This window comes from Rhinopithecus roxellana, chromosome 2 (assembly GCF_007565055.1).
Source record: "Rhinopithecus roxellana isolate Shanxi Qingling chromosome 2, ASM756505v1, whole genome shotgun sequence".
NCBI lineage: Eukaryota > Metazoa > Chordata > Mammalia > Primates > Cercopithecidae > Rhinopithecus > Rhinopithecus roxellana.
The window spans coordinates 118,969,785-119,113,963 of NC_044550.1; the positions used below are offsets into that span (position 1 = coordinate 118,969,785).

At 36.5% G+C, this 144,179-nt stretch overlaps 1 protein-coding gene across 2 annotated transcripts; it reads right to left on the bottom strand.

The window, feature by feature from the left end:
• Positions 1 to 46,016: 46,016 nt before the first annotated feature.
• ADAM29 (ADAM metallopeptidase domain 29) lies at positions 46,017 to 117,258 on the bottom strand. 2 transcript variants are annotated; one of them, XM_010384080.2, is made up of 3 exons: positions 105,306 to 105,494; positions 99,429 to 99,508; positions 46,017 to 48,734 (listed from the first exon to the last, which is right to left on the bottom strand). In XM_010384080.2, the coding sequence occupies exon 3, from the start codon at positions 48,552 to 48,554 to the stop codon at positions 46,017 to 46,019; it is 2,538 nt and encodes an 845-aa protein (XP_010382382.1). In that variant the 5' UTR covers positions 48,555 to 48,734; positions 99,429 to 99,508; positions 105,306 to 105,494. The 2 variants fall into 2 exon arrangements, with proteins under 2 accessions (XP_010382382.1, XP_010382383.1); XM_010384081.1 differs by lacking the exons at positions 99,429 to 99,508; positions 105,306 to 105,494 and adding an exon at positions 117,153 to 117,258.
• Between the last annotated feature and the right edge of the window lie 26,921 nt (positions 117,259 to 144,179).

Genomic DNA, 144,179 nt, shown 5'->3' on the forward strand with positions numbered 1-144,179 from the left:
AAGTCTACACTCATGGATAGCATTTCTGGACCTGCTCTATGCCAGATATGATCCCACTGCCTTGAAGGGTGAGTCCCAGGACAGGAAGCATTTACCACAAGCTGACTAAAGAGCCTTTGGACTTTAAGTGAACATCAGAAGTGGCCTGGCAGAAAACCCCATGGGCCAATGATAGTGGTGGCTACAGGGAGAGGCTCATCTGCCTATGGAAAGCAGAGGGAAGAGCAGGAATGACGTTGTATTGTTGTTAGAGTGACAGCTTAGACACCATAGAATAGAACCTCAGGCAAATTACTAAGGTTTTTGACTCTAATCCCTGGATCCCAGACAGTATCTCTGGAACTTCCCAGGGCCTGGGGGAACTTGCTGCCCTGAAGGGAAGGACACAAACTTGTCTGGCTTTGCCTCCTGCTGATCATAAAGCCCTAGAGCCTTGAGTGGACATAGGTGGTAGCCAGATAGTGGTTACAGTGGGCCTTGGGTAAGAAACAGTGCTGTGCTAGCTTCAGGTTTGAGCCAGGGCAGTACAAGTGGTGATGGCCACGGGGATCCTTGGATCAACACACTTGCAGTTCCAGGCAGCTCAGCACAGAGAGACTGTTTGGGAGAAAGTAGGGGGGAAAAGAGTATCTCCCTGGTAATCGAGAGAATTCTTCTGGATCTTGTCCAAGACCACCGACAAGTGGTCTGCAAAAAAACACAGTGTTATTGGACTTGAGGTTTGAATACCTGGAAAGCCGTCTCAGGAAGGACAGGCATGAACATGCATAGATTGTGAAGACTACAGTATATACTTACCGTTTCAATGCTCAGACACTAATGAATATCTATAGGCATTAAGATCATCCAGGAATACAGGACCTCTCCAAATGAACTAAATGAGATACCAGAAACCAGTCATAGAGAAAGAGACATCGGTGATCATTCAGAGGATTCAAAATAGCTGTTTTGAGGAAACTCAAATTCAAGAAAGCAAAGAGAAGAAATTCAGGATTCTATCAGATACATTTAACAGAGATTGCAATAATTGAAAAGAATCAAGCAGAAATTCTAGAGTTGAAAATGCAACTGACATACTGAAGAAAGGATCAGAGTCTCTTGATAGAATTAATCTAGCAGTAGAAACAATTTGTGATCTTGAGGATAGGCTATTTGAAAATACACAGAAGAGGCATAAAGCAAAAAAGAATAAAAGAGAATGACCCATGTCTACAAGATCTAGAAAATAGCCTCAAAAGAGCAAATCTAAGTGTTATTGGCCTTAAATAAGGGCAGAAAAAGAGACAGGGGTAGAAAGTTTTTTCAAATGGGTAATACCAGAGAAACTCACCAAACCTACAGGAATACATCAATATTCATGTACAACATGGTTCAACATACATAAATCAATAAATGTAATTCATTGCATAAACAGAACCAAAGACAAACACCACATGATTATCTCAATAGATGTAGAAAATGATTTTAATGCAATACAACATCTTGTCATTTAAAAACTCTCAATAATCTAGGTATTGAAGGAATATACCTCAAAATAGTAAGAGCCATATATGACAAACCCACTGCCAATATCATATGGAAAACGTAAAATCTGGAAGCATTCCCCTTGTAAACTAGCACAAGACGAGGATGTCATCTCTCTCCTTTCCTATTCAATGTAGTTTTGGAATTTCTGATCAGGGCATTCAGGCAAGAGAAATAAATACAGGGTATTCAAATAGGGAGAGAGGAAGTCAAATTATCTTTGTTTGCAGATGAGATGTTGCTATATCTAGAAAAACCCTCATTGTCAGCCCAAAATCTTCTTAAACTGATAAATAACTTCAGCAAAATCTCAGGATTAAAAAAAATCAATATGCAAAAATCAGTAGCATTCCTATATACCAACAACAGACAAACAGAGAGCCAAAACATGAATGAACTCCCATTCACAATTGCTACAAAAACAATAAAGTACCTAGAAATATAACTAACATGGAAAGTGAAGGACCTCTCCAAAAAAACTATGAACCACTGCTCAACAAAATCAGAGAGGACACAAACAAATGGAAAAATATTCCATGGTCATGGATAGGCAGAATCAATATCGTGAAAATGGCCATACTGTCCAAAGTAATTTATAGATTCAATGCTATTCCCATTAAACTAATATTACATTCTTCACAGAATTAGAAGAAACTATTTTAAAATTCATACAGAACCAAATGTAGCCTGAATAGCCAAGACAGTCTTTAAGCAAAAAGTACAAAGCTGGAGGGATCATGCTACCTGACATCAAACTATGCTACGAGGCTACAGTAACCAAAATAACATGGTACTGGAAAAAAAAATCAGGCACATAGACCAATGGAACAAAATAGAGAACACAGAAATTAGACCACACACCTACAACCATCTGATTTTAGACATACCTGACAAAAACGAACAATGGGGAAAGGATTCCCTATGCAATAAATGGTGCTGGCAGAACCATATACAAAAAATTGAAACTGATCCCTTCTTCACACTTTATACAAAAATTAATTCAAGATGCATTAAGAACATAAATGGAAAACCCAAAAGCATGAAAGAAGCCCTGAACAAAAATCTAAGCAATATCATTCAGAACATAGACAAATGATTTCATGATGAAAACACCAAAAGCAATTGCAGCAAAAGCAAAAAATGTCAAATTGGATCTAGTTAAACTAAAGAGCTTCTACACAGCAAAATAAACTATCATCAGAGTGAAGAGACAACCTACAGAATGGTAGATTTTTGCAATTTATCGATCTGATAGAGGTCTAATATTCAGAGTCTACAATGAACTTAAATTTATGAGAAAGAAGAACCCCATTAAAAATGGGCAAAGGATATGAACAGACACTTCTCAAAAGAAGACATTCATGCAGCCAATAATAATGAAACAAAGCTCAACATCACTAAACCTTAGAGAAATGCATATCAAAACCACAATGGCATACCATCTCACATCAGTAAAAATGGGTATTATTTTTAAAAAGGCAAAAAACAACATATGCTGGTGAGGTTGCAGAGAAAAGGGCACTGTTGCTGGGTTCGACCATTGTGGAAGACAGTGTGGTGATTCCTCAAAGATCTAGAGGCAAAAATACCATTTGACTCAGCAATCCCATTACTGAGTATATACCCAAAGATATATAAATCACTATATTATAAACATATTAATACATGCATGCATGTGTTCACTGCAGCACTATTCACAATAGCAAAGACATGGAATCAACCTAATTGCCCATCAATGATAGGCCAGATGAAGAAAATGTTATACATATACATCACACAATGCTATGCAGCCATAAAAATGAGTTCATGTAATTTGCAGGGACGTGTATGAAATCACTATCCTCAGCAAATTAAAGAGAAAACTAAACTGCACATGTTCTCACTTATAAGTGGGAATTGAACCATAAGAACACACGGGCACATTGGGGTTGGGTGGGGGAACAAGACACTCCAGGGTCTGTTGTGGGTCGGGGAGGGAGAGCATCGACAAGAATAGCTAATGAATGCTGAGCTTAATTCCCAAGTGATAGGATGATCTGTGCAGCAAAACACCGTGGAATATGTGTACCTATGTAACAAACCTATACATCCTGAATGCATTCCCCTGCACATGGAACTTAAAATAAAAGTTGAAAAAAGATCAGTAAAGTTACGTGATACAAGATCAACATACTAAAATTAGTAGCATTTCTATATGCCAACACTGAGCAATTGGAAAAAGAAATAAAAATAGTAATCCCATTTACAATAGCCACAAATAAAATGAAATATCTAGGAATCAACTGAAGAAAGCATCCTATCATGAAAACTATAAAACTCTGATAAAAGAAATTTAAGAAGACCCCCCCCAATGGAAAGATATTCCATGTTCATGAATTTGAAGAATCAATATTGTTAAAATGTCTATACTACCCAAAGCAATCTGCATATTCAAAGCAATTGGTATCAAAATACCAATTACATTCCTCAGAGAAATAGAAAACCAATCCTAAAAATTAAATGGAAAGACCCAGAATAGCCCAAACTATTCTGAGAAAAAAAGAACAAAACTGGGGGAATCACATTACTTGACTTCAGATTATACTACAGAGATATAGTCAGCAAAACAGTGTGGTACTGACATAAAAACAGACACATAGACTAATGGAACTGAATTAGGAATCCAGAAAGAAATCCACACACCTACAGTTAACTTATTTTTGACAAAGACGCCAAGAATATACACTGGGGAAAAGACAGTTTCTTCAATAAATTGTGCAGAGAAAACTGGATATCCACATGCAGAAGAATGAAACCAGATCCTTGTCTCTCACCATGTATGAAAATTAAATCAAAGTGGATTAATGACTTAAATTTAAGACTTCAAACGATTAAAGTACTACAGGAAAACATTGGGGAAACACTCCAGGACATTGGTCTGTGCAAAAATTTCTTGAGTAAACTCCCTAAACACCAACAACTAAAGCAAAAATGGACAAATGGGATCACATCCAGGTAAAAAATCTTCTGCACAGTCTGAGTGCAGTGGCTCATGCCTATATTTCCAGCACTTTGGGAAGCCAAGGCAAGTGGATCACTTGAGGTCAGTAGTTTGAGAGCAGCCTGGCCAACATGGTGAAATCCCATCTCTACTAAAAATACAATAATTAGCTGAGTGTGGTGGCATGCACCTGTAATCCCAGCTACTCAGTAGGCTAAGACAGGAGACTTGCTTGAACCTGGGAGGCGGAAGTTGCACTGAGCTGAGAGCACAGCACTGCACTCCAGCCTGGGCAACAGAGTGAGACTCCGTCTCAAAAAAAAAAAAAAAAAAAAAAAAAGTCTTCTGCACAGCAAAGGTAACAATCAACAAAGTGAAGGGTGAAGGAACAATCCACAGGACGGGAAATATTAAATATTTGCAAATCACCCATATGACAAGGGATTAATAACCAAACGATGTAATGAGTTCAGACAATGCTGGAGGAAAAAATATCTAATAACCCAATTTAAAAATGGCCAAATATCTGAATAGACATTTCTCAAAACAAGACATTCAAATGGCAAACAGGCATATGAAAAGATGCTTTGATCTGATCATCAAAGAAATGCAAATCAAAACTGCAATGACATGTCATCTCACTCTAGTTAATTTGGCTTTTATCCAAAAGACAGGCAAATGCTGGAGAGGTTAAAGGGAATCCCTATACACTGTTGGTGGGAATGTAAATTAGTACAACCACGATGGAGAACAGTTTGAAAGTTTCTCAAAAACTGAAAGTAGAGCTTCCATATGATCCAGAAATCTCACTGCTGGATATACACCCCAAAGAAAGGCAATCAGTATATGGAAGAGAGATCTGCACTCCCAAGTTTGTTGTAGCACTATTCACAATAGCGAAGATTTGGGAGCAACCTAAGTGTCCATCAACAGATGGCTGGATAAAGGAAATGTGGTACTAATTCACAATGGAGCACTATTCAGTCATAATAAAGAATGAGATCATATTATTTGCAACAACATGGATGGAACTGAAGGCCATCATGTTAAATGAAATATACCAGGCACAGAAAGACAAATGTTACATGTTGCCGTTATAGGATCTAAAAATCAAAGCAATTGAACTCATGAAGATAGAGAACACAAGGATGATTGCCAGAGACTGGGAAGAGCTGTAGGGGGATGATGGGGAGATGGGAATGTTTAATGGGTACAAAACAATAGAAAGAATAAATAATACTCAGAATTTGCTAGCACAATAGGATGACTATAGTCAAAATAATTTCATTGTACATTTTAAAATAACTAAAAGAGTGTAATTTGACTGTAAAAAACAAAGGATAAATGTTTGAGGGAATGGGTACCCCATTTTCTATGAGGTGACTATTAGAAATTACATTTGATATGCATTAGAATTGCATATCAAAATATCTCATGTACCCCATAAATCTATCTACTTATTAAGTACCCACAAAAATTAAAAATTAAAAAAATATTCAAATTTTCCCTTTGTAAAAGATTCAGTTAAGAGGCTAAAAAGACAAATTACATACTGGGAGAAAATATCTTCATATCACAAATCTCATAAATAATTTCTGTCTATAATAAATAAATAACTCTCAAAAGTCACCAACAATAAAGCAAGAAATCCAATTAGAATATGGTCAAAGTACATCAATGCACATGTCACCAAAGAGGATACACAGATGGCTAATAAAAGCATGAAAAATTCATCAACATTATTACCCAGTAGGGAAATGTGAATTCAAGCCAACATGAGATGTCAATATTGACCTGTTACAATCACTAAAATAATATATTTTTTTTCCTGGAACATTTTTCTGTAATTTCTAGAATCTTCCTTTCCTGAAAAACAACAATAGTCAAGTTTCTACTCATGCTTTTTCATGGTGACATTCCTAACCTTCAAATTTTATTAAAACCTGACTCAAGCCCTGTGTCCTGGAAGCATTCCATTCTCATCATGCCTATATGCAATAAGGTCTGGAGTCACACTGCTTCATTTCTCAAAGAAAATCACAAACCACTAACCCAGGAACTTCTGAGTTTCTTTCTTATTCTTCCATCAGTCTTCCCAAATTAATCCAGTGTAAACCTCAACTTGTTTTCTTCATATAAACTTATTTCTCAAATTCATAGAAATCTCAAGAAGTTTTATTTTTTATTTTTTTCTGTTTTTCTGAATTTTGTCTCCATCCCTAGGTAACCTAAATCTTCTATCAATTCATTTACTCTTTTCCAATCTGTTACCCCAAATTGGATTCGTGTTGTCACCTGCTTTCTCCTCTTCTGCAACAAAATGACCACCACTGCTATAAAAACAATAACAACAAAACTCAAGACTGTATAGTTAAGGGATGCTTAAAAGGATAAGATATACTTGGAATTGAAGTTAGATATTTGGACCTGAAATAATGAATTCATTAACAGATAATTACTTCAATCTCTGCTATCCTTTTAATGCAATTATTTTGCTTTTTGCACAATACGCTTATAACTATGATTTTATTTCCTCATCATGCTAATGGATAAAGATCTTCATTCCTGGTAACATCTTTGACTTTTAATCAAGTTAGTGTATATTGTCAGTAAACCACGGATTCATTATTTTTTACCTCTTTAATAAATAATTTTATATTTATCCTAATAATTACTATTTTATTACATATTGATATGGAGAAATACATTCAGGCTAAATGTTATCCTGTTTATTAAAATGACAAGAAAACTTGAATTATTTTGGAACCTTCCCAGTGCTAGTAGGAAGATAACTTATTTTCCAAAATGCCAGAAACTCACATGAAAAATAAACATCACTGTATGATATTTCTGAGGTAAACTCTTTCAACTTATGAGTAATATCTTGATTTTCCAATATCTTGATTTCCTTCCTGTGGTTCTCTCTGATATGCATTTTCTTGCTAATTATTATGGAATGTGGTTTTCCGTGAAGGGATAATGAAACATATTGTACTATTAAGAATGACTTAAATCATTTGTATCTTTGTCAGAATTTATTCCTTAACTCAGCTTGTGAGAAGGTAATAAGAAGAGAACAGACCAAAAATATGAGAGCCAGACTGACTTGCACACATTATATTATTTTAGGGACTCAGATATCACATTATTGAAGCAGCAGTACATTGTCATGGAAAATGTGGTTGAGTGTCAGTAAAAATCCATGTTTTTTAAATAATGCAGGCTTAAAATATCCTGAGAGACCACTTCCTTTTCTTTCCTCAATTCTTTTTTCTATTTCCCAAACCTCCTTCAAATACATAAACGTCTGTGTCCAAATTTCCAATACCTCTTTTCCTTCAATTCTTAGCCCAATTGTTTTTGTAATTTGTGAGGCACAACCTATTAACAATTTAGGATGTATTAACAAATCAAAATCTAAAATATAAAAAAAGTTAAGGGGCTTATATTTTAAACAGAATCTGAACACTTGGCAACAGAAATTTCTGGTGTATGTGTCTGTGTGTGTCTCTGTATTTATGCATGCATAACTATTTAGTGCTTCTCTCCTTTACAGTCAAACACTTGGATGATTTACCAGCTGACGAATTAGTGATTTCCATTATCTTTTCTACATATGACGTTAGAAATAGATGGTTTTTACTGCCCATTTTTATTAGCCAAGGTTTTTACGTGAGCCCTCACATGGGAAAGGGAAATATAAATCTCTTCCGCTTTGTCTCTCAATTTCTTAAGTTCTAGGTTTAGTTACATAGCAACAAGAATCACTGAATTCTACAAATGACGATGACACATCAGCTTCCACATTTCATTCTAGTCTGACGCCATTTCATAAAATTTTGTTTCTGAGTTATCTTCAACATGAATAAATCAAAGAAGCTTTCTTGTTTTCATCCTAGAGGCTCCCTGTAAACTCTAATTTCACTTCAATTTTAGTACTTCTGCTCATGCTGTTCCCCTGCTTTCAGGTTATTTCCTCATCATTCAGACTTATTGTAGAACTCTTCTAGTATTTTAAGATCTAGAAAAAAGTTTGTTCCTATTATTAAATTGTTCCTATAGGATCCAACCAACTATGACTATCTGCAATTCTTTGCCAAAGAATAACTAAAATCATTTATTATCTGCCCACAAATTTGTTTCCTAATAGAGGGAAAAGAGTCTTGGAACCATTGTTAGCAAATAAAGATAAAAATAGCATTAAGAAGAGAAAAGATGGTAATAGAAAATAAAAACCAATGTGGGAAAATGTAACAGCTATATTAGCTATCTGCCAGTTAACCAAGTGTCCTGGACTGCTTGAGGAAATGCATAGAAATAAGATTAGTTACTTACAACTCATCTCACTTTGAAAGGTTAACTGTGAAACAAAGAGGAGCTTTTCTATGGGAATGTTTAATATCTATTTATATTTTCTCACTAAACATTCCATATGAATATGTCTACATCTGCAGTATTTTCCTCATTGAAATTTTTTATTTTCTTCCTGAATTCCATAATACTAGCTCCTAGGAGAGTACATCTGACTATGAGTGTTTTGTTTTCTTTGGGCTAATTGAATGCTTCTGTAACCATATTTCATTATCTGGATATCAGATCAGAGAAAAATGTAGGAAATCATTCCTAAATATTATAAGCATAAACTTGGATCTATTCAATTTTCTTTATGTGGTAGGTCTAGTTTGGAGAATGACTCTAAAGGATCAGTTTAGTCAATATGAATGAAGTAAATAGCATTGTTTTCCCTAATTGATTATTTTTAATGTCATATTTTTCCCAAGACTTTATCGAGGTATAAAAGGATGTATTTGTTATTGTATAGATTTTGTCCTTGTTAACCAGAAAAAAGTTGATAATATTTCTATTACTAATATCTTAGTTATTGAGTTCACAGTTACCCACTTGACCTCCAAATTTTAAGTTGTTTCAGTTATCTGAACATAATTATTTTCTCACATATTATAGTCAAGAAATCTGGGACAGAGTAAAAATTATTTGTACACATCAGTGAAATCTTATATTCTGGAACATTCCTAAGGTGGCACATTCGTGTATTAATAAAATCTTAATAAATGAGGTTCTATTTTAAGTATTTAGAAGACAACTGGTACATATATAAAACATTTTTTGATGTATGTAGAATTTAATAAAAAATCAATGAACCAAAATAATCATGTCCCTTTTTTTCTGATGTTTTGGGTTTTATTGAGGCTCTTGTAAATACTACAAATAAGCCAATTTTTAAGGAAATACTGTCTACTTAAAGCATTCAGATGTTTCAATGTTAATATGGCAGAGGTTTTATGGACATATAACAAGTCAAACATTTACAAAAAATGGGAAATTTAGGAATTCCTAATTGTTTAGCACACAAATTAGGAACTCACAGAAGTTTCCGAAAAAGAAAGCAGTCAACAAAAGGAAGGCCGGGCGCGGTGGCTCAAGCCTGTAATCCCAGCACTTTGGGAGGCCGAGACGGGCGGATCACAAGGTCAGGAGATCGAGACCATCCTGGCTAATACGGTGAAACCCCGTCTCTACTAAAGAATACAAAAAACTAGCCGGGCGACGAGGCGAGCGGCGGAGGCAGGAGAATGGCGTGAACCTGGGAGGCGGAGCTTGCAATGAGCTGAGATCCGGCCACTGTACTCCAGCCTGGGCGACAGAGCCAGACTCCGTCTCAAAAAAAAAAAAAAAAAAAAAAAAAGGAAAATAAACATAAACTATAATCTCAAATGTAAATCTGTTGCTCAGATCATAGACCTTGATCCCAAAATCTTGGGAGCAAAGTATTATCCCTTTGAACCAGAGTTCTGAAAATTAGCTGTCTAGTTCACTAAGTCATTTTGCATACATTTTAATGTGCCTCAGAATCAGTTCACAGTGGAACTGGATGTTCCTGTTATCAGATTGAGAGCACAAGTACAAGAAGAAGCATGGCACATGGGTGTATGTCCTAGAGTTAATTAAAGTATTTATGATTAAGAATATCTGAAGCAATATTTCCAGCCTAGTTCTTTTTTTTTTTTTTTTTTTTTTTTTTTTTTTTTTTTTTGAGACGGAGTCTTGCTCTGTCACCCAGGCTGGAGTGCAGTGGCCGGATCTCAGCTCACTGCAAGCTCCGCCTCCCGGATTCCGGCCATTCTCCTGCCTCAGCCTCCCGAGTAGCTGGGACTACAGGCGCCACCACCTCGCCCGGCTAGTTTTTTTTTTTTTTTTTGTATTTTTTAGTAGAGACGGGGTTTCACCGTGTTAGCCAGGATGGTCTCGATCTCCTGACCTCATGATCCGCCCGTCTCGGCCTCCCAAAGTGCTGGGATTACAGGCTTGAGCCACCGCGCCCGGCCTAGCCTAGTTCTAAATCTGACTCTTGTCAGCATCACTGTCACTACATTTATTCCTTCTTCTATTCTATATATAATATAGAGCTGAATTTAGAGACATCCACATTTGGAATTGAAGCCTTGAGTAGGTTACTTTGGACAAAGCCTTGGTTTTCTAATAGTGTCTGACCACATGAGATGCACTGCTGTGGTTTGAATGTTTTGTTCCCTCCAAAATTCATGTTGAAACTTAATCACCAATGCAACAGTATTAAGAGGTACGACCTTTAGGAGGTGATCAATACTGGACGTATGTATGGCTCCAATACTGTACATATGAAAATATGTACCATTAAAAGGGGCTTGAAAGAGGGAATTCATCCTTTTTTTGTGCCTTCCTTCCCTTCTGCCATCTGAGGACACAGCATTCCTTCTTCCCAGAGGATGCTGCAAGGCACCATCTTGGAAGTGGAGACTGGGTGTTCACCAGGGAGTCAGCCTACTTACTCCTTAATCTTGGACTTCCCACCTCCAGAACTGTGAGAAATGATTTTCTATTTTTTTTTTAACGAATTACCCAATCTTAGGTGTTTTGTTATAACAGAACTAATGGACTAAAACACACACTAAGATGCTGTATGTAAAAAAGGTATCAAACCAAGTTTTTGTGTGTTTTGTAGTAATTTAATAGGGTGATGGTTTATGTTGATTTCGAAATGTTATCCATTTCATCAGAGGGCTAAGAGTGTAACTGTAAGAATGACTGAGCGCTTTTGAAAACTTAGTTTTGATATTAAACACCATTTACTCATTTTATTCTACCCCAGCTAGGAGAGACCATATAGACTTGAAGCATCATTTAAAACAAATTTTGTACATTTATCTGAGGCATTTTACCTATAAAATTGGAAGCTCTAGGATTATTAAAATTTTTATTCAGGAGAAAAATCACAATGTATATGGTTTTATTTTATTTGATTAATTTTGTTTGCTACACTTTAACATTATTATTACACAAGGGTAAGTTTTAAATGCAAGGGGGTTATGCATTACTATGTGAGGATAAGTCTTATTCCAATTAAAAATGTAAAAACAAAAAAGTATAACATTATAAAGCATGAAAGCAACAACATAAACTTCATTTGTAAATATTTAAATAGTCCTTGAAGTGTGAGCATAGAGACTTGCCCTACTTGGCTCCACTTGGATTATGACAATTAGAACTAAAACATGATAATGGAACCCAAGATACTGAGGAACATTTTTTCCAACCATATATTTATAATGTTTGAACCAATTAATACGGTTACTTGGGTTATTCTTTTCATAAATATTACAGAAAGTTATATGGGGCAGCATCAAACACTGTGAGGCAGTTTGAGATAGTTAAAATGCTTTTGTTTTGTGAAGACAGTTTGCTGTCTTTAGTAGATCCTTCCCATTCAGAAATCAGAGTGAACAGCATACGATTAATTGTGTTACAGCCACTGATGACCTTTTTGTATAGTAGATCAAGCACTTCCTTGATTATAAACTTAACTCTAAATACCTTATTTTTAAACTATTATTTTATCTCTTATAAGTAGATATTTGATCATTTTAAAATTTATAGTGGGTGTTTAATGAGATTAGAAAAGAAAAGCACTTATTATATTATATTGAAAATATGAACAGCCTGAAGGCTATCTGGACTTTATGGAAATGTTAACACATAAATCTCTTGCAGGTGGCAAACTTATATATGAGAGATGAGGATAATTATCTTTAGTTAACACAATACTTTATAACAACAAAATTTACTGTTAACCAATTTAAAAACAGGAAATTGTAAACCATAAATTGTCTTTAGTTTCACTGAGTAAACTGGAACAAACCACATTGTTTTACCCCTCTGGGTATTCCTATGTTCTTTACTCATGCATTTTTAACTTTTATTTTAAAATATATTGACATATGAATTGTTGTTTTTTGTGGTAGTTGCAAGAGAATCACTTGAGACTCAATAAAAGATATATTGGGAATAAACATTGGTCTTTAAAAGTTGTCAGTGAACAGGAAGCTTCTCCAGTAGTGAAATGCCAGTTCAATGGGAAAAAAATACAAAGTGTGTGAATGGAGTGAATAGTGACATGAATTTTAGTAAGTCAAATACAGAACATTGCATTTAGAGAAAATCATTTTAAAATGTTCTATGATAATGGAATGAGTCTGAACTATATAATTTGACCCAACAGAGGATTTAAATATAATTGTATATTACATCCTGAAGAAGCAGGTCTGAGTGGGTTCATTAAGCAAAAGTGTCATCAAACCTGCTCAGCGTCAGAGAATTTAAGCTCTTCTTGTATTAAAAAACTAAGCCTCAACCTGGAGTCGTAAGTTTAACTCCAATAGCAGATCATAAGCAGATATAGTGACAGTGGGAAAATAAATCCAAAGAAAGAAACATGGGAAGTATTTTATAAAAATAGATCAACATCCATTTTATTTATTTCTGTTTTATCGAATGAGTGGCTTCTGAGAGGAGTATAAATGAATGTAGGAAAACTCATGAAATATATGCAAAGAGAAGAAAAGATGTTTCACTTCAAATTGTTAGCCTCTCAATCTCTTCTCTTCTGTTTGTAATTGGCTTTCATTCTTGTCAGTCTCATACATAGAAACAGCAATGTCTTTTTATTCCTTAACCCCTTCAACAGGATTTGTGACACTCCACAGCTCTGTCATCTTGAACTCTAGTAATAGAACACTCAACTGATTTCCCTTCTGCCTTACTTGTGGCTCTTTCTTGATCTTTTGCTGGATGCTCCTCCTCTGTTTGACTTATTCATGCTGGAGTTCCCCAGGGCTCTACTCACCACATTCTATCTCTGTGTGATTCATCATGTGTCTGCCCAAGACTTTGAAATTTATGTTTTTGTGCCTTACCTCTCAACCTTTGGGATCATATTAGGCTGACTACTTCGCATCTCCTCTTAGGCATTTATATATATTTTTAAAATCTAATAAGGTGGAGACAACACAAATGTCCATCAAAATGTGAGCAGATAAACAAAATGAACAAAATGCATACAATGGAAAACTATTCAGACTGTAAAAGGAATGGAAATCTGACATATGCTACAACATAAGTGAAGTTGAAAACATTATGGTAAGTTAAATAAGCCAAACACAACAGGACAAATATTGTATGACTATTGACATGAGTTTCTTAGAATACTCAAATTCATAGAAACAAAAAGGAAAACGGTTATTTCCATTGTCTGCAGAAAAGGAAATGAGAACCTGTTCTTTAATGGGAACAGAGTTTCAGTTTGGGATGATTAAAAATTCTCCAGATGGATAGTGACAATGATTGTACAAAATGTAAATATACTAAATGCCACTGAATTGTATATCTAATAATGGCTAAAATGATAAATCGCATGTTATGTATATTTTTTAAAGAACAAGAAACAATTCGCGATATCTAACCTCATCTCTCACAAACTGCTGCTTCTCCAGAACTTCTCTTTAGAGATAAAGGCACTATTATTCACTCAGCACCCAGTTGCTGAGGTCTAACACTTAGGAGTCATTCCTGAATGTCTTTCCTTGACGCCAACATGAAGCCCCTAGCCCAATTCAAGTGTTTTGCTCTTAATGTATATTCCAAATCTGATCACTGCTCAAATTTTTTACCTAAACCACCTTGGCCTACCATAATTTTTTACCGATAATATTGCAATAGCCTTTTAAATGATCTTCCCACTTCCACATAACAGGGCTATTGGTCTTTCCAGAGTGATCACAGAGAACTTAAAAAATACTTCATGATTGTACTTACATGAGATATTTAAGGTAGTCAAACTCACAGAAGCAAATAATAAAATGATAGTTTCTAGGGTTTGGGAAGGGAATCAGTGGGGGCAAAATACAAGAAAATGACTTTTAGAGATCTTTTGTACAGTGTAGTACCTATAGTTAATAATACAGTGCCTGTATTATGTTAAAATATGTCAAAAGGAAAGATATCATGGTAAGCGTATGTGCTGCATACACAAAAGAAATATGTATGGGCATTTTTGGAGGTGACTATATGTTAACTACTTTGATAGTGGGGATGGTATATCCATGGATGTATGTATATATCCAAACTCATGAAAATGTGCAATATTTTCTAAATCATTACAACACAATAAAACTTAAAAAATATTCAAAGTAAAACATTATGTACTCACAATAAAAATGTAAATCAAATAAGTTCACATTCCTTCCTAGGAACAATGGCATATAATCTTTCAATATTTCTTATAAAATTAATTTGTCTTATCATGGTCTACAACTCCTTACTTAATCTACTCTTTGCCTGTTTTCAAACCTTACATTTTTTCTCTCTTCTTGATCTTAAGCCATAGTAAAAATGATCTTCATGCTTAATAACCATTTAATTTAGGGTGTATATTGCCCAGCTACTTGTACTTCTGAGGCAGTATATATTAAGAGATTTTCTAGTCAGGCCCAGGGAACTTAAATTATTCCGACTTCTTTTATCATCCTAAGTATCCAAAGGAGAGTATGGAAAAGTACCCAGGTATTGGCTGTTTTACAAAAACAAGACGTTAATACTCATTTGTTGCATAGTCCTGATCCACCTTTCTCTGTCCACGCTCTCATGTCTCTCATCAATGTCTTTGTATCACTCATTGTCATTTACTGTAGAGCTTTCTCAGTCATCTGTTGCTTATAAAAGTTTGGTTCTGCTTTCTTAATATTCACTGCTGGCACAACGCTGAGTAATCACAATTAAGAAACCAGAAATAAAATGTGACTCATAATGAAACTGTCAAGAGATCAGCAACATGGCAGAAAAAATTCTTTTGCAATTTACTAGAGGCAAGCTTATGACTGAAATTTAATTTTTAAACCACACAGTACCTTTCTTTCAATACTACATTTGGGAAAATACTACATTTTCAATATCTAAATGAAACTATGACTTGGTTCCTGGTCTCTAGGAAATATATAGCCAACTTATACAATTTAAATATGAAGAGTATTGTACCAATATTATATGGCAGGTACAAACTATGTGTTATTAAACTTATTATTGAAACATCAAAGAAAGATGCTGTGGGATTAGGGTAATTTTGAGGATTGCCTACAGTTTTTGAGGGTGAGTTTTGAGGATGAGAGAGGTTTCAAGACAAAACGAAAGGCATTCTAAGTGAACCAAATATTGTGAGGAAAAAAGTTTAAAAATTTGGAAAACAGAATATATGTAAAAACAAATTGAGGCACTATTCAAATATATTGAATTATTTCTGAATAGAGGAGTGCAATGCTACAAATGAAAGCAGAGAGAGGATTATTGAGAATTATTAAATGGTATATTAATAATGTATATATTATTTTGTAAGCCATGGGCCAGGTAGTCTTAAGCCAGGTAATGTTTTCAGAGTAGAAGAATTCTGAGGATGTCTACCCTTCAAGATGAGATGTATAAGTCACAGATTTTTTTTTTTTCTGAAAAGAAAATAGTTCAGGTGGTAAGGAAATTTGCATTTTCCTCCGACTCATAAATTTGAGCATTCTTTCATTGGTTTAATGGCCATTAAATAGTCTATTTTGAGATATCACTAAAGCTTTTTTCACAATCCGTTATGGGCTGTTTTTTCTTATTGATTTGAAAATATGTCTGTTCTGGATATGAGTCCTTTTTCATACATGCATTGTAAAAGGTATCTCTACATCTGTGGCCTGCATTTGTATTCCTTTAAGTATTTTAAATTTTTAAATTGACAAATAATATTTGTACATATTTATGGGGTACATAGTGGTGTTTTGGTACATATGTGTAGTGATCCGATCAGAGTAATTAGCATAACCATCATCTCAGCATTTATTATTTCCCTGTGTTGGGTACATTCAATATCCTCCTTCTAGCTATCTGAAACTATATATTATTATTAACCATAGTCATCCTACAGTAGTGCTACAGAACACAAGATCTTACTCCAATTTTGTATATTTTAACAAAATCATTGCCTATTCTGCCCCTCCAGCAACACCATTCCCAGGCTCTTCTATCTTTTGTTTCTCTTTTTTCTTCTGTGAGATCAACTTTTAAACTTTCACTTATGAGTGAGTGTGATGTTTAACTTTCTTTCCTGGTTTAATTCACTTAGCCTAATGTCCTCTCTCTAGTTCCACCCCTGTTGCCACAAATGACGGGATCTTATTCTTTTTTATATTTGAATATTTGTCTTTTCTAGGTATAATATGATGCCACTTATGAATTAACAACAGCTTTATGTTTCCCTGACAATTTTTTATTTATTTTATTATTATTCTGCCTACCACATCTAGTATCATATTCAGAAAAAGTGGTGAGAGGGTACCATCCCTGTCTCTTCATATTTCCTGAAAAGCATCACATGATTAACAATTAGATATGATATTTGCTGTAGGTGCATTTTTGTGATTTTTAAAGATAGACTTTATTATATAAATAGAATTATCCTCTATTAATTATAACTAAGAGATTTTATGATTGGGTGTTCACTTTGATGAAATAATTTTTGTATCTATTGAAATATGATTTTTATGTACTCTGTTAATGTGTATAATGGGAATTCTTCTTCTAAGATTTTGACATACCTAAAGAATAAACCATTTGACCATGATGATGCATTATTATTTATTTAAAATATTGAACTGAATTTACTTTATCAATATTTTAAGAAAATATCTACTCATGAAAGAAACAATTGGGTCGGCAATTTTTTTGATGTGTAAATGAACCTCAGGTTTGGAATTAAGATAGCTTGACTCATTAAAAATTTTTGAACTATGCTGCAGGAAGTCAGGGGCCCTGAATGGAGGGACCAGCTGAAGCTGTGGCAGAAGAACAAATTGTGAAGATTTCATGGACATTTATCCCTTCCCTAATCAATACTCTTGTGATTTCCTGTGCCTGTCTTTACTTTAATCTCTTAATCCCATCATCTTTGTAAGCTGAGAATGAATGTCACCTCAGGACCCTGTGATGATTGCATTAACTGCACAAATTGTTTGTAGAGCATGTGTATTTGAACAATATGAAATCTGGGCACCTTAAGAACAGGATAACAGCGATTTTCAGGGAGCAAGGGAGATAACCTTAAAGTCTGACTGTCTGTGAGTTGGGCAGGACAGAACCATATTTCTCTTATTACCAAAAACGGGTAAGATAAATATTGCTGAATTCTTTCCCCAGTAAGGAATATTAATAATTAACAGCCCTGGGAAAATAATGCATTCCCAGAGGAGGCCTCTGAATGGCCACTCTGGGAGTGTCTGCCTTTATGCAGATGTGGATAGGGATGAAACACACCCTAGTCTCCTGCAGCGCCCCCAGACTTGCTAGGATCAGGAAATTCCAGACTAGCAAATTATAGTCAGACCGGTTCTCTGCTCTTAAACCTTGTTTATCAATGACAATGCATGCACAGCTGGACATGGAAGTTCATTAGTGATTCTAGTTTCACCCTGACCTTGTGATTTTGCCCTGACCTCCTGCCTTGTGATCTTTTGTTGCCCTTAAAGCATGTAATCTCTGTGACACACACCCTATTCATGCACTCTCTCCCTTTTGAAAACTGCTAATAAAAACTTGCTGGTTTTATGGCTCAGGGAGCATCACGGAACCTGTCAACATGTGATGTCTCCCCTGGCCACCCAGCTTTAAAATTTCTCTCTTTTGTACTCTTTCCCTTTATTTATCATACCAGCCGACACTTAGGGAAATAGAAAAGAACCCAAGTTGAGTATCAGAGGTGGGGTTCTCCTGATAGAACTATCCCTTCTTTTCTTTTCTCAGTTAAAGTTCATACCACATTAATGATGTACATTTTGGGGGAACAGCCAAGAAAGTTGACTAGAAACAGCTAGGGTGTATGACTCTCATGCAGAGGAACAGAAAGGGGCAAGTAAATGCAGCATCTTCAACTCAAATATCCAGATACTCACATTGGGACTAATAAAGGAAACAACTCAACCCATGGAGAACAGAGAAAAGCAAGGTACGATGACAGCCCACCAGGGGGTGACACAGAGCCAAAGGAACCTCCCATGTCCAGGGAAGTGTTGAGTGAATGTGCAGCCCAAAAATCCATGTTTCTCCCATGGATCTTTGAAACCCTTGGGTCAGGAGATGCCCCAGTGAACCTGCTCCACCAGGGCCTTCAGTCTGATACACAGAGCTATGTGGAGTCTTGGCAGAGCAGCTGCTGAGGCACATGAGGAAACCCAAGAGCTTTAGATAATCCAGCTCCAGGCTTCCTGGAAAAAGTAACTGTAACTCAGCCGGGTGCGGTGGCTCACGCCTGTAATCCCAGCACTTTGGGAGGCAGAGGTGGGCAGATCACCTGAGGTCAGGAGTTCGAGACCAGCTCGGCCAACATGGCAAAACCCAAAAACTCCACTAAAAACACAAAAAAATTAGCCAGGCATGGTGGCACGCACCTGTAATCCCAGCTACTCAGGAGGCTAAGACAGGAGAATCCCCTGAACCAGGAGTGGAGGTGCAGTGAAGGTCAGATTCACTACCACTGTACTCCGCCGGGGAGACAGAGAAAGACTCTGTCAAAAAAAGAAAGAGAGAAAAGAAAAGAAGGAAGAAAGGCGAAAAAAAAGAAAGGAAGAAAGAAGAAAGAAAGAAAGAAAGAAGAGAAAGAAAGAAAGAAAGAAAGAAAGAAAGAAGAAAAAAGAAAGAAAAAAAGAAAGAAGAAAAAAAAAAGAAAGAAAGAAAGAAAGAAAAAGAAGAAGAAAGAAGAAAGAAAGAAAGACAGATAAATAAACACAGAGACGAAGAAAAGAATAAGAACTAAGAAAAATGAAAAAAGGCACCAAAGAAAGAAGAAAATAAATAAAGAGCAAAAAGAAAAGAAAGAACAAAGAGTATGTGTAACTCCAGCAAAGTGGGAGGTTAAACATCCATACGTACCCCTAGGAAAGAGGCTGAATTCAGGGGACTGAGCGGCAATGGTGTGTAGGGCCCATATCCATGGCACCTCACAGGATAAGAACCACTGGCTTTGAATTCTTGCCAACCACAAGTAGTGATGTCTACCTGCCTGTGACAGAGCTCCCAGGGAGAGGGATGGGCTGTTATCTTTGCTGTTTAGGCAAGATAGTCATTCCAGCATGCAGGCTTTGGAAAGTGCAAACCGAACAGGGGTGGAAGAGATCTCCTTGTACAGCACAGCTGCTCCACCAAAATATGGCCAAAGTGCTCCTTTAAACAGTTCCCCTATCTATTCCTCCTCAATGGGCAGGACCTCCCAACCAGGACCTCCAGCCACCCCCACTGGTATTCTCTGGCACATAGAGATTTGAAAACTCCCTCGGACAGAGCTCCCAGAAGAAGGAGCAGGCCACCATCTTTGCTGTTTGGGTGACTTAGCAGTTCCAGTCTGCAGGCTTTTGAAAGCCCAAGTCAGCCAGGGCAGAAGTGGTACCTAGCACAACACAGTTGTTCTATGAAAGTGTGGCCACACTGCTTCTTTAAGTGGGTCCCCAATTCTTTTCCTCCTCACTAGGTGGGAACTCCTAACTGGGGTCTCTACCCACCCTCAACAGTGTTCTTTGGCCTACAGACATTTGAAAATTCCCTAGGTCAGAACTCCCAGAGGGATGGGTAGGCTTCTATCTTTGGTGTTTGTGCAGCTTAACAGTTGCAGCCCTCAGGCTTTGGAAAGCCCAAGCCAACTGGGGTGAAAGCAGTACCCCAGCTCAGCACAGCACAGTGACCCCACACAAACATGGCCAGACTGCTTTTTAAAGCAGGTCCCTAAACCCATTCCTCATCATCAGGTGATCAGGTGGAGTCTCCCAACCAGAATCTCTGGCTACCCCCACCAGTGTCCTCCAGCTGATAGGGGTTTCAGGCCTCCCTGGAATGGAGCTCCCAAGAGGAAGTTCAGGCTGTCATGTTGGCTGTTTGAGCGACTTAGCCATTCCAGCTTTCACACTTCAGAGTGTCTGAGATGACGAGGAGCTGAGGTGAACCCATGGCACAGCACAACTGCTCATGAAGATATGGTCAGATTACTTTTATAACTGAGTACTTGATCCCATTTCTCCTGATGGAGCAAGACCTCTCATCCAGGGTCTCCAGCCACCTACAGCAGATGTATTTTGGCCAGCAACAGGTCCATACCTTCCTTGGATGGAGCTCCCATAAGAAGGAGCAGGCTGCCATCTTTGCTGTTTTGTGGGTGATACCTTCACTGGTGATACCACCAGGTACTGGAAAATCCAAGATTATTAGATATGGGTAAGATGCCCAGCATACCGCAGCAGCCCTGTGGAAAAGTGGCCAGACTGCTAAAATAAATAAACAAATACCATCCAAAGGTAGGTAAGTCCACTAAGTTAAGAAAGAATCAGCACGAGAACACTGAAAACTCAGAATGTCTGAGTGCCTTTTTTCCTACAAATGACTGCACCACCACTTCAGCAAGGGTTTAGAACTGGGTTGAGGCTGAGAGGACTGAAATAACAGAAGTAGAATTCAAAATATGGATAGGAATGAAGTTCACTGAGCTAAAGGAATATGTTGTGACCAAATGCAAGGAAGCTAAAAATTGTAATAAAATATTGCAGGAGCTGACAAATAGCCAGTACAGAGAAAAATGTAACCAACCTGATAGAGTTGAAAAACACAGTACAAGAATTTTATAATGCAATCACAACTATAGTAGCAGAATAGACTAAACACAGGAAAGAATCTCAGAACTTGAAGATGACCTTTCTGAAATAAGATAGATAAGAATATAGAGAAAAGATTAAAAAAGAATGAACAGAACATCCAAGAAATATGGGATTATGTAAAGAGTCCAAATCTATGGGTGTTTGGTGTACCTAAAAGATGTGGGGAGAATGGAACCAACATTGAAAACAAATTTCAGGATATCATTCATGAGAACTCCCTCAACCTAGCTAGAGAGGCCAACATTCAAATTCAGGAAGTGCAGGGAACCCCAGTGATATGGTTTGGCTGTGTCCCCACCCAAATCTCATCTTGAATTCCCAAGTGTTGTGGGAGGGACCCTGTGGGAGATAATTGAATCATTGGGGCACATCTTTCCCATACTGTTCTCATGATAGTGAATACCGCTCATGAGATCTGATCATATTATAAAGGGGAGTTTCCCTGTACAAGTTCTTTCTCCTTGCTTGCTGCCATCCATGTAGGATGTAATTTGCTCCTCCTTGCTTTCTGCCATGATTGTGAGGCCTCCCTGGCCACCTGGAACTGTAAGCCCAATAAACCTTTCTTTTGTAAATTGCCCAGACTCAGGTGTGTCTTTATCAGGAGTGTAAAAATGAACTAATACACCCAGTAAGATACTCCATGAGAAAATCCTCACCAAGACACATAACCATCAGATTCTCAAAAGTTGAAATGGAGCAAAAACATGTTAAAGGCAGCCAGCGAGAAAGGACAGGTCACCTGTACAACTGGAAGACCATCAGACTAACAGTGGATCTCTCAGCTGAAACCTTACAAGGCAGAAGAAATCAGAAGCCAATATTCAACATTTTTAAGAATAAATAAATCCAACCCAGAATTTAATATTTGCCCAAAGTAAACTCCTAAGCAAGGAGAAATAAGATCTTTTTCACACAAGCAAATGGTGAGGGAGTTCGTTACCACCAGACCTACCTTATGATAAAGGAAATGTTTCCTGAAGGGAGCACTAAACATTGAAAGAAAAGACCATTACCAGTCACTACAAAAGCACACTGAAGCACACAGACCAGTGACACTATAAAGCAACCACATAAATAAGTCTGCAAGATAACTGCCTAACATTATGATGACAGGATCAAATGTTCACGTATCAATACTAACCTTAAATGTAAATGGGCTAAATGTCCCAATTAAAAGACACAGACTAGTAAGCTGGATAAAGAACCAAGACCCATCTCACATGCAGTGACACATATAGGCTCAATATAAAGGGATGGAGTAAAATCTACCAAGGAAATGGTAAACAGGAAAAAAATGGGGATTTCAATCCTAATTTCTGACAAAACAGAATTTAAACAAACAGATTTAAAAAAGACAAAGAAAAGAATTACCTAATGGTAAAGGGTCCAACTCAACAAGAAGATCTAACCTTCATAAATATACATCCACTGAAAGTAGGAGCACCCACATGCATAAAGTAAGTTCTTAGAGAACTTAAAAATTAACTTAGATCTCATACAATAATAGTGGGAGACTTTAACACCCCACTGAAAATATTAGACACATCATTGAGACAGAAAGTTAACAAAGATATTCAGGTCCTGAACTAGACATTGGATCAAATGCACCTCATAGATATTTACATAACTTCCCACACCAAAATAACAGAATATACATTCTTCTCATTGCCACATGGCACTTACTCTAAAATTGGTCACATATTCAGAAGTAAAACTTCTCGCATATGCAAAAGAAGTGAAATAATAGCAAACAGTCTCTCAGACTACAGCATAATCAAATTCAAAATCAAGACTAAGAAATTCACTCAAAATTATACAACTATATGGAAATTGAATAGCATGCTCCTGACTGACTTTTGGATAAATAATGAAATTAAGGCAGAAATCAAGTTCTTTGAAACTAATGAGAAAAAAGATATACCAGAATCTCTGGGACACAGCTAAGACAGTGTTAAGAGGAAAATTTAGAGCACTAAATGCCCGCACAAAATCTTAGAAAGATCTCAAGTTTAAAGCCTACCATCACAACCAAAAGACTAGAGAACCAAGAGCAAAGAAATCCCAAAGCCAGCAAAAGATAATAAATAAATAAAATCAGAGTAGACTTGAAGAATATACAGACAAAAAAAAAAAAAAAATCAAAAAATCAACAAATCCAGGAGCTATTTTTGAAAAAAAAAATAGTAAAAATAGATAGCTAGACTAATAAAGGAAAAAAGAGAGGAGATTCAAATAAACACAATTAGAAATTAAAAAGGGGATATTACCTCTGACCCCACAGAAATATAAACAACTATCAGAGAATATTATGAACACCTCTATGCATGTAAACTAGAAAATCTAGAAGAAATGGATAAATTACTGGACATATACTCCCTTCCGAAGCTGAATCAGGAAAAAATTGAACAGACCAATGATGAGTTTTGAAATGGAGGCAGTAATGAATAGCCTACCAATGAAAAAAAATCCCTGGACCAAACCAATTTACAGCTGAATTCTACCAGATGTAGAAAGAAGAGCTGGTACCATTCTTACTGAAGCTATTCCAAAAAACTGAGGAGGAATTCCTCTCTAATGCATTGTATGAGGCCAGCATCATCCTGATACCACAACCTGACAAACAACAAAGAAGAAAACTTCAGGCCAATATCTTTGATGAACATTGATCAAAAATCCTCGCCAAATACTGGCAAACCAAATTCAGTAGCACATCAAAATGTTAATCACCATCAACAAGTAGGCTTCATTCCTGGGATGCAAGGTTGGTTAACATACTCAAATCAATAAATGTGATTTATCACATAAACAGAACTGAAGGCAAAAACCACATAACTGTCTCAATAGAAACAGAAAAGGCTTTTGATAAAATTCACCATTCATTCATGCTAAAAACACTCAATAAACTAGATATTGAAGGGAACACACCTCAAACTAATGAGAGCTAAATATAACAACCACATGGCCAACATCATACTGAATGGGAAAAGCTGAAAGCATTCCCCTGAAAACTGGCACAAGACAAGGGTGCCCTCTCTCACCACTCCTATTTAACATAGCATTGAAAGTTCTGGCCAGACCAATCAGGCAAGAGAATAAATAAATGACATTCAAATCGGAAGAGAGGAGGTCAAACTATCCCTATTTGAAAATGACAGGATCCTACATATAGAAAACCCCACAGTCTTAGCACAAAAGCTTCTTAAGCTGATAAACAACTTCAGCAAAGTCTCGACCGGAAGGCTATACTACAGTAACCAAAACAGCATAGAACTGGTACAAAAACAGACACATAGACCGATGGAACTGAATAGAGAACTCAGTAATAAGACCACACACCTACAACTATTTGATCTTTGACAGGATTCCCTATTCAATAAATGGTGCTGGGAGAACTGGCTAGCCATATGCAGAAGATTGAAACTGGATCCCTTCTTTACACCATATACAAAAATTAACTCAAGATGGATTAAGTACTTGAATGTAAGACCCAAAACTATAAAAACCTCAGAAGACAACTTAATCAATACCATTCAGCACATAGGCACAGGCAAAGATTTCATGACGAAGATGCCAATAGCAATTGCAACAAAAGTAAAAATTGACAAATGGGATCTAATTAAACTAAAGAGCTTCTGCACAGCAAAATAAACTATCAACAGAACGAACAGACACCCGACAGAATGGGAGAAATGTTTTGCAAACTATGCACCCAATGAAGGTCTGCTATACAGCACCTATAAGGAACTTAATTAATTTACAAGAAAAAAAAAAAACAATAAAAAAGTGGGCAAAGGACATGAACAGATACTTCAAAAGATGACATACATGTGGCCGATAAGCATATGAAAAAAAGCTCAATGTCACCGATCATTACAGAAATGTAATCCCAGCACTTTGGGAGGCCGAGTCGGGCAGATCACGAGGTCAGGAGATCGAAATCATCCTGGCTAACACGGTGAAACTCCATCTCTACTAAAAAATACAAAAAAACTAGCCCGGCGAGGTGGCGGGCGCCTGTAGTCCCAGCTACTCAGGAGGCTGAGGCAGGAGAATGGCGTAAACCCGGGAGACGGAGCTTGCAGTGAGCTGAGATCCGGCCACTGCACACCAGCCTGGGCGACAGAGAGAGACTCAAAAAAAAAAAAAAAAAAACAAACACACACACACACACACACACACACACACACACACACACAATAAATTACCATCTCATGCCAGTCAGAGTGGTTACTATTTGAAAGGTCAGAAAATAACAGATACTGACAAGGTTACGGAGAAAAAGGAATGCTTATACACTGTTGGTGGGAGTGTAAGTTAGTTCAGCTATTGTGGAAGGCAGTGTGGCGATTCTTGAAAGACCTAAAGACAGAAATACCATTTGACCCAGCAGTCCCATTACTGGGTATGTACCCAAAGGAATATAATCATCCAGTTACAAAGATAAATGCACATGTATCCTCATTGCAGCAATGTTCAAATAGCAAGACATGGAATCAACCCAAATGCCCATCAATGATAGATTGGCTAAGGAAATGTGGTGCATATTCATTATGGAATACTATGAAGCTGTTAAAAAGAATGAGATCATGTCCTTTGCAGGGACGTGGATGGAGCTGGAGGCCATTATCCTTTGCAATTAACACAGGAATGGAAAACCAAATACAGCCTGTTCTCATTTCTAAGTGGGAGAAAAATGATGAAAACACATGGACACAACGAGGGGAACAACAGACATTTGGGACTACTTGAGAGTGAAGGGAAGGAAGAGAGAGAGGATCAGGAAAAATAACTAATGGGTACCAGGCTTAATACCTGGCTGATGAAATAATCTGTACAACAAACCCCCATGACACAAGTTTACCTGTGTAACAAACCTGCATTCTGGCCCCTGACATTAAAATAAAAGTTTTAAAAAATGATGTACATTTCTTTATTTTTGGAAAAATTCACTAGTAAACTTACCTGAGACTGGCTAATTCTTTGTAATGCTGATTCTTTAGTGTCTTTCATGTTTATTGCAAATGTCAGCTAGTATCTTGTTCAACAAACTTATCAAAATTGTCAAATTTCTTTGCAAAAAGTTGCTCCTTCCAAAAATTGCATAGGCTCTGTTATGGTGTTCTCTTTTCATGTCTGCTATTGTTTTATCTCATGTTTTCATAAGTTTTTAAACTTTTATCTTTCAAAGTGTATTCAATTCATTAAATTTTGCTTTCATTTACTTTCAATATTTTTCTTTTGTTCATATTTTATTGTTTCTTCTCCTAGTTTTATTATGGCTATATTTCTAATTTTCTCAGACTTAATATGTTATTTTCCTGATTTCTTGACAAGAAAAGTTAAATCATTTTTTTTTCAGTATTTTTTTAAAGTATATACATGGCTATATATTTTCCTTAAACCACTGCTTTAGTTTAATCCTATGGTATTTACATATGTTGTGCATACTTAAGCCTTAGTTAAAAAAATTCTGGTTTCCATTTTGATTTCTTCTTCACCTATATATTAATTAGAAATGGAATCTGTCATTTCCAAGGAATTGGAAGCATTATCTTTAAAGCTGTTGACTTACCACTTAATCTTATTGTAGACAGAAAAAACATTATTCATCATTTCAAGATTACAAAATTTATTGAGACATATTTTGGCTCAATACATTGTTTATTGCATTAAACAGACCATATGAAGTTGAATTAAAGTGAGTTTTGTCTGTTTATGGCATACTGATATGATCAAGTTCACAACTGTAAATACACACACGTGAAGGGTCTTCAAAAAGTTCATAAAAATTTGTGTTTTGAAAAAACTATGCATGGATTTCAAGATTGTTTGCACTAAAATACACTCTCATTAACTTGTTAGAACATGCCTTAACAGGATCTAGTTTGTAGCAATAAGACATCAGTATGAAAAGAGCCTCTATCAGGCCAACATGAATTCTGATAAAATTGAAGCAAGAACAAACTTCCAATTTATTGTGAAGCTTGAGTGTAAAAATGGTAAAATAATTGATGCTTTGTGAAAAGTTTATAGGGATGATGTCTTAAATAAATCAACAGTTTACAAGTGGGCAAATGTATTTTAAGAAGGGAAAAGATGATGTAGAAGATGAAGCCCACAGCAGCAGACCATCCACATCAGTTTGCACGGAAAAAACCTCATCTCGTCTGTGCCCTAGTTGAAAAGTATCAATGATTAACAGCAGAAAAAATGGCAAGCACTGTAGACATCTCACTTAGTGCAGCTTATGCAAATCTGACTCAAACATTAAAACTGAGGAAATTTTACACTCCACTCAATGGCTGCCAAAACCATTGAACCCAGTTGAACTGCAGACAAGAGCAGAACTTTCAATGGAAATTTTAAACAAAAAGAATGAAGAACCTGAAGCATTTTTTTTGAATAATTGTAACAGAAGATGAAACAGCTTTACCAATGTGATCCTGAAGACAAAGCACAAATCACTGGCTACCAAGAAGTGGAAGTGGTCCTGTCAAAGCAAAAGCAGATTGGTCAAGAGCAAAGGCCATGGCAATCATTTTTAATTTTTTTAATTTTTTTTTTAATTTTTGGAGCTGCTCAAGTCATTTTGCTTGTTGACCTTTTGTAGGGCCAAAGAACAATGGCATCTGCTTATTATGAGAGTGTTTTAATAAAGTTAGCCAAGACTTTAGCAGCAAACAACATCCAGAATAACTTCACCAGAGAGTCCTTCTCCACCATGACAATACTTTTACTCATTCTCATCGAACAAGGGCAAATTTCTGACAGTTTCAATAAGAAAGGTAGGCATCTACCTTATAGTCCTGATATGACTTCTTCTGACTTGTTTTTGTTTCCTAATATTAACAAAATATTTAAATGACACCCATTTTTCCTTCAGTTAATAATGTAAAACAGATTGCATTGACATGGTTAAAATCTCAGGACCTTCTATTCTTTATGGATAGACCACATGTCTGTTATCATCACTTACAAAACTGTCTTGACCTTGATAGAGCTTATGTTGAGAAATGAAGTTTATAATTTTTATCTTTTTATTCCATTTTCTGTGAACATTTTGGAGTCTTTTTGGACTATATATGTAAGATGATCAAGTTTACAATTATATATTGAAGATCTTCTCTTCTTGAGAGATTTTTGTCTGCTTCTTCAATCACTGTTGAGGAAGTGGGTTAAAAGTCTTCCTCTCTATGATTGTGGATTTGTCTATTTCCAAGTTATCACACTAACAGGTTGACAATAACAACTAATAATAAAATAGAACATTTTAACAATATACTGTAATAAAAATTACGTGACTGTGGTCTCCTCTCTCTCTCAGAATATCTTCTTACAATGTACTCATCTTTCTTCACCTGGTTAATGGTGGGTGAATGAATCACAGAAAGCAAAACCACAGAAAGTGACATATTGCAACATATTTTCTTACTTCTATTCTTGCTTCTTTCCAGAAATTCTTTATTATCTAATATTAGTAGAACTCCATCTTCTTATGGTTAAAATTTGCAGGGCATAAAAATTTCCATACTCTACATGCTCTGTGTCATTATTTTAAACTTACATCTCTTACAAGCAGCAAAATGCTAGCATACTTATTTCATTGTGAAATATCTCAAAATTGTTTGCTTTATTTAGTCTATTTTACATAGGTCTTATATCTACCAGTTATGTTTGCTTATTTTTACAAATGTATTGTTTGGTTCCCTTCTTTCTTGCCTGTATTTATAGTCATCAAATATTTATTATAATTTTTCTGTTTCTTATATTTATATTTTTTATTATTTTAATGGTCACATTAGAAATTGAATCATGCATCCTCACATTAATATCATGTAATATATATCATGAATTCACCATTTCTTATTACTACTGGAAACTTAGAACCTTTTGTCTACTTACATGCCTCCCAACTTTTGTGGTATTTTGCATTTTTATTTTGTATATGTTTTAGAATCTACAAGATATTATTAATATTGATTTTTGAAGGTAATTTTTATTATATATACCCACACATTTACTCTACTTTGTGTACTTCATTGCCACCTTCACGTTCACATTTCTTGATGATGTCTTGCTCTTAAATATAACTGCTGACCTAGTTACTTATTCTACCTGAAGAACAAGTAACTAGGTCAACAGTCCATATTTATGGCAAAAAATTGTTATTTTGTTGTCTTCTGTACTTCATTTTTTGAGGCCACCCATCAATCTTATTGTGCTTTCTTTTAAAATATTGGCCTTCTTTCTATGCCTGCTCTTAAGGTTTCTCGGTGTCTCTGGTTTTCAACAGTCTTACTATGACCAGGTGTGTTTTCTTTGTGTTTATCCTGTTGGAATTCAGTGAGCTGCTTGAATGGGACGATATCATTCCATACTTTTAGAAAACTCTCAGCCATTGTAGGTTTTTATATAACTTTTATTCCATTCTCTTTCTTTTCCACAGATAGGTCCCTATTTTATGGGTTTTAGGTTTTTTAATATGGTGTAATTATTGCTTATACTATTTTTTAAATGTTTTGTTCTCTACGTCAGTTGAGATGTTTATCATTATCTCTTCTAGTTAACTAATCCAGGATTTTTAGCTATGAGGTCTATAATTCAAACAATTTACTGATTTCTTTACATATTTTGTTATCAAATATATACACAGCAAGTGAAATCTATAGAATCAAATTTTCTTGTGAAATGAATCTATCTCCCCTCATGCAGTTTGTGCATTTTTCTTTCATTTTCTCTAATAGTGGGACTTTTGTGTGTGCTATCAACTTTTTGACTCTGTAGATCATCTCTTAGCTTGTGGCTTCTTTTTCCTATCTTCGTTGTTTTTAATTTGTGTTATTGTCCATAACTTTTTGCTTTTGCTGTGTATAGTTTTTATTGTATACTTAATGTTATATTCAATAAAGCAGTAGAAGCTTTGGGTGGTATTGCTTTCGACTTAGGAAGTTTCCATCTTATGTTTTGAAAATGGGCTGAGTAACTGAGAACTTCTGTACATTTTAAATTAAATTAGGCAAAAAAAAGTGTAGTTTTAGTAAGACTCAGATACTCTACAGTATTTCTCTCAGGAACCAGAATACCTCTATCTCTCAGCTTTGAAAGACAATAAGTGATTGATTTCTGATACTCAGAGCTTCAAATCTCAGTCCTCTAGCCGATGTCCCAAGCTCATTCAAAACCAAGTAAATGTTTTAAAGGGGAGGCAGTACATGTGCTTGAGACAAGCCTTCTTTCCATTCGATTTTTGTTTCCCAAGTACAACATGATTATAGAAATTTCTGCCTTAAGAGCTTCACCCTGCCTCCTCAGCCTCCCTCAAAGGATGTAAACTCAACAAATGTGGCATAAGAAAAACTGATATTGTTTCATATCCCTAAATTTAAAATTTATCAATCTAATCTTGTCTAGGCACTAAGGGGTCTTCAGATTTCTCTTTTCTGAATAGTAGAACTCTAACTGAGTTGGCCAGGACTGATATTGAACTTGTATTCAGAAACATCAGGTGTTCCAAGGAAAGAAAGTGCTGATAGTTCAGAATTGTTTTCCCTTCTCTGCAATTATGACGCCTTCTAAGTTCAGAATTGCTTTCCCTTCTCTGCAATTAAGATGCCTTCTACTTTTCAATTAAATGCTCCCTTATCCATTTAAAATAATTTTTAATTGATTTGGCATGGTATAGTTTTCCCCTTAGGAGAATCACTTGCCGAAATTTCTAGACTCACTACAGTCTACTTAAAATATAAGTACTTTATTTATTTATTTATTTATATCTTTCATTTTAGATTCAAGGGGTACATGTGCAGGTTTATGACATGGGTACACTGCATGATGCTGAGATTTGGGATATGATTGAACCTGTCATGCAGGTAGTGTGTATAATACCCAATAGGTAATTTTTCAACTCTTGCCTTTCTTCCTCACTCCTTCCCCTTCTAGTCCCATGTCTTGTTCTCTACTTTGTGTGTACCCAATGTTTAGCTCCCACTTATAAGTGATAACATGCAGTATTTGGTTTTCTTTTTTTTTTTTTGTATAAATTCACATAGAATAATGGCCTCCAATTGCGTTCATGTGGCTGCAAAGGACATGACCTTGGTATTTTATATGGCTGTATATTATTCCATGGGGCATATTCAAAACATTTTCTTTATCCATTTGTAATGGTTAATACTGAGTGTCAACTTGATCACATTGAAGGATACAAAGTATTCATCCTGGGGGTGTCTCTAAGAGTGTTGCCAAAGGAGATTAACACTTGAATCAGTGGGAAAGGCAGAACCACCCGTAATCTGGGTGGGCACAATCTAATCAGTTGGCAGCATGGCTGGAATACAAGCAAGCAGAAAAATGTGAAGAGACTGGTCTAGCCTCCTAGCCTACATCTTTCTCCCATGCTGAATGCTTTCTGCTCTTGAACACCGGACTGCACGTTCTTCAGTTTTGGAATTCAGACTGGCTCTCCTTGCTCCTCAATCTGCAGACTGCCCAATGTGGGACCTTGTGAATGTATGCCTTAATACTTAATAAACTCCCATATATGTGGGATATATATGTGTGTGTGTATCTATCTATCTATCTATCTATCTATCTATCTATCTATCTATGATATATAGGAATATACATACATATAAAATGGAATATATATTCCATTAGTTCTGTTCTTCTAGAGAACACTGTACTAATATAGATTTTGGTACCAGAAGGGGTTCTAGAAGAACATAATATTATGGATGGAGTTCTTTCATTGGTTTAGGGGTTTCTGGACTTCACTGCTTAATATGATTAGATCCAAAAATGCTAAGGACTCTACTTGTAATAGTAGGGAGAACACTGATAGTCCTTGGCATGAACTGTTTAGAGAATTATGGAAAATAAATGATGTGGCACTCTTGATTCATCACTTGTGAGAGGCGAGGAATTAGTGACACAATAACTTTGACCATATGTGGAGCACCAAGGAACATAATGATGTTGGCTGGTTGCTCCTAAGTTCAGTGGACAAACTGATGAAAGAAAATGATGAACTCAGAGATTCTATCTCCCAGCTTCAGTAGGGAAAGAGCTGCAATTATGGAACAACAGACACAAGTTCTTATCATGTATGTGACTGACCTGCAATGAAAGGTGCAAGCACAGCCTCACCAGGTGTCTACTGTTAAAGTGAGAGAATTGATTAGAAAAGAATGGGACCCTGCAACTTGGAATAAGAATGTGTAGGAGGACCACGTGGAAGCTGGGAACACTGAGTGTAAACTCTGATGAACACTTTTTGCCATAAGAAACAGCTTCCCCATCCTCAGTAGTGGCAACATCCCCTCTCCAACGCTGACATCAGCTTTTTCACCTTTGTCTGAGGAGATAAACTCTGTGCTGCCTGAGGCAACAGTGGTGGCCTCCTCTGAGGCAGTTGCCAGGCAAGATAATGTTGATTCTCCTCAGGAGCCACTCCCAACACTCCTGTTTGCTTCTAGACCTATAACTAGACTAAATTCCTGAAAGACCCCTAGAGGTGAGGTTAGAGTGTGACCCATGAGGAGGTGTGCTATACTTGAAAAGACCCACTTGAGTTCTCTAATTTATATAAACAGAAACCTGGAGAATGGGCATGGGAATGGATATCAAGGGTGTGAAATAATGGTGGAAGGAACATAGAGTTGGATTAGGCTGAATTTATTTGTTAATTTGGGCCCACTAAGCTGGGACTCTGCATTCAATGCTGCAGCTTGGGGAGTTAAAAAAATTCTAATAGCTTATTTGCTTGGTGAACTGAAATAGGGATTAAAAGATGGCCCACTGTGAGCAAGCTGGAAATGCCTGATCTCCCTTGGTTTAATGTGGAGGAAAGGATCCAAAGACTTATGGAGATTGAAATGGTGGAGCGGATTAGTCACTTTAGATCTACTCATCCCAGCTGGGAGGATCCAGGAGACATACCCTTAACTGATGCCTTGTGATATAGATTTGTAAGGACAGCACCTGCATCTTTGAAGTGCTCTGTAACTGCTCTTTTCTGTATGTCAGATCTAACAGTGGGAACTGCAGTCACTCAACTACAGAATTTAAATACAATGGGAATAAATGGATCCCGAGGTGCCAGGGGCCAAAATGTGGCACTCAACCATCATAGGCAAGGTGAGCATAGCTACCATAATGGACAGCAGAGACAAAACATCAATCAGAATAGTCTGACTTGTGTAGAGCTCTAGCTTTGGCTAATTAATCATGGTGTTCCTAGAAGTGAAATTGATAGGAAACTTACTGCATTCCTACTTAATTTATATAAGCAGAAAATTTCTAGGTAGAAGGATGAAAGAGCAATTTGATTTATAAAAACAGAGAATCACGGCCCCAATCAATTTCCAGACTCGGGGTTCCTGTTTACAGACCCAGAACCCCTTGAATGAAGGGGAGGCTGGGTCCCCTTGAGGAAAGATCCCACTACATTACTGACAATTATTGCAGTGAATCTTTCTCCAATCATTTCCCAAGGAGACCTTCAACCATTTACCAGGGTAACTGTGCACTGGAGAATGGGAAGTGTTCAGACATTTTGAGGACTACTGGACACTGGTTCTGAGTTGGTGTTGATTCTGAGGGGTCCGCAAACATCATTGTGGTCCTCTAGTTAAAGTAAGGGCTCATGGAAGTCAGGTAATTAATGGAGTTTTAGCTCAGGTCCAACTTACAGTGGGTCCAGTGGGTCCCCAGACTCATCCTGTGGTCATTTCCCGAGTGCCAGAATGCATAACTGGCATAGATATACTTAGCAGCTGGCAGAACCCCCACATTGACTCCCTGACTGGTAAAGTAAATTCTATTATAGTTGGAAAGGCCATTAGAGTTTCTACCTAGAAAAATAGTAAATCAAAAACAATAACGCATCCCTGTAGGGATTGCGGAGATTAGTGCCACCATCAAGGACTTGAAAGTTGCAGGGGTGGTGATTCTCAACACATCCCCATTCAACTCTCCTATTTGGCCTGTGCAGAAGACAGATGGATGTTGGAGAATGAGAGTGGATTATGGTAAGCTTAACCAAGTCGTGATTCCAACTGCAGCTGCTGTGCCAGATGTGGTTTCATTGCTTGAGAAAATTAAAAACATCTCTTTGCTGGGAACAAGGCCTAAGTCTGTCATAAACAGGCCTTAAAGAAACTGGCCAAAAACAGGATTTCTGCAGCAATGTGACATGCTCATGGTGGCTATCATGCACACTACTAGAAGTGGTTGGTTTACTGGAGCAGGGCAAGGAACACCCGGCCCGCCCAGAACAGAAAACTGCTCAAATTACAAACAATAGCAGGAGCAGCCTGTGCCTTAAAAATGTATTTTTGCTGCAGATAATCAGCCAGAGCCCGTTTCTCTACTCCTCGCTAAGAATGCTTTGTTTCCCGTAAAGAATACTTTTAGTTAATCTATAATCTATACAAGCAATGCTTATCACTGCCTTGCTGTCAATAAATCTGTGGGTCAAACTCTGTTCACGGCTCTCAGCTCTGAAGGCTGTCAGCCCCCTGATTCCACTTTGCACTCTATTTCTGCATCTTTGTCTTTAATTCCTTTAGCACCGCTGGTTTGGGGTCTCCACAACTGAACTGGTCTCGGTAAGTGGCATCCAACGTGGGGGCTTGAACCTGGGTTGAAGCATCGCTAGAGCAATGGTTGGAGAACGTGGAACTATTCTGGAGGACACCCAAGTACTCTTAAGCAATCCCCATGGTGAGTAAGAAGGGGAGCTTGGAAGCATCAGGGTAACAATGGGACAAGCGTTGAGCAGACACAAGGCTTACTTGAGTCTGCTTCAGCAGCTCCTCAGAAAAGGGGAAGTGAAGGTTAGCACTAGCTGACTTATGCAGCTTTTTAGGGCAGTAGAGAAATATTGCCCCTGGTTTCCCAAACTGAGGAACTATGAATGTAGAGGTCTGGGAAAATGTAGGCAGCACACTGAAAAAGGCATGTAAGGATGGTGCTGAGGATATTCCTATAACTGTCTGGTCAGTGTGGGCTCTGGTTCATTCCACCTTGGAGCCTTTCCACACAGATGACAAGGAAGGAATCAGAGGAAGAAGGAGAGTATAACGAAGTACGAGAGCAGGTTTGCTTGCCAGCCAAAGCGGCGAAGGAGGGAGAGGTTTGTCCCTACCCCTCTGCACACCCTCATTATTTTGAAGAAAAGGAGTGGTCTGACCCTCCAGATCTTTCTGTTCCAGAGGACACTGGACAACAAGTAATTGCCCTAGTGACTGTTCGAGCAGTGCCTCGAGTGACCGCTCTCAATTCTATTCAGGTAGGAATCCAGCAAGTTAGACAAGAGGGTTATATGGATGTTTGACAGTTCCCTGTTAGAATACACAGACCTGATCAATAGGGGAATATTATAGCTACGTTTAAGCCTTTTCCTTTTAAGATACTTAAATAATTTAAACAAGCTATTAATCTATATGGACCAGGTTCTCCTTTTGTAATGAGACTGTTGAAGAATGCTGCTGTCTCCAGTCAGATGATTCCTACACACTGGGGTGCTCTTACTCGAGCTTGTCTAAGTCCTGCTCAGTTCTTACAATTTAAAACTTGGTTGGCAGATGAAGATTCCACTCAGGCTGCTCACAATGCCCAGGCCCAACCTCAGATTAATGTAACTGCAGACCAACTTTTGGGGGTCGGTAGTTGGGCTGGTTTAGATGCACAAGTGGTCATGCAGGATGATGCCACAGAGCAGCTTAGAATAGTGTGCATTAGAGCTTGGAAAAAAAATCACTTCAGGAGGAGAACAATACCCTTCCTTTAGTGCTGTCAAACAGAGACCAAAAGAACCATATGCAGATTTTATAGCCAGGTTACAGGAGTCTCTTAAAAAGGTGATTGCAGATTCAGCTGCTCAGGATATAGTGTTGCGGTTATTAGCTTTCGACAATGCCAATCCTGAGTGCCAAGCCACTCTGCAACCTATTAGAGGAAAAGCTACATTTAGTTCACTCCATTAAAGTTTGTGATGATATTGGAGGTAATCTGCATTAAGGCTACTCTGCTAGCCTAGGCAATGGAAGGACTGACAATGGGTAAAGGAAATACTCTGTTTCCTGGAGCTTGTTTTAACTGTGGGAAGCATGGTCATACTAAAAATGAAAGTAGAAAAAAATCAGCAAGTCAGGCCGCCAACTGGGGGAAAAAAGAAAACTGCTGAGTCTGAAATATGTCCAAAATATAGAAAAGGAAAACACTAGACTAATCAGTGTCACTCTAAGTTTGATAAAGAAGGGAACCCAATTTCAGGAAACTCCATGAGGTGCCCATCCGGGCCCCGTTTCAAACCCAGGGATTCCCAACTCAGGCCATTCCCTCACCCGGTACGATGCCTGTCCCCCGTCACTACCAGTAGTGCTGCAGTAGAGTTATGCTGTGCAAAAACTGTGAGCCTTCTGCCTGGGGAATCTCATCAAAATGTGCCAACAGGAGTCTGCGGACCCTTGCCAGCAGGGACAGAAGGATTACTTCTAGGCAGGTCTAGTTTAAATTTAAAGGGGTACAAGTACAAACAGGAGTCACTGATTCAGATTACAATGGGGAAATTTAGAGTGTTATATCTACTTCTGTTCCCTGGAAAGCAGAGCCAGGAGAGCATATAACACAGCTTCAGATTGTGCCATATGTTGAAATGGGGAAAAGGGAAACTAAATGAACAGGAGGATTTGGAAGCACTAATAAACAAGGCAAAGCAGCTTATTGGGTAAATCAAATTACTGATAAACATCCTACCTGTGAAATAACTATTCAGGGAAAAAAATTAAAGGATTGGTAGATACAGGAGCGGACATTTCAATCATTTCTCTACAGCACTTGGCCATCCGTGTGGCCAATTCAATCCACTTTATTTAACATAGTTGGAGTTGGTAAAGCCCCTGGAGTATATCAAAGCAGTTATACTTTGCATTGTAAAGGACCCAATGGACAATCTGGGACTATACAACCAATTGTAATTTCTGTACCTATAAATTTATGGGGAAGAGATTTATTACAGCAATGGGGAGCACAAGTGTTAATTCCAGAACAACTATATAGCCCTCAAAGTCAACATATGATGCATGAAATGGGGTATGTCCCTGGTATGCGATTAGGAAAAAATTTACAAGGGTTAAAGAAACCACTTCAAGCAGAAGGGCAGAATTCTCATCAAGGTTTAGGATATCATTTTTGATGGCAGCCATTGTTAGGCCTCCAGAACCTATACCTTTAAAATGGTTAACAGATAAGCCAATTTGAATGAAACAATGGCCACTGAGTAAAGAGAAACTGGAGTCTTTAGAGGACTGAGTTACTGAACAATTTAAAAAAGGACACATAGCTCCAACATTTTGCCCCTGGAATTCTCCAGTCTTTGTTATTAAAAAAGAAAAAAATCAGGTAAATGGAGAATGTTGACAAATCTTAGCGCCATTAATTTAATGATACAACCTACAGGCGCATTGCAGCCAGGATTGCCTTCTCCTGCTATTATTCCAAAAAATTGGCCTTTAATGGTTATAGATTTAAAAGACTGTTTCCTTACTATCCCTTAGCTGAGCAAAACTGTGAATGGTTTGCATTTACAATTCCTGCAGTAAACGACTTGCAGTCTGATAAGCATTTTCATTGGAAAGTGTTGCCACAAGGCTTGTTAAACAGCCCAACAATTTGTCAGACTTATGTAGGACAAGCAATTGAACCTACTCATAAAAAATTTTCAGTGTTACATTATTCATTATATAGACAATATTCTTTGTGCTGCCTCCACTCAGGAAGTATTACTCCAATGTTATAACCACTTGCAAAACTCTATTTCCCATGATGGTTTAATTATAGCTGTTGACAAAATTCAGACTACTACCCCTTACTCCTACTTGGGGACCTTAGTAAATGGCACTACCACTGTGCCACAGAAAGTAACCATACATAGGGATCAATTGAAAACATTAAATGACTTTCAAAAATTACTAGGGGACATTAATTGGATACAATCTGCTCTAGGCATTCCTACCTATGCCATAAGTAATCTATTTTCTGTCCTTAGAGGAGATCTTCATCTCACTAGCCCTTGGCAATTAAAGGAGGCTCAGGCAGAGTTACAGCTGATTGAGATGTGAGTGCATAAAGCTCAAATAAACAGAATAGATCCAGAAAAGACTTCAGACTTATTGATTTTTCCAACTCAGCATTCACCTACTGGTGTTATTGTCCAAGAGCAGGACTTGGTAGAATGGCTTTTTCTTCCACATACTAATTCACAGACTCTAACTCCTTATTTGGATCAATTTGCTACTCTGGTAGGAAATGGGAGTACCTGAATTGTTAAATTACATGAATATGACCATGGAAAAATTATGTCCCTCTTATGAAGGCACACATATACAACAGGCCTTTATAAATAGTCTTACTTGGCAAACCCATCTAGCTGATTTCTTAGGTGTTCTTGATAATCACTTTCCGAAAACAAAATTATTTCAATTTTTGAAATTAACTAATTGGATTCTCCCTAGAATAATTAAATTTAAACCAATTGAAGGTGCTGGAAATGTTTTTACAGATGGGTCTAGTAGTGGTAAAGCTTGTTATTCTGGGTCAAAAAGTAAAGTTTTCCAGACACTCTAAACTTCAGCTCAAAAAGCAGAGCTTGTAGTTGTAATTGAGGTGCTGACTGCTTTTGAGATGTCTGTCAATGTAATTTCTGATTCTTCATATGTGGTTCATTCTACACAGTTATTTGAAAATGCTCAGCCACAATTCGACACAGACGAGCAACTGATGACTTTATTTACCCAATTTCAAACAGCAGTTAGGAGAAGAATGCACCCTTTTTACATCACTCACATTAGGGCTCATACACCTCTTCCAGGAACTTTGACTGCAGGGAATCAAGTAGCTGACCACTTAGTTACTATTGCATTATCTAATACTAAATACTTTCACAATTTCACCATGTTAACATCTCTGGTCTCAAATGCAGATACAGTATAACCTGGAAATAAGCTAAAGCTATTATCTAATGATGCCCAACTTGCCAAATGGTGCATTCCTCATCTTTTACAGGAGGAATTAATCCTCGAGGATTGGAACCTAATTCTCTTTGGCAAATGGATGTCACTCATGTTCCTTCTTTTGGTAAATTGGCTTATGTACATATATGTATACATACATTTTCTCACTTTGTTTGGGCTCCTGTCAAATGGGAATCTTCTGCCTATGTTACATGGCATCTTCTGCAATGCTTCACAGTCATGGCCATTCCAGATTCAGTTAGAATGGACAATGCCCCAGGCTATAGTAGCCAAGCTCTAGCTACATTTTTCTCTGTATGGAATATTAGACACATTACTGGCATCCCATATAATTCACAAGGATAAGCCATTGTGGAAAGAATGAATCTCTCTCTAAAACAGCAGTTACAAAAACAAAAAGGGGGAAACAGTGACTATGGGATTCCACATATGCAATTGAATCTAGCATTATTGACTTTAAATTTTTTTAGCCTGCCTATAGGCAAGATGCTGAACAGCATCTACAGAAACCAGTGCAAAGACAGAAGCAGAACAAGTGGTTTGGTGGAGATCCAATAACTAAAACTTGGGAAATAGGTAAAATAATAACATGAGGTAGAGGCTATGCTTGTGTTTCTCCAGGCCAAAACCAGCGGCCAATTTGGATACCATCAAGACACCTGAAACCTTATCATGAGCCAGATGCTGAGGAAGAGATTTTGGGAGGCACCCGAAGACTCCCCGGTTGCAGCCATGTCGAGACTGACAATAAGTCCCCTTTCCTGCTTGTAGTGGGTAATGCAAAACTTGATCTCCCTAATCATCGTGTTACTTGTCAATAATGTATATTATCTTCTTGTGTGAATTCTTCCTTGTATAATACTGATCATTCTATTTTAGTGGTAAGAGCCCTAGAAGGAGTATGGATACCTGTAAAGCTTTCCCATGCTTGGGAAGCCTCTCCTTCTGAGCATATTATTACTGAAATTCTTCAAAAGATTTTGAGGCACTCTCAGTGTTTCACTGCTACTTTAATTTTAATCATTATGTGATTGATTGCTGTCACAGCTACTGCCACGGTAGCTGGAGTTTCTTTGCAGTCTACAGTACAAACAGCAGACTATGTAAATAATTGGCAGAAAAATTCTACTCTGCTGTGGAATTCCCAAACTAATATAGACCAGAAATTAGCTAATCAAATCAATGATCTCCGACAAATTGTAATGTGGCTAGGAGATCAAGTAACTAGTTTAGAATTTAGAATGCTGTTACAATGTGACTGGAATACTTCTGATTTTTGCATTACTCCTCATTTGTATAATGAAACAGAGCATGAGTCAGACAGAGTTGAGCATTTAAAGGATCATACTGGAAGTTTATCTTTGGATATTGCAAAACTGAAGGAACAAGTATTTCAAGCCTCTCAGGCACATCTGACACTAATGCCAGGAACTGAAGTGCTTGAAGAAGCTTCAGATGGATCACCTCCTTTTAAAATGGATCAAGACACTTGGAGGCTCTGTGATTTCAATGATGATTGTGCTTTTAATTGGTGTTGTCTTTGTGTAGTCTGCAGATGCGGATCCCAAATTCTGCGAGAAGTAGCCCACTGTAAAAAAGCTGCCTTTGCCTTTATTGCTTTGCAAAAACAGAAAGGGAGACATGCAGGGAACAATCCCTAAGCCTGCCATAAACAGGTCTTAAAGAAACCGGCCATAAACAGGATTTCTGCAGCAATGTGACATGCTCATGGTGGCTATCATGCACACTACTAGAAGTTGTTGGTTTACTGGAGCAGGACAAGGAACATCTGGCCTGCCAGGAGTTGAAAACTGCTCAAACCACAAACAATAGCAGGAGTGGCCTGCACCTTAACAATATATTTTTGCTGCACATAATCTGCCAGAGCTTGTTTCTCTGCTCCTCACTGAGAATGCTTTGTTTCCCATAAGGAATGCTTTCAGTTAATCTATAATCTACAGAAGCAATGCTTATCACTGCCTTGCTGTCAATAAATATGTGGGTCAAACTCTGTTCATGGCTCTCAGCTCTGAAGGCCGTTAGCTCCGATTCCCACTTTGGACTCTATTTCTGTGTTTTTGTCTTCAATTCCTCTAGCACTGCTGGGTTGGGGTCTCCATGGCTGAGCTGGTCTTGGTGTCTCCTGGTACCTGATATGCAGCCATTGAATTGGCAAAATTGTTTTCTCCATTCCTGTCCAAAGCCCCACGAGAAGCAATTTGACTTCAGTTGGTAAGGCTCACAATATACCCTTACTATTATACCTAAGGGGTATATCAACTCTACAGCTTTATGTCATAATCTTATTCGGAGAAACCTTGATCACTTTTCACTTCCATAAGATATTGCACTGGAAAATTACATTGGTGACATTATGCTGATTGGAGCCAGTGAGCAGGAAGCAGCAAACACACTGGACTTATTACTGAGACATTTGCATGCCAGAGAATGGGAAATTAATCTAACTAAAATTCAGGGACCTTCTACCTCAGTAAAATTTCTAGGGGCCCTGTGGTGTTGGAACTGTCGAGATAATCCTTCCAAGGTGAAGGATAGGTTGCTGTATTTGGCCCCTCCTGCTGTCAACAAAGGGGCATCACACCTAGTGGGCCTATTTGAATTTTGGAGGCATCGCATTCCTCATTTGGGTGTGTTACTCCAGCGCATTTATCAAGTGACCCGAAAAGCTGCATGTTTTAAGTGGGTTCCAGAACAGGAGAAGGTTCTGCAAGAGATCCTTGAAAAATGATGAAAGCTGCTCTGCCACTTGGGCCATATGACCCCACAGAGCCAATGGTGCTTGAGGTGTCAGTGGCTGATCGGGATGCTGTTCGCAGCCTTTGGCAGGTGCCCATGGGTGAATCAGAGCAGAGGCCCCTAGGATTTTGGAACAAGGCCCTGCCATCTTCTACAGATAACTACTCTTCTTTTGAGAGACAGCTCTTGGCCTGTTACTGGGCTTTGGTGGAAATTGAATGTTTGACTATGGGTCATCAAGTCACCATGTGACCTGAACTGCCTTTCATGAACTGGGTGTTTCCTGACCCATTTAGCCATAAATTAGATCATGCACAGCAGCATTCCATGGTCAAATGAAAGTGGTATTTATGTGATCAGGCTCGAGCAGGTCCTGAAGGTGCAAGTAAGTTGCAAGAGGAAGTGGCTCAAATGCCCATGGTCTCCACTCCTGCAACTCTGCCTTCTCTTAACCAGCCTGAACCAATGGCCTCATGGGGAGTTATCTATGATCAGTTGACAGAGGAAGAGAAGACTAGGGCCTGATTCACAGATGGCTCTTTACGATATGCAGGCATCACCGGAAAGTGGACAGCTGCAGCACTACAAACCCTTTCTAGGACATCACTGAAGGACAGGCGTGAAGGGAAATTTTCATTCCCAGTGCACAGAACTTTGAGCAATGCACCTGGTTGTGCACTTTGCATAGAAGGAGAAATGGCCAGATGTGCAATTATATACTAATTCACAGCTGTAGCCAATGGTTTGGCTAGATGGTCTGGGACTTGGTAGAAGTATGATTGAAAAATCAGTGACAAAGAATTTTGGGGAAGAGGTATGTGGATGGAACTCACTGAGTGGTCAAAAACTGTGAAGATATTTGTATTCCATGTGAGTGCTCACCAATAGGTGACCTCAGCAGAGGAAGATTTTAATAATCAAGTGGATAAGATGATCTTTTCTGTGGATACCACTCAGCCTCTTTCCCCAGCCACCCCATCATCACCCAATGGGCCTATGAATAAATGGCCATGGTGGCAGGGACAGAGGTTATGCATGGGCTCAGCAACATGGACTTCCATTCACCAAGGCTGATTTGGCTAAGGCCACTGCTGGGTGCCCAGTTTGCCAGCAGCAGAGACCAAAACTGAGCCCTTGATTTGGCACCGTTCTTCAGGGTAATCAGTCAGTGACCTGGTGGCATGTTGATTATACTGGACCAATTCATATATGGGAATAGTAGAGGTTTGCCCTCACTGGAATAGACACTTAATCTGGATATGGGTTTGCCTATCCTGCATGCAATGCTTCTGCCAGACTACCATCTGTGGACTCACATGACATTATGTTCTGCTGGCCTAGAGGTCTTAGTTCCAGAGGGAGGAATGCTGGCACCAGGGTACACAACAATGATTCCATGAAACTGGAAGTTAAGATTGCCACCTGGGCACTTTGTGCTCCTCATACCTTTAAGTCAACAGGCTAAGAAGGGAGTTACAGCGTTCGCTGGGGTGATTTACCCAGACTATTAAGATGAAATCAGTCTATTACTCCACAATCGAGGTAAGGAACAGTATGCATGGAATACAGGGCATCTCTTAGTATTGCTATGCCCTGTGATTAAGGTAAATGGGAAACTACAATAGCCCAATCCAGGCAAGACTACAAATGATCCAGACCCTTCAGGAATGAAGCTTTGGGTCACTCCACCAGGAGAAAAAAAAAAAAAAAAAAAAAAGGACCTGCCGAGGTGCTTGCTGAAGGCAAAGGGAATACAGAATGGGTAGTAGAAGGTAGTCATCAATACCAGCCATGACCACGTGACCAGCTGCAGAAACGAGGACTGAAATTGTCATCAGTATTTCCTCCTTCTTTTGATAAAAACATTTTTGTGCATGTATACACTTGCACTAAGAAAATATCTTCATTTTATCTCCTTTCTCATTTATCATGTAACTAGATTTATTGACTTCATATCAGCATTTAAGTATTGTTAATTTTATGTAATAGTATTTGGGTTGGAGATTGGTGAGTTTCCAGTTGTACGAAGGATAGTTGTATTATTTTAAGCATAATCACGACCGTATTGTCTTTATTTTAGATAATGCATGATCTCAAGAGAGGCATATGGGTTCAAGTTGACAGGGGGTGGACTTGCGATGGTTAATATTGAGTGTCAGCTTGATTGGATTGAAGGATACAAAGTATTGATTCTGGGTGTGTCTGTGTGGGTGTGGCCAAAGGAGATTAACATTTGAGTCAGTGGGCTGGGAAAGGCACACCCACCCTTAAGCTGGGTTGCCACAATCTAATCAGCTGCCAGCACAGCTAGAATATATGCAGGCAGAAAAATGTGAAAAAAGAGACGGGGCTAGCCTCCCAGTCTACATCTTTCTCCTGTGCTGGATGCTTCCTGCCTTCAAACATCAGACTCCAAGTTCTTCAGTTTTGGAACTCGGACTGGCTTTCTTTGCTCCACAACCTGTAGATGGCCTATTGTGAAACCTTGTGATTGTGTGAGTTAATACTTAATAAACTCCCCTTTCGCTCTCTCTCTCTGTGGTGTGTGTGTGTGTGTGTGTATGCGTGTGTGTGTGTGTGTATTCCATTAGTTCTGTCCCTCTAGGGAATCCTAATACACCATTTCACCATTGATGGGCACCTAGGTTGATTCCATGTCTTTGCTGCTGTGAATAGTGCTGTGCTTCATCTCATTTTATGACCAGAGGAACCCAGATGTTGAAAGAGAACTATTATTATTATCCCACCTTATTCTGAAGTAAACTGTCTATAAATTTAAGTAATTTTCCAGAGACAGTGAAGGGCAATGGTAAAAAACAAACAAACAAACAAAACCCCTGAAAATTAAAAGTAAATTAAAAAAATAAAGCATATGATGCCTCCTCACTTCTGCTTCATCCATTACATCAAGATTAGTACTATAACAGAGCTCAGTCAGAAAAAGGGAAACCATATGAATGATTTTGGAGGGATATAATTAAATATAAGTAATTGGGTAAACAGCAGTTGAAGAACAGAGCAAGTTAAGGTAGACACCATGCTACTAATTGGCTATTAAATACGAACTACTAATTGCAAAAAAATGGTTACATTCATGAAGCTAAGTAGCAAATGGAAAAGACTGGGGTTAGTTGAACCTAGAAGATGGTAGGACTGGCCCAGTGGATCTCACACTCAGAATTCTAACAATAGGTATTTCTCAGCTGGTGCTAGAAGTTTGGGACATTTGTATAGAGCTCAAAGAACTGGAATCCAGAACCCTGAGTGTAACACACCAGACAGCAGACAATGAAGTTTTTCTGGAGTGTGTTTTAAAAAGTAGGGGAATATTAAAACAAGGTGTTGTTACCAGTGTAAAATCTATTATTCAGGAAACACTGATAAACAGGAAGAAAATAGATCTCCCAGATTTCTAATTTCCTATTCTTTCTCCCTGTTGCAAATCCCTATAGGATGAGGGCTGGTTTAGCAGAAATATGGTTCCTGCAAAGTAGAACGAAAAAGAAGAAAGGATTTGGAAGCTGAAAAACAACAAGTTAAAAATTGGTATGCCACACATATGCCATGGCTTTTTTAGGAAATATAAAGTGGCAAGGTTTTCAGAAAAATAAACTTTCAAATTATTTAAAACAATGAAGATAAGTAGAAACATACTAGGAATTATTTTTTTAATGTACCTTTTCCAGATACAGATTTTGGAAATGGTACTGATTGCTTTGGTTTCCCACTTTGACTCCGGGAAGGTGTCACATGAGGTTGACTCTGGGAGGGTGTCACCCAAGGTTGGCTCTGGGAGGGTGTCACAGGACGCTGACTCTGGGAAGGTGTCAACTGAGGTTGCCTCTGGGAGGGTATCACAGGAGGTTGACTCTGAGAAGGCATCACCCGAGGTTGACTCTGGGAGGGTGTCACAGGAGGTTGACTCTGGGAAGGCGTCACCCGAGGTTGACTCTGGGAAGGTGTCACAGGAGGTTGACTCTGGGAAGGCATCACCCGAGGTTGACTCTGGGAAGGTAACTCATGAGGCTGATGCTGAATTTTTTCCTCTTCTTTTGCAGATGGAGTTTGAACATCTTGCTGCCTTTTTATTGGCTTATTTTTTTTACAAAGTTGATAAAGACAACATAATAAAATAAACAAAACAATAAGCAACAATAAACACAGATAACAAAACTTCTTTTTCTTCTTCCTCTTAGGAGGTGGGCCACTGTCAACACTACCTCCATAGCCTTGTATCAGGCAGTTGGGAGGGTCCCACAAATAATTGCAATGGCAATGATGTTTATTGTTGCAGATGCCCCTCTTGTTACAAAATGCAGGTGAGCAATTACTATTCAAGATGGTTATATGGACACAGTGCCTGTGGATGCATATATGATCTATCCCACACTCTGTTCCATCTTTCACTTCACCAATATCAGGTCCCTTCATCCCCAAATGGTAATCAGTACTCCAGCACATTATGTCATTGAAGCGAGCCCAATGAACAGTAGTATGATCACTCAAACTGGGAATCTCTGTCACATTCTCACACTGAATTCTTCCACACTGGACATCTGAGATATTACATTTGATATATGAAGCATTTTTGATACCACAGTGACCAACACGTTCACCTAAGGTGTTCAATTGTTTGTAGCAAGTGTGACTCGCGGTATTTGCCCCTGCACCAAAAATCCTCCTACACTGTTCATTGCGGTCATGACAGTTCTTTTCATAGCAGTAGGACCTCTCCTTACAGGGAATTCCATCTTCCACATAAACGTCATCTGGGCACTTATGGGAAGTACCATTGCACCACTCTGGAAGATCACATTCGTTGGCCTCCTTTCTACACACTTCCCCTGATGGTAGGAACTTGCAGTCTTTGCAACAAAGCCCAAAAGCACAAGTAGAACCATCGGTCAGAGTGCAGTTTGACAGACAGCAGGGATCTTTTGCACAACGCTTTAAAGGCCCACAGTCACACTCCTCTCCTTCCTCAACAACACCATTCCCACAGCGCTTCCTATTAAAGATGTCCTTTGTGTGTAGATTTTCAAGCAAACACTTTGTCTTCTCTACAGTGTATGCCCAAAAATCACCATAACTACAATTGCTAAATTTAGTTATTGGTGGGTTACCTTCATGCATTATGCATAGATATTGTGAACAACGACATGTACCATAATCATGGTTCATGCCCAAATTATGACCTAGGTGATGAGCCACTGCAATTGAAAAAGTGCCCAAAGTTTTGTTCATGAAAGTAACAATTGCACAACTGCGGTCTAGTGTACACATTCCGTTAACAGCTCCTATGCCACTTAACCCTCTTAATCCTAGACTTGTGAAAATATGTGAGGTGTCATGTCGTAACCGGGGAGTAATGTTGTCCAACTTCCACTGGCAATATAGGTGCAAAGACTTCCTTACATCATCTATTACAATGAAGTTTTTATTAGTCCAGATCTCCAAACCAAATAATAACACCTTAACACCAATTACATCAAAAATGGAATCCACTATATTAAAAATAACATATAGATCCTCCAGCAACTTTGAGTCATTCCTTTTATAACGAATGTATAGATAATTATCAATGACAACTACCATTTCAATAATTCTAAAATGAATCCACCAGCCCACATAAGAACTTTGCTTCAGAGTGGAATTATCAATTTCTTCAAATTCCATTCGGCATGTTATTTCATTTTGCATAAATCCGGATCTCATGGTTGAAAATTGTTTCTCCTTACTGTCCATCTTATATACCAGATGTTCAAATGTGGTAGAAAATTCTAGGGGCTTGATTTCATAAGCAATGTCATTTATCTGTAATATTCCTTGAAAGCCCCCAAAACAGGTACTGAGGGAAACCAGGGATTCTGGGTCCCCTTCCACATAACCATGATAGTAGCAGTTATTCTGGACAAAAGGCTGGTCCTCAAGGATAGCACCCTGGTCTGTGTAAGTGAACACAGGGAGGTGTTTGGAGAACAAAAACTTCTTGACCTTTATGTGGATAATGTGTTTCTGACCTCCAAAGGGAAGGATATAGGAGAGCCAGCCTGGAGGTTTCATGCCTCTGGCAGTGCCAGTTACCCTCACAGGAATCACCACATCCGGAGGGCTGTGATATTGGGGGTGCTCAATCTGGATGTGTCCAGAACAGGACAGAAACACCCCAAGCCAATGTAGCAGGAGTAACACCTTCATGTTCAACAAGGTTTCAAATCACAGTGATTTTGAAGTCACTGTTATGGAAACACTGGTCCGGAGCAGAAGTCAGGGCTGGAGTCACAGGTGGTGTGGCTCCTTCTTCCGAGTTGGTCAGTGTGTAGTGCTAATCATTAAAGATCCATCTTCTGGGAGAACTGAACCATCAGAGCTGCAGCACTATAAATAAAATTAAAAGCAGCATGTGGATGAGTGCACAGAAATTTTTCTTATAAGAGAATCCAGTGGGGAAGAGGAGAAACAGAAAAGAACATGAGATAAAAGTGATTAGTGCTTTCATCAAGGAATGACTCAAGAAATTGCCTAGAATTTCCTCTTAAATACTGACAGGGAAAAGGGAATAGGGAGTGTACAGAAAATAAAACTTGGCCATACACAGATAGTTATTGAATATCAGTGATGGGAAATTGATCCACTACACATTTCTTTAAATATGTAATTATTTGCAAATATTTCCACAATAATTAAAACAAAAAGTTTTAAGGGTAAGTTGAACTTATATGTTAAATTTCTGAGACAGTTTCAATTTACATATGTTAAATTGTCATAAACATTAATAGCTTTTCTATTAGATTTCAGATGATAAATTAGTTGAAAACATTAAGAGACATTTTAAAAAAACTATTCTTATGTTATTTTAAATTTTTTTGTACTTACTGGATACCTTTCTGTGGCACGATATTTATTTAATTTTCTGTTCCTTCCCTAACTTCCTCTTCTCACTAGACTAGTCAGCAGAAAGATCCTCAACAGCATCATTTGAGTCTTTCACAAATATTAGTATCTCATATAATGCCTGGCTTAATTCTTTAGGTAATAAATAATGGTTGACTTGAAGCTGATTTTTCTTGGGGTGAAATAAATATTACCCAAAATATGTTTACACTTTATTATGTTTTTTAAAGAAGAACATTATTCAACATCTATGGTAAATGCATGCTCTGGAACAAAGTTGTATAGTTTCAGTTTTTCCTGATCTTTCCTTCTAAATACAATTTAATACTCTGAAACAAGTCAATGGAAAACAACAAAAAGATTCTGAAAACTCATGGATATAGAGAATAGAAGGATGGTTAATAAAAAGAAAAACTCTGACTAGTGACCTTTGGACTTGAGGAAGGTCAGTTATCTGAGTTTCTTCTTATCTTTCATGTATATCCCAAACTGGATTCTGGACAGATCTTTAACCCCAAACCTCCAACAGGCATAGACAATCAATCAATCAATCAATCAATCAATAAGAGGTTTCCCTTTCTGGCCAAATGACTAAGAATGGAAAAGCTCAGTAAAGACATGGTGAGGTGCTCCAGCCCCTTCATTAGAGTCAGGGAATCGGGACACATGTGTGTGTTGATTCACCCACGGTGGCTGTTTCAGACTTGGCAGACCCATCAAAAACATACTCCACATTCAGTGCACTGGATGTGGGGTGTCCATTCCACCCATATTGGCAACATCACAGCACTGGATGACTAACTTAACCCTCATTCAGTAACCAGGTAACTAGCTAACTGATCTGCCTTCAGAAGCATCAGTGAAGCCCTACCTAGCTGATATAACACTGCTGTAGAATTAGGCCAGTGAAATGGAGCCTGAATGAGCCACAGAAGTATTATCCATAAAGCCTGATATTTCCTAGCCCTCTATCAAATGACATAGGAAGACCAAAGCCTGGTTGTTTCTGCTCCTTCCATCTTCAGGAGTGAAAGTGGCCCAGTGACATGAATGGCCTAGAAAGGGCCTTTTGTCCCAGATGGCACCAGCAATGATTGAGCTGAAACTCCTTCAGAATCAAAAAAGCAAAATAAAGTGTAATAATATTGAGAGAGCTATCAAAATCAAACATTTCTGGAACTCAGCCCACAAAAGCACACCAGAATATACACTCTAAACATAGAAAGGCAACTATCTTCTAAAATAGAAAATTTAAATAGATCAAGCATCTCCTACAGAGTGACATCAGCAAAATGGCAGAGTGGGAAGTTCTGCACCATCCTACTCCCCAGAATATATTTCAACAACAATTTTTGAACACATTATCTTTGTAAGAAATTCTGAAGCTAATTGAATGACTACCACACCCTGGGAAAATGAAAAATCAGAGTTACCAAAGTTGGCAGGCAGATTCAGAATACCCCCTCAGTGGAGTCCCTGTCCTCAATGTACTGCCATACAATCAGAAAGAGAACCTCTAGTTCCCAGCTTCACCCAGTCATTGGAAGAGATTGATTTGTGTCCAGTACTCCAAACTTTTTGAAGAGCCTTTATACACAAATTACTTATGTCAGTTGGAGCTCTGACTGGTCTACTACAATCTAGCTTTCTGCAGAGGATGGAGATGATGGTTTCATCTGGTGGATGCCACAGACCCCTGCCCCCAACCCAATTTCTTGGCATTGAGTAAGCAAATAAGAAATCCCAGCTTTCAGCTTCCTGCTATGGAGGAAGAGCACTGATCTTTGTATCTGACACTACAACTTTTTAATGGCTGCCTAAAGATCTAGCAGCTATCTAACTAGTTTTAGAGCTCAAATGGGTCTGGCACAGTCTAGACACCTGTGGGAGAATGGAGATGCAGCCTGAGCCAGTAGACAGCATAGATCCTCCCTACTCCTCAGTACATAGAGAGCAGGCAAAAAATTCCAGCTTTCAACTTTCTCCTGGGACTGGGGAGGGTGTGGAAGACTTGATTAGTGCATCCAATGCCCAAATTTCTCCAGGGCTCTCCAAAGAACTGGCATCTTACTAACTAGTCTTAGGGCTCTGAAAGGTCTATCACAGTCTAGCCCCCAGGGAGGAAAATAGATGGAGGCTAGTGCTGGTGGACACCATAGATCCTCCCTCCTACTCAGCACAGAGCAAGCAGAAAGAACATCCCAAGTGTCAGCTTTCTTCTAGAGAAGAAAAGAATTGATCATGTGCCCAGCATCCAACCTCTCCAGGACTACAGAAAGAACTGGTATGAGACTTGCCACTCTTGGATTTCTGATGAGTCTGGTACAGTCTAGACACCTGGGATAAAATATTAATAGAAATGGTAGTTTGAACTGGTTGATACAATAGTTTCCCACCCCAGGTCAGCACAGAGGAGTAGACAAAAATCACACCTGTTTCTTTTCATGGAGAGAGAGAGGGTTATTAGAATGTCTAGAATCTCTGGCTTTGCTGGTTGGTGGAGGTCTCCTCCTATACAAGGCTAGTAGGTAAAGACTGAGAGAGGGCTTTCTGCGTCTAATGTGCAAATATCAACACAGATAACTAAGGAAAATGTAGAATCAGGCAAAGATGTTCCAAACAAAGAAGAGATAAATCTTCAGAAACCAACCCTAATGAAGCATCATTATATGATTTACCTGATTTAGAATGCAAAATATGATACACAGATGTTTACGGAGGTCAAGAGAACAACACGGAAACAAAGTTAGAATTTCAACGAAGCAACAGAAAATATTTTTAAAGTACCAAAACAGAAATCTTGAAGCTGAGGAATGCAATAACTGAATTAAATTATTCAATAGAGAGCTTCCACAATGGACTAGGAGAAGCAGAAGAAACAATCAGTGAACTTGAAAACATATCATTGGAAATGATTCAGTCAGTAGAGTAGAAAGAACAAAAAAGAGAGGAGAAAACTTAAGAAACTGATAGGACCTCTTCAAGGACACCAATATAAGCATTAAGGAAGTGTCAGAGGAGAAAAAAGAAGGGGCCAGAAAGCCGATTTAAAGAAATAATGGCTGAACACTTCCCAAATCTGAGGAAGGCAATAGACTTTCAGATCCATGAAGCCCAAAAGTTCCCAAATAAGATGAACTCAAATAAATCAACATTGAGACACACTGTAATCAAATTGTAAAAAGTCAAAAACAAAGTGTATTGTGAGATAAAGAGAAAAGTGACTTGTCACATAAAAGAAAGTGTCCATGAAACTATTTGTGAATTTTTCAGCATAAACTTTGCAGGCCACAAGGAGTGGGATGATACATTCAAAGTTCTAAAAGAAAAGAAACTGCCAACCAAGAACACTATACCTAGCCTTTAATAGTGGAGAAGTGATAAAGACTATTTAAAATAAATAAAAGCTGAGAGAGATCATCATCAATAGTATATTACCTGCCGTAGAAAAAATGTTAAAAGGAGTTCTTCAAGTTGAAATGATAGGATACTAAATAGCAACATCATAGCATAAGAAAGTATGAAACTTGATAACAAAAGTAAGCATAGGGACAGATACAGGTATTGTATTACTGCAAAAGTGATGTATAAATGACTATTATTTTTTATTCATTACAAATATGTTATTGTATATATTTAAGGTATACAACATGATGTTTTCATATACATATACATAATGAAGTGATTACTACAGTAATAATGACTTTTAATTCTAGTATAAAAGTCAAAAGACAAAAATATTGAAAAACTAAATAAAATATGTTAAAAGATACACAATATGAATAGATGTAAATTGCAGCAACAATAAAACAAAGTGTGGGGTAGGGTGTTAGAGCTCCTGTGTGTGTGACTGCAGAGATTATTCTAGAGTTTCTGTGTGCTATTGAACTTATCAGCTTAAAATAGACTATTAAGTAGTTTTTAAAATAAAGAGAAGCAAAATTAATAAATGTTAGCTAGACAAAGAAAAAGAGAAGACTAAATATCAGAAATGAAAGAGGCAACATCAATACAGATGCCACAGAAATAAAATGGATCATAAGATAACACTATGGAAGGGATTTTCATGGAATGTTTTGGCAACAATATAGATTTTAATACTACCATAGCATGCTTATTTTTCTTTTAGCTTTTCTGTTAGTTTCCTATGGCTGCTGTAACAAATTACCACAATCTCAGTGTCTTAAAGCAACACAAATGTATTACCTTATAGTTCTGCAGTTCTGAAGGCTAAAATGAGTTTCATTGGCCAAAACGAAAGTGTCAGCAGGACTGAGTTTCTTTTTGGAGGTTAAAAGGGAAAAATCTGTTTCTCATTCCCTTCCATCTTCTGGAAGCCACCCACATTAATGGCTCATAGACTTACTCCTTCAATTTTCAAGGGTGTTTAGAGGTAGCAGGTCAAATCATACTCATATCACTTCATTTTGACTCTGCCTCTTCTGCTTCCCTCCTTCACTTATAAGAACCCTTGGAATTGCATTGGACTCACAGTATAATACAGGGAAATCTCCCTATGTTAAGGTCATCTGATTAGCAACCTTGATTCCATCTGCAACCTTGATTACCTTTACCATGTAAATTGGAATCCTTGTTGGTTTCAGGGATTACGACAGGAACATTCCTGGGAGACAGTTATTCCACCCACTTCATCCTCTTTATTGTATTCATCTTCCTAATAACTAATCCTACTGTCTTTTAATCTGTGTATATTCTTTTTTTGTGAAGTTTTCTTCCAGGAATGTAGAGTCCATGTATTTTTCTCTTGTACCTATCCAAGTGTTGTAATATAAACATGGTATCATTTACAGTCAGTGAGGATGTGAGGAGACAGGTGCCTTCTAAAATAGAATATAGAATGATAAATCAAGCCCCAGGCTGCAGAGAAAATGTGGCAAAATGGTCAAGATCCAGAGTTTCCTTTTAAGAAATTAATCAAGAGTAATATTAAGTAATTTAATCAAACATTTATGGGAAAAAATATCATAGCATTACTTATAATAGTAAAAATATGTGAACAATTCTCAACTTTGGTTAAATAAATTAATCATATTTCATTTTTATATGGAAGAGTAATTAGTATAAATTATATTTTCAAAGGATATTAACTGATACATCAAAATACTTGGTGTTTACTTTGAAATGTAAAAGCATGATAAAATAACTAACCCAATTTTAACTTTAAACAATGATGTTTGCATAGCACTGTTTTATGTATGCACATTACTATAAATATTTCTATACTTTTATTCATTTATTTAGTATAGTTTATTGTGAAGTATACATAAATATTAACACTGGTTTTCCCTGGAATTGTGAGTTTAATTGTTACTTGTATTTTCTTTGTAAGGCCTTTCTCTACACATTTTTTTTCAAATACATATAAATTCAATTTATAATCAGAAAAAAGATATTTTTAAAGTGAAGACATTGAAAATAGGTTCAATTTTAATTCGTTTTAGTAGATAGGATTCTGACATCCTATGTATAATTTTTTTTTAAATTTTTACTTTGTTTTTGGTTCCGTAATTTTATTTAAAATATACAAAGGTATAAAGAAGACAATGATAATGATGATGATGAAGAAAAATGAGGAAGATGAATTGCCACACTGTCTTCCACAATGTGCACATGTACCCTAGAATTAGAGTATAATAATAAAAAAGTTTTGGCCGGGCGCGGTGGCTCAAGCCTGTAATCCCAGCACTTTGGGAGGCCAAGACGGGCGGATCATGAGGTCAGGAGATCGAGACCATCCTGGCTAACACGGTGAAACCCCGTCTCTACTAAAAACACAAAAAACTAGCCGGGCGCAGTGGTGGGCGCCTGTAGTCCCAGCTACTCGGGAGGCTGAGGCAGGAGAATGGCGTGAACCCGGGAGGCGGAGCTCGCAGTGAGCTGAGATCCGGCCACTGCACTCCAGTCCGGGCGACAGAGCGAGACTCTGCCTCAAAAAAAAAAAAAAAAAAAGTTTTAAAAAATAAATAATTTAAGAAAAGAAAATAATGAAGAGGATGATTGATGACGTTATTTTTTCCAGCTAGTGGAAAATAAGAGACGAAGTTTTCTAATGACAGATCTGACTACATAATGGAAAGACTGTTGGAATGTTGACTTTTCCAGGGTGAAGGTGCTCTCATCTTTCTTTTTTTTCTAGAACTAATCCCCTTATGCAAAAATACGAGTAGAAACAATGGGGGGGTGGAGCAAGATGGCCGAATAGGAACAGCTCCAGTCTCCAACTCCCAGCGCGAGTGACACAGAAGACCGGTGATTTCTGCATTTTCAACTGAGGTACTGGGGTCATCTCACTAGGGAGTGCCGGACAATCGGTGCTGGTCAGCTGCTGCAGCCTGACCAGCGAGAGCTGAAGCAGAGCGAGGCATCGCCTCACCTGGAAGTGCAAGGGGGAAGGGAATCCGTTTTCCTAGCCAGGGGAACTGAGACACACAACACCTGGAAAATCGGGTAACTCCCACCTCAATACTGCGCTTTAAGCAAACAGGCACACCAGGAGAATATATCCCACACCTGGCCGGGAGGGTCCCACGCCCACGGAGCCTCCCTCACTGCTAACACAGCAGTCTGCTGCGATCTATCCGCAAGGCAGCAGCGAGGCTGGGGAAGGGGTGCCCGCCATTGCTGAGGCTTAAGTAGGTAAACAAAGCCGCTGGGAAGCTTGAACTGGGTGGAGCTCACAGCAGCTCAAGGAAGCCTGCCTGTCTCTGTAGTCTCCACCTCTGGGGACAGCGCACAGCTGAAGACCAACAGGGGAAGCAGCGGGGGCCGGTGGAGACGCGAACGACTCTGTCTGACAGCTTTGGGGAGAGCCGTGGATCTCCCAATGCGGAGGTTGAGATCTGAGAATGGACAGACTGCCTGCTCAGGTGGGTCCCTGACCCCTGAGTAGCCTAGCTGGGAGACATCCCCCACTAGGGGCAGTCTGACACCCCACACCTCACAGGGTGGAGTACACCCCTGAGAGGAAACTTCCAAAGGAAGAATCAGACAGGTACACTCGCTGTTCAGCAATATTCTATCTTCGGCAACCTCTGCTGCTGATACCCAGGCAAACAGGGTCTGGAGTGGACCTCAAGCAATCTCCAACAGACGAACAGACAGTCCTTCTGACTGTCAGAAGGAAAACTGTCAAACAGGAAGGACACCTATACCAAAACCCCATCAGTACGTCACCATCATCAAAGACCAGAGACAGATAAAACCACAAAGATGGGGAAGAAGCAGGGCAGAAAAGCTGGAAATTCAAAAAAATAAGAGTGCATCTCCCCCTGCAAAGGAGAGCAGCCCATCGCCAGCAACGGATCAAAGCTGGTCAGAGAATGACTTTGACGAGATGAGAGAAGAAGGCTTCAGTCCATCAAACTTCTCAGAGCTAAAGGAGGAATTACATACCCAGAACAAAGAAACTAAAAATCTTGAAAAAAGAGTGGAAGAATTGACAGCTAGACTAATTAATGCAGAGAAGATCATAAACAAAATGACAGAGATGAAAACCATGACACGAGAAATACGTGACAAATGCACAAGCTTCAGTAACCGACTCGATCAACTGGAAGAAAGAGTATCAGCGATTGAGGATCAAATGAATGAAATGAAGCGAGAAGCGAAACCAAAAGAAAAAAGAAGAAAAAGAAATGAACAAAGCCTGCAAGAAGTATGGGATTAAGTAAAAAGACCAAATCTACGTCTGATTGGGGTGCCTGAAAGTGAGGGGGAAAATGGAACCAAGTTGGAAAACACTCTTCAGGATATCATCCAGGAGAACTTCCCCAACCTAGTAGGGCAGGCCAACATTCAAATTCAGGAAATACAGAGAATGCCACAAAGATACTCCTCCAGAAGAGCAACTCCAAGACACATAATTGTCAGATTCACCAAAGTTGAAATGAAGGAAAAAATCTTAAGGGCAGCCAGAGAGAAAGGTCGGGTTACCCACAAAGGGAAGCCCATCAGACTAACAGCAGATCTCTCGGCAGAAACTCTACAAGCCAGAAGAGAGTGGGGGCCAATATTCAACATTCTTAAAGAAAAGAATTTTAAACCCAGAATTTCATATCCAGCCAAACTAAGTTTCATAAGTGAAGGAGAAATAAAATCCTTTACACATAAGCAAATGCTTAGAGATTTTGTCACCACCAGGCCTGCCTTACAAGAGACCCTGAAGGAAGCCCTAAACATGGAAAGGAACAACCGGTACCAGCCATTGCAAAAACATGCCAAAATGCAAAGACCATTGAGGCTAGGAAGAAACCGCATCAACTAACGAGCAAAATAACCAGTTAATATCATAATGACAGGATCAAGTTCACACATAACAATATTAACCTTAAATGTAAATGGACTAAATGCTCCAATTAAAAGACACAGACTGGCAAACTGGATAAAGAGTCAAGACCCATCAGTCTGCTGTATTCAGGAGACCCATCTCACATGCAGAGACATACATAGGCTCAAAATAAAGGGATGGAGGAAGATCTACCAAGCAAATGGAGAACAAAAAAAAGCAGGGGTTGCAATCCTAGTCTCTGATAAAACAGACTTTAAACTATCAAAGATCAAAAGAGACAAAGAAGGCCATTACATAATGGTAAAGGGATCAATTCAACAGGAAGAGCTAACTCTCCTAAATATATATGCACCCAATACAGGAGCACCCAGATTCATAAAGCAAGTCCTTAGAGACTTACAAAGAGACTTAGACTCCCATACAATAATAATGGGAGACTTCAACACTCCACTGTCAACATTAGACAGATCAATGAGACAGAAAGTTAACAAGGATATCCAGGAATTGAACTCATCTCTGCACCAAGCAGACCTAATAGACATCTATAGAACTCTCCACCCCAAATCAACAGAATATACATTCTTCTCAGCACCACATCGCACTTATTCCAAAATTGACCACATAATTGGAAGTAAAGCACTCCTCAGCAAATGTAAAAGAACAGAAATTATAACAAACTGTCTCTCAGACCACAGTGTAATCAAACTAGAACTCAGGACTAAGAAACTCAATCAAAACCGCTCAACTACATGGAAACTGAACAACCTGCTCCTGAATGACTACTGGGTACATAACGAAATGAAAGCAGAAATAAAGATGTTCTTTGAAACCAATGAGAACAAAGATACAACATACCAGAATCTCTGGGACACATTTAAAGCAGTGTGTAGAGGGAAATTTATAGCACTAAATGCCCACAAGAGAAAGCAGGAAAGATCTAAAATTGACACTCTAACATCACAATTAAAAGAACTAGAGAGGCAAGAGCAAACACATTCAAAAGCTAGCAGAAGGCAAGAAATAACTAAGATCAGAGCAGAACTGAAGGAGATAGAGACACAAGAAACCCTCCAAAAAATCAATGAATCCAGGAGTTGGTTTTTTGAAAAGATCAACAAAATTGACAGACCGCTAGCAAGACTAATAAAGAAGAAAAGAGAGAGGAATCAAATAGACATAATGAAAAATGATAAAGGGGATATCACCACTGACCCCACAGAAATACAAACAACCATCAGAGAATGCTATAAACGCCTCTACGCAAATCAACTAGAAAATCTAGAAGAAATGGATAATTTTCGGGACACTTACACTCTCCCAAGACTAAACCAGGAAGAAGTTGAATCCCTGAATAGACCAATAGCAGGCTCTGAAATTGAGGCAACAATTAATAGCCTACCCACCAAAAAAAGCCCAGGACCAGATGGATTCACAGCTGAATTCTACCAGAGGTACAAGGAGGAGCTGGTACCATTCCTTCTGAAACTATTCCAATCAATAGAAAAAGAGGGAATCCTTCCTAACTCATTGTATGAGGCCAACATCATCCTGATACCAAAGCCTGGCAGAGACACAACAAAAAAAGAGAATTTTAGACCAATATCCCTGATGAACATCGATGCAAAAATTCTCAATAAAATACTGGCAAACCGGATTCAGCAGCACATCAAAAAGCTTATCCACCATGATCAAGTGGGCTTCATCCCTGGGATGCAAGGCTGGTTCAACATTCGCAAATCAATAAACGTAATCCAGCATATAAACAGAACCAAAGACAAGAACCACATGATTATCTCAATAGATGCAGAAAAGGCTTTTGACAAAATTCAACAGCCCTTCATGCTAAAAACGCTCAATAAATTCGGTATTGACGGAACGTACCTCAAAATAATAAGAGCTATTTATGACAAACCCACAGCTAATATCATTCTGAATGGGCAAAAACTGGAAAAATTCCCTTTGAAAACTGGCACAAGACAGGGATGCCCTCTCTCACCACTCCTATTCAACATAGTGTTGGAAGTTCTGGCTAGGGCAATCAGGCAAGAGAAAGAAATCAAGGGTATCCAGTTAGGAAAAGAAGAAGTCAAATTGTCCCTGTTTGCAGATGGCATGATTGTATATTTAGAAAACCCCATTGTCTCAGCCCAAAATCTCCTTAAGCTGATCAGCAACTTCAGCAAAGTCTCAGGATACAAAATTAATGTGCAAAAATCACAAGCATTCTTATACACCAGTAACAGACAAGCAGAGAGCCAAATCAGGAATGAACTTCCATTCGCAATTGCTTCAAAGAGAATAAAATACCTAGGAATCCAGCTTACAAGAGATGTAAAGGACCTCTTCAAGGAGAACTACAAACCACTGCTCAGTGAAATCAAAGAGGACACAAACAAATGGAAGAACATACCATGCTCATGGATAGGAAGAATCAATATCGTGAAAATGGCCATACTGCCCAAGGTTATTTATAGATTCAATGCCATCCCCATCAAGCTACCAATGAGTTTCTTCACAGAATTGGAAAAAACTGCTTTAAAGTTCATATGGAACCAAAAAAGAGCCCGCATTGCCAAGACAATCCTAAGTCAAAAGGACAAAGCTGGAGGCGTCACGCTACCTGACTTCAAACTATACTACAAGGCTACAGTAACCAAAACAGCATGGTACTGGTACCAAAACAGAGATATAGACCAATGGAACAGAACAGAGTCCTCAGAAATAATACCACACATCTACAGCCATCTGATCTTTGACAAACCTGAGAGAAACAAGAAATGGGGAAAGGAATCCCTATTTAATAAATGGTGTTGGGAAAATTGGCTAGCCATAAGTAGAAAGCTGAAACTGGATCCTTTCCTTACCCCTTATACGAAGATTAATTCAAGATGGATTAGAGACTTAAATGTTAGACCTAATACCATAAAAACCCTAGAAGAAAACCTAGGTAGTACCATTCAGGACATAGGCATGGGCAAGGACTTCATGTGTAAAACACCAAAAGCAATGGCAGCAAAAGCCAAAATTGACAAATGGGATCTAATTAAACTAAAGAGCTTTTGCACAGCAAAAGAAACTACCATCAGAGTGAACAGGCAACCTACAGAATGGGAGAAAATTTTTGCAACCTACTCATCTGACAAAGGGCTAATATCCAGAATCTACAAAGAACTCAAACAAATATACAAGAAAAAAACAAACAACCCCATCGAAAAGTGGGCAAAGGATATGAACAGACATTTCTCAAAAGAAGACATTCATACAGCCAACAAACACATGAAAAAATGCTCATCATCACTCGCCATCAGAGAAATGCAAATCAAAACCACAATGAGATACCATCTCACACCAGTTAGAATGGCAATCATTAAGAAGTCAGGAAACAACAGGTGTTGGAGAGGATGTGGAGAAATAGGAACACTTTTACACTGTTGGTGGGATTGTAAACTAGTTCAACCATTATGGAAAACAGTATGGCAATTCCTCAAGGATCTAGAACTAGATGTACCATATGACCCAGCCATCCCACTACTGGGTATATACCCAAAGGATTATAAATTATTCTACTACAAAGACACATGCACACGTATGTTTATTGTGGCACTATTCACAATAGCAAAGACTTGGAATCAACCCAAATGTCCATCTGTGACAGACTGGATTAAGAAAATGTGGCACATATACACCATGGAATACTATGCAGTCATAAAAAAGGATGAGTTTGTGTCCTTTGTAGGGACATGGATGCAGCTGGAAACCATCATTCTTAGCAAACTATCACAAGAAGAGAAAATCAAACACTGCATGTTCTCACTCATAGGTGGGAACTGAACAATGAGATCACTTGGACTCGGGAAGGGGAACATCACACACTGGGGCCTATCATGGGGAGGGGGGAGGAGGGAGGGATTGCATTGGGGAGTTATACATGATATAAATGATGGATTGATGGGTGCTGACGAGTTGATGGGTGCAGCACGCCAACATGGCACAAGTATACATATGTAACAAACCTGCACGTTATGCACATGTACCCTAGAACTTAAAGTATAATAAAAAAAAAAAGAAAGAAAGAAACAATGATGTAGAGAGGATTTATGTGAGTGTAAATGTGGGAAATTAATTTCATAAAATTCAAGGTACTAATACTTGAAGACAATCTATGAGAGTGGCAATTTTGTTTTCCTAATTGACTTACAGATTTAAGACAAACATAATTTAAATTACATTAAGCTGCTTGTGTGTGTGTGTGTGTGTGTGTGTGGAAAGTGGCGAACTGATTTTGAAGTTTATATGAATGTTCAAAGTACCTAGGAATATCCACAAGAGTATTTATAAAGAAGTATAAAGTTGATTATTTACACTACCTATTTCCCTGTTCACTGGATAGTCAGAATGTGCTGCAGAATAGAACATGACATGATGTGGCCAAAGTTAAAAGGCAGGTAATTGCCACCCAGAGAAGAAATCAGCACTTGATTCAAGATTGCTGAAAACAAACAACATGCACACTAAATTCACATGTAAAGTGCTTAAGTACAAAAAGTGGAGAAAGACACTGTGTACAAGATCTAGTCCTTTCCAGTGCATTGGTCGCCACAGCCAGAGGATCTGATCCACAGTTGGCATGGGCAATGTGACTGCAGACATTTAACTTCCTGCTGCACTGCAAGAGCCTTAATCCTTCCCCGATGTAGACTGAAACACAGGAAGTTAGAGCTGTTCCAGAGGGCCACTGATGCACTTGCTTAAGCCCTCCTGCTTGATAGGTCTTTAGATTATACAGGTGTGTGCAATTGGTCAAATGACAGTGAATGCACACTTTGTCTAGTGTAATTCATTGTATGTATATTTTAACTCAAAAGAAAAAGCTGAACAAAATTCAGATCTAGCTCATGGTGTTCATGATGAAGAATCTAAAGGCAAGTGTACTGACATCTGCAATGTACTTAGAAACACGAAGGAAAAAATCATGGTTTTATAGAGGAATTGACAATAAAGCAAGCATAATAAACAAAATATTTCAGTTGCTGTTAAGATTTTAGGTATTTGATAGCAAAATTCTTCTGGGAAGAAATAACTTGTGAGTATTCAATCAGAAGGAAAGGCCATGAAGTGAAGACATTCCAAGTAGTGGGTGCCTGTACTGGAGAAACCATATCTGTACTGGAGAAAGCATATCAGTTTATGTGATTGTTTCATCTTAACCACCCAACAATTCAATGTTGGTTTATGAAAATCAATAAGCATTAAATGAGTCCAAGCAGTTTCATGATAGGTACTTAATTCTAGAGAACTGCATTACCTTCTTGGATGAGCCAAACGGTTTTAATACATAGGGATTGCATATAAATTGCACTAGTTGCTACCAAACTCAGGAAATATCCAGTGCTTTTCATTTCATACCATTTCTTGCTGTATGCAATGTTTCCCCTTTCATCATCAAATCCATTAAGGCGAGTCAAAAGCTTGTGAAGGAAATTAGCACATTTTGAAATATTACAGATTTTTAAAGGATGTGAATTAAATGAAGCAATATATAAGAGCCTCTTTGTGAACAACTTAACAAATTTTGAAAAATAGCAAAAGAGGATAGACAGGATATAAATGAAGTATTCGGATATGCTTCTTAGAAACTCCAAGTACTAAAGCTAATTCAGGTAACCACCAAGCACCAAAGCTAATTCAGGCATTACTTTATTATTATTATTAAAGTAATAATAATAATAAAATGAAGAGACAATAAAAGAAAAATCTTGTTACCACAATGATTGAGATGAACAAATTTACATATACATTTAATTAGAATGTTGAGAGAATAAAATAAGAAAAATAAATTAACAGTTTGAAGCCCCTTTGATTCACTATTTCAAAACTTCAGATATGTGTTTCTGATTGAAAACAAACTCAAAAGTGTTAGAAGTTCTGTGGCTTTATTGAATTATCTTAGAAAGAGGTGAAGCTGCAATATGTTTAATAATGGAGGCACTAGCAAACTCATACAACTGAAAGCTAGAACAATTAAATTTTCTATGCAAATATATACACAAAGTGTTTAGATGGGCAATATATACTGGAAAACATACACACAGGATTACATGAGCAAGCACACTGCCAGTTTGAACTGAAAGATAAAGTGATTGCATGAAATGAAGGAAGGCTCTTGGATTTCTCTTTTTTAGGACTGAATTATTTTGCTATTCTGCTACAAATTTATGCTGTTCTTCAAGAGAACGGAAGAATTATCCCAAAGGCGATTCAAAGATCATTGGGGATGCCTCTTTGGTCTCAAAGAGTGAGGGACATGACCTTGACTAACCCAGACCAGGTACTAGGCCCCATAAATCCTTGAGGCTATGGCCCATGACCAGCAGAGCCGTGGAGGCAGAAGTGCTGCCCCAGCGCTTCCGAAAGGCAGAGCATCAAACCAGACAGGATTAACATGTTAATATTTAATATTTGCCTTGCTAAGTTTTGGACTATCTTGAGATAAATTATCCATTCCTTTCTTCAGATTTTTACCTTTGGAATAGGATGTGTATCCTACTCCTGTCCCATATCTGTATTTTGAAATTGCATACCTTATCTAGCTTCACAGTTTCATAGCTGGAGGGATATTTAGTTTCAGGGTGGATTTTTACTTGGAGTCTCACTCATATCTGATTGAAAAAAATGCTTAGAAGAGGCTTTGAATTTTAGACTTCAGAGTTGATGCTGAAATGAAATAAGGCTCTTGGGGCTGTTAAAATGGAATGAATATACAGTCAGCCTTCCCTATCTGTGGGTTCCACATCCATAGATTCAACCAACTGTGAATCAAACACATTTGGAAAAAAATTGCGTCTGTACTGAACATGGGCAGATTCGGTTTTCTTGTCATTTACTCCCTAAACAATACAGGACAGCAAATATTTACACAGTAGTTACATTGCATTAGGTATTATAAGTAATCTAGAGATGATATGAAAGGACCTGCATAAGTTATATGCAAATATTACACCATTTTAGAAACTTGAACATCTGGATTTTGGTATCTGCAAGAGGTCCTGGGACCTCCTTGGATATCAAGGGATGACCGTATTTTGCTTTTGAGTAAGACATGAATTTGTTGTACTAGGGCCCAATGCTGTGGACCGAATTGTGTACCCACCCATTCATATGTTGAAGCCCTAATCTTCAGTGTAACATTATTTGGAAGTGGAGTCTGTGGATGTTAATCAGGTTTAAATGAAGTCATGAGAGCAAGGCCTCCACGATGAGATTCACGCCTTTATAAGAGTATGAAGACACCACATGTCTCTTCCTCTGAAATATGGACACAGAAAGAAGGCAGTGGTAGGCAAACCATTTTTTTAAGAGCCAAAGAGGGCTCTCAATAGACATCAAATCTGCTGCTGCCTCTATCTTGGTATTTCAAGGCTCCATAATCACATGAGCCAGTTTCTTATAATTAACCTCATGCTTCTTATAATCATATATAGGTAGGTAGGTAGGTAGGTAGGTAGGTAGGTAGGTAGGTAGGTAGGCAGGTAGGTAGATAGATAGATAGATAGATGGAGCTTGATGTGGTTTCTCCCCATGAAAACTCATATTAAAATTTGATCCCCGATGTAGTAGTATTGGAAAGTGAGGCCTGGTATGTGATGTTTAGGTCATGGGGGTAGACCTCTTATGAACATATTCATGCACTTATTTGGGGGAGTGAGTTCTCACTCTTGAGAGAATGGGTTATTTCTTATGAGAGCTGGTTGCTCAAAAAGAGTCTGGCTTCCTTGGTTTCTCTCTCTGTTGCTTCCTCCCTTACGCTCTGATCTTTTTGCACCCTTTTGCTTTCTGCCACGAGAGGAAGCAGCATGAGGGAGTCCCTCACAAGACCTAGAATCATGAGCCAAATAAACCCTTTTCTTTATAGATTATCCAGCCTCAAGTATTCTGTTATAGCAACACTGAATGGACTAATATATATATAGTCCTCTTTTTCTCTGTAAAATGATTATTAAATATTTTGGGGGTGTGAGTCAGTAGCTAATAATTGCCGGAGTTGGCTCTAGAATCCGGTTCTCTTTGATTTTCATAAGCCACCACCTCCTGTTCATTGATTTTCTGTGTTTTTTATTTTATTTTTTGTCTACTCACCTGGCCAAACACTTATGAACATGTACATAAAGAATTTTGCAAATGCAAGAAACATTTCATAAATCATCTTTTAAAAAATAAGGTACCCATAATCTTGTGGTTAAATTCAACTTTCTATGTTAAGAGTTTTACTTGTACATGTTTATATTTAATTTTTAATTAAATTTCTTAATTTATCTGACCCCCTGCATTCCATAAACTCAATTTTAACAAGGCACGATACTGTATTAATGCATTTAAAGTTTGTCCTTGAGAAAGTAATATCTAGTCCAAAAAATATTAGTTACATAGTAAAATATTTTTAGTAAAATACATAGATTAAGGTACTAATTTCCTTCATGTTTCATATTTTCTTTTCTTTTTTTTTTTTTTTTTTGAGACTGAGTCTCGCTCTGTCCCCCTGGCTGGAGTGCAGTGGCGCGATCTCAGCTCACTGCAAGCTCCGCCTCCTGGGTTCACGCCATTCTCCTGCCTCAGCCTCCCGAGTAGCTGGGACTACAGGCGCCCGCCACTGCGCCCGGCTAGTTTTTTGTGTTTTTAGTAGAGACGGGGTTTCACCGTGGTCTCGATCTCCTGACCTTGTGATCCGCTTGCCTCGGCCTCCCAAAGTGCTGGGATTATAGGTGTGAACCACCGAGCCCGGCCTATATTTTCTTAATTATTTTGGGGTTTCTTATCTTTACGATTCTGTATTGTCTGCAATGCTGTATTAGTTTAGAAGGGCTGCTAAAACGAAAGTATATTACCACAGACTGAGTGGCTTAAACAATTTATTTTCTCAGTTATGGTATCTAGAAGTCTGAGATCAAAATGTTGGCAGGTTTGGTTTCTCTTGGAACCTTCTCACTTGGCTTGTAGATGGCTGTCTTCTGACTGGGGCCTTACATGTTTTTTTCTCTGTACATACAATCTTTGATGCCTCTTGTGTATACTAATTTTCTCTTTTTACAAGGACACTGGTCAAATTGGATTCGCGCCCACCCTAATTACTTCATTAAATCTTAATCATCTCTCTATAGAACCTATCTCCAAATGCAGTCACATTCTCAAGTACTGGGGGTTGGGCCTTCAAAACATACATAATTTATAGAAAACATATTATCCTAGATGATACTGTATTTAATCAACAAATGATCCATTAATGGAGTCGGAAAAGATAGCTTAAGAGGAAGTATAAATAAGATCAAACTATGTTTAAATTAACATTTACTAGGCCAGGCGCAGTGGCTCATGCCTGCAATCCCAGCACTTTGGGAGGCCGAGGTGGGCAGATCATGAGATCAGATGTTCGAGACCAGCCTGGAAAACCCGTCTCTAATAAAAATGCAAAACTTAGCTGGGCGTGGTGGTGGGCACCTGTAATCCCAGCTACTCGAAGGCTGAGGCAGGAGAATTGCTTGAACCCAGGAGGCAGAAGTTGCAATGAGCCGAGATTCTGCCATTGCACTCCAGCCTGGGTGACGGAGCAAGATTCCATCTCAGAAAAAAAATAAAAATAAACAACCTTTACTATTTGTCCTTCAACTTTTTCATTCTGCTTCTGTCAGTGAAAATATTATACTTTACAAAATTTTAATAAAACTTAAAATACGTATTTAAAGCAGTGAGGAAAGTACAGTGAATCTCTTTATTTCCCAACTTATCAGGCTTTTGCTACATGTGGTTTATATGACTCCCTTCATCGTTTTTTTGCTAAGGCCTTTAAAGCAAATTCCACAAGTCATTTTACCACTGAATCTCTGAACAGAGGACACAGTCTTACTTAATAGTAAATACAGTATTTTTCAAGTAAAATTATCGAGTGTTTCCTTTATGTAAATTTATACCTCATCAAGAATCAAATTTGTCTGATATCATAAAAATTACACCACTTGTTTATGTGAATCAGAATCCATAAAGACCACCTATTGCATTTGTATTCAAGCGTGTCTCTTAAGTTTCTTGCAGTCTAGATTTGTCCCCCTCACCCTGTTAGCAGTCCATTTGAATGTACCATAGCCTAACGTGTCTGTCTACTTTTTTAGTTGCATTTATATTTTTTCCTTTGTTACGTGTTTTCCCATGTAAATGGAAGTTAATTCTAGAATTTTGATTAGATTCAGGCCAAGTATTTTAATGAGACTATCTCATAGATTGTCCTATGTACTTCATACTGAATTTCATCTGGAAGCACAAAACACTAATTGTCTTACTTTTTGAGATGCTAAAGTTTTTCAGTGGATTCGGGTGGTAACAGCTTCATTTTTTCATTTGTAGAGTTTTCTAAAAATTTTTCATGCTATGTCATTGATAATTCATGCTTGACTCAAGTATCAACACTAAATTACTTTTCACTATACTTGGAAATCATGATTAATTAATACAAACAAATGTTGAATCCAGTAATTCAAAGTTTTTCTTTTACTTTCAAATTCATTTTTTTTCACTGACACATACAATTGTATGTATTTACTGTGTACAGCATGATGTTCTGAAGTACATATATATTGCGGGATGGTTAAATCTAGCTATTTAACAAATGTATAAACTAACATAGTTATCATGTTTGTGGTAAAAACACTTAAAATCCACTCTAGCATTTTCCGAGATTACAACATATTGTCATTAATTATAGTCGTCACCCTGATGCACAATATCTTGAAAGTACTCCTACTCTCTAACTGTAAATCTTTTTCTTTCTTTTTTTTTTTTTTTTTTTTTGAGACAGTCTTGCTCTGTCTCCCAGGTTAAAGTGCAGTGGTGCGACCTCGGCTCACTGCAAACTCCGCCTGCCGGTTCATGCCATTCTCCCTCTGCAGCCTCCCGAGTAGTTGGTACTACAGATGCCAGTCACCATGCCCGGCTAATTTTTTTTTTTGGTATTTTTAGTAGAGACGGGGTTTCACCGTGTTAGCCAGGATGGTCTGGATCTCCCGACGTCATGATCTGCCGGCCTCGGCCTCCCAAAGTGCTGGGATTACAGGCATGAGCCACCGCGCCTGGCCTCTAACTGTAAATCTTTTGAACATGATAGCTATAGAAAACATGAATTGATAATTTCAGATGCAAACTTTACATATGAAGTTAATAATCAGTATTTACTTTAAAAGTTTACGCAAATTTTGCATATGAAGCTAATCAGTATTTACTTTAAAAGTTTACATATCAAATTATTAATTATTTTTATTTTATTTCTTTGTCTTTCTATTACAACACACGTACTACTTGCTATGAATGTTTCTATAAAAATGGCACCAGCTAAAATACAACTAATTAATAGAAAAAAATACAGAACACTATATAATTCTTAATTGCAGAAGGTCACAATAGTTTTTAAAGAGAGAAAGTGTCTGAAGGAAAGATGAAGAAGCCAGTGAAATCTTTATGGAGTTGATAAGGTTTAAGCAAAGTGTGTGCTCTGACTGGATAGGCTGTATGGTAATACAGTAATCCCAAATTCATTATGATAATTAAAACAAGATAGAATTGTTAGCATATAACTTATTTGAAAACCAGTGATAAAAAAATATTTTTCTAATTCTTGTTTTATTTCTTATTATGAAATGGTTTAGGTCTTTTTTTCTTTGGTAGGTTTGTCATAAATTTGGAATGTGTCTAATGTAGTAATAATGAAAAATGATTTTTAAATATTTCTTTTAAACTAAAACTTAGTTTTTAAATTTTTAGCTTGGTATGGAATCTTTCTCATTTATACTAATGAGCACAAAATGATTACTAAAAGCATTAGAATCACAAGATAGTCAAATGTAACTAATGTGGGTCACTATAATTTTAGACTTACTCCTTACTTCCTTATAATGAGTCATTAACTAAACCTGCAGTATAAAGGTTCATTGCCTAAAGGTGAAATATGAGAGAACTCTCATATTTAATATTATCAATAATATATCAACTATATAACATATAATACATATTACAGGTAAATATATGATAATATCAAATAAGATTAGCTTCAGAGTAAAATGTATTACTAGATGTAAAAAGGGATATTTTCTAGCAATATAACGAGAAGATTATAAAAAAACCATCACAAATGTGTCAAAAGACAAAATCACAACTAATTTAACATAAATATATAATTATTTTTTACTTTTAATTCTGGAATCTGGCACACCTCATTTTATAAAACAGAATGAATATTCCACAGGGCATGCCAGAATGGTTGGTTTTTGTAAGGTAGGAGCAAGAAGGCAGAACAATTTTAAAAAGTAGATTGGTTAACATCAAGTTACTACAGGTAACTTTTCTTGTGAGGTTGAAGCAAAGGAGGCATTTCTTATCACACTGACTCAGGTAGACTGGGCTCTTTTTGATTGGTCGCTATGAATCTCCTGTCTTCAGGGAAAACTGGTCTATTTGGGGATCTACCTATTTCCTTGCACATAGTATAAGTTATACCATTTTGGTTCGGCCTGGTTTGCTGGGACTTAGTTCAGGAAGTTAGCGCAAAACAATGCCCTCCTGTAAACCTTGTTTAACAAATATGTTTACACTTAATAACAGAGCTTCAAAATGCACAAGAAAGATATTGATAGAATCAAAGAAGCAGTCCAAAACATCAGACATGGAGATTTTAGCACTTCTCACGAAGCATCTGATAGAGCAATTAGAGAAAAACTACTAAAGATGTAGGTATGCTTAGGTCCCTTCTCGTCCAGAATGATTTAATTGAGAATTGTGGAACGATATACCTAAAAAATACAGAAAACTCAATGCCCACGATAATCAAACAAATCTAAGTATTTTTTTAAAACTGAAATTATACAGTGAATATACTTTAATAATAATTAAATTAAATTTGTCATAAATAAGATATTATGAGACTTAAAATTTGGAGATTAAACAGCTTCTAAATAATCCATAATGATTGGAAGAATCACAAAGAAAATTAGTAATTATTTCATACTAAAAAGTGATGAAAAAATTAACAGACCAAAGTTTATTATTTCCAGCACCAGGAAAAGTGATAGTAGCCTAGGTATATTATTCAAGAAAACACTTAGTAAGCAAAAAATTATCAATATCAAGGATAGGATTATCACTATAAATCATACAGACACTTGAATGTTAATAAGAAAATATTATAAACAACTTAATATAACCTTTATGAATACTTAGTTGAAATGATAATAATAAAAAAAAATCACCAAACTCACAAAATAAAAAACAGAAAATGTTAATAGTCTTTTATTGGATTCATTGTAAAAATCATTGTTACAAAGAAAACTCAGCCCCAGGTAGTTTTCACACTGAATTCTATAAAGTCACATAAGAACTATATAAACTGAATCTTACACCAACTACTTCAGGATGCACTGACATGGATACATTAAGAAACAGTAAAAAATAAAATGCAGAAAATTTTCTTAAAGTAACAGAAATGAATGTATTTAATGAACTTATCGGTAAACTCAACACTATTAAGAAAATAATAAACAAAGTTAGGGGCAATCTTGAAGATAGAAATTTGCTGATTGAAGTACAAAAGAGAAGAAAAAGATTTTAAAAAACAAATATTCAGGAACTGTGGAGAAATATTGAAAATTTATAAGAAAACACTAGAGAAAAAAGTAAACAAGAACTGAAATGGCCATGAACTTTACAAAATTAATAACAGCCACTAATCCACAAACCAAGAAGCTCAGAAAACAGCAAGCAGGGTAAATATTACATTCAGACACACACACACACACACACACACACACACACACACACACACACACAGTCTTTCTCATACACACAAACCACGATAAGAATATTTTATTTCAATTTCAGTAAAGAAAAAAAAAAAAGGCCTTGAAGGAAGCTAGTAAGGGGCACCTTACTTACAGAAGACTTAGGTTTAGAATTACAGTTGACTTCTTCCCTAAAATTATGAAAACAAAAAGATTATCAAATCTCTAATGTATTGAGGGAGAATAAAAAATCCCTGCCAACCTAGAATTCTATATCCAGAAAAATTATTCTTCAAAAATAAAGGAGAAGTGATATTCTCAAACCAAAACTAATGGCATTCACAGCAGAACTAGCATACAGGAAAACTTAAAAGAAGTGTTTCTGGAAGAAGAAAACATTATATAAGTCAGAATCTTGAATCTACATTTTTAAAAGGGCATCACAAAAGGAATAAAGTAAAATATTTTGTCTTATTTTTAACTGATATAATAGTTAATTGTTTAAAGCAAAAGTAATAACAATATATTTAGGTAATTCAAGAATATAAGTGAGTAAAATAATGACAACAGCATCAGAAGCAACAGATGGGAGAATGTGGAACACTGTTACATGGTACCTATACTACAAATAAAATATAGTGTGTTATTTGAAGCTGAACTAACTTTATTTAACAATACATATTATAAAATCCAGTTTACCTACAGATATGTAAAAAACAAAGTGTAACTATTGTGCCACATAAAATGGAATATAAAGTAATTAAAACAAAAAAGGTAGAAACAGAGATAGAGACTAGTAACAAAGAACATATGAAAGAAAGCAGTTACAAATATATTACATTTTAACACAAATATATGAGTAATCACTTTAGATATGTCTAATGACATTGGTAAAATAGCAATGATTATTAGCTTAGATAAATTACAAGCCCCACCTATATGCTGCCAGCAAGAAATTCATTTTAAATGTAAAGATTATGACAAATTAAAGGGATGGAGGAAGATAGTATACTATCACTAATAGAAAGCCAAAGTATATTTCAGACAAGAAGACGTCAGGAAAGAGGACATAAAAAGGGTAACTACATAATGATAAAAAAGGTCAATTCTCCAAGAAGACAACCCTAACTGGTATGTACCTAGCAACACAGTATCAACATATTTGAGGGAAAACCTGATAAAACTGAAAAGAGAAAGGGACAAATTTGCTATTATAGTTGGATAATTCCCCACCTCCCTCATCAGTAATTGACATTGAGCAGGCAAAAAATCAATAAGGATATGATTGAAACGAAGAGCAGTACTGATCCATTTTACCAAAATTTAAAACAGCAAAACACATATTTAAGCTTACATAGAATATTTACTAAGGTAGATCACATCTTGGATCTAGTTTAACAAATTTAAAAGAATATAAATCATACAATATATTTTCCCAGACGGCAATAGAATTAAACTATAACAGAAACATAACTAGAAAATCTTCAAATATTTAGAATACTGGCAAAGCTGTAATCCACCAGCAGTGAATCTTGTAAAATCAAAAGCTCATAAAATCATATCCAGGCATCATCACCAAATGCCTTTTCAAAATATTATACAGAAACAAATATCTCACATTTTAAATCTTGTCAATTTAAATTCAGGTTAATTTAAACTCATTCTGATCTAATTATAGTTGTAGAAAGATAGATTCATATAATACAGAGAGACTAAAAATAGGAAGTGTAAGAAAATAAATGTTGTGGGTACCCAAACAGTTCTCTACCTATTAAAAATATTAATTAGCTGCCTGAATCTTCAGTGTAGGTATTTTCTTTTCGCTGAGTTTCAGTTTAGATAAAGCAGAGAGCAGACCCAGAGTAGGAACTTGTTAGGGTTGCTTTATTTCTTATTCCTAGATAGACAGAAACCGGTGCAACAACTAATGTATTAACAGTTTGCCCCTGAAATGGTAAGTTTTAGGGCAGATGAACACCACATCTTAAAGCAGAAGGAGGAATCAGTTTGGCCATTAAATTTTGTGTGATATTTTAGCCAACTGGGTACAGGTCAGTGGGTGAAGAGGTAAAAGCTAAGGTACCCAGAAAAGAGTAACAGGAGGCAGTGAAATAAAACAATATCATTTGCAATAATATAATACTTAGCATTAAGCTCATTACAGAGTGAATATTCAATAAATGTTGATTAACCTATATTTTGAAGGTATTCATAATACAAAAGAATACACAGAACTGAAGTGAGGAAAGTTATTTCATTGAACTGTTTGTCCAGATGTTGAGAGGGTCCTTGCCTTTCCTATTGTGTAAATGCAATTAATCTGGTGCTAATTTTAACTGTCATATATGAAGCAATTGTTGCTTTTACGTTTCATTGTTACTGATTTATAAAAGAAAATGGCTTAAGTATTATTTGCATGTTTGGATGTATGCAAAGAATGATAAAAATAACTTTAGGAAATAAACACTGAAAAGTGGATCAGTCTCTCATATTTGACTATGTTGATTTACAAAGCATTATGTTACATGTATAGAACAATGACTTTTAGGAATCGTACAGTTTATTTCCTGAAAAATTTGCTTATAGAAGCTTAAATAAGTAATTAATAAAATCAACTATTTATGGAGAGTGCATAGTGTGATAAGTATATAATCTATAGCCTGATATCCTAGGCTAATTACTGAGGACCTGTATGCAGCAGAGTTTTCATCTGTGTAACAGAGACGGTATGAGAATTCAAAGTTAACACATGAAGCATGCTCAGTGCAATGGCCAGAATAAATAAGTGTTTTCTGTTGCCAAAACTACTAACACTACCACCACAATGATTATTTGCAAAGCACTGACTATACTGAGCACAAAGCCATGGTATAAGAGGAGTGATTCTATAGCTCTTATTCGTTACTTTTTTTTTCTTTCTCTCTCTCACAAACACACACACACACACACACACACACACACACACACACACACACACCTTTTTTTAAAACAGGAATTTGAAGATATAGATATTGACATTTTTCATAGTTAGGGCTTATATGCCACAGCCACAATGAATGAAATTATCTCTAGAAATTTTGAATAAATATTTACTAAAAAATTAAACAGAAACACAGGTATATATACACTAATGAAATTAAATTGATTATTGAATGGAATTTGTACAGATGTTGAGGAAGGGACAATCAAACAATGTAGCTGCAAATAATTTCAGGGAATGGGAAAGGTATGTGCTTAAGTTTGACAGATGGAACACATTTTAAGGAATGAATTACCAAATATGGATGAGGGGGGAGATGGAAGAAAATGTCTCAGTAAGAGATACGACTTCAACTACCAAAGGGATAATGAAGAGAATGCTAAGGCTATTTTAGAGGTAACTGGCCATTTAGCATGAGGCTAGATTATTATGTGTCGTAATACATTTAGACAAAACATATAGTCGAAAACATATAGTCTGTCCTGAGCACAATAGGCAAGAATGTAATGTTTCTAAGAAGAGGATATCATAATCAAAATGTATCTTACGGAAGTTCAGTTAGGCAATTACGTCTAACTTCAACTGTTGATTTGAAAATTGAAGGAAGGAAACCAATAAAAATGATGGTAGAAGAATCAATTCCTGAAGTCAAAGCTTCCTCCTTTTGGCAATTTCCAAGGAAATTGTATATGGAAGGGTAGAAAATAAAGGGCTAGTAAAGGCTTATAATGAATTAAGTTTAACCTTTAGCTTTTGCAAATTTATACTTGATATACATATTTGATTTTTTCTCTTTTCATAAAGTACGTGCAGAATCTTAAAGTACGTGGGATCTTAAAATAAGTGTAATTACAAAATAGGACAATTTACAATGCATTTCAAATTTTGAGATCTTATATGGTTGAAATTTTGAGTATCTATTTTTCTGTTTAGCTTTACATTTGCTTGTCTTTATTGTACCTAATAATTTAAGAATACTTAAACATCTCAATAAAGCAGAACAATTGTTTTTTGACAGCAATAATAAGCTGATGAAAGCTACAATATTTATCTCCCCAAATCCTCTTTCCAGCTATATAATAACTGTGTGTGAGAGTATCCTCTCATATTCAAATATGAGAGTCTAGTTTTTTTTTTTTATGTCTTCTTCTTCTTTTTAAAATCTTCCTAATAACACAGGATATGAATTATTTTAGGTCAGGAGTAGGGGTTGTTTTCTTCTCCTTTCCTGATCAGACAATTCATGATTCAATAAGCCAGATATTTGACAATTCAGCTCCAAAATACATCATACGATTTCATACCTTGTTCTTGGATTCATGTTTACAATAGCAGTTGTTTGCCAGATAAGCAAGACAACTTAGTTCTATTATTTAAGATATCTCTGATACTACATTTTGAAAAAAAACAAATGTATTTAATACTGCTACTAACATACATCTTCTTAGTTTTATTTTCTGCCTTTTATTTTTTCATTTGAAATCTTTATGAAAGTAATCTAAAACATATGAATGAAATAGAAAATGCATCTCTACTGTCATATATTATGTGATTATAAGAAATGACTTATTTTTACTTTAAGTTTGCAAATAAGAGGAACATTTCAGAATGTACTAGAAATAGAGCATTTAAAAATAAACAGACATAGGAGCAAAATGATTACATTCAATCCAAGCCCATTCATTCATTCATAAATATAAATATGTAACCTACCTGAGATGGATGATCATTTCAGTTTTTACAGCCACTATAGATCCAATCTTAGTTACTTACCTTTCTGACTGCCTGAGGTTTCAACTTGTTCTAGAAATTAGTAGACTCTGAGTTTGGCGTCAACTGGACATACACGTATGTATGTACGTATGTATGTATGTATGTTTTATTCTTAGGGATAACCACTTTTATATTGCAATACTTTCTTCTACCTGCTATGAGCACTGGTTCTTTAACTTTTCCTTATCAACCATTGATCGTTTTCAATAAGCTTTCTTCTCTGAAGAAATTTTTTAAAATTTAAATTCGGTCTACTAATGGCATCTTCCCCCTACCCAGTTATTTAATGTTTTGTGTGGACACATTAAGTATGTAACAAATCCATAATGATATACAATAAATGGGTATTTGTTTTAATATTATGTGTTTTTAGCATGCCCTAAGTAAATGTCTTCAGTGACAGAGTCTACAACTTGCCTTGACAGCTATTCTCTGAACTAAAGACCACTTTCTAACAGCCTAGTGAAACAAAACAGTTATTCAAATGTACAGGGGGCTTTGTCAAACAATGAGCAAACATAAGAATCTAAGCCCCTGCCGGGCGCGGTGGCTCATACGCTCATACCTGTAATCCCAGCACTTTGGGAGGCCGAGGCGGGTGTATCACGAGGTCAGGAGATGGATACCATCCTGGCTAACAGGGTGAAATCCCGTGTCTACTAAAAATACAACAAATTAGCTGGGCGAGATGGCGGGCGCCTGTAGTCCCAGCTACTCAGGAGGCTGAGGCAGGAGAATGGCGTGAACCCGGGAGGCGGAGCTTGCAGTGAGCCGAGATTGCGCCACTGCACTCCAGTCTGGGCGGCAGAGCGAGACTCTGTCTCAAAAAAAAAAAAAAAAAAAAAAAGAGAGAATCTAAGTCCCAACACAAAACAAAACAGTGTCAGGTTTACTGGAGAATTTATATATTTATATTTGACATTTGGATTGAATTCTCAAGAATAAACATCTGTTTCTAAAGTAAATTCTGGGCAGGTGTGGTGGCTCACGCCTGTAGTCCCAGGACTTTGGGAGACCGAGGCGGGTGGATCACGAGGTCAGGAGATTGAGACCATCCTGGTGAACACGGTGAAACCCCGTCTCTATTAAAAATACAAAAAAATTAGCCGGGCGTAGTGGCGGCGCCTGTGGTCCCAGCTACTCGGGTGGCTGAAGCAGGAGAATGGCGGGAACCCGGGAGGCGGAGCTTGCAGTGAGCCGAGATCTCGCCACTGCACTCCAGCCTAGGCAACAGAGTGAGACTCTGTCTCAAAAAAAAAAAAAAAAAAAATACAAAAATTAGCTAGTGTATGGTGGTGCGTGCCTGCAATCCCAGCTATTTGGGAGACTGAGGCAGGAGAATTGCTTGAACCCAAGAGGCAGAGTTTGCAGTGAGCCAAGATCACACAACTGCACTCCAGCCTGGGCAACAGAGTGAGGCTCTGGCTGAAAAAAAAAAAAAAAAAAAAAAGCAGTTCTGACATTCTGACATGCAGAACTTTACTATTTTAACCCTACACAAATGAGAAATATGCTATGGGGCCGGGCGCGGTGGCTCAAGCCTGTAATCCCAGCACTTTGGGAGGCCGAGACGGACGGATCACGAGGTCAGGAGATCGAGAAATATGCTATGATTATGTATTTAATTGTTACAGAATATTTGAAATTTCAATATTATATTTTTTCAAATGAGCTCCATTTTCATGTAGACATCTGTAAACCACAAAGTACAGTTTTTTTAATTTATAATTTTAAAATTTTCATAAAAGCTTGATTCTTCTTTAACTGCTACAAACACTTTGGAAAACTGGCAATATCTAATAAAGCTAAGTAAAAGCATGAATAATCAGTTGCATTCCTAGATTTATACCCAACAGAAATAAGCATATATGTTCACCAGTGTACTAATATGCTCAGACCTGCACCATTCTTAATAACTCCACAAAAGAAAATTCCTTAAATGTCCATCAATGGTAGAATTAATAACAATAAACTGCGGTATAGTCACAAAAGGTAATTAATACTATACAAAAAATGAAAATTAATCATTTGCTACTATGTAGAACAATACATTAAATATCGAAAGAAGCCAGATACAAAACAGTGCATACTGTAAGATTATATTTACATAAAATACAAACTAGATAAAACTATCTATGCTGTTAAATGTCAGGAAACTGGTTACTCATAGTTGAGCAGTAACTAGAATGAAGGGCAGAGACTTGTAGGATTCTGGTAAAGTTCAGTTCCTTGATGGGAGTACTGGTTACCATGATATATTCAGTTTGTGAAAATGTATTCAGTTGAACACATATATAAACATATCTGTATGTGTGTTATACTCCCGTAAGAGTTTTTACAATTTTATGTGTAAATGGGGAAATTTGTTTCTCTTGATACTAGAGTGTTATCTTCCCAAATTAATTTTAATCTTCAACCAAAGTAATTTTAAACAGCTATGTTATTCATCTTGGGCTGCCATAACAAAATACCATTGAATGGATTGGTTAAACAACAAAAACATACTTCTCATAGCTGTGTAAATAGAGAAGTCCAAGATCAGGGTCTCTCTTGTTGGTTTATAGATGGCCCCTTTCTCGCTGTGTCCTCAGCGACACACAGAGAAAGCAAAAGCACAAGTAGATATGGTTCCTTGTGGGGACCCTCTTCTTAGTTTGCAGAGTTTCCCATTCATTGTCCAGTCACATGGCAGATAAAGTGACCCCTGGTTTCTTCATTTCATTATAAGGGCATGAATTCCATGGTGTGGGTATCACATCTGTGACTTCATTTAACTCTATTTGCCTTCCAAAGATCCTACCTCTCAATACCATCATATCGGGAATTAGGCTAAAACATACGAATTTAGGGGGACACAGTAATTCAGTCAGTCCATAGTACTCCTAGTGCTTTCACGGGCAAGTAAAAATGGAAATAAGACCAATAGTATATGTAAAATGTGAAGCACAGTGCCTGGCACTTAGTAATCACTCCTGTAGTGCCAAGAGTGTGAATTTACAAGTGTAACAGGGAGCGTGTAAAAGAAAAAGTCTAATTAACTATGTGTATTCTAGAAGGACATATGTATGTTAAGGAAACTGAATAAGTAGACTGTGCTTTAAATATATTATGTACTAATAACTTTTGATTTGATTAAATGAAATTCAGGCATAGATAAGGTTTACCAACAAGAAAATGTCTAGAATACTTCTAGTTTTACTCATGATAAGTTACTGTATGATGTTCAGAAAATGCTTTATTTGGAATTTTTTAAAAATTAGCTATTATATTTTCAAACTTTTTAATATACAGATTTTTAAAAAATCCAGTGTCTATTCTACATGCGGTTACTCAGATAAAAATGAATTCATAGCAGTTTTGTGCCTGTTCTCCAAATTAAAACACTCTTCTATATGTAAAGAGTGTGTATAAGAAGTATTTTATTTTATTTTATTTTATTTTATTTTATTTTATTTTATTTTATTTTATTTTATTGACGGAGTCTCGCTCTGTCGCCCAGGCTGGAGTGCAGTGGCGCAATCTCAGTTCCCTGCAAGCTCCGCCTCCCAGGTTCCCGCCATTCTCCTGCCTCAGCCTCCGGAGTAGCTGGGACTACAGGCGCCGCCACCTCGCCGGGCTAATTTTTTGTATTTTTTAGTAGAGACGGGGTTTCACCGTGTTAGCCAGGATGGTCTCAATCTCCTGACCTCGTGATCCGCCCACCTCGGCCTCCCAAAGTGCTGGATTATAGGCGTGAGCCACCGCGCCTGGCCCAAGAAGTATTTTTTAATTTTATAATCGAAATCCACAGAGATTTTTGTGGAGGCTTTTGGGTGTTTTTGTTGTTGTTTTGTACAAGTTACAGAACTTCTCTCTCATATAGTTAGGGTAATGGACTAGATGTTCTTCAGTTTTCACACAACTTTATATTTATTTTCATATATAAGAAATACATAGTCACCATAGTCAAGAAGCTTACAGATGCCTGAAGAACTTAGTAAATGCAAAATAGAGTATTAACTATAGGTTAGATAGTGAACTATAATCTAGAGATAGAAAAGAGCTCTATGATCGTATTCTTTTAAGAACACAAGTGATAATAGGGCTAAAAAGTAAACTAACAATCAAAATGCAATGTAATTAGTGATGTGGTGCCTCCAGATTTTTTCCCTAAATTATTTATTTTATTTTACTTTATTATTATTTGTTTAAATTCAAGGTCTCTCTCTGTCACTCAGTGGCATCGTCATAACTCACGGCAGCCTCAGTCTCCTGGGCTCAAGGGATCCTCCTGATTCAGCCTCCTGAGTAGCTTGAACTACACTTGCATGTCCCAGTTAATTTTTTTTTCTTTCTTTTTTTTTTTTTTTTTTTAAAGATGGGGTTTCACTATGTTGCCCATGCTGGTCTTGACCTCTTGGCCTTAAACAAAAATCCTCCCACCAAGGTGCAGAGCCTGGCCCAGATTTTCTATATAGGAGAAACTTAGGTTGGAAAGAGGTGGTGGTGGGGAGCTAGGAGACTCCTTTTAAGCGGCATTTCCCTAGTTATTCTGCACCTTTTTGTAGATTGCATTTACTTTGGAATATTTTTGGATGCTGAGAGAATTTATTAAGATTCACTGACTGCCCGACCATCAACAAGCCACAATTCTGCATCAAAATAGGAAACATACGATCATGAAAATAAACTGTATCAAAGAGAGTTATAGAGAACTTCAAAAGATATAAAGGTGACTTGTGTCCTAAAGTATGTGCAGAAGTGAATCACAAGAACCATGGTGCCTCAATGGGCTTGGCACATGGAGTGCCACCATTATATGTTGATTGGTTTGATGAGTGAGGGAGAAATAGAAGATTGAGTCATGCAGGGACAGCATGGTGTAGAAAATCCAAGAGATATATGAAAATGTGCCACATTCTGCATTGAGTTTATGTTAGCGTTTGTATAGAAGTAGGAAAATATAAAGCCAGAATATAGCTTCTATTTGTTAGAAAGTTTACATTTTATTTCAAAGCCTATGAGAAAAAGTTGAGGGATATTAAGGGGAGACGAGTTACATGAGCAGGTTTATACTTTTACAATGTATGACTCTAGCCGTAGTAAAGAATAGACTGGGGATACTGAAGCCTGGAACAGAGATATGTGTAAAAGGCTAATGCAGTGACTCGGGTGTTAAATGAAAGGCAGCACAAGCTTGATAAATTAACAGGAACATGAATGCTTACAATTTCAATAACTGTTTCAATATGAAGGCAAAAGGAATTATAAATATATATAAGACCATGTTTCTGTCTTATGGATAATTAGAAAGATTTGGTGGTCACTTGCTGGAATAGAATATTGAAAGTTTGGAGAAATATTGAGAAAAAAAAAAAAAACCTCAATTTTAGCCTTAATGAGAATAAAGTACACCTGGAAAACTTCAGTGGAGAGAGATCACAGTGTAAATAAAATTAATGGATTCAAACATGTGTCTGGTTTGAAGATAAAAATCATTTGGCATCTTCAATGGGATTTGAGACAATACAGGAAATGAGAGGGAAAGAGATTGATGACAAGAATTTAGGGAATGGCAAGATCTAATATGAAATGAAGAAGCAATGATCATCTCAAGATAAATACAGAGGTATTTCAAATAATGCGTTTAAGGGTATATTGAGGCCATATTTTGAAACCCGTGGTGAGAATTTTATATTTTAAGATGGATTTTGAAAATGAGGGAAAGTTATATAATGGCAGAAAGGAAATGACAGCTGAAATGACATGATATAATAAAGATGGGGGCCAGGTATGGTGGCTCATGCCTGTAATCCCAGCACTTTGGGAGGTCGAGGCAGGAGGATCATTGGTGGTCAGAAGTTTGAGTTTGGCCTGAAAAACATGGTGCAACCCTGTCTCTACTAAAAATACAATAAAATTAGCTGGGCATGGTGGTGCATACCTATAGTCCCAGCTACTCAGGAGGCTGAGGCAGGAGAATAGCTTGAACCCAGGAGTGGAGGTTGCAGTCAGTCTAGACTGTGCCACGGCACTCCAGCCTGGGCAACAGAGCAAGACCTCATCTCAGAAAAAAATATAATAAAAAAAATAGGATGGGTCATAATGTACCAATTTTCGCTGCATATAAACATTATTAAAATAAATATTTGTATTGTGTATTTTAAAATATATTCTAAGTAATCTCCCAAAACAATAATGTACTAGGGGATAAGTCTAAAGTTTTGTTCTTTGAATGCTGTATATCTGGGCCAGTTTTGTGTCTTTATATTATGTGACTTTTAGCTATGAGTGTCGTGCTTTGTGTTGTTAGAAAATCTTTTGAAATCTGTAGGACATGAAAATTGAACAAATATCTGCTATTTTTGCTTATTTTATTCCAGGCCCTTTCATTCAATGAACCCAGTGAGTATTAAAGAAAACAGTGTACTTTAGTAAAGAATGATTTATTGAAAAATAAGTAAGAGTAAATGTCTATTCACTGAGATATCAATTAACATATTAGCTTTTTTTTTTTTTTTTTTTAGACAGAGTCTCACTCTGTTGCCCAGGCTGGAGTGCAGTGGTGTGATCTAGGCTCACTGCAAGCTCTTCCGCCTGGGTTCATGCCATTCTCCTGCTTCAGACTTCCAAGTAGTGCCAGCCACCATGCCCAGCTAATCTTTTGTATTTTTAATAAAGACAGCGTTTCACCATGTTAGTCAGGATTGTCTCAATCTGCTGACCTTGTGATCCACCCTCCTTGGCCTCCCAAAGTGCTGGGATTACAGACCTGAGCCACTACGCCCGGCCTAGCATTCTTAATGATAAAATTGTTCAGTTATTTGCAATTACTGTTACAAATTTAGCACTGAAACTAGTTTTCACTCTTTAAAATAGCATTCAAGTGAAGTTTTTGAATCATATGTTTAACAGAACCAGAAAATATTCAGCTAATCACTCAGATTATATTAAGATTATATTAATATTTTACCCCCAGGTTCTATACCCAGGGTAGTTGTCCTGACTCCATCTGCAGACAGTCTTTGCACACTGATTCTTAGTTCTAATCTGAAGCCTCTGTTTCCCATTCACACTGGAGATGAATGACAGGATACCAGAAATGCATGTACAGATACTCAGTTTACATATTCTCATTTTGATCTCACCTCCCACTCTTTTTTTCTCTTTAAAATTTTCTGAAACTCGGAATGAAGTGTAGTTTCCATTGCCCATCTAGACTATTCTTGTGGAAGATATAGTTGTGATATGATTCTAAAGGTGTTATTTAAAAATGATATTAACTGGATATCTGAAATCTTCTGGTCCTGACTTAGAGTACTGTTTCAAATATATTCTCACATGTTAGTGTATACTGATATTCCCTTTACTTTGGGAAAGGTCTCAGTTATCCATTTTAAACTGCTGTAATTAAGGGGTGTGTGTGTGTGTGTGTGTGTGTGGTTGTTGCACTGTCATACTAAATTTTGACCTTCATGAGGGGAGAGACATGTGTGACTTGTGGATCGTAACAGCCATCATCGCAGAAGCTAGGAATAGAGATAAAGTTATCCAGGAAGAATCTGTGGAGAGCCCTCATGTCAAATGTTGGTTCTCTTGACATTCCAAAAGAAGTCAACAAGGTTGTTTTCTTTTTAATTAATAAATTAAAATGCATATATTTTTGTTGTACAGTATGATGTTTTAATACATATATATACCATGGAATGGCTAAATCAAGCTAATTAGCATATGCATTACCTCACATATTTATCATATTTGTGTAGTAAAAACACTTAAAATCTACTCTCTTAGAAATTTTCAAGCATACAATATGTTGTTATTAATTATAGTCACCATGATGCACAATAGATTTCTTGAACCTATTGCTCTTATCTAGCCGAAATTTTGCATCCTTTAACCAACATCTCTCCAAGCCCCTTGAAATAAAGGGGACAAATGTGGGATGAAATGAAGAAAGACTTTCAGACTTCTGGGATTCTATAAGCAGGGAAAAGGCTACTCAAAAGGCATGAACATCACTGAAACACTGCTGATGGTTGAGAGCACAAGGCCCCTCAACAATATGATACTGCCTGTTTCAGAACCCCTCAGCTAATCATCCACTTTCTCTGCTCATTCAAAGCTTATTGTGTGCCTGGTATTACCTGTGCTCTTGATATATAAAGTAAGTGACATTAACACATACTATTGAACATATTTTAAACATAGTTGCAAATATAATTTCATGCCTAAACAGGAATAATGTACAACTCACCTCAAGTTGTGAAACATAATTTCAAACAAATAAACCATTATTCAAAAGACTTCCTAAGAAAGAACATATTCATTCTTTGCTTTGAAATGTACATAGGAATTTCCTAGTTAAATAATCAGAGAAGTTTATTTCTAAAGGAGAGATAATAAAATGCTCAAATGCAAAGAAGTATGAAATAAGAAGTATCTTTAAAGAATAATAATCAATGCTATTTAGAATTGGCATATGTTTTGAAGAAAAGAATGGTAGGAAATACTGTCTGTGAAATAGACTAGAGTCAGGACAGCCCCTCTCTTCATACAAAATGACCTGAGTGGAGACATTGATCAGTCTATCCAGTCATTGACCAGGATAGAAACATTTTGGGTATCAGGTATTTTTCAAAACTCTAAGGAAATCTGTAATACATTTACCACCACAGGTACGTATGTTCGTGTGTGGAGTATTGTATTACTCCATTTTCACACTACTATAAAGAACTACCTGAGACTGGGTAAATTATGAAGAAAAGAAGTTTAGTCAACTCACAGTTCTTCAGGCTATTCAGGAAGCGTGGCTGGGCGGCCTCAGGAAACTTACAATCATGGTGAAAGGCAAAGGGGAAGCAAGCATGTCTTACCATGGTGGGGCAGGAGAGGGAGACAAAGAGAGAAAGAGGGACGAGAAGGCAGAAGTGCTACACACTTTCCAACAATCAGATCTCATGAGAACTCTATCACACGAACAGAAGGCGGATGCCTGCCCCCATGATGTGATCACTCACTTCCCACTAGGCCCCTCCTTCAACACTGAAGACTGCAATTCAGCATCAGATTTGGGTGGGAACAGAGATAAACCACATCAAGTATGTGTATATACACATGCATGTGTGTATGATTTATAATTCTAGAAGGACTTTTTATAGCTTATGAAATCTATATTTATAGTCTTTTAAGTTATGCACTTTAAATCATTACTTGTAAGCAATGTGTATGGAAGCTTTTTCAGAAATTCACATTAGAAATGATATATAGCAATAGTTATAAGAATGGAAAAGATTAGGGTAAAAATGAATTTACTTATGCCTAACAGAGAAGTCAGAGAATTCAAAAGTTCCTAGGCTTATATTTGGAGACCAGGTTGTTAGGTATGCCACTAACAATATATAGGATTCTAGGTCTGAAGGGAACCTTGCCAGGGAGAAGATGAGTTTAGTGTTGAATGTTTTAGTTGGAAGTCCTATGAGTTTCTCATACTGGAGACTTCCACTAAGTTGTGAAACATTCTATTTCGGTGCTTACCTATAAAGAATGGAATTGAGAGACATGAACATACAAATGATATTTAAATCATGGGCATGGAGGGGGGAAATCAATGGAAGGATAGGTAAAGAAAAGAAGAAGTTTGAAGAGAATCCTAGTAAAATCAATACTTATTTTATTTGTTTGCTTATTTGTTACTTATTAAAGGCTATGATCACAGAATGAGATACTGACGCTTTTAAGTTTTGAAGTTGAATATATCCAAGGTAGGTTATTGGTTTAGTCATCCACAGTTATTCTGTGTTTTTTTAAACTCTCAAGAAAAATTTGGGGTTTATATATAGGAAATGTTAATAATCCATGGATAAGGATTTTAACAAATATGGGGAGTGATAATAAAAGACTATGATAAAGATGGGAAATTGAGGGAAAAGGACAGGAAAGTGAGGGGGAAAGGATTAATTGTTTTAATTCAATTATTTTAAATGGGGATGGATGGATTTTTACATGAGGTGCAAGGATAATGTTGGTTCAGAAACAGAAAGAGGAAGGGATCCAAGATGGCTGAGTAGTTGCAGCCAGGAGGACCATCTCCCACCAAGGGACTGCGATATGGGGCACACTGGCATCCTACAAGCAGATCTTCAGAGGGAAGGAATTGAGAGTGGACGGGGTGGTGGGGCACAAATGCTGGGCTGAATGGGGAGAAAGCTGAGAACCATGCATGGGGTGAATAAGCACCAGGACTCATTCCTGGCCCCCAGTGACTCCTGGGAAAGGAGTAATTCGAACAGGTGAGGAGTGGCCTACACTTATCATGGACCTCTGGAATCCTAGCAGAAGAAGACCTCATGACCCCCACAGACACTTCAGCTGGCAGAAAGATCTGCTTAGAGAAATGACAGGGCAGGGCTCTAGCCTGTGTAGTTCAGAGGATTTGGCATGGGAATGGCTTCAGTGGAGCGTGGCTAGTGATGCTTATCCCCCAATGCTTGCCATGCTCCTCTAGGAACTCTAGGAGACTTTAGCCTCAGGGTGACTGTAGGACCTGGACAGAGCAGAGCAGTCATGCCCATGAAATGAGGGCGTGACTGAGTGCCCCTCCATCTACTGGCATCTCATGGGGTCCCAGACTGACCACATCCACTTGCAGTGCAGCCTCGGTTGCCCAACCAGGGCAGTTCCTGGGGGCTCACGTTATAGCTCCTTTGCCAGAAGACCATGCCTGACTGTTGGAAAGCTCCAGCAGACTGACCCTTACCAATGCACACCAGCCCACCCAGTTTCCTCTAGCTGAAGACTCCCTATGCTGATTTTCCAGCATGTACTCACTCATGGCCCCCTTATCACTTTGGCAGCACAAGCTCACCCAGCCACCCCCTCCTTGTGATGCTGCTTTGCTGTCACCAATGTGAACTCATGCAGAGTTGCCAGGAAATTCACCCCCACAGTGCCATCACCACTGCTGGTACAAACTGTGCACAGGTGCCAACAACCTCAGCTCTGTCAGTGTCCCCATCACCACTGCCACCACCAGCACAAGTGCTAGCAAAGAGGCTGACAACCCTGCCACTCTAGATGTCCTTGTCCAATCAACGTGCATGCACCCCACCATGCTGCTGCAGCTGCTAGCACATGTGAACAAGCACAGACCCCACTGCCTCTGTTCCAACAAAGCACTTTGGCTGGCAGCTCCTGAAAATTGGAGTGTTGTGGCTAATGTACCGGGAAAACTTCAGCCCCTTCAGTGCACCAGGTTCATTACCTCAAGGGGCCAAAAATCAAGCTGGAGGGCTCAATACCAGCTGATCAGAGTTAGAGCATCCATCCCAGGAGTGCCAAGTTGAGCTTTGGACTCCTAAAATCTTCCAGAAGTGAAGTCAGTGGACTGAACCCACCTTCTGCCACAATCAAACTCCACTGACTTCACAAAATACCCTATCCAGAGGCCAGTAGCTTCAAAGATGGAAGAGTCATCAGCCCAGACAGATAAGAAAGAACCAGCATGAGAACCCTGTGAACTAAAAAAGCCAGAGTGTCTTCTTACCTTCAGTTGATTGCAGTAGTTCCCCAGCAATGGTTCTTATCCAAGCTGAAATGGCTGAAATGACAGATATGGAATTCAGAAGGTAGATGGATCATCAAGATTTAGGAGGAAGTGCAAGCCCAAGACAAGGAACCACAGGAATAAAAACAAACTACACAGGAAGTAAAAGATGAAATGTCCATCTTAAGAGTTAACTAAACTGATCTGATACAGCTGGAAAACTCACTTCAAGAATGTCATAACATGGTCATATATATTAACATCAAGATAGATAAACTGAGGAAAGAATCCCAGAGCTCAAAGACTAGTTCTCCAAATTGGCTCTGTCAGACAAAAATACAAAGAGACTTAGACAACTACACAGTAACAGTGGGAAACTTCACACCCCAACTGACAATATTAGACAGACCATAGAGGCAGAAAACTAACAAAGTTATTCAGGATATGATCTTGGTACATGACCAAATGGACCTAACAGACATCTGGAGAACTCTCTACCTAAGTATAATACAGTGTACATTATTCTCATCTGCATATAGCACACACTCTAATATTGGTCATACAATCAGCCATAAAATAATTCTCAGAAAATTTAAAAAAATACCATACTAACTATACTCTCAAATCACAACACAATAAAAATAGAAATCAATAGTAAGAAGATTGCTCAAAACCATACAATTACAAGCGATTTAAACAACCTGTTTCTGAATGGCTTTTGAGTAAACAATGAAATTAAGGCAGAAATTACTTGAAACGAGTGAAAACTATGATACAACATACCAGAATCTCTGGACACAGCTAAAGCAGTGTTAAGGGAAAAGTTTTTAGTGCTACATGCCCACACCTAAAAGTTAGAAAGATCTCAAATTAGCAACCAACATGTTATCTAGAGGAACTAGGAAAATAACAGCAAACCAACCTCAAAGCTAGCAGAAGACAAGAAATAATCAAAATCAGAGTTGAACTGAGTGAAACTGACACATTCATAAAACCATAAAAAGATCAACAAATCCAGCAAGAGCTGGCTTTTTGAAAAAATAAATAAGATTGATAAACTGCTAGATAGACTAAGGAGAGAGAGAGAGAGAGAGAGAGAGAGAGAGAGAGAGAGAGAGAGAGAGAGAGAGAGATCCTAATAAGCCCAATGAGAAATGACAAAAGGGAAATTACCATTGACCCCACAGAAACACATAAAACCCTCAGAGACCATTAAAAACATCTCTATGCATACAAGATAGAAAACCCAGAAGAAATGTATAAACTGCTGAAAACATTCAACATCCCAAGACTGAACCAGGAAGAAATGGAATCCCTGAACCAATCAATAGTAAGTTCCAAAATTGAATCAGTAATAAAAAGCCTACCAACCAGAAAAAGCTCAGGACCAGAAAGAATTATGGACAAATGCTACCAGATGTATAATGAAGAGCTGGTACCATTTCTAATGAAACTATTCCAAAAAACTGAGGAGGGACTCCACCCTAACTCATTCTATGAGGCCAGCATCTTCCTGATACCAAAACCTGGAAGATATACCACAAAAAAAGAAAACTTCAGGCCAATATCCTTGATGAACACAGGATGCAAAAATTCTCAACAAAATACTAAGAGCCATCTTTAAAAACCCATAGCCAATATCACAGTGAATGGGCAAAACCTGGAAGCATTCCCCTTGAAAATCAGAAAAAGACAAGCATACCCTCTCTCACCAATTTCATTCCGACAAGGTACTGGAAGTCCTAGCTAGAGCAATCAGGCAAGGGAAAGAAATAAAGGGCATCTAAATAGCAAAAAAGGAAGTGAAATTATCTCACTTTACAGGCAATATAATTCTATAACCAGAAAGCCCCATAGTTTCTGCCCCAAAGCTCCTAGATCTAATACAGTACTTAAGCAAAGTTTCAGGATACAAAACGGAGTACAAAAATCAATATTATTTCTATACAACAACAGTGTCCTAGCTGAGAGCCAAACCAAGAACATAATCCCATTCATAATAGCCACAAAAAGTATAAAGTATAAAATACCTAGTGATACAGATAATGAGGGAGGTAAAATATCTCCTCGATGAGAATTACATAACACTGCTGAAAGAAGTAAAAAATGACACAAACAGATGGAAAAATTTTCTGTGCTCATGGAGAGAAAGAATTGATATTCTTAAAATGGTCATACTACCCAAAGCAATGTTCAGATTCAATGCTATTCCAATCAAACCACCAATGACATTCTTTACATAATTAGAAAAAAGGTTTTGAAAAATTCATATGGAATCAAAAAAGGCTCAAATAGTAAAGGCAATTCTAAGCAAAAAGAATAAAGCTGAGGCATCATACTACCTGACTTCCAAATATACTACAAGACTACAGTAACAAAAATGGCATGGTACTGGTGCAAAAACTGACACATAGATTAAAGAAACACTTTAGAACAGAGCACTCAGAAATAAAGCCACACATGTAGGTCTATCTGATCTTCACCAAAGCTGGCAAAAACAAGCAATAGATAAATTACTCCCTATTCAATAAATGGTGCTGGAATTCTGGCTAGTCATATGCAGAATATTGAAACTGCTCCCCTTCCTTACACCATATACAAAAATCAACTCAAGATAGACTAAATACTTAAATGCAAAACCTAAAACTATAAAAACCCTGGAAGAGAACCTAGAAAACACAATTCTAGACATAAGAATGGACAAAGATTTCATGATGAAGATGCCAAAAGAAATTGCAACAAAAATTGACAATTGGGACCTATGTAACAACAGACTTCTGCACAGCGAAAGAAACTACCAACAAAGTAAATTTTCAAGACAACCTACAGAAGGGGAGAAAATATTTGCAAACTATGCATCTGACAAAGGTCTAACATACAGAATCTATATGGAAAGTAAGCAAATTAGCAAGTAAAAACAAACAACCCATTTAAAAGTGTGCAAATGACAAGAGCAGACACCTTTCAAAAGAAAACATACGTGTGGATAACAAGCATATGAAACAGTTCAACAACACTAGAAAAATGCAAATCAAAACCACAATGAGATACTATGTTCAGAATGGCTATTATTAGAAAGTAAAACAATAATAATGACAGATGCTGTCAAGGTTGTGAAGAAAAGGGAATGGTTATACATGTCTCATGGGATTGTAAATTAATTCTGGCATTGTGGAAAGCAGTTTTGCCAAACTACCACTTAATCCAGCAATCCTATTGGGTATATACTCATAGGAATATAAATTATTCCACCATAGAAACACATGTACATGTATGTTCATCACAGCACTGTTCACAGTAGCAAAGAATCAACTCAAGCACCCATCAATGACAGACTGGATAAAGAAAATGTGGTACATATACATCCATGGAATACTATGCAACCATTAAAAAGAACGAGATTATGTCCTTTGAGAACACATAGGCAGAGCTGGAGGCTGTTATCCTTAGTAAATCAACTCAAATACCCATTAATGACAGACTGGATAAAGAAAATGTGGTACATATACACCATGGAATACTATGCAGCCATTAAAAAGAGGGAGATTATGTCCTTTGAGAACACATAGGCAGAGCTGGAGGCTATTATCCTTAGCAAACTAACACAGAAACAGAAAACAAAATACTGCATATTCTCACTTATAAGTGGGAGCTAAACATTGAGTACACATGGACACAAAGGATAGAACAACAGACTTGAGGGCCCACTTGAGGATGAAAGGTGGGAGAAGGAGAAGGATTGAAAAACTACCTATCAGGTACTATGCTTACTACTTGAGTGACTAAATAATTGGTACATCAAACTCCCATAACACACAGTTTGCATATACAACAAACTTACATGTGGGTCCCTGAAGCTAAAGAAAAGCTTAATTTACAAAAATAGAAATAAGGAGACTAGAACGCTGACATTTCCTAACCATGTTTTGCATATGACATGAAAATAAAACAAAAAGAAAAAAATAACATTCCACCCATGCATGGAAAGAAATGAAAGCACATCAACAACGTGGGGAACGAGAAGGCAGAGTGTGATTTTATTACTTTACAAAAACAATTTAATTTTTTTAAGCTATCTTTCCTTTCTTCCAACTCAGATTTTTGTTCTTAGGTTTTATTTCTGGAAATGAATGTGTTTACTTCTTGAGATGGGTGATTTCTTTTTTTTTCTATTGTATGCCATTATACACATTTTGTGTTAAGTTCAACTTTAGCTGTATGTCATGATTTCTATGTGGTGTCTTATATTTCAAAATCTTTCAAAGTTTTGCTATTACTTTTTGATTCAGCATTATTTATAACTAAGTTAATTATAATTTTATATGAAGCAATATATAATTTATAATTGTATTTATAATTATTTATATGCAATAAAATATTAGTATATAAGTGTGTTTCAGTGGTATACCTTTCAGTATAAGTAAAAGTACCTTCGTGTACTTTTACACGAAGATGTAAAAGATGGGGGCAATTATGGACAATAAATTGACATGCTTACTTTTAATGTAACCATTGAATAATTTCTCATAAAATGAGTGTGTATTATTATAATAAAACTATTCAGTTTTATAATCACTGAATGATTTCTTTTTTTTCTGCACATTTGTGGTAAGAATCATGCTACAAGTCAAACATCAGAAGGTGACTCTTCTGGAAGAAATATCAAAAGAATAACATACCAATTCAGGACTGTAGAAGGTCCTTGATATGGTTTGACTCTGTGTCCCCACCCAAACCTCATCTTGAATTGTAATCCCCATGTGTCAGGGGAGGGACCTGGTGGGAGGTGATTGGATCATGGGGTTGGATTTTCCCCATACTGTTCTCATGATAGTGGGTTCTCATGAGACCTGATGGTTGATGGAGAGCGATAATCCTCCCTTGCTCTCTCTCTTTCTGGCTGCTATGTAAGATATTACTTGCTTCCCCTTTGTCTTCCACCATAGTTGTCATTTTCCTGAGGCCTCCAAAGCTATGTGGAACCATAACTCAATTAAGCCTCTTTTTAAAAATAAATTACTCAGTCTCAGGTAGTTCTTTATAGCAATGTGAAAATAGACCAATACAGAGAATTGGTACTGGAAGTGGGGTGCTGATACAAAGATACTTGAAAATGTGAAAATGACTTTGGAACTGGGTAATGGGGAGAGGTTAGAACAGTTTGGAGGGCTTAGAAAAGGACAGGAAGATGCGGGAAAGCTTGGAACTTCCAGAATACTTGCTGAATGCATTTGATCAACATGTTAATAGTGGTATGAACAATGAAGTCCCAGTTGAGGTGGTTTCAGATGGAGGTGAGGTATTTATTGGGAAATGGAGCAAAGGTCACTCTTGCTATACTTTAGCAAAGTGACTGGCAACATTTTTCCCCTGGCCTAGAGATCTGTGGAACTTTTAACTTCAGAGAGATGATTTAAAGTATCTGACAGAAGAAATTTCTAAGTAGCAAAGTACTCAAGATGTGACCTGGCTTTTTCTGAAAATGTAAAGTCATGCATTCACAAAGAGATGGTCTGAAGTTGGAACTTATTTTTTAAAAGGGAAGCAGAGTATAGAAGTTTGGAAAATTTGCAGCCTGACCATGTGGTAGAAAAGAAAAACCCATTTTCTGGGGAGAAATTCAAGCCACTCGCTGCAGAAATTTTCATAAGCAAAGAGAAGCTGAATGTTAATAGCCAAGGCAATGAGGAAAATGTCTTCAGGGCATTTCAGAGATCCTCACAGCAGTCCCTCCCATCACAGTACTGGAAGCCTAGGAGAGAAAAATGGTTCTATGGGTCAGACTCAGGGCCCAACTGCTCTGTGAAGCCTCATGAGATGGTGTCCTGCACCCCAGCCACTCCAGCTTCAGTTGTGGCTAAAAGGGGTCAAGATACAGCTCTGACCATTGCTTCAGAGAGGACAAGCCCTAAGCCTTGGCAGCTTCCACATGGTATTGGGCCTGTGGGTATGCAGAAGACAAGAGTTGAACTTTGGGAGCCTCTGTGTAGATTTCAAATGATGTATGGAAATGCCCCGATGTCCAGGCAGAAGTCTGCTGCAGGACTGAAGCCTGCATGGAGAACCTCTACTAAGGCAATGCAGAGGGGAAATGTGGGGTTGGAACCCCACAAAGAGTTCCCACTGGAGCAATGCCTAGTGAAGCAATAAGAAGAGGGTCACCATCCTCCAGACCCCAGAATGGTAGATCGACCAATAGCTTTCACTATGCATTTGGAAAAGCTGCAGGCGCTCATTGCCAGCTCATGACAGCAGTCATGGGGACTGTACCCTACAGAGCCACAAGGGTGGAGCTTCTCAAGGCCATGGGATCCCACCACTTGCATCAGCATGCCCTTGATGTGAGACATCAAGTCAAAGGAGATCATTTCAAACGTTTAAGATTTAATGACTACCCTGCTGGGTTTTGGAATTGCATAGGGCCTGTAGCCTCTTTGTTTTGGCCAATTTCTCCCTTTCGGAATGGAAGAATATACCCAGTTCCTCTACCTCCTTTTTATCTTGAAAGCAACTAACTTTTTTACTCTGCAGTCTCATATCCAAAAGGGACTTTTTTTTTTTTCTTTTTTTGGTCACAGGTGAGTCTTTGAATTTGGACTTTTGAGTTATGCTGGAATGAGTTAAGACTTTGAGGGACTGTTGGGAAGGTATAATTGGTTTTGACATGTAAGAAGGACATGAGATTTGTGAGGGGCCAGGGGTAGAGTTATATGGTTTGGTTCCGTGTTCCCCCAATCTCATCTCAAATTGCAATCCTCATTTGTCAGGAGAGGGACCTGATGGTGATTTGATCATGGGGGTAAACTTCCCCCATGGTGTTCCCATGACAGTGAGTGAGTTTGCAGGAGGTCTGACGGTTGAAAGTGTGGCACTCTCCCTGCTCCTCGCTGCCATGTGAGACGTGCCTTGCTTCCCCTTCTGCCATCACTGTAAGTTTCCTGAGGCCTCCCCATCTATGTGAAGCCGTGAGTCAATTAAACCTGTTTCTTTATAAATTAGTCAGTCTCACATAGTTCTTTATAGCAGTGTAAAAACAGATTAATATAGTATTTTTAAATTTGATATAGGGAACTGACCCATAGAGACAGGCTTCACTGTATTAGACAACATCACCACAATAACCTGACATTTATCAAACACATCAGGTGATTGCATCAGGATTTCCATGATTCATTTAATCCAGAAGCAGGTCAATTTTTAAAAACATTGCTATCTTTACCCCAAGATCAAGAAAACAAGAATTATTAGGTAGACCAGAATGAAACTAAAATAATTTGAAATTTCTTTTTTCTTATACCATCTATAATCCCTAATTTAACAGGCTGTATTTGTAAAAATGGAAATTTAATTCATGGTAAATAGAATCTTATTTCAATTGACCCTTGAATTTATAAATAATAACCATATAAAAGTTTGTACTACAGATTAAAATCATAGAAACTTAATCATAAAAACTTATGATGATTTTCTAACTAATGGTATATATTTATTGTTCTTGAGTATGATACCACTTAAAACAATGGTTATACACCATGCAAAAAGGCTTGATTGATTCCCTTTACTAGTTATGAATGCATAATCATTTTCATAGGTCAATAGATTTGTCTTTTTTATTTGGCTTTATTTGGATAAATGGAATGTATAATCATGACCATGCTGAAAATGTCACATTTAAAGTCAAATATTACTTAAATAGGTCTTATAAGCCCTGTTTTAAGCAAAAAGACTCCACATGTGAAGTGATGTCTATTAAGTGCTTCTAGAATATTCAATTAATGTCACTAATTAATATCAATTTTAAATAGGCAAGGAATGTTGGCAAAATAGAAGATCCTAGTATGAAAAAAAGTCAGAGAAGCTTCAAAGAAATCTGAGAAAAATATTTTGTATGGCTCTTTTTTTCTGATCTTTATAAAAAAGCAGATAAAGGCTATAAAAAAAAATTCTGACTCACACAAGTAGTTTAATTATAACATTAGGGACTTTATGGACCCTACAGGCATATGTTAACCCTCGAGTTTTAATATCATATGGTTGTCATCATGCTAACATTGCATCTTTGTCTATTACTATCTCATGTTATATCTATGTAAATAAACTCTAAATAAGCAAAATTTCATGTTAATGATACCAAGTTTAAAAGTAGCTAAATAAACTGATGTGAAAAATCCTTGACCAGAGGAGGTACTGAGAAAGCAAAACTAATATCTTGTTCTTCCACCATGAGGTGTGATCATGCACTTACTTCACTTCCCACAGCCCTGGAAGAAAACTAACCACCTTACCCTGAGATATTAAAAACAAGAGCAAAAACAGTGTACCTTGAAATACACTCTCTAACCATATGAAATCTACGCTTTATATGTGTTTCTGACTCCTCAATAAAAGAAGGAGGGAAGGAAGCAAGAATGGAGGGAGAAAAAGGTAAGGAGGTAAGGAGGGAAGGAAGGAAGGAGAGAGGAAGGGAGGGAGGAAAGAAGGAAAAGAGGGAGAAAAAGGAAAGACTGTATTCATAAAATTTGCAACACTGACTTGTGATCAGACTTGTGTTTCTGATAATCACGTGACAAAATGACTATTTTTCCACCAGTTAACTATAAACTTGGTAGCCTCAGGCTTGTTTTTTTCTTTCCATCTAAATGTGTATTGTGTCTTTTATTTGGATAATCCATCCTTGTGAAATCTGATCTGCCTTTCAAGCTTTTGTAGGTAAACTTTATTTTTTCCATGAGGTCCTGATTTTAGGAAATGTAAACAACTGAAGAACATAACTCAAAATGAAATATGATAAATTATTTTATATCTCTCAATTCTAATGAACAACTGTCAAACACATTTATTTTATTATTTTCATTCAAAGGTATGTGATAAAAATATTTTATAAATTATTTAAAAATGAAAATGACATTTATTTGCAAATGTTGCCTTGGAGTGAAATCTATACTTGAAATATCAAAGGGGAAAATATCCAGTCATTTGATGATTCATTTTTCTGTCCTATTTTCAGAATATTAAAACCATAATAATAAAACTTTGACTATTCTTTATTCTAGATGATTTCTGGAGTAGGTAATTAAAGTCTCTTCTTAGCCAACATCAGTACTTCATGAATTGGACGGTGTTTTGAGGTGGGCTCTTAGAAAAGGAAATGGAAAAGGAAGCATACATTTATGAGTACTATGATCAAAAAAAGAAGTGACATATACACCATGGAATACTATGCAGCCATAAAAAAGGATGAGTTTGCATCCTTTGTAGGGACATGGATGCAGCTGGAAACCATCATTCTTAGCAAACTATCACAAGAACAGAAAACCAAACACTGCATGTTCTCACTCATAGGTGGGAACTGAACAATGAGATCACTTGGACTCGGGAAGGGGAACATCACACACCGGGGCCTATCATGGTGAGGGAGGAGGGGGGAGGGATTGCATTGGGAGTTATACCTGATATAAATGATGAATTGATGGGTGCTGACGAGTTGATGGGTGCAGCACACCAACATGGCACAAGTATACATATGTAACAAACCTGCAGGTTATGCACATGTACCCTAGAACTTAAAGTATAATAATAAAAAATAAAAAAATAAAATAAATTTTAAAAAGTGTCATATCTGTGGTGGATTGGATGGTGGCTCCCAAAAAGATATGTCCCATGTCCTAACCCCAGGAACTTGTGAATGTACTCTTATTTAGAAGAAAGACTCTTTGCAGATAAATAAGTTAAGGACTTGAGATGAGATCTTCTTGGATTATGGTGTGCCCTAAATCTAATGACAAGCGTCTTTATCAGAAAGGAGAAGGAGAGAAGACACAGTCACGTAATAGAGAAGGCCATGTGGAGACCCCCATAACCATGGAGACAAAGACTGAAGTAATGCTGCCACAAGCCAAGGAATTTCTTGAGCTACCAAAACCTCAAAGATTCAAAGAAGGATTCTGCCCCAGGGTCTCTTCAGAGGGAGCTTTTCCCTGCCGAAACTTGAATTTTGGACTCTTCGAGTCCAACATTTTGGGAGGATGAAATTCTATTGTTTCAAGCCACCAATTTGTGGTGATTGTCATGGGAGTCCTAATAAAACATTATAATAACGATACCCTGTTTTCTTATCCTGAACCCAGTCAAGGTATTCAGATGATCTCATGATCATCTTGTAATTCATATTTGGTACAAACATCTCTTAAAACAAGGTCATCTGAGTAGCATAAGTTTATTTTGTTTTGCTGTGTATTTTATGAAAACATTATTTTATGAAACCTAAGCAAAGTCTGAATGTTTAAAAAAGGAAAGACACATACAGCACTGTTGTATATACAGAATTTTTTCCTCCTCTTTCATAAAAATGAGATTATTACAAATAAAACCTTAAGAAATCCACCATGCATCCCTTCACTCTCAATTCTTCTTAATTGCTCATCTACTTCTCTAATATTTTGGTTTACGTTAGCATTACTGGACTTAAGAACAGTATTTTCACATTCCATTCCATTTCCCTCTGTTTCATCCTTAGTTAACTTTCCCAAATTCTGTAGTTTTATATCTTACACATAATTCATTCTACCTAGTAGACTTCTTGCCCCGCCACAAGATTTCTTGTTTTTTTAATATTTAAATCTTCCTTCTTATTTGTTATCTCCACTTTGAATTTTCCTTGTGGCCACATCCACATGCTGAAATGTTCATTTATATTTAGAGACCCTTCAAATAATCTATTGTCTCCAATGTCTTTTCAGATATAGCTATTTCCTCATATTCTTCAGTTGCAATCATGAAAATCTTTCATCATCTCTAATACCTTTTGTCGTCACAAGACCATGCAGCTGCTACCACACTTTTGTTGGACTACAAACAATGAAATATCATTAATTTCTGAAAAACTTGCCCTAACCTGTATCACCTGCTTCTTTCACTCCTGGCTTTTAACATTGCAATTTGTCATAATGTTTTAATACCTTATTCAAGTGGTGTGGCAGGCACTAATTAATTGCTATTCTGAGATCCTTCTTATGTGAAAAAGTATAAAATGTGATTTGGATGAAGAATAGGAACTGCTTCAATCTGAGGCTCAGAAAATGCTTTCTGAGAAAAAAAAAATACTCTGAAATTTGAAATGCTTAGGAATTAGCCATGTGAATAGGGTACGTAAAGAAATGAGGTAGCAGTATGTATGAACACATTAAGAGGAAAGGAAATATGATCTGTTTGAGAACCTTAAAGAATATTGCAGTTTTTGGTATAGAAATTCTGGTGAGAAATCACCTGATAAAATGAGAGAGATGACCTGGTCTGACTACAGAGGATTAGGTTTATAAAAGGTTATTTTTCACAATATAAAAGTCAGATGTTTTTGAATTTCGACAACTGAAAAAGAGTAAAATAACTTAGGATTCGACAGAAAGAATCTTTACAAATATATCAAAGTAATACGATTTTTTAAAATAGAATGGAAAATTGACGATAGCTGAGACAATAGGAGTGTTTATAAATGAATACATCATCATTTGCATAACTCTCTTTGGTGGCCTTCATGATGGCTAATGGCTTGACACAATTCATTCTAGCTTTAGGGTGTGAAGTGAAGGAATTAGTGACCTCTTTCACTGAGGAAGAAGGCTCTATGGAAATTACTTGCAAATTGTGAGTAAAGATTTTACTGGTTCTCCACATAATGCAACAAGTAAGTATCAATGTGTACTGCATGACATCTATTTAAAATGTGTGTTTTATTAAAATAGAAATTAAAACTCCCTTGCACTAAGAAGTGAAATTAATTTACCTGTAGTAACAGATTGATTATTTTCAGAGGAAAGAACCTGGCATCATTCTTGTTCCTGTTGTTCAGGAAAGTCACATTCTCTGGAATAAGAGGAACTCATATTTAAAATATTATCATAGATGATAAATTCTCATTGTTCCATATTGGCATAAAAATATTCTTTTAAACTGAAAAAAATCACTCTCCAAATCATTTTTTCCTCCTAGGATAGCATTTAGTGATATGAGCGTAATTGAAAAAAATATATAAGGATATCATGCCCGTGTCTTTTTGGTGATATGACATGAACTTTATGCTTCAACAGAAGGTAAATTTTAGTTGCAATGTGGAATAACAATGAAAAAAATGGTGCTGTCTAGGCGGCTTTATTTTATCCTTGCCATTCAAATACAAGCGGGAGCAACTTAGAATAAATACATAGGTAGTTTTTAACTGCAGTGTTTTGTCAATAAAATAAAATAACTTTTTAAAGTTATTATGAATTGCCAGGGCAGAGGAGGAGTGAGGGTGAAGTTCACAGTGGAACATAAACTAAGTAAATTTAGGAAATGGTATATTCTGCTAAAGTAGTAAAGTTCGTAAAATATTGTTCCAAAAAAAAAATCAAAAAACTGTCAGATAAGTAATAAATTTATCTTTGGACATTTCAAAATCTTATTTAGGCAGTTTGTTCTACATGTTAAAAAAAACTGCTCAAAACTTTCTCTCACTTTTTTTCTTTTATTTGGGAATTCAAGTCAAATTTACATTAGTGTTGTAGAGACAGAATTTCCACAATGCAAATTGATTTCTGGACTTAGACTATCTACTCTCAGAGGAACACAATGAAAGAGACTGAGCTGCTGTTATTCAGGGTCTGCAATGTCATTATTTATTAAATTGACCTGCATCCTAATTTTGCCCTGGGCTGTTGTGATTTGTACCAGTTGTCCCAGTGTACTTATTAATACTGACCTCGTTTTATTATCAAAAGTATCCAGATTGGACAATAAATTATATGGTCACTCTATTTAGTTAATATTTGAGGCATACTTTTTATGTTTCTACCAGTGCAAACATAATTCTTGTAAGCAAACTTATAAAAGAAGTGCCCACTTTTCAAACGAAGAAACTAAGCCTTCACATCAATAAGTGGTTCATGGAATCCAGGAGCAAACCCCAAATTGCTGACTCAGAAGTCTACATCTTTCTATTTACAGAGCCACACAGCCTTTTCAGTAATTGCTAAATGAATAATGAGGTGAAATACTGCATTAGATATTTGAATGAAAGAGTAAATGGTAGGACTGCAGCACTGTGAATCTATTGAATCAAAACTTCTAAATAAATTAAGTCAACCAGATTAACTTGCCTATTTCATAAATATAGATAATTTTTGTATTGCTTCCTAAATACCTAAGCCTCAACTATATCAGAAAGCAGCAAAAGGCAAAACAAAAAACAAACAAAATAAACAAACAAAAAAAAAATCTTTCTAGATGTTCACTATGAATGGGGTAGTAGGTTTACTTTAAGATAGAACATTTTAACTCGATGAAGATATTCAAGAATGGTTCCATGTTCCCCAACCTCATAGTGTCCCAAAAGTGTCCTCTGTATACATGGGCTTATTGAGTTTATGTTGTTTTTCTTATTTACATATTTTAATCTAACAATAAATTCTGAATTCCACATGGGAAGGTATCTTGAGATTTAATAAGCATTCAATGCAATTCTAATGACATATCCTGTATTATATGTAAACCCTTCTATTGTTATATAACTTCATTTTATTTGAGAACTGACAACATAGAGATGTTATCTAAGGAGGTTGACTGGTTTTCCAGACAAGGACTCCTCAATTGTAAAACTAAGGTATTTCAGTAAAAAATCTGTAACACTGGCAGCTCACGCTCCTGATAGCTATGATGCCTATAATATATGAACACAGTTACAACAATATGCACTATGTCTTTATCTCTATTGATTATCTATCTATCTATCTATCTATCTATCTATCTATCTATCTATCTATCATCTGTGTATCCATTTTTCTTTCTATCTAGTCATTCAGGTAATACAACATGAACTAAAAGTATTAATTTTGCTTTAGTTCACAGCTCTCTAAGGGACTAGAGAATTGTTTATATCTCTTTTAACCGACTTTTTGCGTCTAATTATAATATCAGAAAACGTAGCTGTGGGCCAAATTGAAAGTCCCATTTCAGATTAACAGACTCACTAGACAAAAGACTGACAGACCTTGAAAAGTTAACTACAACAGTGGTTTTCAATTCCATCTGTGCATCAGCATCTCCTGCAGAAGATGGGAAACCCCAGACCTGAGCCAGAATCTCTGGGATGAAGCTCTGATATATTACCTTTAAATATCACAACAGACATGTGGTTCATAGTGAAAAAATAATAAGATAAATTGAAAAAGAAGAGTTTTGGTTATAGAAAATTAAACTGCAGTATCAGCGTTAAAATTTGTATCAGGTAAGATTATGATTGTAATCGACACCAGAAACACCCAAGTAAGTGTTTTGAACTATAAGATTATACATTAAAAAATAGAAATAAAAATACAAAGAAAGAAAATGGTAAATATGGAGGAAATAGAGATTAAAATTAAAACTATTTGAGAATTTTGATATTGAAATTATCAGAAAATGAGAAACTATAAACTTTATGATATATGAATTATATCATAATAATGCTGGTATATCAAAGAGAATATGAGGTAATACACTCCATAATTAATTCACTAATGATATTTAAAAATAGACTTGGCATATGAAAAAAAGCTCAAAATTACTGATCATTAAAGAAATGCAAATCAAAACCACAATGAGAAACCATCTCACACCAGTGAGAATGGCTACTATTAAAAAGTCAAAAAATAACAGATGCTGGTGATGGTGTGGAGAAAAAGGAACATTGTTGGTGGGAATGGAAATTAGTTCAACTATTGTGGAAAGCAGCGTGGCAACTCCTCAAAGAGCTAAAAACAGAAGCACCATTCAATCTAGCGGTCGCATTACTGGGTATATCCCCAGAGGAATATAAATCATTCTCCTATAAAGACACATACACACCTAAGTTCACTGCAGCACTATTCACAATAGTAGAGACACAGAATTAACCTAAATGCCCATCAGTGGTAAACTGGATAAAGAAAATATGGTAGCTATGCACCATGGAATACTGTGCAGCCATAACAAAGAAAGAGATCATGTCTTTTGCAGGAACACGGATGGAGCAGGAGGCCATCATCCTCAGCAAATTAACACAGAAATAGAAAACCAAATACTGCATGTTTGCAATTATAAGTTGGAGCTTAAGGGTGAGAACATACAGACACAAAGAGGGAACAACAAACATTGGGGCCTCCTTAAGGATGGAGGAAGGAAGGAGGGAGAGGATTAGGAGAACTATTGGGTACTAGGCTTAATACCGGGGTGATGAAATATTCTGTACAACAAACTCTTGTGACATGAATTTACCTTTGTAGCATACCTGCTCATGTACCCCTGAACCTAACAGCTTTTTTTTTTTTTTTTAATAGAGCTTGGTAGGCATGTAACCTCTTGATTTTTCTATGATTTAACATATCACAAAAGCTCCTTTTCCACCTCATGTTAGATAGTCATAAGCAATTCAAGCTAAACTCAATTATTTCAGTATTCTTTATCACTTCAAGTTTATGCTTAGGGAGCTCAGGAAGCTTGCCTTTCACTTCTCTATAGAATTTTCTTTTCTAAGAGGTTGTATGACCTCTATGTATAAGGAGGAAGGAGCAAAGCCCCTGGCCTGTGGATGTGCTCTATCCTCTGCTGGGATCCTGTTCTCCAAACTTTCAGGCAGAGAGCTTCTTGTTATCCCAAACCCCATTCTGGTCACTAGCTTTATGGTCCAATCTAATTTCTTCTCTAGATTCTTCTAATCACAATTATAAAACATCCTCAGAGCCATTTGCTTTCTGTTCCTTAACTTCCACTCTCTGCCAGCTAAGGAAATAGGAGAGTGCTCCTCTTATCTGACCTATCTGTGAGGATGTTCCAAATCTATGTTCCTTGCCCTAGGAGATTTGGGGAGATTTTTAGGTTTCCTAGATGATCAGGTATGAACACACAATAAGTCTTAGCTATTCTTTGGTTCCTGACATCCTTTCTTTTCATTGCTCCACACTATGGCTAATTTTGAGACGAAAGAGCTACTTTGCCGGATCTCATTAGTGTCTAGCCCTTTGGTTTCCTCTTCAGACTTTCCCCATGTTTCACTGCAAAATTTTCATTTAGTTTGGACAAAGGGGAAAAGAAGGATGGGAAAAAATAGTCCCACTTCCGAAAAGATCATTCAAAATCTTTACTTGGTTTATGCTCTGGTCTGAATGTATGTGTCCCCCCAAAATTCGTATATTGAAACTTAAACCCCAATGTGATAATACTAAGAGGTGTGACCTTTGGGAGTGATTGGGTCCTGTGGGCTGTGGCCCCATGAATGGGATTAATGTCTTTGTAAAAGAGGCCTGAGGGAGCTTGTAAGGCCTTCCTTTTTACCATGTGAGGATACAGACTTGGTTACAGCAGCCCAAATAGACTGAGGTAGCTTACCACTAGATCTTAACATTTGAAGTTATAAACCAATAATTGTTACATCTTTAATCTCTGATTCTACTTTCTCCCCATTCAGGAAAACATATATTGTCATTTCTCTTTTATTTTTTTTCTTTTTTAAGACAGAGTTTCACTCTTGTCACCCAGGCTGGAGTGCAATGGCACGATCTTGGCTCACTGCAACTTCCACCTCCCGGGTTCAAGTGATTTTCCTGCCTCAGCCTCTAGAGTAGCTGCGATTACAGGTATGCACCAGCACACCTAGCTAATTTTCCATTTTTAGTAGAGATGGGTTTCACCATGTTGATCAGGCTGGTCTCGAACTCCTGACTTCAAATGATCTACCAGGCTTGCCCTCCCAAAGTGCTGGTATTATAGGCATTAGCCACCATGCCTAGCCTCATATATTGTCATTCCAATAAAAATAAACGTGGAAAAATATTTCCTTTCAATGAAAGTATGAAAATTTAAATAAAATACAAATGAGAAAAATACATTACAGTTTATTAACCAAAACATTCAAAACAGTCTCTCCTACTCTCCCTCTCACTGTGCATATGTATGCGTGTGTGTGTGTGTGTGTGTGCGTATGTATGCGTGTGTGTGTGTGTGTGTGTGTGACAGAGAGAGAGAGAGAGAGAGAGAGAGAGAGAGACGGAGACTGGGTATAAATTATGGTAGGTACTAACCAGAAAGTTTTTTTATTAATGAAAATAGAGACAGAATTAATTACAAAGTTTAAAAAATTAGCTTTTAAGGTATTCTCAGTGTAACATTGAATATGTGTGTGATCTTGATTATGTTTGGTTGGTGGAAATACAATGTAAGAAATTAGTAGATATGCACAAACAATTTTTGTTAATAGAAAGTTATGTTTCTATCAACAAGATATTTGGAGACTTTGGAATGGAAAATATATAGATTCATGTGGCTACAAGAAAAAGGGAGAATCTGGTGCTGAGTTTGGGAGACATTTATCTAAAGGATATATTCAATAGAAGATTTTGAATTTTGAATCACAAAGAAATTCAATGAATCTGAAAATTAAAATTCAGAACCTTATTTTTAAATTGAGATGTGCCTTTTGTTTTTAATTTGGATATGATAAGACCTAGTTCAATAAACCAAACATGTATTTATCCACCTTTTTTCACCTCTCATGCTTGTTGGCATTGCCGTTTAGAAGTAAGTCTAGAGTAGAAAATGTCTGCGCACATGCCAATGTTGGCATTTCAGTGAATCTGGTTTGGTGATGATTTTGTGCCTCTGCTTGTTTTACCTGCTCCTTGCCACAGTGAAAGAGGTCTGATTCCACGCAAAGAGGACTGGATGGGGGCTTGATCAAATTTGTTTTCTTACTGATGGGTATACGATCACAGGACTATTGATGAGTTATGCACTGGGGGTTTTCACTTCAGTTTTTGTTCACAGTTCGTGAGACTGCAGGGAGAACATGTTTTGTACTCTACCTGAAATGAGAAATGAAGACTGTGAACTGCTGAAGAATATTGGAGGAGGAAATTAGACAGATAAAGCTTAAATTCAGCAGTTTGAAGAGCTAAAACTTGATAACTACACACAAAAAGGGAAGTCTGAAAAAAAAATCCATCGCTTTCTGAAGAACATGAAAAAATAGTCAAGAGAAATGTGAATGCATAAATATAAAATTTCCCAGAAGAAAATCGGTTTTTTACAACAAAATTGTCAGTGTGTTAGTGGGCTATTTGAATTGTTAAATCTAGAGTACATTTTTAAAGTACAATTTCTGATTCTAGGAGAAAAGGAATCATTTTAAAAAAAGAATTGGCCATTTGTGAAAACCAAAATTAATAGTTGAAGGAAAACAGACATGGTTACCTTTTAAACATAAAAACTGAGGCTTTTAATTCTTATGTAAATTTAATTTTTAAAGACTTTAATATGTTATTCCAAGTTTTGATTAAAAATTGCTACTTTTCTGGAAAAATAACTTTGCTTTATAAAATATTATTACTCATCCACTTGTTCATTAAATTATCAGTAAGCAGCTGCCAGGCAAGGTGCTAGGGCCTTTTTCACAAGATGAATGAACTCAAATTATTCAGAGACAAGAATGAAGAGAGATATATCATTAAAATTTTAACACAATGTGCAAATTGCTTTAATTATTCAATTTAAAGTATTTTTGAGTGCTTATTTAGCTTCAAGCTTTATATCATGAGTGGGGATAGAGTTTGATATATAGATATGTGTGAGAGAGGCCGGGAGCAGTGGCTCACACCTGTAATCCCAGCACTTCGGGAGGGCGAAGTGGGCCGATTACTTGAGTTCAGGAGTTCGAGGCCAGCCTGGCCAATATAGTGAAACCCCATCTCTATAAAAATAAAAAAATTAGCCAGATGTGGTAGCATGCGCCTGTAATTCCAGTTCCTTGGGAGGGTGAGACAGAAGAATCGCTTGAAACCAGGAGACAGAGATTGCAGTGAACTGAGATCGCGCCACTGCACTCCATTTCTGTTGCCCAGGCAACAGAGTGAGACTCTGTCTCAACAACAACAACAACAACAAAATAAAAAATAAAAAAGAGAAAGAGATGTGCGAGAGAGTGAAGGAGAGATGTATAAACAATGAAATTACGTAAATCCTATGCGAAAATGAGGCAGGTAGGAAGGACTCCTTGGAAAAACTCCAGCTGACCTGCGCACCGGGGTGGAGACTCAGCAAGTTCCTGTGGATTTTGCAGCAGGGAGGAGCCTGGCCCCTCCTCTTCCTGTGTGGAAGCTGGGATTCAAACTGCGAGGCGGGAATTGCACCAGCAGGGACTCCCGCTTTGTGGAGAGTCTATGTTTCCCCCCTTTTTTACTTTTTTTCCCCAATAAATCCCATTTTGCTCACTCCTCAAATCATCTCCTAGCCTAACTCTGACTGGTGTCTTTTTTTTTTTTTTTTTTTTTTTTTTTTCTTTTTTTTGGCAGTATAACTAGAGCACATGACAGGGAATTTGTAGAGACCGTAATGTTAGGGTCACCCCAACCAGACTGTTCCCTCTCCCTTCCCGTGGGTCTTACAATGCAGTCCTTTGTGACATCCACACAGCTCTCCCAGGGCTAAAGACAAACCCCCATTCATTGACCCCTCCAGTAACTGTTTGTCCAGTTACTGGATGCGGTTAATATGTCTGTTCACCTCGCAAAACAAAGCTGGCAAAAAACTCCAGGATGCGGTCAAGTCACCTGCACACCCAACTCAGCTCCCCCACCCTGACCCTGTTCCTCGCCGTATAAAGCCCTGCAATAGTCTGTAAGCAGGGCTGCCTCCTCCGCTTTTGTCAGGAGGTAGCCCGGCAGGACTGACAATAAATCAGCTTGCCTGAACTCGGCTGTCCTTCCAATTATCCCTTACAGGTAAAATCCAGAAAATGAAAGTTTTTGTATACCCTTAGGGGAAGCGTTTTAAGCAGGGAAGAGGAAGACAAACTGATCTGGAATCTTAGGACTGGAGGATAACCAAATTATAATGGCAGTTTGTCTTATATGCCCCCACCGAACAGAGGAAGGCCACACAGGCCAAGTGTTTCCCAGCCCATAATCTAGCAAAAGAAGGTGGCTCAGAAAGGATTAAGCCTCCCTTGGATCAAATGCAGGTCCCTTCGACAATACCAAGCAAGATTCCACCAGCAAGAGGAATCAATCAGGACCCAGCAAACAGAGGGGCCAGTAGAAGTGCTCTCCCACCAGGCTCATCCTGAAACCCTACTCCCACATCCAGGGATACCCAGGTAGCTGTGCACCAATCAGCAAGGGGGACCTCGCCATAACAGGTGCACAGCTACCTGAGTATTTCTGGATGTGAGGGTGGGGTTTCAGGATGTAGACTAGACCGAGAAATATATTACAAAATACTCCTAGAACCAGTAAGTAAGTTCACCAAGGCTGTAGGTTGCAAGATCAACAAACAAAACTTAATCACAATTTGTATGCTAACAAGGAATATTTAGAAATTGAAATTAAAACTCAGCTACCATTTACAATCATTCCAAAGAAAATTTACTACTTAGATATTAATATAACAAACCATGTACAGAATTGGCATGGTGAAAACTAAAAAATGTTAATAAGACAAATTTTTAAAAATCAAATACTGATAGATAAAAACATTCAACATAGTAAAGGTGCCAATTCTCCCCAAATTGTTTTATATTAGTTCGTTGCAAAAGTCTTTGCAGTTTTTGCCATTAAAAGTAATGCCATTAAAAAATAAAACGCAATTACTTTTGCACCAACAGGTGTAAGCTACTATAAATATTGATATGCAGTTTTTTGCATAAACATAAGTTTTTAGTTGTGCAAACACCTAAAAGTAGAGTGGCTGGGTCGATAGTGAGTGTATAATGAAATGCCAAATAGTCCACATGGGCTGTACTGTTTCCTAACACCTGTATTTGAATGTTGCAGTTTGTCTGCATTCTTGCCAGCACTTGGTATTTTGAGTAGTTTTTAGCCACTCTAAGAGATTTGTTGTGGTATCTAGTTGAGTTTAATTTGCATTTCACTAATGACTAATAATATTGAATATCTTTGATAAGCATATTTGACATTTATGTATATTCTTTGGTGGAATGTTTGCTGAAATATTTTGCGTAGTTTGTATTGTTTTTTGTATTTTTTACTGAATTTTAAGAGTTCTCAATATATGCCAAATACAAGTCAGAGAGAATTCATAAAGGTAATAGAACTATTTAATAAAAAGGTGATAGCCATGTAGATAGCATTGTAAAACTGCAAATGAAGATTTTTACATAATACAAATTGAAACTGGGGAAACAGTATTATCTTTTGTTGTTATGTTGCTTTTTTTTTTTTTTTTTTGGACATGGTCTTGCTTTGTCACCTTGGCCAGAGAATAGTGGTGTGATCATACCTCAGCCTCCTGAGTAGCAGGGATTATAGGCTTGCACCATGACACTCGCTAATGGTTTTTAATTTATTTGGTAAGATGGAGTCTCACTATGTTGCCCAACCTGGTCTCGAACTCCTAGCCTCAAGCAATCCTCCCCCGTCAGCCTCCCAAATGTTGTTTTTAATACTGTTTTAGAGTGTCAATACTCTGAGTTTAAAAACTAGTATTTTAATGGAAAACATAACTCATCTGTCCTTATACTTTTACCTTATTAAATCTTCATGGTTAGATATATATGTTATTTTTAGGACTTGAGATAATTAAATAATATTTATATAATTTAATCATATTGACAATTAGGAGAAGTTTCTTTAGGCTAAGTAAACTTGTGTACTTATGACTAGAAGGCAGGGAAGTGGTCTGAGCATCAGTCTGAAGCATCATCGACATGGTTTCTTCTTTTGTAAAATGGGAATGATAATAGTAATGTCTACCTCATATGGTGGTTTGGGAAGTTAAGTACGATAAATCAGGTTAAATACTTAGGGCAATGACTACCATTTTTTACTTATTTAATACACAATTGTTATTATGATTATTTTACAATACTTTAAAATACTTCAATGGGTTTTGCAAATCTCCACTTCACTCTATCTGGATAAAGATCCATACTTCTTTTTTTTTTTTTTACAACAGATAGGAAATAAAGGATATAATTTTTAAAAAATGATTTGAAGGAAAGCTGTCTTTCATTAGAGTGTGTCTGAAGCAGTGTTGTTATTGTGTGATCCCATATCAGAAGCATCTGTACCTGAGACTTTGTTTCTATTTGTCTTTCAGCAAGCAGGGAAAACAGAAAGCACCCACTGTGATTTTCTAGTTATTTTTCTAAGCCTTCTCAAACAATTATTATCATCAATTTTCATCTAGCATTTTATCTTCTGTCTGGTCCACTTCTTTGTTTCTCAGGAGCACAAGTCTTTACGTAACGACGTGGGTAGCCACTTCCTTTTTCCTTTGAAATGGATCCTTCTCCTGGCATCTTAATTTTGGCACAAGTATAAGAGTTATGAAGACTCTCAGATTTAATAATGTAAAACAAAATCTGTCAGACAACATTTGAATTGGATGGTTCTGAAAGGGAAAACTGCATAGTTTAAAGTGACTTCCTCTATCATATTGTAAGGTATTTCCTTTCTTCCTTTCTTTAATAAAAGAACCATTTAATTACTCCTCTATGTCTTAGCCATGGAGGCGTGGCTATATGACAAAAGAGGCAGATGGTCATGACATTTTAAATATTTTTAATATAAACTTTGTTCTCTAAAACCGTTTTAATTTACAGAAAAAATGCAAAGATAGCACAGCATTTCCATATATCTCCATACCCATTTTCTCCTATTAGAAACATCTTACGTTATATAATACATGTTTCACAATGAAAGAGCCAATATTCACAATTCGTTATTAAATGCATGACTTGTCAGATTTCCTTAGTTTTTTCCTAATGTCTGTTTGTGGTTCCAATGTCCCATCCAGGACACCACATTACAATTATTCATGTCTTGAATTTTCAGTTTCTTTGGCTACGGCAGTTTTGCCCTTTCCTTGTTTTTAATGACCTTGACAATCTTGAGGAGTATTGGGAAGGTGTTTTGTAGAATGTTCCTCAATTAGTGTTTGAGGTTGCCTTTTTGCGATTTTTTATGGATAGAATAATTTACACATATTTGGAAGGCCACAAAGGTAAAGTGCCTTTTATCATATCAAGGCAACTGCTATCGACATTCCTAGTCACAATTAATGTTGGCCTTCATCATCCGGCTTAGGTAGTATTTGTCCATTTCTCTAATGTAAAGTTACGCTTTCCGTTTTCCACATTGTAGCCTTTGAAAGGTTGTCACCTTGCATAGCCCACATGGAAGAAGTGGAGAATTATGCTTCTCCAGACTCCTAACATACAACAGTCTTTCAATGGTCTTTTAACTGCCTTTCTAAAATTTCATATAATTGAAATGATATACCAAGTGGCCTTTTCAGACTGGCTTTTTTCACCTACTATTATGCACTTAAGTTTCATCCATGTCTTTTCATTGCTTAATGGTTCATTTCTTTTTATCACTAAACAGGATCCATTGTATTGATATGTCATAGTTTGTTTATTCATTAGCATACTGAAGGCCATCTTGTGACTTACACTTTCTGATGATTATGAATAAAGCTGCTATATACATTAACATGCAGGTTTTTGTTTAGACATAAGGTTTCAAATCAGTTCCATTAATATCCAAGAGTATAATTTCTGGATATTGAGGTAAGACTATGTCTAACTTTGGAAGAAACTCCCAAGTTATCTTCCAAAACTAGCGATGAATGAGAGTTCCTGTTGCACTGCATCTTTACCAGATATTGGTATTGTCCAATTTTTTAAATGTTAACCTCTTTAACAAGTGTGTAGCAGCATCTTGTCTTAATTTGCAATTTCCTAATGATAAATGTCTTGATAATATTTTCCTGTGCTTATTTGTCATCTGTACATGTTCTTTGATGACATATCTGTCAGGTATTTTGCTCATTTTTTAATTGAGTTGTCTGTACTATTATATGTCGAATGTTAAGTATGATTTACAGTAAAGTCATTTATTTTGTGTGTTGCATATTTCTCTCAGTCTGTGACTACTTTGTTCATTCTCTTAACAGTGTCTTCTATCCTGAAAATGAAGAAAATTGCCTTCTTCTCACAGAATATGGAGCTCAAAGAATTCATGAAGACAGAGAAGCTGAGAAGAAGTGGTCTTGGGAAGAATGACTTCTTGCAGAGCTGCTCTTCTAGCCTGTTAGCCCCCTGAAGAAGCATTTGTCAAGCAGAGTGTGAGAACTTAAACACAGAAACCAGTAGTAGTGAAACATCAGATGACCATGCCTGGAAATAGGCATATAAATATTCAGAGTTGCATCCGACCCAGTGGACTGGGCTTGTGTGTTTAGCAAGCATACACAAGAAATGGTTCTTCTTTTCTCTTTCTTATGTTGCTGAATACTTCATGCACAAGGGAAAACAAAAATCATATCCCAAAGAGAGAGTGATTGGTTTGTTCAGATTTTGTTGCTGTTCTTCCCTGTTATCTGATTAATAAAAGGAAGTATGTGTGGTGGAAAATATTTTTTAAAGAGAGAGAGAGATACATATATCTCATGCACAGTATATAGGGAGTGATGCAAAGGTAGGAGCCGGCAGTGCAGACAGGAGACATTGGTCTGAAGAAACAGCTCCTAACAGCTTATGGGGCACTCACCCTGTGCTCAAGCAATCATCGTCATTGACAAAGCGGCCATTTAAGTTATAATTGTATTAAATTAGGCCGGGCACGGTGGCTCACGCCTGTAATCCCAGCACTTTGGGAGGCCGGGGTGGGTGGATCATGAGGTCAAGAGTTCAAGATCAACCTGGCCAACATGGTGAAATCCTATCTGTACTAAAAATACAAAAATTAGTTGGGTGTGGTGGCGCCGGCCTGTAATCCCAGTTACAATGGGTGGCTGAGCCAGGAGAATCACTTGAACTCGGGAGGCAGATATTGCAGTGAGCCGAGATCACGCCACTGCACTCCAGCCTAGGCAACAGAGCGAGACTACATCTCAAAAAATAATAATAATAATAATAATTAATTAATTAATTAATGCTGATAATTTGAATGTTTTATTTGGGGAGTTTGAGTAACTTTAGCTCCTCACCAAGTATATGTGTATTTTTGGTTTTGGTTTTGTTTCTTTTTTCTTTTGGGTTGATCTGTAACATATTTGAGTATAGGAAATAGTGGGTTATTCTTTTGGCCTTGCTATTCAGGGTGAATTATAAAATATAAATTTTTGTGAGATTTCAAAGGTTATATTTCAAAGATTATATTCAAAGATAACATTGCTTACAGATTTAAAAGATGTGATTATCACAAGAATGTGATAGTGGGGGGATAAAATAACTAAGAGAATAAATATTTTCAAGATGAAAAATATTTATTTTATAAAAATAAAATTAAAATGGTTTCAAATATTTCAAATGGTAACTTTCTCTACCCACTGTCACAGCCATGAGGGTCTCTCTCTTACCTCTTCACAGTGATAACTTGGTGGGGTTCCCAGAAGTAAAAACCCACAAAAGTATGGAAGCCTCCATAAATGGCACCTCTGAGTCTCTTATGCTTGTGCTTATTGAAACTCAGCCTCATCAAAAAGCTTCAGCAGTTTAGAAGAATTACCTTATAAATGTTATTGCCAGTTTATGGCTTCAGGAACTTCTGCTCCAAATAAGCAGACTCCAGTTATGACCCTCTGTATTTGCCTGTCTCCAGATTTCAAGATGATGATTTGCTTTATGACTTCAGTTCTCTAATGGGTCCAAGAAAATTCATTGATTTCAGTTTGTTCAGCTTTTTTTTCTCTTGTGGAAAGAGTGTGTATAACATTCAAGTTGATAAAATATTCTCATCGACACAGTTTTTAAAAAATGTATTTTGTTTACAACTTGTTTATTAAGAGTTTATAGTGACAGTTACATTATGCTTCTTAATGTTCCTGCTGACAGACCTTTATTTCAATTTTATATATGATTTAAATTTGTCTTCATATTGGAAATGTTTAAGGAATTTTGATACTTATATTCACTTCCATAAAACCAAGATCTCAAAGGTTAAAAAGAATCATCAACTAATTTAGTAGTTGGAGACTCAATAGAGCGATTTCAATTGAGTCTGAACACTAAACTAATTGTTATAATACCTGATGAGTCTGACTTCCTAACGTCTTATTTCTTTATCATTCCACATTTTGAACTACATACAAAAATGAAAATCATTTGAAAATTTACATATAGCTTGGAAGAAATTGTAAAATTTAACCACACATGTATGTGTGCATATATGTGCACACACACACACAACTTACTCCCCCAGGTATTTCCTGTAGCAGTTAATAATACACCTTTCATATATTACATATTTAGTAAAGCTTTTAAAAATGATTCAATTTATGTAAAATATACACAGAAAGCATATAAACCTTTTACTGAGATGGGAAACTGATGGATCAAAATGTATGCGAGTTGACATTATTAGCCACTATCCTTAAGGTGTACATCAGTCTGACCTGGTAACATATCCCTGTCCACTTTTTGGATAATAGGCAGTAGGCTTTTGTGCGTCCATCTGGAAATTGGTTGTTGGGGACCATTCAACGATCTGGTTTTAGCCAAAATGCCCTTATGGGTTTATCAGATAATATTATAATTCTTTGGCACCGTGCACCAAGAGTAGTCCACTAACAGGAAATGAAATTCATTTTCTCGCTAATGTTGGTTGAGTACAGAGGCCAGTTTGTCCTACATGTGTGGGTAATGTCACATACCTTTTTAAAAAGATTTCACTTGGGGCCACCAGAAGCCACTTTAAGTGGACCAGAGGTGATTTTCATATTATAGCTTTTATTTCTCGTTGAAAAATTATATGTAACGTTTGGGTTGATTGTCTGTTTTCATAAATACGGGATTTTAAAAATGTGTTTTGTTTACATCTTGTTTCTTAATCTTGTTTATACTCATCTTGTTTATACTTTCTGGTGACAATTCCATTGTGCTTATTATTCTATTTTTCTTACTCTGGAACCAAAGACTGGCATAGTATAATACTCTCTTTGAACTTCTTCAAAGATGTGGTCTCTGAGTGTTGTGGGTTAGGGATCTTGGTGAGAACTGCCTGTTGGTGTAATGATCAATCGACATTTTCTTTTGCTTTGATGATGTCCCTTTTTGAGTTGATATCCACCTTGATAATAATCAGCTTCATAGGAACCATTAGAGTTATTAAAATACCTTTAATCTGCTAATCATTCTAAATTAGGGTTTCTACTTACGTTAAACACCTTTATTTTCTCTGAAGCTTTTCAAAATCATGAGCTATCCCAAAACATTTCTACTGTTAGTCTATAAACCTTCTTCCCTTTATTCATCCAGAAAGCTATGGGAATGAAGCAATTCTGTCATCTAGGCATATTTTTATCTCTGGAAAGGGGTCAAAATGGTGAGTTAAAATTTGTTCCAGTGTATCCTGCCTGATATTTTCTGGTTTCATTCTTAGAATATGACCTACAAACAAATCAAGATTAAATCTGGATTTCTGGGCATGCTTTAATAAATTTATTAGGGTATTTTAATAAATCTATTGGATATTTAGGAAGCAGTGGTTAGGGGGACATGAGCTTCCCTCTTCTAATGGAAGAAGAGTAATAGTATTTAAGGTATTACAGTGATGAATGGAAATGTGGAAAGAAGAAAACAATACAATTTTAGAAAGCAAGCCTACTTTGTTAGGAAATACTTCATATTTTTAAAGGGCAGCAAAGACTGGCAAAATAAGGAACCATTAATTTTAAGGTAGAAAATAAAACTATGCTAGTAGAAGCCTCCATCAAGTTTCAACTCCTGCTTTCAGTTTAAGAAAGTAGGATTTTGACATTGGGTTAGTAGTAAAATAGTTGCATGATACTGGTTTGTGATGATTCCATGAAGTTGAGTTGGAAGAGATATTTGACTTGTTCTGATCTTTTATGTATGAATAGGTAACATGATTCACAATGATGCAGAGGTTGTTGAAGGGCTAATTTTTAAAGCATTAAATGCCTATATATCTGTAAATTCTCAGATAAGAGATTTGGTTAACAAAGATTTGGTCAAGTTATACAGTATTGTGTCAATTTCTGAAAATCAACGTGGCAGACAGAATAAGAAAATGACTCCTAAAATGCCCAGGTGTGCATGTACTTGTATAATCCTCCTCCCTTGAATGTAAGTAGGATCTTTGAATATGATAAATGTCACTTGAGTGATTGGAATATGTAACACAGCAAAGGTGAAAGGGTTTTGCTGCTGTAGCTGAGATCTCTGATTAGTTGACTTTGATTCAAAAGGGACATTATTCTGGATGGGAACTGATTTAATTAGGTGAAAGCCATAAAAGCAAAAGACTCTCTAGCTAGCCTTAAAGAGAAAGAGCTGTATTGAAAGCTTCCAGTAAAGATGGGGAGCCTCTAAAAGGAGATGACCTCAATGCTACAACCACAAGTAACTAAATTCTACCAACAACGTTAATGAGCTTGGAAGAGGAATTTGAGCTCCAGAAGAGAACTGCAACATGGCTAATACCTTGATTTCAGCTTGTGAGACCCTGAACAAAGGACCTAGTTAAGCCTTACCCAAACTCCTCATCCTCAGAAACTGTGGTGTGATAACTGCATGTTGGTTTATGCATCTAACTCTGTGCTAATTTAATACCTAGCAAGAGAAAATGAATACATTTGGAAACCCATTGTTGGCTATAGTGAGTGAGACCCAAAGAATCATCTCTAAAATCTCTTAGTTACTAACTGGAAAAATTCTGAATGGTTATGATCTTTCAGGAGAGAGAAATTTACCACCTTGGGATATATTATGCTGTAGATGATACACTTTACTTTGAGAAAAAAAATTTGGTTCCCATCAGAAAGTTTATAGACTATTAGAGATAAAACAAGTAATTAGATAGATGGAGTCAGTCCTAGAACTCAGCTAAACTTCAGAATACCACAAATTATGGTAGAATATAGGAAAATGTAAGTTCCTTGAGGCCCTGGTTAAAGACTTTTACAAATTAAAACAATGTCTCAATAAACCCTAAGTCATAACTACCAGTATACATTATTGATATTCTCAGGAGAAAGCAAACAGATGACTGTGAATTAAACAGATGCTAAAGGAACAGAAAACAGATTTACAGCTGTAAAATATGCAGCTTCATTATCCACCAAAGATAAAAGAATATTTGAATTTGTTACTCCAGAGAAGTGGGAGATTATTATTACATGTATACTCCTGAGATTCTGAACAAATTTATAAAACTGCCCTGTGTTTTTTTTTCTTTTTCTTTTTCTTTTTTTTTTTTTTTTTTTAACTTAGAGAAGTACTACAAGGAATAGTACAAAGTTTCATTTTCATTTCTCAATTTGGTTTTCATCTATTGATTTTAGTGCTTTGTTAGGCCTTGGTTTTAGAGGATATGGTGCAAGTTTGGGCAGATATTTGGAGGGTTTAGTCTGAAACAGACAGGTTCAGCCTAAATAGTATTACAAAACCAGCTTTATCTATGCCCAGAAGTATGACTACTTCTTTGACCTTCAATTTGTGTAAAGAATACAGGTAAGGCAAAGTTTAAATAGCTATAACCTGCTTGTGATCGAGGGCATCCTCAGGAAATGTGCAGGAACAGGCCATCAAGAGAGCTTTTATTTTACAGGAGATACTCACACCACCCCATTTGGTTAGTGGATGTGATGTCACAAAGGAGGAAAGAATGTTTCTCAATTAAGAGTGTGAGGGCGACAGTTATGTGCTGGGGGCATGCAAAGTGTTTGAGGGTTATTTAGAGTTACCTGGCACCTGATAGTTTTTCAGTCCCAAGGAGAAGTTGAGTAACAATGTCAAGATGTATGACAGACGTCACAGGGCCTATCAACCAAAATGTTGACATTTTTTTCTTTAATAATTAGAGAACATTTCCTTTATTCAATGAAGGGACATTGAGCGTTTCACTACCCCTTGCAGAAACTTCATTAATTACCCCTATTTGTATTTGTTCCCTTTGGTTTCCTAGCTGAAAGAGTGAAATTATTTTTCCTATACTCTTTCAGTTTAAAGTGTATAAAACTTTTTCAAGAGTAATCTAGGGTTTAACAACGATCGTGTTTTTACTCGAATCCCAAAGTAAACAGCATCTTTAGAAATTCTCAACATATAGACCATTGTTGCAGCTGTTTTTTCATCTATTTTTAATTTTTTAATGATTAAATCTTTAAAGAATAGTTGCAAAGATTGTAGCATTTTCATATATGCTTCATCTAGCTTCCCCTAATGTTAACATTTTGAATAACCGTGATACATTTATTAAAAGTAAAAAGTTACCATCAGTATAATACTATTAACTAAGTTACAGACTTCATTAGGATTTCCCTGTATTTTCCACTATTGTTTTTGTTTGTTTTTTCATTTCCAGGATCCAGTCCAGGTTAATCACATTACTAAGTCATCTTATCTCTTTAGTTTCCTCCAGTTTGTGACAGTTTCTCAGTTTTTCCTTGTTGTTCATTACCAATACACTTTGGAAGGCATTTTGCAGAATGACCCTCGATACGGGTTTCTGTGGTTTCTTTTAATGCAACTGAGGTATGGATTTTGTGAAGAATATCATTTAAAGCCTTTTTCTAATATGTCAAGGAAACTTGATATCAACATGATTTGTTATTAGAGATGGCTTGCTTTGACACCATGGTTAAGTTAGCGACTGATTGATTTCTCCACTAAAAAGCTGCCTTTTGTCTCTTTTCCTGCGCTGTTCATTAGAAGCTTCTTGATAAGTCTAGTCCACCCTCAAGCTCCACCATGGAGAGAAGAGTATCAAAGAATTTACAGGCATATGTTTCAACCATCATAGTACTTAATAAATATTTTGGGGAGATATTTTCAGGCTCTGAAAAAATCCTGTTGACTTATTTCTGCCATTCTTCTACGTTCACTATTTGTAAAGAAGCTTTTTCCTTTCTTCATCAATTAATTTATTTGATTATTTGTATCAGTATGGACACGTGTTTATTTCATCTAATGGGTAGTAATTCAATAATAACATTGCTTATTTTGTTACTCAAGTTGTTCTAGGGTTACCTTTGGGAGACTTTTGACGTTTCAGGTTAACTCTTGGATTACTTTGACATGCCCTATGTATTTATCTATATGTTTATTTATTTATCAGCCCTTTCTTGTTGTCTAGCATTGCAGGATGCTCCAGAATCATTTGTATTTTTCCCACCCCAGCCCTAGGATCAGTCATTTCTCCAAATATGACCAAAGAAATCAGTCATTCCTCTAAATATGATTGCAGAATCATATATAGAATCCATGATATAAGCAACAGTGGTGCTCATTGCTATAGAACTCTCATTGCTTATTTACGTTTTCTGGAAAGAGAGAGAAAGTTACATGTATATATGCACACATGTCTATATGTATTTCTGTATTTACTTATATTTATGCATTTTAAAATAAGCAAGAACTCAATCTTTTATTTCCAGTTCTAACTCATCACCACAGGGGTCATTCTAGCCTCTCCCAATTGTTCATTTGTAATTCCCTTTTTCGATATAAAGAATTTGGTCCCCATTCCATTCCATGTAGTGAACTATTTACATTTTGTTTACTTACTTGTACAACTTTAGGAGTTGTATTTCCAGAATGGCTATATTTATCCTGTGAGATCAAAATTACCAGCTAAAATAAAGTGCTTATATAAAGTTCTTTCTGTCTTTTATTTTATGGTCTAGTCAAAACATTGTTCCCAACGTTATTGTGAGCTCTTTCTTGTTTCTCTCACAGACTCCAGTGAGATTAAATCCTATACTTAGATTTATTTGGCACAGTCTTCATTTCATCCTCGGATTTCAAAAGCTTAGTTTTTATTTTAATATGAGTACATTTAATTCACTACTTTGGATGGTTTCTGAAATTTTGAAAAATGCATCGTGTCATTTGTACATCACTGCAGAATCATATAAGACAGCTGCATTACTCTAAATTTCCATTGTGTGCTCTCCAGTGATCAAAATTAAATGTCCTGATCAACAACTGATTTTTTTCTTCAGTTAGCAAAATGTCATAAAATGAAATTATACATTATACAGCCCTTTGGGTCTTGCTGCTTTCATTTGGCAAAATGAAATCAAGATTTATTCATATTGTTGTATGAATCAACAGTTTTTTTTTAATGCTGAGTAATGCTTCTTTGTATAGGTATATTGCAGCATGACAATCTACTCATATATTAAAGGGAATCCTGTTTATTTTCAGTTTGTGGTGATTATAAAGCTTTTATTAAAATTTGCATACAGGTTTCAGGTTTTGTGCGCACAGAGTTTTACTAATTCACGTAGGTTAAAAACTATACATGGTATTGTTGGTTCACATGGTGAAGATATGTTTAACTTTTTAAGAAACTGTCAGTTTCCAAAGTGACTGTGCCTACCATTTTGCAGTCCCACCAGTGAAAGAGAGTTTCTCCAGTCTCCCAGCAGTGAAGGAGAGTTTCTGTTTCCTGCATCCTCACCAGCATTTGCTATTATCAATTTTTGTATGTTTGTTTTGTTCTATTTTGTTTTTGCCATTCTGATATGTGTGTAGAGGTAACTCAATATGGTTTTGATTGTCATCTGTTTATTTTCTTTCTCAAAATGTTTGAGATCTTTCCTATCTTAATTAGGTAGTTTGTTTCTTATGATTGCTAAATGATAAATGTTCTCTGCATTTCTGGATACAAGTTCTTTACCTGTAATATAATTTGCAAATATTTTCTACCAGTATGTTGTTTGTATTTTCATTTTCATTAGAATATATGTTGAAGAGCAAAATGTTTTAATTTTGATAAACTCTATTTATCAAACATAAATAGAAAAACTGTATTTATAAAACATATGGCTCATGCTTTTGCACTATATCTAAGAATTCATTACTAAGGTCATACAATCCTCCTTCTCCTAGAACTTTCATAGTTTATGTTTCTATTTGGTTCTATAATCCATTTTGAATTAATTTTTATATTAGGCATGAAGTGTTTGCCAAGGTGTCATTTATTTATTTTGCAAATGGATGTTCAATTGCTTCAGTACCATTTGCTAAAAAGACTATGCCTTTTCTATTTCTATTTTTGTGAAAAATCAGCTGGCTACATTTTGTGGGACTATTTCTAAGATATTTATTCTGCCCCACTGGTTTATGACTTGATCCTTTCATTAATATTATAGTTTTGAATGCTGTAGTTTTAGAATAGTACTATAATGTAGTAGTGTCAGATCCCCCCACACACACACACATTTTTTTCTTTATAAAAAAGGTTTGTTAATCTGGTTCCTTTGCCTTTCCATATACATTTTGAGTCTGTTGTCAATATTTACAGAAATTAGTTGGGATTTGTGTTGAGATAAAAATCAATTTGGTGAGAATTGACATCTCAAATATTAAGTGTTTCAAACACTTAATGAACTCTGTGTAGCTTTCCATTTATTTAGATTGTCTTTGATTTTTTTCCAACAGGTTTATTTCCTTTTCAGCATACAGATTCTCCACACATTCTGTTATATTTAATTACACCAAAGCATTTCATTTTAAGTGCTATTATAAACTATATAGCCCCCATACCAGCTACCTTAAGATTCTCTCTCTCTCTCACGTGTGCGTGCGTGTGTGTGTGTGTGTGTGTGTGTTTCCTCCGTTGCTCACTTTCTTAGTCTTCAAGAGTTTGAATATGATATATGTAGATGTGTTTTCTTGGAATTTGTCCTGCTTGTTGTTCTCTCAGCTCTTTAGATCTGTGGATTGATGTCTGTCACTAATTTCAGAAAATTCTTAGGCACATTTTTAAAAATATTTATTCTGCTCATTATTTCTTCTCCCTTTGATATTCTCATTATACTTGTGTTAGACCAGATGATATTTCATCATAGCTTTTTGTTGCTCTGCTCTCTTTTTCCTACTCCTTTATCTCTTTACATTTATTTGTGACAATCTCTATTGACCATTCTAGAAATCCACTGATGATTTTCCTCAGGCTGGGTTGATTTTACAGGAATACCTCACTTTATTAGGCTTTGCTTTCTTAAACTTTACCAATATTTCATTTTTTATAAATAGAAGATTTGTGATAACCATCTATTGAGCAAGTCTATCAGCATCATTTTTCCAAGAGTATGTGCTCAGTTCACATCTCTGTGTTGCATTTTTGTAATTTTTGCAATATTTCAAACTTTTTCATTATTATTATACCTGTTATGGCAACTTGTGATCAGTGATTTTTCATGTTACTGTTGTAATTGTTTTGGGGCATTACAAACTGAGCCCATATTAGATGGTAAACTTAATTGGTAAATGTGTGTTCTAACTACTCCACCAACCAGCCATTTCCCTGTCTCTCTTCCTCTCTTCAGGCTTCCCTATTCCCTGAGACACAATATTGAAATGAGGCCAATTACTAACCCTATAATGGTCTCTGAATGTGAAGGTAAAAGGAAGAGTCACATGTCTCTCACTTTAAATCAAAAACTAGAAATGATTATGAAAGCCATGATGAAAGCCAAGATCAACCAAAAGCTAGGCCTTTTATACCAATCATATAACCAAATTGTGAATTCAAAGGAAAAGTTCTTGAAGAAAGTTAAAGTGCTGCTCCAAAGAACACATCAATAATAAGAAAACCAGCAGCATTATTGCTGACATGGAGAATATTTTTATCATCTGTATAGATCAAAACAGCCACAACATTTCCTTAAGCCAAAGCCAAATCCAGAAGAAGGCCCTAACTCTTTTCAATTCTATGAAGGCTGAGAGAGGTGAGGAAGATAGAGAAGAACACTTTAAAGCTAGCAAAAGTTTATTCGTGAGATTTAAGGAAAGAAGCCATCTCCATAACATGAAAAGACAAGGTGAAGCACCAAGTACTGATGCAGAGTCTACAACAAGTTACCCAGAATATTTTACTAAGATCACTGATGAAGGTGGCTACAGTAAACAACAGATTTTTAATGTAGACAAAATGCCTTGTATTAGAAAAGGATGGCCCGGGTGCGGTGGCTCAAGCCTGTAATCCCAGCACTTTGGGAGGCCGAGACGGGTGGATCACGAGGTCAGGAGATGGAGACCATCCTGGCTAACACGGTGAAACCCCGTCTCTACTAAAAAATACAAAAAACTAGCCGGGCGTGGTGGTGGGCGCCTGTAGTCCCAGCTGCTGGGGAGGCTGAGGCAGGAGAAGGGCGTGAACCCGGGAGGCGGAGCTTGCAGTGAGCTGAGATCCGGCCACTGCACTCCAGCCTGGGGGACAGAGCGAGACTCCGTCTCAAAAAAAAAAAAAAAAAAAAAAAAAAAAGAAGAAAAAAGAAGAAAAGGATGCCATCTAAAACTTCAACACAAGAGAAGAGATGGCAATGCCTGGTTTTAAACCTTTCAAGGATAGGATGGGTTACTTGATAGGAGCTACCATACTTGGTTATCTTAAGTTGAATCCAATGTTCATTTACTATTCTGAAAATCCTAGAACCCTTATAGATACTAAATCTACTCTGTCTGTGCTCTATTAAAGGAACAAAACAGCATGGATGACAGTACTTCTATTTATAGTATGTGTTACTTAATATTTCAAGCCCACTGTTGAAATCTACTACTCAGAAGAAAAAAATTCCATCAAAATATTAGTGTTCATTGACAATGCACTTAGTCACCCAAGAGCTGTGATGGAGATGTACAAGATTAATTTTGTTTTTCAGCCTGTTAGCACAACATCCACTCTACAGTCCATGGATCAATGAGGAATTTTGACTTTCAATTCCCGTTATGTAAGAGACACATTTCATAAGGCTAGAGCCATCCCTTGTGATCAGAGGAATCACAATAGATGGCTCTAGCCTTATGAAATGTATTTCTTTCAAAGTCAATTGAAAATCTTCTGGAAAAGATTCAGTATTTTAGATGTCATTAAGAACATTTGTCAAAATATCAATGCTAACCAGAGTTCAGAAGTTGATTCCAACCTTCATGGGTGACGTTGAAGAGTTAAAGACTTCAGTGGAAGAAGTAACTACAGATGTGGTGGAAACAGCAAGATAACAAGAATTAGAAGTGAAGCCTGAAGATGTGACTGAATTGCTGAAATCTCATAATAAACCTTGAATGGATAAGGATTTTCTTCTTCTGGATGAACCAAAAAAAGTAATTTCTTGAGATGAAATCTTCTCTCTGTGAAGATTTGAAATGTGACATTATTGAAATGACAAGCAAAGATTTAGAATATTGCATAAAGTTAGTTGATAAAGCATCAGCAGGATTTGACAGGATTGACTCCAGTTTGGAAAGAAGTTCTATTGTGGGTAAAATGTTATCAAACAGCATCATGCACTACAGAGAAATCTTTCATGAAATCAAGAGTAAATCAATGTGGCAAAGTTTATTGGTGTCTTGTTTTTTAACAAATTGCTACAGCCACCCCAACCTTCAGTAACTACCACCCTATTCTGTCAGCAGCCATCAACATTGAGGCAAGACCCTCCACTAGTAAAAAGATTATGACTTGCTTAAGACTCAAAAGATCAATAGTATATTTTAGCAACAAAGTATTTTCAAATTAAAGTATCTACAGAGTCCCTTTTAGACATATGGTATTGCACAATTCATATACTACAGTGTAGTGTAAATATAACATTTATATGGGAAACAAAAAATTTATGTTACTAACTTTATTGCAATATTCATTTTATTGTAGTGGTCTGGAACTGAACCCACAATATCTCCAAAGTTTGCCTATACTACTGAGCCTGTCAAAGATGGGCTTCTTTATATCTGTTATGATATTTTCAATTTCTAGTATTTCAATTTTTTTCTTATAGTTTCAATCTCTCTGCTAAATTTCTATATAATCTTCCATATTTTCTACGTTTTCCATTAACCTTTAAAATATTAATTACAGTTATTTTTAATTATTGTAATCTTAACATATGTGTAATATTTGAGACTGGTTTTGATGATTATGTTTTCTCTGCAGGCTTTGTTTTTGAAAGGTAGTCCTGTTGTGTAGGACAGCAGATACTATGGTTTTATGCTTTTTTATGCTTGCAAATGAATATACTTTACCTGTTGCTAGGCCTTATTTTGTTACGTTTAATCTAGTTGAGAGTTGAAATGGGTTGACACTTGTTGTTGGTGTTGTTACCTCAGCACACCAAAACTTTCAACTTCCTCTAGTGATAACCTATGTTCATATCATTGACTAATTTACCGAAGGCTTTTTTCTGTATAAATGTTTCCTGACGGACTTTGTTCTCTCACTGACTTTAGATCTCCACTTTGTGCTGCTCACAAGAAAGGATTATTTCTCTCTTGCTGCTCTTCCAGCTACATCCCATTGTTATTTTCACGGGCATCTTGAGAGTATTTTGTTTGGGAAGAAATGAGGGGGAGGCATTCTCTGAAGTTTTCTTTGAGTCGTAGTCCTACGCAGGTACTACAAACATGAGTACCAGGTTAAAGGCCTTCACAGATATCCCTGCCCCACCTCCAGACATAATGATTGGCTAAATATTCTCCGCTTCCCTAAGAAGTAATATTTTCTTCTTGTTCTCTTCCCAGAGTTGCTGGGGATTTCCATATGTGCCCTCAGACCACAGGTTTTGAAGACTTCTGCTTTGCCTATGAAGCCTTTTTATCATTAGCAGAGGTGGGGAAGATGAGACTGAGCAGATGAGACTGACACCGGGCTGGGCAGTGTTACTCACTGTCCAGCCAGCACCATGAGGGAGGCTTTCTCAGTATTCTCAGCAGTATTCCCCGTGAGTACCTGGTGTGGTTGCCAGAGGAACATCTTGTAAGAGGGTACAAACCTCACACTTGCCAGTGGCTTGTTGTGGCTTCCAATTTTCATGCTTAACTACACTCAGACATTAGCATTTAGTGAAAAACTTCTAATTGACTCTGCATACCAACTCAAATGACATTCAGCATCTTTTGTCTCAGGTAAACAAATTCCTGGATCTTGTTTGTTCCTTAGAGCACATTTGTCACTCTGGATTTACTTTTTTTGCCCTGCAACATTCCTTGTCTTATGGTAAAAGTAATCAATTTTTAAGTTAAAAAAAAAAACAACTGTTTTTTCTTATTGTGAAGGAGGGAGAAACACTATCTAGTTCTCTTTGTCTCTTAAATGACATAATAACCCAGAAGCTGCCTTTTATGTAAATGTTTAACCATTGTGGTTGAAATAAATATAAAGTACCTTCTAATACTGGTCTTAAAATAGCCATTTTCTCTGGAAAGTCATCCTATCCACTAGCTGTGTAGAATAGTTAGGAGATTATAATAAATCATAGAGTAAATTAGGAAATAATGCTAAATTCTAAGTGTCTGTTTCCATTTTTGCATGATTATTGTAATTAGTTTTAAGAACAGAATGCTTATAAATCCAAATAATAACTCACCTTTTTATTAATTGTATAACTCATAACAATAATTTCCAAAGCAATAAATTTGTTTAGATGAAACTAGCAATGGTAATTTTGCATATCATTTTATTTTTAATATTTGGTATTGGGTTATTTGTCAACAATGGCTCTCTGTATCGGGATATTAAGCCATATAATAAATAAAGGTGTAAAATTAAAAACACTATAATATTCACAGAGATTACCAACATAACCCAACCTGAATAATATATGTTCATACCAGAGGGGTAAATGTTATTGTAGGTTAAAATCATTGGCAAGACACTGAGAGATATTCCCACTGATTCCACCAGTGAATCAAATTTATATATATACATGATAGATAGATAGATAGATAGATAGATAGATAGATAGATAGAAATATCAGTTTATGTTTATCTGAGTCGTTATATGGGTTATACTCAATTTGAACACATAGTAATCCAAATATGCTTATATTTCCCTTTTCTTACATAATTCAAAGTGCAAGAAATAGTCCCCAAAATACTAAACTTTGTCATTTCCATTCTCCACGTTGATTAGTCCACAAGCTTATCTTTAAAGTCTAAGAGACACCACGGGCACCATCAGCACTCATCTGCCCCACCTAGAGGCCAGGAGATCCACCCACATATACCACTGCAAACGCCACTGGTACCAGCATATCCATGTCATGTACCAATGGAATGGCACATCTGCCTCATTGTGAACACCTCTATCATCCATGTACCCTATTTAGAGTTCTAGGAACTGGTCCATTCACCCCTCTGTGAACACTGCTAATGCCATATGCCCCACTCAGAGGCCTAGGGACTAGGATGCCTCCCCTACTGTGGACACAATTGGCACTAATGTGATCTTCTCAGGTGGCTGAAGACTGATCTGCTATTGCCACCACTGGTACCTATGGATCCCACTAGGACCTGAAGACTGGCCCATCCAGGGCCAGAAGTCAACAGTGCTGATGCTCCCTTCACATCATTTTGGGGCCTGAGGACTGGTCTGCTCCATTCCCCAATCCCCAGCAAACCCTCATTATAGCCTCCAAAAACAGTCGCAGCCTAAGCCACTTAGTAACTTGCAGACACCAATGACATTGATTATAGCAGAAGTAATCATATAGAGACTACACTAAAATGGTCATCCAGAATCAAAACCAAAGCATCCTACCCAACTAACAGAATAGATACATCTACAGGAGCAACACTTTTCATATGGAAACTACTCCATAAAACTAGAAGAAGGGACAGCTACATCAGATGTACAGACATCGAGATTAGAATACAAGAAACATAAAAAAAAGGAAACAAGACAACTCCAAAGGAGCTCAATAGCTTTTTAGTTACAGGTCCCAAGAAAAGAAAATATGTAGGATACCTGAAAAGGAATTGAAAATAATAACCTTATGGAAACTAGTGAGATACAGAAAATCACAGATAAATAATACAAAGAAATAAGGAAAAAAATTCATAATCTGAGAAATAATTCAACAGAAATATAGATATCATTTAAAAGAATCAAACAGACATTCTGGAACTAGAGAATTCAATGAATTATGTTTTTAAACAAAACAAGACCTTTAATAATACACTAAACCAAGTAGAAGAAAGAATTCCTGAACTTGAATATATAAATATATTCTTTTGAAATAACACAGTCAGACAAAAAAATAGGAAAAAAAGAAGAAAAAAGAAGGAAGAAAGCCTGCATGACATATGGAATAACACCAAACAAACAAATATATGATTTTTGGGAGCTCCAGAAGGAGAAAAGATGAAAAAGAGGCATAGAAAATCTATTGAATTAAATAATAACTAAAACCTTCCCAAGTTCTACAAAAAATATTGACATCCAGATAAAGAAAGCTCAAAGATCCCCAAATATTATACATCCTACAACAAAAATTATTCTCCCTAAGGCACATTTTAGTCAATTTGTCCAAAGTCAAAGACAAAGAAAGACTTCTAAAAATAGAAAAAATGTGAAGTCACATGGAATTCTCAGAAGACTCACAGCAGATTTCTCAGCCAAAAACTCACACACCAGGAGAGAATGGAATGATATGTTCAAACTCTGAAATAATGAAACTATCAGTCAAGAATACTATTTCCAGCAAAGCTATACTTCAGAAATTTTTTTAAAAAAGTCTTTCCCAAACAAACAAAAATTGAGGAAATTTATCAAAAAATGGACTGGTCTTAAAATAAATGCTTAAGGGAGTCCTATACCTGGATGCAACAGGATAATATTCACCATCAGGAAAATACATTGAAGTGCATAACTCAAAAAAGAGCAGATGCACAAATGAGAAAGAGAAAGGAACCAAATGTTATCACTACCAGAATGCCACCAAATCACACTGATAAGCAATAGGAGAAGAAGAAATGAAGAAAAGATATGCAAAATATCAGAAAACAATTTACAAAATGACAGGAATATGTTCTTATCTATCAATAATAACCTGGAATATAAACACTTTAAATTTCTCAGTTGAAAGATTTAGACTGTTTAGATACATTTTAAAAAGACAAGACTCACCTGTATGCTGCCTACAGAAATTCACTTCACTCTAAAGGCATGCATAGCCTGAAAGTGAATGGTGGGAAAAGATAATCCATGCAAATGGAAACCAAAAGCATACAGAAGTACCTATGTTTGTATCATACAAAGTAGATGTTAAGTCTAAAATCACTTTAAACAGATGCAAATAAGGTCATTATATAATGATAAAGGAATATATTCAGAAATTTCTAACAATTAGAAATATGTATGCACCAAATGGTAAAGTGTCCAGGTACCTATAGCAAATATCATTAGTGATAAAGAGAGAGACAGAACATAAAAAAGTAGCAACTTTAACACCCCACTTTCAGCATTGGACATATTATCTAGACAAAATTAAAAAAAACAAAACAAAACAAAACAAAAAACAACTTATACTGCACTGTAGGCCAAATAGAACTAACACATTTGCAGAACATTGTATCCAAAAGCTGCAGACTACACATTCTCATCAGCATATGAAACATTCTCCAGCATAGACCACATGTTGAGCCATAAAACTAGTCTCAACAAATAAAAAAAGTAGAAATTATGTCAAGTATTTTTTCTGACCACAATGGGATAACTAGAAACTGGCAATAAGAGGAACACTGGAAAATGTACTAATACATGGAAATTAAATAACATGCTCCTGAATGACCACTGAGTCAATGAAAAAATTAAAAAGAAAATTTAAAAATTTCATGAAACAAATGAATAATGGAAACAAAACATTAAAATTTATGGGATGCAGCAAAAGCAGTACAACAAGGTAAGTGTGGAACAATAAATACCTACATCAAAACAGTAGAAAAACACCAAATAAACAACTTAACTATGTGCATCGAGGAATTAGAAAAGCAAGAATAAATCAAACCTAAAATCAGCTGAAGAAAATAAATAATAAAGAGTGGAGAAGAACTAAATGAGATAGAGTCTCCAAAATAAAAAAAGATCCACAAAATTAAAGTTAGGTTTTTGAAAAGAAAATGATATTAACAAACTATTCACTAGATTAAGAAAAAAAGAGATAATCCCCAAACAACTAAAATCGGAAACATAAAAGAGACATTACATCTAATACTACAAAAACACAAATGATCCCTAGAGACTCCTATGAATATCTATACACCAATGAATTGGAAAACCTAGAAGAAATGGGCAAATTCCTGGAATATAACCTACTAATATTGAACCACCAAGAAACAGAAAACTTGAATAGACCAATTGTAACAGGTAAGATTGAATCTGTAATAAAAAGCCTCTCAACAAAGAAAAGTCCAGCACTGAATGGCTTTGCTGTTGAATTCCACTTAATCTTTAAAGAATAACTAATATAAATTCTTCTCAAAATGTTTACAAATTTTCAAGAGGAAGAAATTCTTCTTGTCTCATTCTGTGATGCAAGTACTATCCACAAGCCAAAATCAAAGATACAACAAAAATTGAAAACGCTATAGGCCAACATCCCTGATGACCATAAGTGCAAATATCCTTAAAAATATACTAACAAACCAAATCTAACAATGCATTAAAAAGATAATACACCATGATCAAGCAGGATTTATCTCAGGAATGCAAGTTTGGTTCAACATATGCAAAACAGTAAATGTCATACACTGCGTCAACAGAATAAAGAAAAAAAAACTTGCAATCATCATACTAGATGCAGAGAAAGCATTTGGTAAAAATCCCCATTGCTTCATAATAAAAACTCTAAACAAACTCTGTATAGAAGGAACATGCCACAAAACAATAGAGAGTACTGTATTAGTCCATTCTCACACTGCTATAAAAAATAGCCAAGACTGAGTGATTTATAAAGGAAAGAGGTTTAATTGACTCACATTTTTTGCATGGCTGGGAAGGCCTTAGGAAACTTAACAATCATGGTGGAAGGGGAAAGAGGCATATCTTACATGGTGGCAGGCAAGAGAAGAGTGAGCAAAGAAGGAACTTGCCAAACACTTATAAAACCATCAGATCTCGTGAGAACTCACTTTCATGAGAACAGCATGGAGGAAACTACCCCCTTGATCTAATCACCTCTCACCAGTTTCTTCCCTCAACACCTAGGAATTACAATTCAAGATGAGATCTGGGTGGGGACACAAAGCCTAACCATATCAACCACATATGACAAACCCACAGCGAACATCATACTACATGGGGAAGAATTGGAAGCCTTTCCTCTAAGATCTAGGAGAAGACAAGGATACCCACTTTCATCACTTTTGTTTTACATAATACTGGGAGTCAGCCAGAGCAATCAGGCAAAAGGATTAAATAAAGGGCATCCAGATTGGAAAGAAAGAAGTTAAATTGTCCTTGTTTGGAGAAGAAATGATCTATGATCTTACATTTAGAAAAACATAGACTTTGCTAGGAAAAAAAAAAAAAAAACCTGTTAGAATTGATAAGCAAATTCAGTTAAGTTACAGGATACAAAATCAATGTACAAAAATCAGTAGCATTTCTATAAGTCAGTTTTGATCTACCTGAAAAAAAAAAGTCAAGCAGTTCATTTTACAATAGTTACAAAATATCTAGAAATAAATGTAACCAAAGAAATGAAATTTCTCTACAATAAAAACTATAAACCCCCGATGAAATAAATTGACAAGGACCCAAAAATGGGGGGATAATTTATGTTCATGGACTAGCAGAATTAATATTGTTAAAATGTCAACACTTCTCAATGTGATCTATAGATTTAATGCAATCATTACCAAAATGTCAATGACAATCTTCCAGAAATAGGAAAAATTCTCCTAAAATTTGCATGGAATGACAAAAGACTCCAAATAGCAGTCCTGAGCATAAAGAACAAAGTTGGAGGCATCACACTACTTGACTTCAAAATATACTACAAAACTACAGTAACCAAAACAGCATGGTACTGGCATAAAAACAGACACATCAACCAATGGAACAGAATAGAGACCAGTGGAACAGAAAAGAGAACACAGAAATAAATCTTTGTATTTATGGCTGACTCATTTCAGACTAAGTTGCCAAGAACATACATTGTGGAAAAGACAGTCTCTTCAATAAATGGGACTGGGAAACTGGATATGCACATGTAGAAGAATGAAACTAGACCCCTATCTCTCACCATATACAAAAATCAACTCAAAATGGATTAAATACTTAAATTTAAGACACAAAACTATGAAACTAATAGAAGAAAACATAGGGGAAATGGCTCAGGACATTGGTGTGGGCAAAGAATTTTTGGGAGAAGACCTAAAAAGCACAGGCCACAAAAGCAGAAATAGATAGATGGTATTACATCAACCTAAAAAGTTTCTGCACAGCAAAGAAAACAATCATAGAGTGAGAAGACAACCCACAAAATGAGAAAAATATCTGCAAACTATCGATTCAACATGGGCTTAATAACCAAGGTACATGAGGAGCTCAACCAATTCAGCAGCAAAAAAAAAAAAAAAAAAAAAAAAAAAATTCCAATTTTAAAATGGGCAAATGATATCCACAGACATTTCTCAAAAGAAGACATACAAATGAGAAACAGGTATATAAAAAATGCTCAACATTACTGATAATCATAAAAATGCAAATCGAAACTGCAATGAGATACCATGTCACCCCAGTAATAAGGGCCATTATCAAATAGACAAAAAGTGACAGAAGCTGGTAAAGATGTGGAAGGAGGGGAATTTTCACACACTATTTGTGGGACTGTAAAGAGTATGTAAAAACCTAAAAAAGAACTGCCATGTGATTCAGTAATCCCACTGCTGGATATATACCAAAAAGAACAGAAATCAGTATATCAAAGAGCTATCTACACTCCTATGTTTATTACAGCGCTATTCACAGTAGTCAAGACATGGAATCAACCTAAGTATCCATCAGTCAATGAAGAGATAAAGAAAGTGTTGTATATAAACACACAATAAAACATTACTCAGTCATAATGAAGAGATAAAGAAAGTGTTGTATATAAACACACAATAAAACATTACTCAGTCATAAAAAATAATGAAATATTTTTGTTTTGGCAACATATATGTGCCTGGATGACAATATATTAAGTAAAATAAGCTAGGCATATAAACACATATATCATTCACACATATGTGAAGCCTTAAAAAAATATTGACTCATGGAGATAGAGAATAGAATGATGGTTACCACAGGCTGGGAACATGGGGGAAAGGGGATAGACAGAGATTGGTTAATGGACACAAAAATACACTTAGATAGAAGGAATAATTTCTAGTGTTCAATGGAATAGTAGTATGAATATACTTCTTAATAATTTATTATATATTTTTAAATAGCTAGAAAGGAAGATTTGGCATATTTTCAACACAAGTAAAGGATAAATGTTTGAGATGATGGTTATCTGAATTACTCTGGTTTGATTATTACACACTGTATGTGTATCAAAATATCACGTGTGCCCCATAAATATGTACAATTATTATATAACAAGAAGAAAATTCACATGTAATATTTAGAATTTGTAGCCAAAATAAGCCTAAGCCTAAGAGAAACAGGAGTGTTCGTGTGTGTGTGTGTGTGTGTGTGTGTGTGTGATATCACCTTCCTTAAATTATTGAAACACAAATATTAACTTTAAATGCTTTACTGTAACCAGGTCCTACATGAGGCACTTTATATATCCATCATCCTCCATCCCTGCAACAATCTTAGGTTATCTGCTATCTTCATTTTTACCTGTGAAGAAACTGAGACTTGGAGCATTATAATATGTAAGTCAAAATGAAACTGAAGGGCAGAGGCAGAGCTGAGTTTTTGAATTAAAATGTGGTTGAATAAAGTATTCCTTCTATTTCCAGTTTTTCACTCTATTCTACATAATTATCATCATATAATATATTAATTGTATGTAGAAGAAATTCAACCACATAAAACAATATACCTTTAAACAATAAGAGAGTTGGCCATATTTTCAAATGAGAACATAAAAGCATAAAAACTGAATTAGTTTATATATGTCTGATGATTGTAGATAATTTAATAATGAGTTGCTAGAACTAGCCTTTGCTCTTTAGTTAGGGTTTTAAGAAATCCCTTAGCTACTAAACTATAACTAAAACTATGTAGACCACTAAAAGATAAGGGAATAAAAACAGTCTGATAATACAAAAAGCTACTAAGGCTTTTGATTCTAACATTGATTGAATTTGTATTACAAATACAATGAATCACAGGTATGATACTTGGTGAGTTAGAATTGGACCACTTTTATTAATATCTACCTTAAGGAAGAATTGTTGCTCACTTAGCTAGTTATTCCTATAATGTTTGCCACCCAGTACCAAGCATAGGTTGTGGAACACAGTAGACTCCTAAAAATTAAAAATTATATTGAACTATGTAGCTGTTGAATTGTTTTGTTTTGCTTCTTAAAAATTAAAATCAGGAAATTACATAATTTCAATCTAAGCTTCAGTTGTGAATATAACTGAAACTTAGTAGATTACAATATAACCAAGTTGTACTAACCTATTTTTCCTTGACATCAGATTCTTCATGGGTTAATAAAACACTGTAAAATAAATCCATTTGTAGGAGATAAAAATATCAACTATACTTACAAAATGCTTCTTAATTAGGTACCAAGATGCCAGAAAGAAGGTAACATCAAATAAATGATCTGCCTTTTTTGAAGAGCTTTTTCACTAAAACAAAAATAATATTAATAGCAGTTTGTGGAGTCAAAAACATGTAGAATTCCAAAAGCATGACAAAATAACATAAAAATAGAACACAGTAGAAAAATATTTCCAGGTCAGACCATTTCCAAGAAAATTCCAAAGCTACAGAAGTATTAGATTTCAGTAAGTTAAACAGTTAATAACTGGTGTTGCGATTTTTAGAATAACTACGAAATGAAAGAATATACAATTAAAAGTCAGTTGATAGGTATATTAGTTTTAATGGCTGCTATAACAAATTATGGCAAATATGATGTCTTAAAAGAGCAAAGATTTATTCTTTCACAGTCCTAAAGGCCAGAAGTCTGAAATCCAGGAGTTGAAAGGGCCATATCCTTTCTGGAAACTCTGAAGAAGAACTTTTTCCTTGTCTTGTTCATCTGCTGGCGGCTGTCAACTCTCCTTGTCTTGTGGCCACATCTCTCCTGCTCTGTCTTCATGTTACTTTCTCCTTTGTACATGTGTGTCTAATCTCCATGTGTCTCTCTTTTATAAGGACGCTTTCAATAACATTCACGACCTACCTGATAATTAGGATAATCTCCTCATCTCAAGTACCGTAACTTAATTAGATCTGCAAAGAACCTTTTCTGAATAAGGAAATATTCACAGTTTTCAGGGATTAGGAGGTAGACACATCTTTTTACGAACCCACAGTAAGCTGTCTACAATGGGGGGAATGCATTAATAAAAATAATTTATTAATACAAAAGAAGAGAAGAAATGAGAGGATGTGGAACATAAAACAGTTTAGACAAATAGAAAATACATAGTAAAATGACAGATGCAAATAGATCAATAATCCATCAAATGTTAGTGGAGTTAACAGTAAAATTAAATGTAAATGTGGTGATGCTGGCTTAAAAATATTCCTAGTTATGAAACCACTTTAATTAAAACAGAAGCTAAAATGTTAGAAAAGTTATATAAATTTCACTACTTAAGAAAGATATCCTCCTTTAATCTATTAGGATATATGACTTTATTTTCTATCAAAGCACCAATGGATCCCCAGTAATTGATGGAGTTACCTGGGACACTGTGGGCATTCAATAAATATTTTCTATTGAAAAAATGAATGATTAGGGAATGTGTGTTTCCTGAGAAACAGACATCACCAAGGAATGGATATATTAGATATACAGTGATCTTATTATATTGAATTATATCCAGAAATGCTTTATAAAGGAGAGATTTGAACTGTCAGGATGAATGAATCAGAGGTAAATTGGCAGAAGTGGATTAAGAGAAGAAAATGTGGTAGAAGATTAGTTTAAAACAAGTAAGAAAGTATAAGGACTGCTTTGAAAAAATGGGTGACTGAAGAGTTTGCTGTCACAAAGGTTTACACTGGTGAGCATAGTGACATCATTTTGGGAAATGGTTTGTAGTCATGTTGTAAAAATATTCGAGTGCAAGACTGACATTAAATTTAATTCTCCAAGTAAGATTTCTGAACAATGCAATAGCATTAAATGATGAAGTAGTGCCTTGAAGAAAATGGCCCTGGGTCTAGTGTTGTACTGTGTAGCATATACTCAGGACGGCATTCTTATGGACCTCCTCCCTTCCTGAACCTACCCTGATATTAACTTAATAGGCATTAAAAGTATAAAGCTGCAGAGGCATGTTAACTGGTGAAATTTATATAACCTTTCTAACATTTTAGCTTTCGTTTTAATTAAACGAAAACCTAGTTATGGTTTCATAACTAGGAATATTTTTAAGCCAGCATCACCGCATTTACCTTTAACGTGTTAGTTCTACTATTAGTTTCACTAATATTTGATGGATTACTGATCTATTTGTATCTGTCATTTTATTATATATTTTCTATTTGTCTGAACCATTTTATGTTCCACATCCTCTCATTTCTTCCCTTCTTTTGTATTAGTACATTATTTTTATTAATGCATTTCCCTCATCGTAGAGGGCTTAATGGTGGTTCCCAAAAAGATATGTCTGCAACTTTACACTTTTAATCTAAGGAATTTCTGAGCATTCTGGTTATTTGTGCTGCACTTTCCTGCACACTGGCTTTCACAATTCAGAATCTTTTTAAATTTGTTTCTTGGCCCTTTTTACTTGAACTGCTTAGCCTGACCCAGGACTCTAGTCCATGACTGACTCATAATTCCTCATTGGGAATTGAAGCTAGTTTAGGCATCTATGCTACTTATTCTAAGGAACAGCATGAAGAGCTACATACACCCAGATCAAGCTCCTTGTAACATGTCACACACCAGACCCTCAGAACCTCTTCAAGTTTCAGAGGAATAATCAGATAAATGAGGTTGATGTTGAAAGAACAGTAAATAAGCAATTTCAATTGCTAAAGAAGTGGTTACAAAAGTTGAAAAAAAATGAATGAATATCAGCTGGCATTGGGGGAAACTGCAGGAGTGGAAAAAGCAACCACGAACCCTCAGAGAGGAAACAGAAAACAAGGAGCTCCAGTGATGACCTCAAATGTGACAAATCAACAATAAAGACAGAGACAAGAAAAACGGAGTTAGTTTTATCTGGGATTAAAGGAAACATCATAAATTGAATGCCTAAATGCCTGATAAAGAAGAATAATCAGAAATCAGAAGCACTTATAAACACATCTATTAATACAATTTTATTCTTCAAATTATAATGTGAAAACGCTTTATTTGATATTTTGAGGTTTGTTAAAAGATTGTCTATAAAATATATTTGATGGCAGTGAAGAAAAAATTGGTCTGTTATTTTATATAGACTAGGAAAAATATATAATGCTGTTTTTCGCTTTCTTTAAACTTGATATTTGACCTCCACATTTAGGGACCTAAAAAGAATCAGAAAGAGATGTATGCTCCTTTATTCAGCAGAGAGATTAGTTGAAACGGTATGGTAATGAAATGTGTTATCTCATGCTATAGTTCATCCAATTATTTTTACCTCCCAAATGGCAAAACTGCAATTTCAAAAGCCTATAATCCAGCCTCTTAACATGATTCCAAGGGGAAAGCATGAGAAATGAAAATGCCTGGGCTTTGTAGCATTATAGTGATCCTATTAGATTGAATTATATCCAGAAATGCTATAATTTTTGTGATGTGTCACACTATTAGTAAGATGACCTGGGAAGCAAAAAATCATTGAAGTGGGGAATTTGACTAAAATGAAGCCAACAGATGATGTCCCAGAATAGACTGCTTTAAAGTTGGTGGTGAATACGTTTAGGCTGACACAGAAAGCATTAATGAAGATGCACAGATTCTTGAATTCCACAAGGGTATCTTCTATCGTTGCTGTAAGTGACAGCGTTTACTTTTACACACACACACACACACACACACACACATACACATACGCACATTCTTACACACTCCTGCTCCACTCTGCTTTCATTGCTACTAGTTGCTAATCCAAAATTAGAAACGAGGGAGCTAACTTAGATGAATATGAAACATTGAAGTTATTTGCGTCTCTAAAAATGAAGAATTTTGTTGTGTAGTCAGTATATGGAGGGAAAAGACTATTCATCTTCCTTAAAGGACACTGAAAGAACACCCAATGCCTGAAGCTTCTTCATGTATTACTGGGGCATTTTCCTTCAAATTATATAGTGAAGAAAAAAAAGCTCTGTTATTGGCTGGGCATGGTGGCTCACACCTGTAATCCCGGCACTTTGGGTGGCCTAGTGGGGTGGATCACGAGGTCAGGAGGTCAAGACCAGCCTGACCAACACAGTGAAACCCCATCTCTACTAAAAATCCAAAAATTAGCTGGGCATGGTGGCGGGTGTCTGTAATCCCAGCTACTCAGGAGGCTGATGCAGGAGAATCTTTCGATCACGCCACTGCACTCCAGCCTGGGCAACAGAGCAAGACTTCATTAAAAAAAAAAAAAAGAGAGAGAAGCTCTGTTATAACTGTGAAAGACTAAATAATGTGTTCCCAAATATGTCCACATTCCAATCTCTAAAACCGGTGAATATGACTACTCTATATGACAAAAGGGATTTGCTGATGTGACTATCTTAAGGATCTTGGAATTGGGAGATCATCTTGACTTCCTGGATGGCTCCAATGTAATCACAAGGTATTTATAAAACAAAGCAGTTGGTTAAAGAGAAAAAAAGATGCTACCCAGCTGGCTTGAGGAAATAGGAAGGGGCCACAGGCTGCCTCTAGAAGCTGGACAAGGTGAGGACAAGTGCCATCCTCTGGAGCCTCCAGAAGCAATCACTCCTGCTGACATCTTGATTTTAGCCTTTTAACACTTACTTCAGACTTAACTCCAGAACTGTAGGAAAGTAAACAATTGTGTTATTTTAAATTGCTGTGTGCTAACTTGTTACAGCAGAAATAGAAACTAATATAATCATATTCTTCATTTTGCAGCTCTGATTACAGTAAATGTATATATTATCTCTTTTAGTGTGAAGAACCACCGTTCCCAAAGCTTTATCTCCCTTAAAGGAATTGTTACATTTCAACGTCAATCATTTCACCTCCAGATGTTTTGGGTCTGGGAAGCAAAAACATCTATATGGAGACATTGGTTTTCTTTGCTGATGTATGCTTGTTTGTGTGAGGGTGAATATATATCTCTATTTTCTAAAGGGAAGGCAACTAATGTGTTTAAGTATTTATCCTATGCCAATCACTTTCATGTAAGATAATTTTCAGTCTACTTTAAGTCTAAAAATAACCCTAAATTCATATAGATGAGGAAGCTAATGCTATTAGAAGTAACATTTTAAATGTCTGTGTTTCTGTGATCCCAAATAGACAGAATTACAAACACTTTTATATTTAATGCTCATTTCTATTTACTTAAATCTTCAGAATTTGGTAAACACGAAAGTTGAAAATTTGTAATATAGGACAGACATTTGAAAATCGTTACATAGTTATTACTGAAGATTTGCTTGTATGTTCCATAAAACATGTTTTTAAAATATCACACTATGTTATAGTCTGCTTTGGCTGCTGTAACAAATGACCACAAACTGAGTGGTTTAAATAACAAGCATTTGTTTCTCACAGTTCTGAAAGTTGGGAAGTCTAAGATCGAGCAGCCCACAGATTCCATACTTGGGGAGGCCCCTCTTCCTGGTTTGCAGACAGTCCTCTTCTCCATATATCCTCACATGGCCAAGAGTAGAAAGAGGAAGCAAGTTCTCTTCCCCTCTCTTCCTATCAGGGCAGTGATCCCATCATGAGGACACCACCCTAATGACATCATTACTTCCCCAAAGCTCCAGCTCCAAACAACATCACATTGAAGATTAGGGTTTCAGCAAGATTAGGGTTTCGGCATATGAATGTTGTGGTACAGGAACATTCAGTCCATCACACGCTGATAAGAACGTATGAATGCGTTAGATTTTGGATGCAAACCAAAACGACAGTGTCACAAATTTGTAGCATGTTTCTGAACATTAAATGGAGTATTTACTAAAGTTGCAAAGAAATTTTTAAAATATGGTCATATAATTATCTATTTACTCCCAATAAACATTGGTTTGTTGTACAAATTATTTCATTACCCAGGTATTAAGCCTACTAATCCTTAGTTATTTATCTTGATCCCCCTCCACCATCTACCCCCAGTAGGCCCCAGTGTGTGTTGTTACCCTCTATGTGTCCATGTGTTCTCATTTAGTTCCCACTTTTAAGTGAGAAAATACGGTATTAGGTTTTCTGTTCCTGTGTTAGTTTGCTAAGGATAATGGCCTCCAGCTTCATTCACATCCCTGTAAAATACATGATCCTATTCTTTTATATGGCTGCATAGTATTCCATGTACACTGTAATAATTTAAAACAAAAATAAATGAATATTTACTTACCGGGTATAAAGTAATACCCAAGAAATTCAGTTATTTTGGTGCAAGTCTATAATAAATTCTATATTCTACCTGGTTATTAAACAAAAAGAAGTTATTAGTTGTTGTAACACAATATTATTAAAATTTGTTCACATTGATTCTGAGTAGAAATCCTTTATTTAAAACAACAAACTGTCTTCATGAAACTAAAATATATTGGCTATCTCAAACTGTCTTATGATTTTTCATGCTGCTCTAAATAACCTTGTGTAAAATGTATGCACCAAAAATACCCGAGTGATAGCATTTATTGGTTCAAACATTAGAAATAAAGGCAGAGAAATTCTACCAAAAAAAGGGTTGTGTTACCTAAACAAATTGTATCTCTAATTATGAATAATGTAGGTAAAAGCCAGTAGGGTAATGCCCTAAACTTTTAACTGAATCTTTTGCAAAATAAAGTTTTCTTTTCTTTTTCTATTTTGAGGTGCAATTTATGAAAGTTTCTTTTAATTGATTACACTTTTAATGTTAAGTCTAAAATCTCTGCCCAATCCTAGATCCAAAAGATTTTCCCATTTTATCCTAAATGTTTTATACTTTAAAATTTAACATTTAAATATTTGGTCCACTTTGAGATAATGTTAAGAGAGAAGGTTTAAACCGAAGTTCATTTTATTATGCTATCAGTGTTCAATTGTTTCAGTACCACTTATTAAAAATGCTCTTCTTACTTCATTAAATAACTTTCGCTTCTTAGTCAAAATTTAACTGGGCATCTTTATGTGAGTATATTTTTAGATTCTCTAATTTACTCCAATTTATCTATGTTTATATCTACTCCAGTAATATACTCTCCTCATTAGGAAGAGTTATAAATAGCCAAAACAATTTGAAAAATAACAATACAAATGATTAACTCTTCCCAATGTTAAAGGGAATGTTATGTAAAATTGGTATAATTTCCCTTTAACACAGAGAAGAGTTAATCATTCATTTTGTTATTTTTCAAACTGTTTTGGCTATTTATAGATCTTTCCTTCCATATATGTTTTAGAATAAGCTTATCTACATTTGTACAATTCTTGCTGAGATTTTGATAGGAATAGCATTAAATACATAGATCAATTTGTAGACAACTGACATGATTAATATGTTGTTTTCTTTTTGATAAATGCTGTATATTTATATTTATTTAGGTCTTTTTCATTTCTTCCATCAATATTCTGGAATTTTCAGCACACAGTCCTGGGACATGTTTTGCCGAGTGTATACCTACATATTTCATTTTCTTTGGAGTAATTATAAATAGTACTGTACTGTATTTTTAATTTTAGAAATTAAAGAAATGTGATTCATTTCAGTTGTTGATTTGCATGTGTTCTGTGATTCATTGAACTCAATATTTATGAGATTTCTGGTAGATTTCTTAGGGTTTTAAATGTTGATAATTTTGATATTTGCAAATAAAGACAATTTTATTTCTGCCTTTTCAATCTGTGTGTTTTTAAATTATTTTCCTGCCTATTGCAGAGGCTAGAACTTTCAGTACCATGTTCAATAGGCATGCTGAGAGTAGGTATTTTTGCCTTATTCCCAGTCTCAGAGGAAAATGTGCAGTTTTTCACCATTAGCTATGATGTCAACTGTAGGGTTTTTGAAATCATGAGGTATAAGAAATTCATCTGTTCCTTGTTTGTTGACTTTTTGCATGAATGGTTGTTGAATTTGTTAAAAATGGTCTTTCTGTGTCAATTTATGATCCCATGATTATTCTTCTTGAGCATATTGATATGGTAAATTACATTGATCCATTTTCAAATGTTGATTCAGGTTTGAATAACTGCAATAATCTCATTTGATCATAATATATAATACTTTTAAGCATCCATTCTTGGATGTGATTTCTAATATTTTGTTGAGGATTGTTGTATCTATGTTCCTGAGAGATGTTGGCCTATGGTTTTATACTCTTGTGCTATCTTTACTTGCTTTTAGTATCAGGATAGTATTGACTCCATAAAATAATTCGAGAAGTATTACCTCCTAAATTTTTGTCTTTAAGAGATTATGTAAAATTGGTATAAATTCTTAAATGTTTGTAAATTCTTAAGTGTTTCTTTTATCTCTTTCACCTGGCTGATTTCTGCTAGTGTTTAGTTTTTGAATAATTCGTTCATTTCTTCTAAAGAGTTAAGTTGATGAGTGTAAAGTTGTTCATGGTATTCCCTTATCTGTTTAATAGTTGCCAGATATTTCATAATATCCCTGCTTAGTGCCTGATACTAATAATGTGTTTTCTGTCCTTTTATTTTTGTCAGTCTTGCTGAAGATTTATCAGTTGTATTGATTGATTTTATTTGAAGAATGAGCTTTTTATATCATCTTCTTTACTGTTTTTCTGTTTCAATGTCATTTATTTCTGCTTTTATCTTTATTATTTCCTTACTTTTGTCTGCTTGGGTTTATTTTGCTCTTTTTAACTCATTTCCTGAGACAAAAATAAATTATAGTTATGAGATCTCTGTTCTAATGTAAATGTATTATGTAGAGATTTCCAAAGAAACAGAATCAATACAAAAAGAGATTTACTATGAGGTAGTGGCTCCCACAATTATGGTGGCTGAGAAGTCTCACCATCATTTCTCTGCAAGCTGGAGGCCCAGGAAAGCCAGTGTTGTCATTGCGACCCAAACCCATAGGCCTGAGAACCAGGAAGAGCCAATGGTATAAGATTCAGATGAAGCTGAAAGAGCTGAAAAAACACGAAGGCTGGTGGTGTAGGTTCCTGTCCAACTGCAAAGGCTTGAGAACCAAGAGCACTAGGAGTCCAAAGGCAGGAGAAGAAGATGATTTGAACAATTTGCCCCTGTGGATCAAATTTCTCATTTGTGGTGCATCAAATTACTCAATTGTGATCAACCCTTGTGGGTCAAATGCAAAAATTTTTAGTGTTTTTAATTTGTTATATGTGGCTCCTGAATCTTCTTTTTGTCACTAACCTTTATGGTAGATGGTATGATATCAGTGCAAAGATGGCTATTTAGGAAGTGTGTTCTCTGAAATTGACAATTGTCATGGGTCTCTCTTTGAAAGGAATCTTTTTCACAAAATTCACTGTCGCCTTGAAAATGTGACTTCATCATCTATTCTTATGGTGAATGAAAGTCACACACAAAATGGCTATTGCTATTACTGGAATTTCAGCCCATACTATGGTTGATAACAACAATTTCTATAGCAAAGTATGAAAGTATTATTTTGAACGACATCTGATATAGATTGGTGGTCCAGGTCCTTACTTACAAATTGACAAGTATTGTTTCAGTGGTAAACTCTATTATTATGGTCGTGTTCTGGAAAGGGAAACATGGGTTTTGGTATCACAAATACTACCCATCAACTAGCTGTTGGTTATTTGACCATTCTGCCCAACTTTGTTGCTTATTTTGCAATGCATAGTTCAACCTGGTTCTCCGATTTAATCTGATTTATGGGTTTCCCATAGTAACATTCAGTTTCTCATTTGTTTCGAACATGCTCAGTCTATACATAATGATCCCAGCTTCCCTTTCATTTCACCTCTTGGTGTGCATACCCCAAATATCAAGTCCTATTGGAACAAATATAAAAGCAATTGCAAGACCATCAGAGTTCATCATAATATGATAGACTCATATTTGATCGAATTTATGCTGTGTGATTGATTTGAAAATAATGCTTTCCATTTCCTTTAACTGTATATATCAGAACAATTTCCTGTTAGCTAATATGATGTGTAGACTCTTGGCTTTAACATGTTTTAGTACAAATACCCAGGGACAAATTATTCAATTGAATGCATCTGAGAGACAAATTGTTCAACTGATCAAGAGAAGATAGATGTTTTAGCTCAAGTGGAGAGAGTGAATTCACTCTTTCTCCACCTTGTTGTGCTCCTCAGGCCCTCAATGGACTGCGTGATGACCATCCACATTAGTAAAGATGACATTCTCTTTCAATTTACTGATACAATTGGTAATCTCTTCTAGAAACACCCTCACAAACATGCCCAGAAATATTTTATGAGCTATCTGTCATCCCTTATCCTAGTCAAGTTGACACAAAAAATAAATCATCACAGTAAAAATTTA

Bases quoted from the DNA above. Each gene is read 5' to 3' on its own strand.
- ADAM29 (XM_010384081.1), bottom strand. From the start codon at position 48,554: ATGAAGGTGTTACTCCTGCTACATTGGCTTGGGGTGTTTCTGTCCTGT.